Genomic DNA, 144,179 nt, shown 5'->3' with positions numbered 1-144,179 from the left:
TCCCCAATCCTATTCAATACCTCCTCATTAGTTACGTGATCTACCCACCTAATCTACAACATTCTTCTGTAGCACCACATTTTGAAAGCTTCTATTCTCTTCTTGTCTAAACTATTTATTGTCCATGTTTCACTTCCATACATGATTACACTCCATACAAATACTTTCAGAAACGACTTCCTGACACTTAAATCTATACTCAATGTTAACAAATTTCTCTTCTTCAGAAACACTTTCCTTGCCATTGCCAGTCTACATTTTATATCCTCTCTACTTCGACCATCATCAGTTATTTTGCTCCCCAAATAGCAAAACTCCTTTACTACTTTAAGTGTCTCATTTCCTAATCTAATTCCCTCAGCATCACCCGACTTAATTCGACTACATTCCATTATCCTCGTTTTGCTTTTGTTGATGTTCATCTTATATCCTCCTTTCAAGACACTGTCCATTTTGTTCAACTGCTCTTCCAAGTCCTTTGCTGTCTCTGACAGAATTACTACGTCATCGGCGAACCTCAAAGTTTTTATTTCTTCTCCCTGGATTTTAATACCTACTCCAAATTTTTCTTTTGTTCCCTTTACTGTTTGCTCAATATACAGATTGAACAACTCTGGGGAGAACCTACAATCCTGTCCCACTCCCTTCCCAACCACTGCTTCCCTTTCGTGCCCCTCGACTCTTATAACTGCCATCTGGTTTCTGTACAAATTGTAAATAGCCTTATGCTCTATGTATTTTACCCCTGCCACCTTTAGAATTTGAAAGAGAGTATTCCAGTCAACATTGTCAAAAGTTTTCTCTAAGTCTACAAATGCTAGAAACGCAGGTTTGCCTTTCCTTAATTTTTCTTCTAAGATAAGTCATAGGACCAGTATCGCCTCACGTGTTCCAACATTTCTACGGAATCCAGTCTGATCTTCTACCAGTTTTTGCATTCGTCTGTAAATAATTCGCGTTAATATTTTGCAGCTGTACTTATTAAACTGATAGTTCGGTAATTTTCACATCTGTCAACACCTGCTTTCTTTGGGATTGGAATTATTATATTCTTCTTGAAGTCTGAGGGTATTTCGCCTGTCTCATACATCTTACTCACCAGATGGTAGAGTTTTGTCAGGACTGGCTCTCCCAAGGCCATCAGTAGTTCTAATGGAATTTTGTCTACTCCCGGGGCCTTGTTTTGACTCAGGTCTTTCAGTGCTCTGTCAAACTCTTAGCGCAGTATCGTATCTCCCATTTCATCTTCATCTACATCCTCTTCCATTTCCATAATATTGTCCTTAAGTACATCGCCCTTGTATAGACCCTCTATATACTCCTTCCACCTTTCTGCTTTCCCTTCTTTGCTTAGAACTGGGTTTCCATCTAAGCTCTTGACATTCATAGAAGTGGCTCTCTTTTCTCAAAAGGTCTCTTTAATTTTCCTGTAGGCAGTATCTATCTTACCCCTAGTGAGATAAGCCTCTACATCCTTACATTTGTCCTCTAGCCATCCCTGCTTAGTCATTTTGCACTTCCTGGCAATCTCATTTTTGAGACGTTTGTATTCCTTTTTGCCTGCTTCATTTACTGCATTTTTATATTTTCTCCTTTCATCAATTAAATTCAATATTTCTTCTGTTACCCAAGGATTTCTACTAGCCCTCGTCTTTTTACCTACTTGATCCTCTGCTGCCTTCGCTACTTCATCCCTCAGAGCAACCCATTCTTCTTCTACTGTATTTCTTTCGCTCATTCCTGTCAATTGCTCCCTTATGCTCTCCCTGAAACTCTGTACAACCTCTGGTTTAATCAGTTTATCCGGGTCCCTTCTCCTTAAATTCCCACCTTTTTGCAATTTCTTCAGTTTTAATCTACAGTTCATAACCAATAGATTGTGGTCAGTGTCAACATCTGCCCCTGGAAATGTCTTACAATTTAAAACCTGGTTTCTAAATCTCTGTCTTACCATTATATTCTTCCATGTATACAACTTTCTTTTATGATTCATGAACAAAGTGTTAGCTATGATTAAGTTATTCTCTGTGCAAACTTCTACCAGACGGCTTCCTCTTTCATTTCTTACCCCCAATCCATATTCACCTACTATGTTTCCTTCTCTCCCTTTTCCTACCCTCGAATTCCAGTCACCCATGACTATTAAATTTTCGTCTCCCTTCACTACCTGAATAATTTCTTTTATCTCATCATACATTTCTTCAATTTCTTCATCATCTGCAGAGCTAATTGGCATATAAACTTGTACTACTGTAGTAGGTGTGGGCTTCGTGTCTATCTTGGCCACTATAATACGTTCACTATGCTGTTTGTAGTAGCTTACCCACACTCCTTTTTTTTTTATTCGTTATTAAACCTACTCCTGCATTACCCCTATTTGATTTTGTATTTATAACCCTGTATTCACCTGACCAGAAGTCTTGTTCCCCCTGCCACTGAACTTCACTAATTCCCAGTATATCTAACTTTAACCTATCCATTTCCCTTTTTAAATTTTCTAACCTACCTGCCCGATTAAGGGATCTGACATTCCACGCTCTGATCCATAGAACGCCAGTTTTCTTTCTCCTGATAACGACGTCCTCTTGAGTAGTCCCCGCCCGGAGATCCGAATGGGGGACTATTTTACCTCCAGAATATTTTACCCAAGAGGACGCCATCATCATTTAACCATACAGTAAAGCTGCATGCCCTCGGGAAAAATTAAGGCTGTAGTTTCCCCTTGCATTCAGCCGTTCACAGTACCAGCACAGCAAGGCAGTTTTGGTTAGTGTTACAAGGCCAGATCAGTCAATCATCCAGACTGTTGTCCCTGAAACTACTGAAAAGGCTGCTGCGTCTGTTCAGGAACCACGCGTTTGTCTGACCTCTCAACAGATACCCCTCCGTTGTGGTTGCACCTACGGTACGGCTATCTGTATTGTTGAGGCACACAAGCCTCCCAACCAATGGCAAGGTCCATGGTTCATGGAGGGGGGGGGGGGGGGGGGGCGGGGATAGCACACTCACATATAAACAGTTTTTCCATCAATGTTAAAAATTGGTGCTGCCAGCTGGAGTTCCTGTGAAGGGTGGAAACTGTCTTTTTATGGAATTTATTATTAGCTTATCTGTTATGAACCATTGTGTTAAATCTTGTAATACATCTGCAGCTGCTTTTTGGAGGCTTTCTTTATCACATGGCTTAATTACAACATTTGCGTCATCTATAAAAAATTTTATTGTCCATTTAGTTCACTTTTCTGATAGATCATTAACATGAAGAATGATAAGAATGGGCCCAAGGACTCACCGTTAATGGACTCCATACCTGATCTTTTTATTTGTTGCATTACTACAAAAATTAGAAATTTCATGTGTTTTTTTATCTTTGAATTTTATTTGAGTGATCTGTTGACAATCATGCTTGTATGAGTAAATCCACCTGGGTGGTAGGCCTCATATTTCACAATTACTTAGTTCCTGCAAGAGGATGTCATATTCATTTAAATCAAATCTTTACTAACGTCAACGAATATTTTGGAAACACGGTGCTTATTATCTGCTGCAAATAGAATCTCATCTAGGAAGGTAAAAACAGCTAGCTGCTGATTTGTCAATTCTGTGTACATGTTGTGAATCACTTATTATCATTTTTTTATTTAGGAAGGCTGTTAGTCTCATAAGTAACATTTCTCCAAGAATTTTGCCAAAGTGTGACAATACTGATACAAGCTTGTAGTTTCCAGCTTCACATTGGTCTGTTTCTTGTAGGGAAAAGAAGGTAAAATGACCAGCTACTTCTTATTTGATGTATTCAACAGTGCTGCTTCCTACGAAAAATTAGCCAAACTAGATCTAATCAAAACCATTAGTGTTGTCAGAGATGTTGAGAAAGGAAATTGCTCTGTTATGTTTCTGTGAAAATGCTTAGGTTTTTCAATCATTTGATGTAAGGTAAGTCACTCATATTACTTTAGTTACTTCACTTTTATGTAGAGCAATAGGTTTATGCCATACCATGGCTCGTGCAATGCCTTTTGGCTTGCAAACATAAGTCATTGTCATTCCCTTGGGTTGTACTGTTTTGCGTGTGAACCACTGATACAGACATAGTGTCCAGTCATGAAAATTGGCTGCATGGCACATCAGGAAAAGTGGCCAAGGTGGCCACTTTTTCCAGTGGGTGGCCACTATTCTCAGTAGTTCATTTTTCACCTGATATGAAAATGAGAATTACCTAGTTCCACATTTTATGCACAGTGTAACAGTTGATATTAAAACATCACAAATTGTTTTTCTGCTCTTCTGCAAGGATTTGCAAGAGCTTCAAGATGCCAAGAAAATACAATGGACACAGGGGACCCTGCTACAATGAAAAAGTCATTTGAAAGAGTAAAGAATGATAATACGCTTTTTTGAGCAGCAGCAAAACGATTCAATATACCACATAATATGCAAATACAAACATTTCTATTGAAAAGTATATATGGTATTGGCAGTAAAAAGAGTATGGGCAGCTTGGGGGCAGCGTTCAGTGAAGAACAAGAGCAAGAATTACATTTTTTAAATGGAAAAGCAATTTTATGGAAGTACAACCTATGACCTGTGGCAATTAGAATTCCAGTTAGCAGAGCATAACAAAATACCACATCATTTCGACAAAAAGTCTAGAATGGCAGACAAAGAATGGGTGGCATGCTTTAGAGAATGGCATCCTAATATTAGTCATAGGAAGCCAGAAGCTATCACTATGGCTAGGGCACAAGCACTTAAAAAGGTGAATACAGGCAAGTTTTCTGATATCCTTAAGACATTGCAAGATAAATAATTTCATCCTGCTCATTGTATTTATAATGTTGATGAAACTGATCTCCTGACAGTTCAGTCCAAATGCAGCAGTGTTTGCTCTCAAAGGTAAGCAATAAGTTGGAGACACTACTCCAGCTCATAGAGGCCTGATTTCAACTTTTGTAGTGTACATATCTGCAGGATGAAATTTCATTCCCCCTTTTGCAATCTCCCCTGTAGTTTGAACTTAAAAACTGGGCTGCACCAGGAGCTGAATGTGTGTGCCAACCTACTGACTGGATGCAGGGTGAGTTTTTAGTTTGAACATTTTTTAAAACATGCAAAACCAACTGCTCAAGATGCAGTTCTGCAAACCTTAGGCGGTCACTCTACCCATACTAAGAACACAGGTTTCACTGATAAAGCCAGAGAAAACCATACAACTGTTGTGTGCTTGCTCCCACACTGTAGCCAGAAGCACCAGCCTTTGGATGCAGCATTCATATCTCCTTTTAAACCCTTTTACACACAAGCGTGTGAAAATTTGCTTCATAATAATCCAGGAAGAAGTATCACACTGTTTTGAATAAATGCACTCTTAGATGAGGCATTTCTTTGTGCAGCCCTTCCAATGAAAGCAATCATTGGCTTTATAAAGTGCGGATTTTTCCTCTATACGTTATCGTGTTTACTGATGAAGACTATACTGCAGATGAAGTTACTGATATACCTTTCGATAGGGACACAAACATGGGTTTGTCTCAATGTGACACTGTGAGCCCTTTGTAAGTGCTGCTCCCTCTGGATGTCAAACTGCTGTGTCTTCTTCAAATATGCCTACTGATTCATTTCTGGAAGGAGCTCATGAGCTGTCTTCAAGTGCAGGCTGCCTTCAGAATATAGGTGATAAGCTTTCTCCAATAGAAGGTTCCCCTCAGCATCCAACCACTGAAGAATGCCACTCTGAATATCCAGCAGGTGGGTTTCACACACACACACACACACACACACACACACACACACACACACACACACACAAACCCTGAAGGATGTAAAACCTTTGCCTAAGAAACAAAGATGAACTAGTAGTAAAAAAGGAAAGACTACCATAATCACTTCAAGCCCTTGCAAAAATGTGTTGGATGAAACTAAAATAAAAACTTAGTGAAGAGCTTTTACTGAAAAAAAATGTGAGTCTGAAGAAAAACAAACAGATAAGGCTGTTGTTCTACAATCTAAGGCAACATAAAGTAAGAGTAAGGAGCTAAATGTGAGACCAAATGCTAAGTGAGTTTCTGCTAAACTGAAACTCTTTTGAGAAGAAATGGAAGAAGAAAATTCCATTCATCAGGACAGTGACACAGACTGCTTCTACTGCAAGGGCACATTTTGTAGATCTAAAGAAAATGAAGAATGGGTAAGCTGTCAGAGGTGTAAACTCTGGGCTCATGAATTGTGTGCTGAATGTGTTGAGGACAATGAAAAATTCACATGCTAATTTTGTACATGACTTAATATTGTTCCTGAGTGGATAAATTGTGAATAAAAAGTCTGAAACAGTAACCAGTAGTTTGTCACTGATTTCTCTATTTATGTCGCTAGAAATAAATAATACTTTTCATTTGTTGACCTTCTTGTGCCATCAGTGTATTGCAAGACATTTCTTTCTCAGTTGTATTGTTGTTTTCCTAATAAATATCAATGGTGAAATAAAAACTGTAAGTCTATCCAACATTTTAAGCTAAACAGTCTATTTTTGAAGGGTTATGCCATTATTTAGGGAAAAGTGGCCACCATGTAAGCATCCAGAAAAACATTAGTGTATCTTATAAAATATTTGAAAGATGATGAGACTTACCAAACAAAAGCGCTGGCAGGTCGATAGACACACAAACAAACACAAACGTACACACAAAATTCTAGCTTTCGCAACCAACGGCTGCCTCGTCAGGAAAGAGGGAAAGAGAAAAGGATATGGGTTTTAAGGGAGAGGGTAAGGAGTCATTCCAATCCCGGGAGCGGAAAGACTTACCTTAGGGAGAAAAAAGGACAGGTATACACTCGCACACACACACATATCCATCCGCATATACACAGACTTGCTTGTGTGCTGATGATGATGTGTTGAAAATAATGTGCTGACAAAGGAGCATCAATGATGATGTGTTGACGATGATGTGCTGATGAAGGAACATTGAAGACGTTGTGTTGATGAAGGAGCATCAACGATAATGTGTTGACATCTTTTCATACAAATTTTGTATGAAAATTACAAATTCCATCCATTATTAACTAAATCTAAGCATAAACCTAATTTTCGTTAGCCATACATTATACCAGCTACAGCAGCTGCAGCTGTTCTTTCTCCTAGCGAGGCACTGCTGCTGAAAATTCTCTCATTTGCACCTTCTGCAATTCTTTTATCAGTATGCTGTGTATTTTCCACCTCTTTATTACCTCTGTATGCAATATTGTGTGCTTTGCATGCTTCATCAAGTTTGTTTATTCCTTGATCCAATGCACTAATCTTTTCTCTAATTTAGCAAAAGATCCACAAAAGTTGTAGCCAGGCAGATGCATCGCTGGCATTAGAAGATTGTTTAACGCCCAGTTGACTAATCCTTTTCCATGTTTTTCTGACTTCTAAAATGTATGTGAGAGATTATTTCGAAAGCGAATCAAGTATGGGATTCCTTTTGGTTTGTTAACTATAAAGTCGTTAAATTTACAAATGAGCATTTTCGTTATTACTAGTTTTTCGTTGTAATAGCTATTTTTTCCAGCGTTTTGTTCACCATGAGTAACGATGAATCAAACCTCTAACATAATTCATCCATACGTATTTGCTTGTTTTTTTTGCATGTGTGTTAATGAAAGCGGCACCATCATTAACGATTTTGCGCTCTTTTTCAATATACATCCATATTGGTTTAATAATAACGTTCTGTTTTTCAGTAGCATTTGACTTTGACTTTTTATGCTAGGATCTTTGTTCTGAAATATTGCACTAGTCATTTTTAACATAAATATATGTGAATTGAGATCATCAGCTGTATAACCATCAGCTGACAACCGATTTCGTGTCATAAGCTTCATCAGTCCTTCAGTGACTTTAAAGTTGTTTCCATCAACAGAAATATCATCACTGTTAAAACTCACTTCAGAATCACCCATATAGTGTTTCCCACCAACAAATCGTAATCCAAATGTTTCATCTTCGAGAGAACCTTAGTATTTTGATACTATTGGTCCAAAATATGCCATTGAATAATCATTTATAGCCTTCATCTTCTGCTTCTCTTTATCCTCAGTTTCCTGCAACATTGGCTCAAGTTTTTATGTGTTTCTGGTGCGATGCCTTCATCAACAAATAAGCTTCTCTCAGACGATGATTCCTTAGGTACGGATGATATTAGAAACATTTCATCAAAATTTCTGTCGTATGGTACTAGCTGCTTTTCAATCTCTCGATTTTTCTCTATTGCATCAATAACTTCTTTACCTGAAACATCTAATATATCCGTAACTGGTTGATCTTCTCTTTTATACTTCTTGTATTCAGTTATAAGTTTAACCTTCCACTCTTTGAAATGCTCTTTTAACTGCTCCAATTTCTTTCTGTTCCTTTTTCCTTGCTTAACAAGCTTCTGATCGTACTTTGCAAACATCTCTTTATTATCAAAGAATAAGAAAATTTTTGTGTTGACAGAGAAGTGTTGACATTGATGTGTTGATGTGTTAACATTGCATTGTTGATGTTTTGACATTGATGTGTCGATATTGATGTGTTGATGTTGATATGTCGATGAAGGAGTGTCGATGATGATGTGTTCATGATGATGTATTGATGTTGGTGTGTCAACAAAGGAACGTTGACAATGATGTGTTGACGAAGGAGCATAGACGATGATGTGTTGGCATAAAAGTTAAGCATCCACAAGTGTTGCTCCCATAATAGCGAGTTGCCTAGGATTGTCTTCTTTTTTAGTAACCTTTCTACCCAATGGACAAATAATTTGTTTTATCAACCATTTGTCAATACATTCTTTATGACAAACATAGTTACAGCTCGTCAACACCATTTGAGACATCTTTTTTTCATCATCTAAGCAGATAGCACACTCATGTCGTTGTTGTTCAGTTGATGAAATGTCGTATGGTCTAAATAGTTTTCATATGAATGCTAGTGATAAATGGTGTTGTTATTTTGCAATTACATTAAAGTCAACTTCATGTCGAAATTCCATTATGAAATTTTCTGACAGTTTTTGAAATTTTGGTATTTCATTCTAGTCAACCTCGTCTTGATTTACCCCATGAAATCATTGGACAATTTTTGATTAATTGGTATTTCCTTCCAGGATAATCTGTCTTGATATTCCCTCATGAAACCTGCAGATAGTTTTTGACGTTCTAATATATACAGTCACCTTAATCTGTCTTGAAATTACCCCATGAAATTTTCAAATAGTTTTTTCATCCTTGATATTGCATGCCAATCAACCTTATGTGCAAATTCCCTAATGTAATTTTTAGACGTTTTTTGATACCATGATAAGCCATATCATTCTAATTTCTCTTGAAATTCCCTCGTGAAATTTTCAGATAGTGTTTGCATCCTTGATATTGCATGCCAGTCAACCTTGTGCACAAATTCTCTAATGAAATCTTCAGACAGTATTTATCATGATGATATTTCAGACCAATTTATCGCTGAAATCTCTTATGAAATTTTCAGAAAGTGTTTGATAATGAGAAATGGCAAAACAATCAAAGGGATGTTCTTTATTGCTGTATTGTTCAACCACTTCTTTGCATGTTTTATTTGCTAAATGCAACCCTTATAGATGAATAAATTTTTTTAATGTTTTGCAAACAGAATACAAGCCTTGAATAAGCTCTTCTTCTACACTATAATTCACCGACTCTTTAGTCTTTGCTTCAGTAATAATATCGATAAGTTGCTGCTTTTTCAGCTTTGAACAGCCGTCTAAGCCCATTTTTTGCTTCACTTTTTAGTGTTTGCATAGTTACCATTTATTATATAATATATATCACGCTCACAAACAAACAAACACACACACACACACACACACACACACACACAAATACACATACAAAAGATATATAGCCATATGAAGGAGTTGTTGCTTTTCCTTAGTGCACCAAAAGTGCGACTGCTTTTCCTTCATGTGCCATAAGAGTGGTAGCTTTTTCTTCCTACAGCACAAGTGCGACCGCTGTTTCTTTGTGTGCTATAAGAGAGGCGTTAATCATGAGTGGCGGCTTTTTCTTTGTGCACTACAAGTGCGGCCACATTTCCTTCTTCTTAATATGCCATAAGACCGACGGTTTCTTCTTCTTACGCCATATGAGTGGTAACTTTTTCTTTCTGCGCCTCAAATGTCATATAAGCATATGGAAGGGTGTCAGTTATGTCACCTTTTTCTTCTAGTACCACACACTTAACATAATTTATTTAAACTCTTTTTCTATTTATTTAGTGATTAAATTTTTTGTTTTCTTGTCTCTAGTGATCATATATCACTTTTGTTTTCTTGTCTCTAGTGATCATATTATTACTTATTAAGACAGCAACTTTTTCATTTTGTATTAATTCAGCTATAGTCTTGTCGTTAAGTTTCAGAGAAATTTCGTAATTTAGAGTAAAGCCTTTGATTTTTGTCTGTCCATTTGCCAAGCATGCACCCTGTCTGCACAGTGTTTGTGCCATCATCAATATATACAATAGAGTCTGTGTCATAGTATACCACTTTATTGGCTAATTTATCGAGCATATCATACAAGTGAAGGCGAGCGTTAGACATCGTAAATTCAGATGCAAATATGTTAGTACTTGTGTAATCTTCGACATAGTGATCGCCGAAGCAATATATCACTTCAAGTATTTCTTCGTTTAGCGTCAACACATTTGTTATTTCTATTTAGTTGTCAAGTAAAAGTTCATGCCAATGGTCGACACTGTCGATAAACTCCGTTTTTGTTGTGTTTTATCTTTGGCCAAACTTCCCCCATAACGAATTGAGGTACATTTCGGCTATGGCACAGTTGCCAACATTAACATCGATATTGCCAATGTTGGGCTCAATGCCTTGCTTTTCCTTAATTACTTGTGCATATTCTTCTTTTGACCTGTAATCAACTTGGCATGCACTGCATTCAAGCTTAATTTTCATATAGGTGCTCGCTACTTGCGCTTTCAAAATCACACACATTATAAATGTCTTGTATTTTATAGCCTATTTCTACAGCCTTGTTTATTTCTATTGTTGTCCACATGTCAGTAAATGCTCGTTCTCCATTACTGTGATTGCAGCAATATTTCTTCCATCGGCACATTTTGCGCATAAAGCAAACAAATGTTTTTCCTGCTTAAGAGGAGTTGGAATGCCCTACTCCAACAATATTAAATTTACTGACTTGGCTTTCTTGTATTTCGGGACCCACTGTAGCCATTGACACGAAACCTTTCCTGGACCTTAAGCTGTAAGTTCTGAGACTACTGAACATAATAATTGCATTTCAGCCACTGCTTTCTGAAATACGATTTTTTTAATGACACAGTTAAAATGTCATGTACTTTTTTATATGTTTTTCTAAATAATTTAAATTGTACATAACATTATGTTTGTTCTTTTAGTTCAGTAGACTCAGGATATTTATGTTAATACTCCCTGAAAATTTGAATCCTCTACTCGAAGTGGTTTCCGAGATTAAGGGAAAAATGAAACAGAAAATGTAAATTTTCAGGAACGACTTCTAAAGTTTTAAGACTTCTACTCTACTCGACTTCTACTTCTACTTCTTCTCGAAGTGGTTTACGAGATTAAGGGAAAAATGAAACAGAAAATGTAAATTTTCAGGAACGACTTCTAAAGTTTCAAAAGATTGTAACTCACTTACTATAAGCTTAATTTTTTATTTTTAGTCACTCAGAAGCACCCTGCACCATACTGTATATCATCCTCTTGATCTTTTCCTAAGTTTTATCTTCTTTTCTTCTTTCTGGACTCCTTTGTGGCCAGCTGTGTGGTATACTCTGCTTGATCAATGCAACTTTGTCCATCTGTTCAAGTTCTCTGAAGCAGTTTCCTCCAGGATTAATTCCCATATGCCGTAGCACTTTCACCCTACCAATGTTGCCATCATTAAAAGCAACAACAGCATCACTGACCCCCTACTTCAGTGTCTTCATTCCAACAAAAATATTTTTTGGTAAGGGAGCCCATATAAGATTAATGAAAGACTCACTGGGATTTTAAGTGATCATGCAGACACTTCTTCAGTAATTCAGGATTTGCCAGGTCTCTGTAAATAGGTTTTATTATATCCATGACTGCTGCTGGGATGGAAGGTTTATGGCTGTATGAACTGAAAGTTTCTTGTCTTTCAAACTTTGTTTCAACTTCCTCAACCTGGTGCCCATCCTCTTCTGGACATGATCAACACATTCCAGTTTTGTGATAATCTTCTCACCATAAAGCGTAGTCGCTACTACACTGTTATATGCTTTTGAGTCTCCATCATCTAAGAACTTAGTGTAACACTGTCCCCTTTCCTTCACAGATTGACTAAAAATTATAGTATCTGCAGTGGCCTCCATACCACCACTTGTTTGTTTAAAATCTGGAAATCTATTACCTTACCAGTACGCACACTGGTCTACGTAGCAACATAATTCATATAACTGCAGCCGCACTTCTGCCAAGTGCCATCAAAAGCTGCTGATATGTCAGTCATACAACATTTATTTCAACAGCTTCGTTTGCAGCAACTTTCATTGACTCACATGCAACAGATTCCACAGCAGCTCCAATAAATCCTGCATACTTGTCTATTTTACAAGGTGTGGCTTATTCATCATGGCACACATTGTTTCTGCTGTAGTGGGTACTTTGCCAATAGTTCTCAATCCATAAAAACACCAAACATTTACATCAAAATAATTATCTTTACATTTATCAGAATTCCAAAATGGATGAGTATATTTACAAGTGGAACAATTAATTATAAGTTTCCTGGTTAGTCCATTTGATACCTGACTGTCTTCATGTAAACTAATTGGCCCTCAACATATTTTACAGCACACAAATTCACCTAACACTCTTGTTAGGATGTGTAAATCTATTAGAATATAACATAACCTACCATTTACATCACTTCCATTTTCAGAAAACTGTGTATCACAACGTTTTCTTTTAGTCTTTGGAGCCCTAATGGGTGTTTCTTTAGATACTGATGAGTTTGTTTGCATTTCATTGTCTGTAAATTCACATGTCGCATGTTGAACACAGTGTTTCCCTTTATTCGAAAATCTATTACAATGAAACCCACGTTTCTTAAAAACCTTCGTTTTGGCGTCATACTTTAGTTTTTGAGAGATTTACCAATCTCTTCTTGACTTTCCCTCTGAAAAACGTTAGCACTTCGACATGCAACGCGTGTTTATACTATGAAACGATACGATACCGTTTTTGATAGCGCTACTGATACAATCACTTAATTTAATATTTATAAACAGTGATCTCTATGCTACCTGGATGTAGATCTCTGATCTCAGAGCATAGAATGCTGACGTGCCTGCAGATTCTTGTCATCTGCGTAGTCTGCCATGTTGTAATTAGGTAGAAAATTTCCACCAGCCTGTATGTGATAAACAATTGTTTACTTATTTCTGGCTATGAATTTTAAATCAATATGATACGAATAGGCTGATGTGAGAGAATAATTGAACAGTACTTTCATTCGGTGTTCTTGTGACATTTCGTGACAGCCATGTTGTAATTAGGCAAAAAACAAAATACGAGCACCTTTGGCCAGCACGTTCAGACATCTGGAGTTCGACATCCAGATAGTATAGAGATCTCTGTTTATAACACACCAATCCACAGCCTTTTATATAAAAAAGTACCGATTTTATTAGATCTTGAAGTAATGCACGCAAAAATTTCAACATTTTCAACTGGTGCAGATTACATTTAAAAAAAGAAATGAAATACTTCCCTTGTGAGTTTATAAGTCTGGAAAATTGCAAATTTTGTAATGAGATAAAAATCCGAAAACGTGAAAATTTTTTTCTGTTCTAACTCCCCTTAACTGGGAGCACTGGGTGATACAAGCTTCTTGGTGCAAATACTTTACACTTGATAAGACCTAACCAGTTGTTGTCATATTTTTTTGGCTTCAATATTTTCTTTGGATGTCTGACTGCGTTACAGTCGGATATAAGCTGCAAATATCTATGCACAGCAATTTTTGTCAGAGATTTTTAGGTTAGTAGTATTTTTTCTCCCACTGTAAAATGCATCTGGTGGATTCAGTGGCTCAATGACATCTGCAACTTCTTTAATGCTTTCTTTATATGTCTTACGATATTTACATACACAAGACCACATTTCAACAGCGTTGTAGCCATTATCGCGTAATTGTTTTGTTCTTTCCACTGTTCTTATATACACAAGGGGCACTCTAAAAGAAATGCACATTATTTCTATCCATCTTTTATTCTGCATGTTTGAAAGTTTTACAGTGTGTAGATACATTCTTTAGGAACAATATTTTCATTTCTCCCCATAATTTCCATTCTTCTCAACGGCATTAGCCATCTTGGAAGCAGCGCCTGTATACCCACACGGTAAAATTCTGGACCAACCTGTTGGAGCCACTGTTTGGCAGCATGCACAAGGGAGTCATCATCTTCAAACCCTGTTCCACAAAGAGAGTCTTTCAGTTTCCTAAAGAGATGATAGTCACATGGAGCCAGGTCAGGACTGTAAGGCGGGTGTCTCAGTGTTGTCCATCCAAGTTTTGTGATCGCTTCCATGGTTTTTTCCACACCTGTTTTAACGCCAACACTTTCAGTATTCTGCAAACTCTTCCTTCGCCTATCCCAAAGTAGCGTGACAATTCGTTCACTCTGATGCATCTGTCAGTAGTCGCCAATTCGTTAACTCTCTGAACATTGTCTGGAGTGTGTGCAGTATGAGGCCTGCCGCTACGAGGACAATCCTAAATATTGTTGTGCCCTCTTGCATCACGTAACCTGCTTGCCCACCAACTAACTGTACTGCGATCGACAGCAGCATCTCCGTACACCTTTTTCAACCTCTTGTGGATGTTTCCCGCTGTCTCGTTTTCACAGCACAGGAATTCTAAGACAGCACGTTGCTTATGACGAACATCAAGTGTAGCAGCCATCTTGAAGACATTCTGTGACAGTGCCACTCACGGGAACAGGATGAACTAAGTTTGAAAACAAGCAGGAAGGATGTATCTACACACTGTAAAAATTCACACATGCAGAACGAAAACTGTATTTTTTCAAAAATAGTGTGCATTTCTTTTGGAGTGACCCTCATAGATCGTCCATGATTTCATTGCTCACATTGTTGATAGTGTCTGGTGAATATCACTCCTACAGCAACCTTGCCAAAAGCAGCCATGATACTGATAAATGGTTTTAGTGCTTGCATCATATCCGTCAACTTTTGCGCCACATATTTCAACTTCACCGCCATTTACTGCATGCTGTACATTATCAAAAGTATTTAGCTAAGTGATAAATTCTTTTATAAACATGTCGTATTTCTCTTCTTTAACCACAACAATTGAACTATTTATTAAGAATTTTGCTTTGTAAATGGCCATACAAACACTGGCAATTATTATGTATTGAAAGAGCTCAATGTTTGCGATTTCCAGAAAATGCCGTCTGAATTTAAGACAGGCTCGCCACAATGTCTCGACATCAGAATGGCAATAATCAGCTAGTTCCTTCTGGAAGTCGAAAACGTAATTTTCACGCCCTTTTTGAGAGCTCCATTCTAACAATGCTTTTCTAGCTTCAGGTTTCATTGTGTCGACGCCATACTATTTTGTCAGTGGAATTTCCCCTGTGTACTTCTGATTTTCTTTTGTATTAAAGAAGTGGGGAAAATAGCTTTTTTTCAACTCATTTAAGCCAAATGTTTTTGGAAAGGTTGCCATACTACCTTGAACAAAGTTGATACTATCAATTATTCTCAGCTTTAGCGAAAATATTTTAGCTGCAGAATTTTGGTATCTCGATAGATAGTTTTGACTTTAATAGTACTATCGACGCATCATTTCAAATTGAAATATTCATCATAAGCTTTTGCTTTGTGTGCTATACATGTGTAGCTTTTGAATTGATATGTTTTACCACTGAAGTCATAAACTGATACAAAATTGCGTTATGTTTCTTGCTATCTTGCCTTGCTTCATAATAAAAAAGTAGTATATTTCCATGTATGTGAAAATTTTACGACGCTCTGCTGCTTGTTTACTACATGTACAACGTTGAGTACAATATCTGCCGTCCATTCTTTTTCTCAGCATGAAACATTCATGCTCTTTTTTATTTACAATTTGGTAGCAACTCGTACATTTTACACTTATAAGTTACACCACATACTTTTTCATGATTTCTTTTCGAATTTCATAATTATTTTCTCCAGACCCTTGGCAGACATTGGTCCAACACATTTTTTCATATCCTTGGGTGTCCAGAACTCCTTCTGAGGTACTGGCACACAGTCATCAGCAGCATCCAATCCTGTAGCGAGACAGTCATGCCGAGCACCTCAGACATAACATCAGGAACATCCATGCAACGCCGGCCACGGTGGCCCAGCGGTTCTAGGCCCTTCAGTCTGGAACCGTACGACTATCATAGGATAGGAGATCCCAGTCCTGTCTCGGGCATGGATGTGTGTGATGTCCTTAGGTTAGTTAGGTTCAAGTAGTTCTAAGTTCTAGGTGACTGATGATCTCAGACGTTAAGTCCCATAGTGCTCAGTCATTTGAACCATTCTGAACTATGCATGCATTCTACTTCTTTTATTTTGCGTATTCTGCCGCTTACAGCGTCATCTAGTGATGAAATTTTCATTAAATTTTGTTTGTTTCCATAATGTTTCCACATTCTTCGATAACATTCCGTTCAAATGTGACATCATTGTGAGCAGTAGTACTTTTTTACAGTATTTTGAAACTGGAACTTTAATCATAATCACCTTGTACTATGGAGCCTACAAATTACGCTGAGTTTCTGGTAATGTAAGATTCTTGCTTTGTCGAATATGTAGTGTAGCACTAACATATCTCATGATATACTGCATTAACCAATTTATAAATAGCAATACAAATAGCACTTGTATCACTGAACAAAATTAATTTTATGCTGCACCCTTCATGTAGGATATCTTACTGCTTCTTCAGTTAAAGAGGAGATTTACGTGTTAAGTTATCGGTTCAGTCAATGTGGAGAAAAACCTATCGATTTTCTAAACACTGGGACGAGAACAGTGAGTTCCTACTTTGAGAGCATTTTTCCCTTCTGTTATGATATGAGATTAAAAGCGAACAAAAAAGCAAAATTTTTACATGTAGAGTTTGACGTCAGTATGGTGAAGTGTCTAATCAATGACTTTCCACACTTTGGATCCAAACGTTGTTTTATTATACCTCAACACGAAAAGGTGACAAGCCATAACCTAATAATCTCCACCCAGTATCTCTTGTACCGATTCTTTCAGAAGAAGTAGACTGTTCCATACTTCTCCAAATCTGTGAATAACTGTCTGCAAATAACAGAGTTCGGTGGATTCAGAACCGGTTTATCAGTAGTGACCAGTTGAAAACATTGTTTTCATTTATATTTTCCTCATTGGAATCCAGGTTATCCGAAAACGGACGCCTTGTGGGTTTCTACAGGGCACTTAACTCTGTCAGTCACATAATTCTGCTCCAAAACTACTGCTATGGTTTTAATATCTCAGAGCTGTCTTTGATGAGAGCACACCTAAGGGAGAAAAACAAATTTTGCAGGTTAACAATACAAAATCAAGTGTTTTGGAAGACACATGGGTTGTGCCACTAGGTTTTGTATTTCGACATTTACTCTTCGCATTATATGTAGATGATTTACCTACAGTTATAATTCACGTATCTACATTCTATGCAGGTTACAAAACAGGAGCTACAGCAGCGACAATCGTAGGAGCTTTCAAGTAGCATAATAGGGATTGTCTCAGAGTAGCCAGTGTTATTTTGGAGTCAATGAACTACTTGTTAAACTATACATATTCTCTTAAATTGAACTATTAGTGATGATAACAATGACTTTGCTCTTACTACATTTATTGGTATTCGTCTAGATTCAAAATTAATGTAGAAAACCCATAACGAATAACTAATACAGGGCTCAAAAACCTTTAAGGTGAAGCTTGCTTTTCCTATTACAAAGTGCAGTAAAGTTAAGAATATTCATTACTTGTTAATTTAAAGAGATTCAGTACATCGTCTGTACTGAAAATCTGTTTTGCTTTCGTATGTTTAGAGGATATCTCTCGATTAAATGTAATTCTGATTCACTGGCGTTTGGATCTTAGTGATATAGATTTATTCACTCGGATTATATTATGCACAAAGTTAAGACTATTGTATTTCACGTAAGCAGTTAATAAACTTTGTAGCATATCGCAAACTTTAAAGACTAGGACTAGAAGCTGTTGCAATGTACTACTTAAAAATATAATCAACTACTTTTTCGTCTTAGCTTGGATCCTAGCAATTGATCCCTTCACCGTTCCCTCATACAAAATGTTCATTCATGTATAGACAACTCTGCCACACTTTCTTTTTCGTTACACCAATTTGTTATAATGAAATAAAGTAAACACTAACGTTAGATCTTTCTGTGTATGTATAGAACAATGAAAAACATCTTCCTCATGCTGTGGGACGGGTAATGTCCAAGGATGATTGCCTATCCAACATACAGGGAGAATCACCTAAAACTAGCACCTAAGATATTGCGGAAATGGGAACTGCTAATGATGTGCAGTTTTCACACAAACATACTTTTTTTAAATGGAATAATGCCTACTGAGATTAACAAATTAGAATGTCAGTGGTGTTTGTTGCAGGATTCTAATGTGAGTCATTTACTAGAAACTGTATTGTGAAAAGTTTCAACACCGACACCTCTATGCGCCATTCAACCTGGGTAGTTGCTAGGTAAGGTATGGTTATCTTACCTTACAGTGTGCTTATGTGTTGCTTGAGCGCGTTGCAACTTGCTGCTAGTCAGTTAATGTGTGACAGTCCAAGTAGAAAGTCGTGAGTGGACGATGGGATTCACCAATGCATAAAAAGTAGACATTCTCGTGGTGTGTGGAGAGTGTAGGAAGACTGCAGTTCGTTCTTGTGCTTTGTATGTGGCAAGATATCCCAATAGACATCAACCATCTCGACAATCATTTATCAACCTCTTCAGTCAATTATGTTAAAGTGATAAAGTAATTCCTAGACAACGTGACAGAAGGAAACAAGTGACGTCATAGGAGGGGAAATTAATGTTGCAGCTGATCCACACGTTAGGTCCTGCTCAACCGAGTAAGGAAGTGCTGTGAGTCAGGCAAGTGTCCTATGTGTTGTCCACTGACATAGGTTCCATCCCTATCACATCACTTTCCATCAGGAGCTGCATAAAAACGATTATGGAGATTTTGTTAACTTCTGTACACGAGGATTAAGACAGGATACTCCAGATATAACATGTATCTTGTTTAGTGATGAAGCCAATTTGCCAATCATCAACAGGTAAACTGTCGAAACATGCACTATTTGTCGGTTGACAATACCCGTTGGCTTCGTCAGGTGGAACCTCAGCATCCATGCAGTGTGAGTGAGTGGTGTGAGTTAGTGAACCATGAGGTTATAGACCTGTTTTTCATAGACAGAGCAGTGAATACGCACAGGTATTGCAGTCTCCTAACAGACGCTCTTCCATGGATGCTAACAGATGTTCGTATGCAGACTAGTAGGAACCCGTGGTATCAACAGTGATGGTCGTCCAGCCTATACCGCACGAAGTACTGTAACATGTCTTTATGAACTGTTTTCAACACACTGCACTAGATGCAGAGAACCTGTCTCTTGGCTAGCCCATTCTCTAGATACGACCCCTGTAAACGTCTTTCTGAGGGGAAAGCTGAAGGACGCTGCCTGCAAGGTCATACCTAGCTACACTCGACGATATGCAACGACGCATTACTGGAGCCTGCTCGCACATCTCCACTGAAATGATAGCACGTGTGCTGCATTCATTCCATACCAGCCTGGAAGCATTTACTGCCGCTAGCCGTGATTATTTTGAAGACAACTTGTGATGATTAATTGTCTTGTTACTGGTCAGACTCCACAAACTTGTGTTGTTCTTTATTGTGTGTTGCCATACGTATTGTACAAGTGTCAGTGTGGGAACTTTACAGAATACGATAATTCGTAAAGGACCCGCACTTAAAACATATTACAAAAACCACTGACATTCTAATTGACTCCACTTTTAGTTTATTAACAGAAGGCATTGTTCCATTTAAAACAGTGTATGTCTGCACAAAAAATACACTTTCAAAAAATACACTTTCTAAGCACTATTACAATCTCTTGAATGGATAACAATACATGCCCCTGACTGCCAATTCATTGTTATAACCGCACATCAATATCACTTCTCATTCTCGCAATATTTGTGATACAAGTGCTAGGTCATTTACCCTGTGTATCGAACGTGCGATTCGATGTCGACTACACGAATTATGGCAAGGGAACATAGTTTATCATTTTCGGTTGTGGATAGAAATGAGTAAAAGCGTTTCAGTCCAGACTCTAGATCGTCTCACATGGTGAATCTAATTCCTAGGTTATGTATTTAGAAGAGCGTCATTTTGGTTTCTTGTTGGATAAGAGACCATATGCTACAAGCGACAGCTTCCGAAAAACAGTCATCCACGAACACCATGTACGACAACTACGGTGTCTGTCGGGAAGTCTGTTACGTCATAGTTATGAACAAGAGTGTTCCAATTGGTGGATAAACCATGTTGTCGAAACAGACGAATCACGTATAACTAACAGAAAATGCCAGAGAGGAAGACTGCTGAAAAGCGATGCTGAACATACCTGAATATTTACCAGCTTGGAAAGACAACTCCTCAAGTGCTTTATATTTCGAGTTAACTAAAGGGGGATGAAAACTTTAGTATCTCTGATAGAGAACTTTATATTTCCAGGCACTAAAGTAATAACAGACGGCTTGAAGTCATAAAACACCGTAAAGAAAGAAGGATGTCAACATGAATTTCTGAATCAGTCTATTGAGTTTGTGTCATCGGACGATCCATCTGTCCACACACAGCATCGAGCTGTTATGGAAACCTGTGAAATCGTCGACAAAAAAAGAGGATCGTCCTGAAGATAGGGACGAACTCTATTTCGTACAATACCCGTGTTTCCACAACTTCAGGTTACGTGGAATAATTTATCCTCCTGTTACTCTCCTGATATTTCTAACTGACATGGCAAGAGTGTACTCGCGTTAGTGGAATAAAGGCTTGCTGCCCCTGGCTTATAGAACATGAGGAATAGTGCGTGAAGAAGATGTGGCTGACAAGTAAAGTTACTGCTTTCATTTGTTATTAATTGTAACTTCGAAAACTTTCATCTTTTGTCGGTGCTCTAGTAAACGCTGTAAAGTGTATCTATAGCTCACGCCACCAAAGTCGTGTGGTCAACATATCTCATTAACGGCCCGTGCGTTCGATAGGCAGTCATCATCGGAAATTACCGTGGGTCTCGTCTGGGAACTCTAACTCAAATGAGCTGCAAAATGCATAGCTATATTTCATTTGCGTAAGTTACATTCTTATTAACACAAAATAAACAACATTGATTTCTTGCCAGATCCCAGAGACTATACAATTTATGCAATGTAATCGCAGATGACTGCTAGAACGATCTTTGGCGCAACAGTTGAAGTACTGCCTCTTATTTTTGTAACGTTGGAGTACAGTGGCGGGACTGGCGAAGTAATTAAAGCATTGACCTATAAAGCCAGTACACGGAGCTTATTGCATCTCATTATGGCGACAAACAAGGATGACTTGGTAAGAAACATGTAGACTATAATTTGTAATTATAACTGTTTCACTTTTTACAGTTGATAATTGTCTCGTTTGTTGCAGCCTGATCGCTTCATGCAGGAGTACGCGAAAATACGAGATAGATGCTTCAGTGATTGCAAACACTCCACAAGATTGTATTCGGAGCTAACCCCCTTAGAGGTGAGTACAACTGAAGTAATTAATTAGTTTATGCGCAACAAAAGTTTTTGGTTTCAACTTCTTTTCTATGGACGTATTGACTGATACGATTGAAAGCCACAAAATTCCTTCTGCTGTCGTAAATAGACGTACTACAGCACTGTTTTGATATTTACCAGCTTTTGTCAACTGAATATGTTACTTCGTCACTTCAGTAATGTTCACTGCGCGTCGTAATGGTTAATTATATATAGCATATTCGGAACTGTTACACTCATTAACATCAAGATAATTAGGACTAGATAATTTCTAGCAATAAACAGAAGAGGTCGAGAAATAAGCGTCAGTTGTATATCATAGAGTTATTACTGAAAGTAATCTATTTCGGTAAAATGGTTAATCAATCGAAAAATATAGGTAATTCATAACCTTTGAAATAGGCATAATTCAGCAATGGGAAAACATGAAATCAAACAGGGTAACGTATGTACTGCAACACAGTAATATCAATCTCGTTGGAAATGAAACCCAAATTTCCCAAATTTGAAATTGTGCTTGTGTACCACCAGATAAAACAACTGAGGTACTGTAAATAATTATCTGTGCTTTATTGGTACTTCCTCTGTTAACGACACAGGACAAACACATCCAGTACCAGTAACGTTGTTTTCATGTATGAACAGCGATGTTGCACTTCTCTTAACGCAGGCATTCTGTACTACTTAGTTGTTTTCATGTACGAACAGCGAGCTTGCAGTTCTGTTTTTCGGAAACATTTGAAAACAAACTTCTGTCAGGAACCTCAAAATCTCATGGGGTTGGGAGAAAGTGTTGTTATTACACTGTCCACCCAGGAATTCAGCATACCTATCATTGGCTGTAAGAGAATATCAAGGTAAATAGTTTCCTTAATGAGAAATCACATTTCTAAAACTTACGAACACATTTTTACTTAAATATATTGAGTGTTTTTGACCTTCACTTACCGGTTGGTTTCTTGGAACACTATTTTTTTTTCATTCTCACAATGAGTAATCCCATTTATGTAACTTACGTATAATTAATGTTCTTCATGACAGTATGGATAGCTACTGCAGCAAATAGGAAATTTTTCTTTTGGTAGAAACAGGGAGGGTAAATAACAATTACTTTGCAAATCATAGGGGATAGAATTGTGTCCTTCATGTAAAGACGTACCGTACTGTATATAACGTAGGCATCTCAGAGAAGTAAATAAGGGGGCCAATGGCTGTCGCTGGTCATGTCCTCACTTGTTCTTATAGAAAAGACGAATATATGGTATGAGAGATGTTAGTATATATGTGTGTCTGAAGTCAGTGAAGCCAACATAAGCGAGGGAAAGAATTTTAAGCATTCATGTGTCATCACCATCAAGTACATTAGGAGTAGAGTCCAGACTCAGACAGACGAGGACAGGGGTGAAACTTTCCTGTAAGTGTATGATTTATGCAAGTCATGGGGACATGTGACAGGATGGCAGATGCTAAATTTTATCTGTTATTCTCTGAAGTGTAGTTACATTATTTAAATAACTGCATCACCTCTCTTCTTCCCAGAAGTACCTGTTTGGTTGTGATGGATACAAGATTTGTTGACCAAAAATTAAATTGAGTGGTGAAACTGTTGATGTATTTTCTCGAATACTTTGCACTAGAACAGAACCATTACTCCCCAGCAATAATAGTTTAGAGTAGGAAATACCTAATGAATGATATGGTGGGTGACATTGAGTGAACTTTGAGACACAGTATTGTAGTTAAATACCAGCTTTATACCTCTCTATCTAATAGTTCACTGACTTTTCATCCAAAACTTTACTCTGCATGTTTTCCTAACGTTTCTTCATTTAAAAACGACATTTTCCTCTAGTAAAGGAGCTATTTTTAAAAATCTGAAGTCTTAAAAAAAGTCGTCTGGTTTCTGTACCTAATACATATATATTTATTATGGCTATGTTTCAGAAGTTGTTAATGTTTCTACTTATTGGCAGGTGTTCTATGTCAAGTGGCCATAGGTTGGACCTCTCACCCAGTAATTGGTGGTGAGGAACTGGGGCTGAATTTTGGGGAGGGAGAAGCTAATCTCATATTATGTTGAAGTTAATGTATTGGGAGAAATTATTAATGTAAATTTTCTCAGTAAATCAGAAGAGGTGTCAGTTTTGGCGGTTGACAGTTTTTCAATTCCACTTGAGATGGCTATGTATGATGAAAGACCCTACAAGGTGATATCATTTTCTACTGAAATGTTGAGTATGTCAAACCCTTGACACAGGGTTCAGTGGAATCTGTGTTCATATTAACGCTATAAAAGATGGACTATTATGTGATGCTCACTTGGCACATTGGCACAAAGAAATGCAAATTCTGCTTTCATTCAAATGACAGGAGTGGTGAATTTTGCTGACTTGAGAATGGACTGTGATGCCAATAATATTAATATCAATCATTAATTAATGCGTCCAATATGGGAATCTCATTAGACAGCAATTTTATCATTAGTACTTCCACAGATGTCAAAAGGCAGTTATTCACTTTGCAGAAAATGGACAACTTAACCTTCAAATTGTTCTTACCCATTGTTTCATTTTACATTGCGACTTGCAATGCTTTCAGTTCTGCCTAACGCTCCATGACTTCGAAATTTGTTTAACATATGAGTTACGATTTACTTACGAATGTGATTCCTTTATGTGTTGTGCTCATGATACACTCTTGTTCCTCTCCCTCTTACTGCTAGTCTTTTAAGTATTGTGATGCTTTATTTTTATATGGGAAAACCGCAGTTTATTATTTACGCGCTTGCTGTTTACATGTCACTTTAATACAAATGTTTTTACTGGATGTTACACTCCATCTGATCCAGGTTCTTACTGATTGATCATTAAGTCACTTTGTTCCTCTATAGAACCTGAATGCTTTTGAACTAACATACATTCATGCTTTAAGCAGAGTTTTTGAGGGATTTATTAAATGTGATATTTCTTATTAGTGCAATCAGATATTCAAGACATACATTCAGGAAATCACAATTCTGTACATCAGCTAGAATATCTGGCCATAATTGTTAAGTTAATAACGTTACAGGGAGTCAGGAAAAAGGTAAAAATATTTCCATTGAATATCATCAATAGTAATTCACAAAAAAAGCAGAGGTTTACCGTAGCTTCTAAATTGTTTCTATTTGTCTGAAAGAAGTCATGCTGAATGTCATCACACACTTTCCATGGAAATTAGTCTGTAGCTTTTAATTATTGTTTGCAGGACAATGCTAATTGCACAATGATACAGGTTTTAAGGAAAATGATGAAGAGGAAGGTGGTAATTGAGACTTCAGAGTGGTTGCAGGCAGAAAAAAAATTTGTCCACATAACTGTAGGCTGTAATTCTGGGAAAAATCATAGGATAATCACCAGTGAGATTATAAAAATTTTAAGTTGTTTAAAGAGATATTTTTCACCAGTTGAATTCTGAATGCTACATTCTGCATGGAAATTTCCTAATGTAGAAAGGAGGAGCGGTCCAAAGGGGCAATGAACAAACTAATTTTTGTTCTGTGAGGTATTTACTGCCAGCTTTCAGATTTTGTCTAACCCATAGTTTAATTTGTGTATTGTGAGACATTCAAATAGACAGCTGGATTGTGATTTATTGGAGTTAGAGTAATACATAATGTAATACATTAATTGTCTGCTTCGGCAATTGCACTACATTTAACGGTGTGTAACATATTCAAGAGAGGAATGGGTCATGGGTAATGACAGTCTGTATGTTGTGTATGCCTTGACCCATCATTATGTATGTAGCAGGAGTTTTGGAGTTCAGTATAGATTAAGTAAACATGGATAGATTCAACTGGTGGTAGAATACAGCTAAGCAGCTAATTCTGTTAAGAACGCAACAAAAATTTTGACAAGTAGTGCTCTTTTCATAGTGATAATTACAAGAATTACTTCCAAAATTATTTTATGTGTGAGTGAGTATATTAGCAGGAAAAATCCCAGTATTCCTTCTCTTACAGTACTCAGCAGCCTTTTATGTCCACTACTTATTACAAGGGACCGATAGCCTTTATAGTCTGGTCCCTTCAACCCCCACAAACCAAACAACCAACCAACCAACTTAATAAAAAGTTTTTATGCAACTTTACTGGTGTCAGAGATCACTATACCAATGTATGCGCTGGAGTATTAAAAAAACTGTTAAACTGAACATTAGTGTTAACTAATCATATCCAGTTCAAACTAGGTTCAACTAGCTCATTAGGTAATGACATGTTAATGTGCACCTGTATGTCCCCTTTTCAGCAGTCAGCCTTGCACTAAATGAGCTACGTGGATGTCTTACATAAACAGTTCAGCTCTTTACCTCTCATCTGCTATGCACTGTACTGAACTTCACTGGATTCAGACACACACACACACACACACACACACACACACACACACACACACACTGATATGTATCACCCCAAGGTCACATTATATTCTTTATTACTTTCTTATTACTAGATTTGTGTCATTTTCCATGAATGGAAAGACTGCTTCATGTCAAGAAAAATATTTGTATATATAAAAGATGAAAAAGTATTATTTCGTCCATTCACAATTGAGGAATGTTACAATGGAGCATTATGGGTACTCTTTCAGGTCCTGTGCAGTTTTCCATTTGAATAGCCCTGTTGTCAGGAATTGTACTTCTCAGGACAATTAATTGAACATTTTTAAAGCAACCATTGGAATACTATCAGACAGTCAACAGCTTAGTATATCAGTTTTCCTCCTGTTGTGAGTGTCATGATTGTGTATGTCCTCTTGCTTGAAACTCCTTGGTTTTCTTTTATAATGATGAAGCATAAAAACACTTACTGCCAGAAGCTTGTCATTATACCCAACTGGGTGAATATAGGCTTCCAGTGCTCGACCCTTTTGCTCGGGTCAATGATTGTTATTGCTATATTTTGTAGCGTTAATGCGGTCTTGCAACCGGCAGAGTGTCCCCTTAACAGTAGGCCATAATTGATTTTGCAATGAAATAATTCATAATACACTGTTTTAAAGTATAGGTCAGTTAATACACCTTTAAGTGTCCTCAGAAGGTTTATTATGTGGGAGAGCTTGGAGTACACATACACTGTGTGCTCATTCACTGATATTTTACTATCAATCATGAATCCCAGCATTTCGACAATCTCCATATTATCGTGGTATTCCTTCGCTGATATCTTGAAGCTATGACTTTGAGTGTTTGCAAGAGATACATGTACTGAAAGTAGATGAGCTACTCATTTTTTTCAGGTATATCAAGCCAATCTGCCTGCAACTCTACCTACAGTCATTGACTTGTGTGTAGCAGAGGACTCATACAGGAACAACATTGACTGAGGTGTGTTCAGTTACCCAGTAAACTCATTTGCACAAGTGGTTCCCATATGTTGAAGAGCGCTAAGGCCTCGGAATCTGAGCATGCGAAAAGTCGTTTTGACATCCTGGTGGTTTTCTTCGGTCTGAAAACAGGTCTAGGCATGTGGTTAGTCACATTATATTGTTTTAACGTCATATTCTCCCAAAGAATTGATTGACTGTCGACAAGTGAATGTTTTGGACAGATGTGCAATAAATTAAGTTCAGAGTATCTTTGGCATGTTCTGTAGAGCTATAAAGTGTCCCATTCACATTTTATTCTTCTGTCAGAGCCATCTTATAAAGCAGAAAATGTGGCTCCTAATTGGAGGCTATCCTACACCAAACACAAGTTCCGTTTTGCTACAGCTGCCCAAATTCAAGCAGCAACGGTGTTTGTTGTATCAGTGTGTTTCAGAGCTTGCTGACATCTGTGATGGATTGCAGTATGGTCGTCTTCTGATTGATTTGGATGCAGAACTCTTTGACTGTACTTTGTTAATGGGCCTCATTCACTACTGTAAGTGAAAGACAAGCAGAGTTTCACAAGTTCCCGTTAGAAATATTCGCATTTGTATGACAACACTACACTTGAAATGCTCTCACTGCAGTTGCATGTGGACACAAAATGAAGTCTACTGTTTCAAGTAAACCATTTTTCTTTGCACAAAAGCTGGTGATCATCTCTTTTCTATATTATTTAAGTTACTTCCTTCAGCTGGGATTGCATAATATCCGCTCCACTTGCTGCCACAGAGGGGTAGAAATCAAATGTGGACTCTGTTTGTATGCCAGGGGCGGAGCTGTCATTCTAGATGTCGAATGGGTCCTTCCGGATGACATAAGGAGCACAGGTCACAGCTAACTGCAGATGATGGCTCATGCTGTTACAAACGCTGTTCGTCGCTTTGGATTGGTAGAGATTCTGTCTAGTACCTGGTGGCTATGTTGACTGCAAGATAAAAGAAGAGGTTACCAAACGTTGCATCGTTGCCAGGGGCTAAGGCTCGGACTGTTCCATGACCACATAGGCTCAGATACCTTAACATGTGCCATGGGGTGGAGAGCTATTGGGATCAGTTTAATGTATCAGGATTCCATTACACAGAGAATATGGCTACATGGGTAGAGGGGGCTGTATGAAGTGGACTGGAGCTTGTGGCGGCAGCACCGTCCAACGCACGAAGGGCTGAACTACGGCTCTGCCGACACAAGTAGGGGCAGCTGTACCGTTACGCAGAATTTCGGCAACGGTGCGTCGCACACCGGCCCGCACGGGAACAAAGCAGGGACCAGTGCGGGCTAGTCGACGCGACGCGACACACGTCTCCCCAGTTCTTCCGCCGCGGACCACGTGCGTCGAGTCAACGCGACTCCGCCGTAAATGCGTATGCGCGGTCGTAAACGCAGTCGCCGTTAAATTGTCTTTCGCTTCTTCGCGGACGTTACGGCGCCTCCGGTCGCGCCAAGAGCAGAACATTCTGTGACGCAGCCTTTTGTCTCGCTCGGTCCACGCGGTCGCGCCACGGTTCGTCACTGGAGTGTACACCCTCCGGGATCGGTGACCGAACCGTGCCGCCAGTGCAACGCGCCTGTATAGACGGACATTAGCGAAGTATATTATTCGTCATTTTGTAACGGTAGGAAAAATAAATGTGTCCTGTCCAGAAACCGCTTTACTCGTTTATTGCTAGAAAGCCTCTCTCTCCCTTGAGCATAGTGCGTGGGCGCGGCGATAAAGCCGGTTCACTGCACATGAGAGACTGTAAGCGGAGATACAACACGTCCCCGCTTCAAGCTTAGAGGCTTTTGGAAAAATACAAACCAGTTTCAGTCTCTGAGGGTGCAGGTTAAACACAGAACGAGGGTAAACCCAGGAATCATTGGTGTTATAATTGTAAAGTGCTATAGTTACGTCAGGAAAGAATTGGAACTTCAACCTCTCATAGAAAGCACCGAAACAAAAATCTTCATAGGTGCTGAAAGCTGACTAAAGCTAGAGAGAAGTTCAACTGAATTTTTACCAACGATCTAACGATGTTCGGAAAGGATAGATTAAATTCAGTTGCTGGTGGTGTCTTTGTCGCTGTAAGAAGTACACTCCTGGAAATTGAAATAAGAACACCGTGAATTCATTGTCCCAGGAAGGGGAAACTTTATTGACACATTCCTGGGGTCAGATACATCACATGATCACACTGACAGAACCACAGGCACATAGACACAGGCAACAGAGCATGCACAATGTCGGCACTAGTACAGTGTATATCCACCTTTCGCAGCAATGCAGGCTGCTATTCTCCCATGGAGACGATCGTAGAGATGCTGGATGTAGTCCTGTGGAACGGCTTGCCATGCCATTTCCACCTGGCGCCTCAGTTGGACCAGCGTTCGTGCTGGACGTGCAGACCGCGTGAGACGACGCTTCATCCAGTCCCAAACATGCTCAATGGGGGACAGATCCGGAGATCTTGCTGGCCAGGGTAGTTGACTTACACCTTCTAGAGCACGTTGGGTGGCACGGGATACATGCGGACGTGCATTGTCCTGTTGGAACAGCAAGTTCCCTTGCCGGTCTAGGAATGGTAGAACGATGGGTTCGATGACGGTTTGGATGTACCGTGCACTATTCAGTGTCCCCTCGACGTTCACCAGTGGTGTACGGCCAGTGTAGGAGATCGCTCCCCACACCATGATGCCGGGTGTTGGCCCTGTGTGCCTCGGTCGTATGCAGTCCTGATTGTGGCGCTCACCTGCACGGCGCCAAACACGCATACGACCATCATTGGCACCAAGACAGAAGCGACTCTCATCGCTGAAGACGACACGTCTCCATTCGTCCCTCCATTCACGCCTGTCGCGACACCACTGGAGGCGGGCTGCACGATGTTGGGGCGTGAGCGGAAGACGGCCTAACGGTGTGCGGGACCGTAGCCCAGCTTCATGGAGACGGTTGCGAATGGTCCTCGCCGATACCCCAGGAGCAACAGTGTCCCTAATTTGCTGGGAAGTGGCATTGCGGTCCCCTACGGCACTGCGTAGGATCCTACGGTCTTGGCGTGCATCCGTGCGTCGCTGCGGTCCGGTCCCAGGTCGACGGGCACGTGCACCTTCCGCCGACCACTGGCGACAACATCGATGTACTGTGGTGACCTCACGCCCCACGTGTTGAGCAATTCAGCGGTACGTCCACCCGGCCTCCCGCATGCCCACTATACGCCCTCGCTCAAAGTCCGTCAACTGCACATACGGTTCACGTCCACGCTGTCGCGGCATGCTACCAGTGTTAAAGACTGCGATGGAGCTCCGTATGCCACGGCAAACTGGCTGACACTGACGGCGGCGGTGCACAAATGCTGCGCAGCTAGCGCCATTCGACGGCCAACACCGCGGTTCCTGGTGTGTCCGCTGTGCCGTGCGTGTGATCATTGCTTGTACAGCCCTCTCGCAGTGTCCGGAGCAAGTATGGTGGGTCTGACACACCGGTGTCAATGTGTTCTTTTTTCCATTTCCAGGAGTGTAGTTTACCTTGCAGTGACATTTAAGTAGATAGTTCCTGTGACTTGGTATGAGTAGAGGTTATACAAGAAAACCGAAATAAACTAATAATTGGTTCCTCTTACCAATTGCACAGCTGAGATGATGTAATCTGTTTGACCAAAAAAGACCCTATACATGTACAAACCACTGTACTAGTATGTAATTCTCCGCGACAGGTACATAGTCCACCAAAATGTATTAGCATTGTTTGTGTTTAGCATTGTTACCAGGCCTGATTCCATAAATAAGGGGTGTGGGCAGCATAAGATGTTAAGGGATCTCTGTGAAGGGCATGGGCTACCACATACTTGTGCTAGATCCGGTATCGGCACATGACAGAGTTTAAAGGGCCTCATTGTGTGTCTACATTGGGTCAACTGGTCTAATCATGCATGTGACCACCACAAGGGAGGATCGTCATTCTGTGCGCCAAGCACACCATAACCCTTTCCTATTTGTACCTCCCTTCTGAGAACATGTAATAGACAGTCTGTCATCTCTCACCATTGGTTGGAGCCTAGCAGCAACTGCATTAGGAGCTTAGTGAGAGATGTCACCCTGAACTGTCTATGTGATGTTGAGGTACTCCAATGGCCAGTAAAATTCTCAGACATGTCCTTGAGAAACACGTGTGGGACTGGCTAGGACATCAACTCTGTCTCGGTGCCAGTATCCAGAATATCAACGACCATTTACCACAATTGTAGATTATACTTTTATGACACCCTTCCCAACGGATGCAGTGCATCTAGATAGATCAGACGGGGCGCAACGTCATACTGTTGAGTGAGCCCATAGTGCAAAGTTTTTTGTAAATTTGACATGATTTTGTAATCTCTGAAATAACATTATATATCCTCTCAATCCATAAAGTTCCAATTCGTTTCCTCCTCCACTTCTGCGTGCTTCCCCAATGTAGTTTCTGAAGAGTTCAAGGAAAATGTGTGTCTCATTTAAAATAGTTACCCAACTCATACAGATATTGTTGCGGATGACTTCGTTCTACCCGTGATATTACGGTGAAAATACATTTCTAAATTCGGTGGTAGTTACAAAACATGAGAAACTGTTGTAAACGCTTTGTCAGAAAATTATCTTGAACTGTTAGTTGAGGTGTCCTCATAAAGTATAAAATAATGGATATGCTTAAAGTATAAAATAATGGATATGCTAACATACTAGACCTCTTAGCCACAAATAATCCTGAGGAAATTCAGAGTGCTATCATAGATACAGGGATTAGTGGCCACGAAGTCGTTGTAGGGAAACTACATACTGTAATTTCCAAATTCAACAAAAATATATCTAAATTAGCACACAAAATTTGTTAGGCACCTTCATAAGAGCCAATCTCCACGCCTTCCAAACTATGCAAATTAGAGCAGGTACGGCTTACGAAAAAAGTTGTAGAAGGTCAAGTAGAATTCGAACACGATAAGGGGCAGCCTTCAGGATTTAGGAAGATATAGTGTGGTCGAACATTATGAAATATCTCGAACAAAACGGTCTATTGGCGCACAGCTGTCATATTCAGAAAATATCATTCTTGTGAATCACAACTGGTTCTTTATTCACACGAAGTAGTGAGTACCATCGACAGGGAATCTCATGTTGATGTATATTTTTAAATTTCCAGTTAGCCCTTGAAATGGTTCCTCACAAGCATCTTCTATCAAACAGTGTCCCAATGGACTATAATCTCAGTTGTGCAACTTGATTTGCAATTTCCCGCCAGAAACATCACACTAGTAATTCACGAGATGTCACTAAGGGAAACAGACGTGGTATATGGAGTTCCCAAGGAAGTGTTATAGCCCCTAGAAGTTCTTAATCTATGTAAACAGTTTGGAGACGATCTGAGCAGCCCTTCTAAATTGTTTGCAAATGTTGCTGTCATTTGCCTTATAGTAAACTCGTCAAAACATCAATTCGAATTTCAAAATAGTTTACGCAAGATATCTACATGCTGCGAGAAGTGGCATCTGACGCTGAACATCATAAGGTGTGAGCTGCTAGTACGCATCATCTGTGCTAAAAAAATTCCTTTAAATTTCGGTTTCTACACAATTAATAATAAAATTTAAAGCTCGTCGTCTCATCTAAATACCTTAGTGACTGTAATTATGAGAAACTAAATTTGGAAGCATCACAGAAAATTTTGTGGGGAAGCTGAACAAATACTGTGTTTAGGGCGCCATGCCACGGTTCGCGGGGCTCTCCCCGACGGAGATTCAAGTCCTCCCTCGGGCATGGATGTGTTTGTTGTCCTTAGCGTAAGTTAGTTATAATTAGATTAAGTAGTGTGTAAAGCTAGAGGCCGACGACTTCAGCATTTGGGTCCCATATTAGCTTACCACAAACTTCCAAATTTTCCAAAGACTGCATTTTATTGACAGAACACTTTGAAGATGCAACAGATCTACTAAAGAGACTGCTTACACTATGCTTGCCCGTCCTGTTCTAGATTATTGATGTCTAGTATGCTATCCTCGCCAAACTAGATTTAGGTAGGACATTGAAAAAGTTCAAAAAAGGGCAACTTGTTTCCTATTCATCGCGAGAACAGGGCGGTGAAATGGCAGACATTATAGCAAAGGCGCCGTACGTCGAGATGTTCTCACGAAATTTCAATTACCATCTTTCTCTTCGAATACAAAAGTATTTTGTTGTCTCACAACTATTTAGGGAGAAATAACCTTATTGAAAAACTAAGAGAAATCAGAACCCGCACGGAGAGATTTAGGTGTTCATTTTTGTCGTCAGCTGTTCGAGATTGGAGCAGTAGAGAAGTAGCCTGAAAGTCTCGTTATGCACTAAAGTGTGAACTGCAGAGTACTCATGTATCTCCAAGGTGTTTATAGTAACGTGATCTCTTATTTGAGTAATTTTATTGGTATTTGTGAAAACTAAATTTGGCGCTGTCGTTTAAATATCTTAAAAATATTCCTTCAATCTTTACTATATAGTGTGGAATTTAAGTTGTAAAATGTGCAAATAATTAGGTATAGGCCTATCTCTTTCTTCTGATTTGACACAATCACCAGTCTGGTAATAACTCTCACCACAGAATCTGATGCTTCAAGTGTGTTTGCTCATTGGTGGATAGCCTGAGTCTATGTTTGTAAAACAGGTGAAATTCATATAATAATACCTATCCTCCAGGGTATTAAATTGTGCCTATTTCATTCTTACAAGATCATTTTGCAAAACTGACTCATCATAAAAAACACCTTATTCTCTCATTCGACATCCACTGCTTGATAAAAATTATTCTTTGGACCTTCCCATCGCTTAGAGTCTACATTATTCTTGTAGCCAACCACACAGTTTGGACCGTTTTCCGAAAGTAGTCTCTTAAGTAACTACTATGGCCTGATGCACCCAATTAAATATCAAAGTGGTACTCGGTAGACAAAAATCCGAAACAGAATATTTTTACATGTGACGACCAATACAAATCACCATGTATTAGATATGTTACATTTTTTCCCACTAGTCATTCTGCATCTTCTCTCATTTGATAAAGGGTTCCATTAATATCTCTAGAAAAGTGTCCAGTGTTATTCCCACTATACCTCCCAAATTGAGAAATTGTTTTCTGACTCTAATTCTACCTCCTCCCCTCCCCCCCTCTCAAACAAGAAAAAGCTCGTCTAGTCCAAACCTCACCAGCATAGCAAACAACTTAAATTTTTGCAAACAACATTTGCTTAAGGATCCTGTAAGTCTGCATGCATTAGCTTTTAACACAATCTGCTTTTGTTGTGGATCCAAGATAAAGGAACAAACGAATGTCCACTTGGGTAATTTATCTTGTATCTGTGGTTACACTTGGCTCATGACGTGACTAGTAAAATAAGGATGAATTTATCCCTTTCTTCACAACTATTCTGCATTTTGGGTTCGAAACAAGTTAATGGTACAGGCAGAAACTGATTTAAAGAACAGAGTCAATTTATCATGAACTATAAAATACGAGAAAAACCAGAAAATGTAATGGTAAAATCGTTATGCTCAGCACCACAACCTAATCATTATCGTGTGCTTTATATCCTAAACATCACTATTTGTTTGAGATTGTTACTATGTTAGGATACTGGTAATGTGAACTTTGATATACCACATCTCCAAAGGCGTTGGCTTAATTGCGCAATCTCCAAAGAAGTTATACAATAACAAAAATTATATAATCGTAAAGTAATAGAGAGGTCTAATAATTAAATGTAAGAAATGAGACTAAAAATAAGTGTCACAGTATAATAAAAGTTTCAAAAGCCAATTTATACGGTTGTGACAATAGACCCTAAAAAGTTGTTTCATTTTGTGGTATTTAGGTAAAATTACTGAGGATCTAGCAAACGGGAAATGTCATAGGGTAGGTGTCAATGTACCTGCACCACATTTCAAGCACTTATGTCGTCACAGCTAAAACAACATGACCAACTAAGTATCTACTGGATTTACTCGTAATGGAATGTGAGAAATATACTTAGGTATATTCATTCAAATAGTTTATTCATCTCTTTGTAATGGGATTTTCTCTTATCTCTTAAAGGATGAGAAAGTTACAGGTCTATATACTAACTCAACACATATCCAGAAATAGCTAAGAAATTGTTTTATTAGAACTGAAAAGCTTTATTGGTAAATTTTATTTAATATCAAAGTAACAGCATGATTTCATAAAAGTAAAATACAAGAACACAGCGATACATGAAATCTCAGCACAACATTAAAGTTTTGCGTTATAAGAATTGGCACCAATTCTGTTTTGGTCTGTCAATATTGTTGTGATTCTTCTGGAATAGCTGGAATTCTTGGAGGATCACATTTTAGCTGGAAAAAATCAGGAAAATCTCAGGGAACTTTGTACAATTTTTATCTAGAATTAGAATTTAATTATATTGAGTTTTATAAACCACAAATTTAAAATACTTCACATTTCAAAGTGAGTTAATTATGTGAGTATTATTGCATAGGAATTATTTATGTTTAAAAACTGCAGTCAAACTGTTGATGGTAATGTTGTTGCTTGCAGAAGTATTGGGCCTATAGGAAACTGACATCAAGTTTTTGACTATTTTAGTCTTAACATTATTGTTCACATATACATAGAAACCTTTTAAACACAGATCAATAAGCTGAAAAAAATTTCCCAGTGTATCTCAACTTTACTGTGAAATGACACCCCCCCCCCCCCCCCACTCAACATTAATTTATCACAGACTTCTTATGATGCCCTGTTGCTTCACATACCTGGAATCCTCAGAAAAATTGTTTTTCAAGTTTTGAGTAGACACCCTGTTCAAAATGCTTTTATAACTGTGGTTCTTCAACTACTCCTGACTTAGTTCATGATGAAACAGTCCAGTGGTGAATGTCTGGAAGCCAGTTTCCAACAGGCAAAATATTTTGACAAGCAACCACATTGCTGTCATAAGGTCCACTGAGGAATTGAAGGTCTAGAAGCTGGTTTAGTGCTTATATATATGGCCTGTGTGAGCTCTTAGGTAATCAGTTCATCAGTGGACCTGTTGACGGTAATGTTGTTGCTTGCAGATGTATAGGGCCTATTGGAAACTGACATCCACTTTTTGACTATTTTGGTCTTACCATTATTATTCACGTATACATAGAAACCTTTTAAACACAGATCAATGAGCTGAAAAAAATTGAAGAAAGATATACTAACTTTCATTTTATGTTGTATACATACCTATCTGGAACAATGCTAGTTCAATACAATACACTGAGATCAATCGTGTGTACCATGTTAGTTTGATTATATACTCATGACATGAACACAGGGCTCGCTTCCCAGCATACTAAACTGTTTACTTATTCTGGTAACTGACACTGTCAAAACTGGCTACAGCCAAAAAATAAGTACATAAATAAAATAAACCGTGTTTGTCATCACTGACTGAATAATTCAGTGAGAAGAATGTCTGTTAAAATCTACAGAAAACAATTAACACCAGTTACTGTTATACCTTTTGCATTAATGCACAGGCCCCTCATGTGACACCTTTAGTAATAAAAATATGTCTTTCATTTCATAAATTTAATATGTATGATTTATTGTCTCACTAAAATACAACATATTATATAAAAATGCAATTTATTCTTCTAAATAAAACAGCTTCAACACGTGTGAAAACTGTCAAAGATGCAGTCACAAAGTTTACCATGATTTTTATGAACATTATACCTATCAGTGTCATCAGGAATGTTACCTAGCAGGATATGACTGTCTGTTGGGCTGCAGTCATAATAACTTACAGATATATGGTGACACATTACACAAAATTCAGTTTTATTATGTGTGTTTACTGTTTGTCAAATTAGGAGAAACTATCTGTTTTACTGGGTATCTTTGTCAGATGTAACCTACACACCATACAACACATCTGACATCTTGTTACATGTATTTTATAACATTGTAGGATAATGTTTATAGCATATTATTGTGCAGTACGAGAATGAGTGGTGCCTATGACTGTGTTGTGTTTGAAAGAAATATTTTGACATCTGTTACTACTGGCTATATTTGTTTTCCAGGTTCGGTGTATAAAATACTGCATAGTAGATCGATTCCGAGAAGCAGTGAGGGCAAAAACCAAAAAATCAGGAAAATTAGATAATTAACCCATATGTTGTGTGTCTTAATAAAAAAACAGTGTTTAAATAAAATATACTTCACAGTTATGGCACTCTTCTGTGTGTAATAATGGGTAAACTGTATACTCTGCAATGTTTTCAAAAAGTGTATTACTAAAATTTGTTCAAAATATTTTTGTGTTCTACATTAAAGTATTATAGTGAATGTTTAAGTAAGTATCTACTCGGCAAATGACAGAAGTATGTAATGTAATTATCTGTAGGCATAAATATTTTCTCATTCTCTTAGAAAAAAGAGAATTGCTCCTTTAAAGACTAACACCCTGCTAAATGTATTAATTATCAATAAATGTTACTTCATACATGTGTAAAGTTGAAGAGTTTATTTTCATATTTAAATCTATAACTACATTTTAGCATACTTTTGGAGGTCAGGTATCAAGTATCTGCTAAGGAAATTCTGGTAGTAATCATTGAAAATTAAGATAAGTGTGATATCATGATAGCAAAATTTTGACAAGTGTAGGACTGATTACCAAATTAAAAAAAAAAAAATAATAATACAAAGCTAATGAAGAATGAACAACATTTTAATTGTTTTCAGTTAATTAGCGTCTTGTTATATTTTGCTAGCAGTGTGCCCTTGTGAACACATACATTTTTATAATGCAGAAACAATGTTTCATTTTTATAGTTCATCATAATTTCAGAATAATCTTTATATTTTTAACTTGACTCAATCAGATAGTCTTCACATGTTGTGATATGGTCTTTAATGTTTAACTCTAAATTTTAGGTAAGTATGTGAGAAAGAAGAAAATTCTTCAGCAATCAGTGGAAATCATATGAAAATGAATTCATTTTTTCATAGAGTCTTTTCCAATTTAATTAATACCATCAAATTTTTGTAGGTGAAATGAATCCACCTGTGAAATACAATTCTTGAAAGTCTGCTCCTACAGTGCTTTCAATACACTCACATTTTACAGGAACAAGTCCATTTTAGTGTTCACATAGGTGGAAGTCAGGAAGCAATGGCTGATTCAGGAGAAGGGACCAAACAGTGAGGTCATCAGTCTCATCAGATGACGGAGGGATGGGGAAGATATTTGCTGGGCCATTTCAAAGGAACTATTGTGGCATTTGGCTGAAGCGATTTAGGGAAATCATGGAAAACTTAAATCAGGGTGCCTAGATGTAGGTTTTAACTGTCATCTTCCTGAATGCGGGTCAAGTGTGCTAACCATTGTGCCACCCCACTCAGTGAAGTCAGGAGGAAGTAAATACGAATAACTCGAAATTCAAACAATGCATAGATAATAAATGAGTCAATATGTCCAACTATTGAAATGTAGATGAGTACCTTTACAGATCTGTAACCATTGGCTGGAGAATGTAGAATCACCGTTCCATTTTTCAATGTATCTGCTCCAACTTTTGGGTAAGAGGGCTTTACAAAATGCCAAAATACAGAACTATTATCTATTCAATAACAACATATAATACAGGTATTGGAGTAAGTTAATTAGGACATTCTGCAAAGTAGTTATTTTTATTAAACAATAGCAGTACTTTCCTTGAACGGATTTTACGCCAGACTCTGTTTTTAAGAGTTGATTTCTGGCTGTGTTCTTTTCTCTCCATCTGTTGTTAATGCCCGTCAAAAATTTTCTGGAACTCAAAATTTTGTATTTCAAATATTTCGCCAAGAACCACCTCTTTATTCAGTATACAGTTCTGAACACAGAAAAATTAGGACCAGACACAGTAACACTGTATTGTGAGTTATCTGTATTCTGAAATCTGAATGATAATACCACTACATCAAACAGTAGTAGTATTTCCTGAACTGCAAAATTTTGAAAAAAGAGAACTTGCAGGCTAGACTCTACTAAATCTGGTTTTTGAAAATTTGAAATGTAATGTAGTTAGGGATCAGATCAAAGGAGGTACACACTTACCAATAATAGCTATTCATAAGTACTGGTACTTATTTCTCTTTTAGAAATGTACTTGGAAAACCACGTTGCCCAAAAGTTGCAGAATAAAACGCTGCATATCTTGCACATAAAGAAGAAAACCCCCTTTCAGTACTATGAGAATGACATTAATGAACATTTCAGGTGGTCTTTCGAAACAGTGTTATCACATTTCAGACTTCTGAATCACTTTTGAACAAAAACTTTTATAAGTGGAGGGAGCTGCAAAGTTGTAAAAAACAACATTACAGCCACATCACTAAACAATTGGATTCCCCATGGTTTTGAAAAAGAATTGTCATGTGTAGAGCTTACTGACCAGAATTTGTATATAATAACAGATAATAGATCATCCTATACCAAAATGATCTTTTTCTACAAATATCTAGTGTTGGTTCTAGAAAAATTAATTAAAATGAAATCTTATGGTAATTTAATATGTGGTGACTTTAACATAAATTTTCTCTCTCGAGACACTAGCCATTTAAGCTTCAAAAGTTTTATGAACAGCTAAAACTGTGACTAGGGTAAAAAACCATAGTAATAGTAGTCAGGAGCAAGTTGTAAGAAACATCATTTGCACACTGTCCTCTGTAAACTTAGGATTCTCAGGCTATAATGGATTAATTATTCAGGCTACTGTGCCATGAACAGACCTCAACCCAAAAAAATTATTGTAGAGATGAGAAACTTCAATAAAATCAATATGCACACTTAGCTCTCTTATATGCAGTTACAAAACTGGCAAACTGTAGAAGAGGTTCAAACTATATACAACAAATATGAAGCATTCCTAGACATCTTCTGCTAGTATCTGAACTATCACTTCTCCTTATAAACAAAAAATATGAACAGGGGTGGAAAACCCTCCAACTGGATCACTCTAGGAATTATCCTATCGTCTGAAAGGGAAAGAGAACTTGTCTCTGTTAGCAAAACTGAACTTGACAGTGGTGGAGAATTTAAGAAATACTTTACTTCATATAAACAGATATTTAGGAATGTAGTTAGTGATGCCATAAAACTACAAAATGGTAACCTCCTCAAACAATTGTCAACTAAAAGCAAATGCATGTGGCAAATCATTAATTCGAACACTGGTAGAAGAAAACAACACCCAAGTGATATTAATCTAAAAGTAAATTGAAAATAGTTTTTCAGTAATAAAGTAATAGCAGATGTATTCAATTACTGCTTCACAAAAACAGTTGAAAACCTGACTTGAGCACATCAAGAATAACCTTCTTCTTCCATTGCCACTACATCCTGGGGTGGGACTTGACTTCCTCAATAATTTTCTGCCATTCCTCTCTGGACTTCGCCGTGGACCACCGGTTATGGCAACCGACTCGGGGAGCGTCGTCTCCAACCTCGTCGCTCCATCTCAACCTACGTCATCCTCTTGCTCTTCTTCCTCCAGATTCACTGCAGCAGGCTTTCCTTGTGGGATCTGCCTCATCGAGTCGCATTACGTGTCCAGCTCATCTCAGTCTACACAGCTTTGTGAACTTGACCACATCAGCCTCCTTATGACAGTCATAAAGTTCGTCATTTTTTCGCCTTCTCCAGGTACCATTTTTCATATACAGGTCCTACAATCCTCCTCAATATACTTCTTTCATGTGATCTTAGTTTGTTTTCACCCTGCTTTGTAATTGTCCATGTTTCTGAGCCATAAGTAAGTACTGGGCATATCCGCGTTTTGTAAAGTCGGCATTTAGTCGCTCATGATAGAAGATTGTATTTAAAATGTCGCAACTTTCCAAAGTAGCATCGCTTAGAAGGACTTATGCGAGACATAATTTCAGTAACGGTGGTGCCATTTGCTTCTGTCTTTGAGCCCAACATTCCACTAGCTCAAATGTTATTCCATCAAGGGTTATCGTGAGCTGTAGGGGTTGGTTAATGCCATTATACATATACTTCGTCTTTCCTTCATTAATCTCAGGCGCATCTTCTCTGCACTCAGTGTTAGAGCTGAAAATGCACTTTGTAGATCTCTAAGTGTTCTGCTCATTAAATCCAAATCATCTGCATATCCCAGAAATTGAACAGACTTATAGTAGATAGTACCTCTGAATACCCGATTCGCGTACCACTTTTTCAAGTGCCAGGTTGAAAAGTAGGCAGGAAAGCCCATCTCCTAGCCTTAGCCCAGTTCGAGTGGGAAACTGAGGTGATAGCCTTGACAGCACTCGCACGGTACACTGGGGGCACTTTAGGGTGACCTATATTAAACGCACCAGTTTTCCAAGCACTCGAAATTCCCGCATTGCCTCACAAAGTTTGGCCCAGTTTATTGTGTCACATACAGATTTAAAGTCAATGAAAAGATGGTGCACACCAACATTGAATTCATTGGTCTTTTCTACTGTTTGGCGGAGAGTAAATACCTTGTTTATAGTTGACTTTTCTGGCCTGAACCTGCATTGATAGCTTCCAATCATATCTTCTGCTATAGGTGAAACAGGATATTTGATAGTACTTTACATATAATATTTAAAAGCGTTATGCCTCTGTAGTTGCTGCATTCAAATAGATCTCCTTCCTTATGCTCCAGACACACTATCCCTACATTCCATTCTTGTGGCAACTCTTCCTTTCTCCAGATGAAGCACACAATCTTGTAAATCCTGCAAGGTAGCTCAACAGCTTTCAATAGTTCAGATCTTATAGTGTCAGTTCCTGGTGATTTACTGTTCTTCAATTTGACAATTGCTTTATTGTTCACTTCTCCTTGGGAAGGGGGAGGTACTATGACAGCATCTTCTGGAGCGATGTGATATCTTCAATAGGGGACTCTGAAGATTCCAGCAGTTCACTGAAATACTCTACCCAACGCTCCAATGCCTCTTCATCATAGGTTAGCAGTGTCCCATTTTTACTTTTACACAGGTTGTTGCGTGGCTTAAATGCTCTTCTTTCACTATCAGTTTTATGATAAAATTTTAAAACATAATTTGTTTTTCCAGCTGTCTCCAGTACTTCAGTTTGCTTTCTTTCTCACCCCCTTTTCTTTTTCCGATGTAGTTTCTTCCCTTCTTTCCTTTTATCTTGACAATTTCTTACCGCTAGAAGAGTATACGAATTCTCAAGCATTTTCCTGTATACCAGATTTTTCTCCTGACTTATTCTCTTGCATTCTTCATCAAATCAGGAATTCCTCAGTTGTTTTCCTTCTTTCCATAGAACTTCTGCTACCTCAACGCCTGCATCCCTGCAAGTGTTCCATCCTGATCCAGATTATCACTTACGCTAGGGGTATATAATGCAAGATTCTCAGCAACCTTCTCAGAGTACATTTTAGAGTTGTCTTCATATTGTAACTTCTATACCATATACTTACTTTTAGATGTTCCTCTGAAATTTTTTGCATTGGATATTCGAGCTCATAGTTCCGCAATTACAAGGTAGTGAGTGGTCTGAATCTACATTAGCTCCTCTGTAAGTATGCACATCTACTAAGTTTGAGCAATGCCTGCCATCAATAATTACGTGATCAATTTGGTTGAAGGTAAGCTGATCAGGTCTCCACCATGTTGCTTATTGAATCTTTTTGTGTGGGAACGTAGTGCTACCTACATCCATATTACGCGACAATGCAAACTGAATGACTCTGTGGCCATTGTCATTTTTGTATTCGTGGAGGCTGTGCTTTCCTATTGTTGGGAGATAATCGTCTTCTTTACTAATCTGTGCATTTTTAGTGTTATAGACAGGGTAACTGTCATAAGTTCTCTCGAGGTTCTCAAGGAAGTTGTCTTTATACTGGTCATCTAATACTTCTGTGGGTGCATGTACATTGATCAACGAGTAGTTTGAGAATCGGGTCTTCAATCTCATATGTGAGATTCTATATGTTATTCCAGTGACTCCACTCACTAGGAGTTTAAACTTTTGTCTTACCGTGAACTGTGTACCAAATTCATGGTGGCTCTCTGAACCATGTTAGAAAATTATCCAGCATCCCATATCAAGCACTCCATGTCCAGCCCATCGTATTTCCTGTAGGGCAATTATGCCTGCCTTTGTTTAATCAGTTGATCTAGCAGTTACCTCTGGGCCCCCACCCTATATAGTGATTGTACATTCCAGGTTCCAATAAACACATCATTTTTTCATTTTCATTTGACTTTAAAAGTGCCACGTCGTCGTCCATAAATCCATCTGGCTTCTTTATTCTGAGGTTTCTGAACAAGAATTTTTTACAGGGACGGGTCGTTAGCCGCTTGCTCAACCCCCAACTTGTAGGATCAGGATTTATACGAGATTTACTCATTTAGGGAAGCTGGCTTCACTATGCCTATAGAGCCCACCATGCCCCATATAGTGTGATACAACTTGTCTGTCTCCTTTTTCAAGACCCCTCTGGCTTTGGTGACCCTGCCAGTAGCTACGCTACCGCTGACACAGCTTTTGACTTCATCAGAGCACGCAAATTGTCCCGCCCGGCACTGAAGGTGCCTTCAATATGGCAGTGTCCCATGGGAGGGACCTCAGGAATAATTGTCTCCTAAAACTAGAACCAAATTTACGATCTGACACACAGATCTTAATGCTAACATTAGAAACAGAAATAGACAAGATAATTCTAAGCAAAATAAAGTAAAAATCATCTACTGGATAAGAGCAAATCCCTTCTTCAGAACTGCAGTAACCTTATCAATAAACCATTGCCTCACATAATAAAACCTTCATTCCTGAATGGCACGTTCCGTAGTACACTCAAAATTGCAAAAAATATACCTGTTAATAAAAAGGAGAGTAAAGAAGATCCTAGTGAATACGATAGCAATCAGACTTAATTCATTTCCAAACAAAGCAAAAATCATTTCACCTCCTCAGTTTAGATTCCAAGTAAAGAAAACTACTGCTGATGCAATACATGAATTATTAACTCTCACTCTGGACCTCATCAACAAAAATCTTCCAGCTATAGGTATTTTCCAGACCTCACATATGTCTTCGACATGGTTAATCAGAGCATCTTGCTGCAAAAGACAAATCATATTCCTATGGAATAAGAGGAATCACCCATGACTGGTCTGAAAGAGAAATATGTTGAATGAAATGAAGTCAATCCATCAAGAAGAGCCAGCACTCCACGTTCTTCCACACAAACCATAAAGCAAGGTATTTCCCACAATTCAGTATTAGGCATCACGCTGTTTTTATTTTACACGTAACCCATCAGACGCCAAAACCATTGTGTTTGCTGTTGACACCACTGTTCTCATATCTGCTACAGAAGAATCTCTCCAGTCTGCTGTGGAGAGAACCGTAGATCAATTAAACACGGGGCTTAAAGTTAACGCTCTGATTCTTAATGTGACAAAGACAGTCAGACTAACTTTTCTCACTGCCAATATGGAAATCTAATGGTACCAGATATATCACTGGACAACAATAATGTTGAATTTTAAATGAAACTAAATTGTTAGGGGTTTCCAGAACTGATACCCTTACTTGGGAAAAGTACATTGATTTAACTATCAAAAAATCTAGAAAGTACATTTTATGATAAGATCAATAAGGAATGTATTATGTTCTTTTCCACTCGATACGTAATTATGTAATATTTTCTTCTTAAAGTTCTGAGTCAGTAAAGTTATTTAAACTTCAAAAGAAAGTAATCAAATAATTTTTTTCAATCAGCAAAGAGAAACATGCAAACCACTATATAAAAAGTTTAATGTATGGACCCTTCCATGCCAGTAAGTACTAGAAATATTACATTCCACTAACAAAATATGAAACCAACAATTTATATTATCTAGAGCAGTAGAGTTCAGAATATTCAGTCGCTTTTGATTTAGAGAAGTTCAGAAGATACCCTGAATTGAAAGTTATTTTTTCGCCGATTCATAACATACGCTATACTGAAAATTAATTTTTTCTTCTATGTTTGAGGGAATAACTTTGATAAAATACATTTCTGACACATTTGAGTGTGCACCTTAGTGATCTAAACATATTCAGCAACCTACACTATGTAATCGAAAGTGTCCGGACACCGTCAAAAACATAACGTTTTTCATATTAGGTGCACTGTGCTGCCGCCTACTGCCAAGTACTCCATATCAGCGAGCTCAGTAGTCATTAGACATCGTGAGAGAGCAGAATGGGGCGTTCTGCAGTACGCTGTACGCGAGATTTCTATACTCCTAAACATCCCTAGGTCGACTGTTTCCAATGTGATAATGAAATGGAAACATGAAGGGATACGTACAGCACAAAAGCGTACAGGCCGACCTCGTCTGTTGACTGACAGAGACTGCCGACAGTTGAAGAAGGTCGTAATGTGTAATAGGCAGACATCTATCCAGGCCATTCACACAGGAATTCCAAATTGCATCAGTATCCACTGCAAGTGCTATGAGACTTAGGCGGGAGGTGAGAAATGTTGGATTTCATGGTCGAGCAGCTGCTCATAAGCCACACATCTCGCCGATAAGTGCCAAACGACGCCTCGCTTGGCGTAAGAGGCGTAAACATTGGACAATTGAACAGTGTAAAAACATTGTGTGGAGTGACGAATCACGGTACGCAGTGTGGCGATCCAATGGCAGGGGGTGGGTATGGCGAATTCCCAGCGAATGTCATCTGCCAGCACGTGTAGTGCCAACCGTAAAATTCGGAGGCGGTGGTGTTATGGTGTGGTCGTGTTTTTCATGGAGGGGGCTTGCACGCCTTGTTGTTTTGCGTGGCACTGTCACAGCACAGGCCTACATTGATGGTTTATTCACCTTCCTGCCCCCCCCCCTCCCCCCCCCCCCCCCCCCCCCCCCCCCCGCCGTTGAAGAATAATTCGGGGATGGCTATTGCATCTGTCGGCACATTCGAGCACCTGTTCTCATAATGCACGGTCAGTGGTGGAGTTGTTTCACAACAATAACGTCCCTGTAATGGACTGGCCTGCACAGAGTCCTGACCTGAATTCTATAAAAGACCTGTGGCACGTTTTGGAACTTCGACTTCGTGACAGGCCACACGGACCGACATCGATACCTCTCCTCAGTGCAGCACTCCATGAAGAATGGGCAGCCATGCCCCAAGAAACCTTCCAGCACTGATTTAACGTATGCCTGTGAGGGTGGAAGCTGTCATAAAGGCTAAGGGTGGGTGAACACCATATTGAATTCCAGCATTACCGATGGAGGGCGCCACGAAATTGTAAGTCATTTTCAGCCAGGAGTCCGGACACCTTTGATCACATAATGTATATCGCTATGGCGTATTCGTAATCAAGTCAAAATCGGACAGCAAGGTCGTCAATGAAGTACAATACTTAGAGCTAAAAGCGCTTATATTACTGACACCAACCAACAGACAGAACAGAACAGAACAGAGCTCCTGGTTGGAGAATGGTGCTATTCAGACAAACATCGAGTATTCCAGAATATACAAAAATTATAAGCATAAGAAATTCGTAGAACCTTCCAAAAATGAAGAATACTAAACAGCAAATAAATTCTGCTGGTCGGTTTTTTTCTTTCTTCCCAATGGAACATTCCTGGTACCCAAAGGAAGGATTGTGGCAAAGTGGACCACGGTCGCAGACTGTTCCGTTCCCTCCACCCACAGGAATCGAGGAAACTGTAGGGAATGTGGAGTAGAGACAAAAATAATATCAATGAGTTAGTTGTTTATGCTTCCTTCTTTTCCCTTTTTTAAATTATTATTAATGTTACCGAAAATAGTAGGAAATCGACAGTGCAGAGAGGAGGGAGCAGCAAGTCGCCAGACTCAGTGAGATTATCAACACATAGGTTTACAGAGAAGAACATTCTGATGACCACAGAATAACCGGTTCTAACAGTGCAAAAGGAATTCATCAATTCCTCACTGCAGTAAAATGTCAACTCTGCGGTGGGTTAAGAACGACACTACAAAGGAAATCGCAGAAAAAATGCCTGTATTTCGGATTTTATGGATAACTGCACAATGGCGCTCATCAGAGAAATGCCAAAAATCAAGGACTTTTTCTTTTCATCGCCAAACAAGTACTGAACTGTGTGTCCATTTGTGGGAAGTATCCCGAGTCCAGCAACAGGAGCAGGTGTGGAGGCGTGCAGGTATCTGACGAGAAGTCATATGGATAACTAGGACCAGCATCTATTTCACCAAGAACCAAATACCTATTGCCGATTCACACACCAGGCGATGCTCGTCTGTGCCCAGAACATCACACACAGTGGAATGTCTGCAAGGTGAATCCCGTAAAGAAGTGGCCAGCATGCTTGCTTTCCACTAACGGTAAGTTATCATGCAGAATAGATATTAGTGGCAAGATACGGAGTACACACCAATCGCCAAGTGGCGCACTAGTCGATGTGGGATGCTTCCTCTCAGTCACATTCACTGACCAGTGCTGCTGAAGAAAGCCTTAGATCCCTTTGTGGATGTCAAGAGTGTTGGAAATATTACAGTACAGACATACAGGGTGTTTCAAAAATGACCGGTATATTTGAAACGGCAATGAAAACTAAACGAGCAGCGATAGAAATACACCGTTTGTTGCAATATGCTTGGGACAACAGTACATTTTCAGGCAGACAAACTTTCGAAATTACAGTAGTTACAATTTTCAACAACAGATGGCGCTGCGGTCTGGGAAACTCTATAGTACGATATTTTCCACATATCCACCATGCGTAGCAATAATATGGCCTAGTCTCTGAATGAAATTACCCGAAACCTTTGACAACGTGTCTGGCGGAATGGCTTCACATGCAGATGAGATCTACTGCTTCAGCTGTTCAATTGTTTCTGGATTCTGGCGGTACACCTGGTCTTTCAAGTGTCCCCACAGAAAGAAGTCACAGGGGTTCATGTCTGGCGAATAGGGAGACCAATCCACGCCGCCTCCTGTATGTTTCGGATAGCCCAAAGCAATCACACGATCATCGTATTTCGATTAAAGACGTCGGCCGTGCGATGTGGCTGGGCACCATCTTGCATAAACCACGAGGTGTTCGCAGTGTCGTCTAAGGCAGTTTGTACCGCCACAAATTCACGAAGAATGTCCAGATAGCGTGATGCAGTAATCGTTTCGGATCTGAAAAATGGGCCAATGATTCCTTTGGAAGAAATGGCGGCCCAGACCAGTACTTTTTGAGGATGCAGGGACGATGGGACTGCAACATGGGGCTTTTTGGTTCCCCATATGCGCCAGTTCTGTTTATTGACGAAGCCGTCAAGGTAAAAATAAGCTTCGTCAGTAAACCAAATGCTGCCCACATGCATATCGCCGTCATCAATCCTGTGCACTATATCGTTAGCGAATGTCTCTCGTGCAGCAATGGTAGCGGCGCTGAGGGGTTGCCGCGTTTGAATTTTGTATGGATAGAGGTGTAAACTCTGGCGCATGAGACGATACGTGGACGTTGGCGTCATTTGGACCGCAGCTGCAACACGGCGAACGGAAACCCGAGGCCGCTGTCGGATCACCCGCCGCACTAGCTGCGCGTTGCCCTCTGTGGTTGCCGTACGCGGTCGCCCTACCTTTCTAGCACGTTCATCCATCACGTTCCCAGTCCGTTGAAATTTTTCAAACAGATCCTTTATTGTAGCGCTTTTCGGTCCTTTGGTTACATTAAACCTCCGTTGAAAACTTCGTCTTGTTGCAACAACACTGTGTCCTAGGCGGTGGAATTCCAACACCAGAAAAATCCTCTGTTCTAAGGAATAAACCATGTTGTCTACAGCACACGTGCACGTTGTGAACAGCACACGCTTACAGCAGAAAGACGACGTACAGAATGGCGCACCTACAGACTGCGTTGTCTTCTATATCGTTCACATCGCTTGCAGCGCCATCTGTTGTTGAAAATTGTAACTACTGTAATTTCGAAAGTTTGTCCGCCTGAAAATGTACTGTTGTCCCAAGCATATTGCAACAAACGGTGTATTTCTATCGCTGCTCGTTTAGTTTTTATTGCCATTTCAAATATACCGGTCATTTTTGAAACACCCTGTAGCTCAGTTCGAGGAAAATAAGGCACAAGTAAAAGAAGGCCAGCAGGACGTCTGAAAGCTGGATAGCGCCTGAGACAGAACATGGTTCAAGGATTTATAGCAGCGGGTTGCAAAGCCACATAGGACAACGGCAACACAGTACTGTCTGAGAGCTGACAAAAAGCGCTGTCGTTCCATCAAGGACATGATACTGAGCTAAACCGGCCCTACATAATGGGAGGGTGAATACTCCTACCTTATCTTGAACAGCAAGGCATGGCAAACATATGAATGTAGTGCCACTAGGATGTGGTGGGCCACGGACGGCGGAATAGGAAATGTCTCTGCCACGTGGGGGGTATGTGACGCCAAATAGACATTTACATGTGCTGTCAATTGCAAAAGGTCGAGGACGTGTGAACGATGATCTAGGAGCCCAGCTCGTATACGGGCAGTTGGAGCCGGCAGTTGAGGTCAATGGTGCACCACAGATCACTTGCAAAATCGAGTCCTAAGCTTTGGATAATAGCAGCTACACGCAATGGAGCAGTGCTGTCCGCAGGAAGGCCTGCACCTATAGTCATGGCGCTCAATTTATTGACGTTAAGGCACCTGACAGAAGCTCTGCCATAGGTGGTAGCCATGTCAGTGACTCCCTGACCTTAGAATCACAAGAAAGAACGATGGCGAGATCATCTGTATAAGCAGTGCAATTGAACGTATGACCACCAAGAGACATCTCAGACACGCGTTGATGGAGACCACAGAGCAATGGTTGCACGATGAATGCACACAACAGTGCAGAGAGCAGCCAGCCTTGATGCCCGGAATGACAGATCAAGATGGGAGGAGTGAGGCGGCCAGTCTAGGGTACTCGGATGTACCACCACGAAGGAGACACATTACGATGTCGATGGTACTGTCAGAGTATCTTGTGTTGCTGAGCATCCCTCCCAGGTAGCTGATATCGATCAAATAAGACACCTTGCTGGATTCAAGAGCTGCCAATAGTCCAGGCACATGACAAGCAGGTGCAGAAGTAACCAAGTCCCGATTGCGACAGAGTGCAGTGCAAATGTCATTGGCATCTTCCAAAGAAGTTTGATCAGGGGAAACAACATATCGGGCCATTCATTTAAGCCGTACAGGCACAGCTGGGTAAATATCTTTGTGTCGCTATTGAGCAACGTCAGGGGCATAAGGAAGTAAACTTGCCTATGAAATTGTCTAGCATTACTGTTTTCCATTTTATTTGCAAATAACATGAGTACAAGTTTACATGTACAGTGCTGTTTATTTACATGTGCATTCCTTGTTTCCTGCAAGGAAACAAGGAGGATGAGCCTGATTACTAGGAAGTCATGCTGCAGGATTTATTTACTTCACTTGTTCATAATGTGGCTCTATTGTTCGTATTTACATTGTCACATGACAGAACGTGCTATGAATCAAAGACAGAGCCATTCATTACTCAGTGTTATCCAGAGATGCACAGTACAATACGTTGGAGCAGTACTGATACAGTGCAATTTACCTGTATTATTCTGCGACTGTTCTCTTGAGTGTAAATATAATATCACTAATTGGTTTTAGAAGAAGCTACTATTTCAGAAGTGTTGACCATTTTTAATTTCCCTACGGCAGGCCATGCTGCTGTTTGTAGGCTCTAATAAAGTCTTGTTAATTACCAACACAAAGGATTTGAAACAAATATCTAATTTTACATGGAGGCTTCATATTAAATCCTAAAGTTGATCAAAACCTTTTGTAAGCATCTTTTGTGATAACTGTTGACTAAATGGATATAGATCTGTGGTTACCGTATTTGCAGCATCTTTTGCATGACACACTTCTTTTCAACAAAAGCTATACCTTAAGGGTACATTTCGTACTAGATGAATGTAGCAATGACAATGGTGTGGCTATTGATTGAAATTGACAAGGATGCTACTATTCCCAAAGGTCTAAGTTTGCTGTGGGGTGTTACTTGATTCAAGTTTACACAGATTATGTTAGAGTAGCATATAAGCCCTTGACATAGGAAGATTTGTTTACATTTTCCAGATCACTTTCGACCACACTCAGAAACAGCACTCTAATGCTTGAGTTGTGTTCATGAAACAACATAAATAAAGTGAAGTCTCCCTACAATGAGGCCACACAGTAAATATGCTGTGAGGATGATTAGATGAAGGCATGTGTAATATTTAGCAGCAGGTCAATGGACTAACTGCAAACTCAACTATTACCATTATTGTATTTTAGATAGAGTATGACACGAACTGACAGGCTTCCAAATAGGTTTCAGTACAAGCATTCTGCCTCTCAACGACACATGTTAAGTGTTACGGTATAAGCTCTTACTGTTAATGGTAAAGTATCAATAGTAATTAATCCAGATTGTTACTGTTAATGTAGGACAATATCTTAATATTCTTCTCATTATCCAGAATTGCCACAACAGAAAGTGAATTATAGGTAAATTGTATGGTACTGAAGTGGCAGATAGGAAAGTTTATTTTCAGAAAAAAAGTTGTATAATATTTAATATTCCTAGGGGCTTTAGTGATTACACATATTAATTTCACTATTACTATCAAATGTGCGATACCTGTTGTTTTGAAACTACTGCAAAAACAGAGTTTGACCTTTCATAGAAAAACTTAGCACATTAAATTATTTATGGTATGACATAGTTTTAAGTAGCGGAGGTGTCCAACGAAAAAAATAGTAAGTAATGTATCTTGCATAGTGGAAGCATGAGATGAATGGAGAAAAATTTCGGCTTATTTCTGCATCTTTCTAAGGCATGAAACTTAGTATGCAATAGAAACTTTTTACAAAAACCTAATAAAGTGTCTGACATTAGAAAACTGTAAATGGAAAGTGGGGCCAGAGTTGCAGAGATAAGAAATATAATATTCCACAGGTATCAATTCTAGGATCACTTATATTCAATGAATATGCAAATAATATGCCTTCAGCAGTTAGTGACAATGTTTTGATGTAAGAACAGTTGAAGGAATGGCCACAATTTTACAAAGTGTATGCACAACTTATAACCCATAACTGTCTAATAACAACTATAAAGTTATATTAATATCTTAAATATATTTTATTCCATGGCACAACATGCATTCTTCAAATATAGAATGAATGAACTGAATTTTCTTCATAGTTAAAGGAAGAAGTGAAAGCCTAGTGTGCCTAGTTACCACTGGAAATTGAGATAACTGGCCTGTAGCTGTCTTGGTTTCTTACAAACTAATATTTTATGGAATGTGGATAAGTGATCCTGTTGGTAAACATCTAAACCACACAAAAATTACAGCAGATCATTTGAACCAAACTATATACAGGTTACTAGCATTGTAAGAGCACTCTTCGAGGACAGTAGGGTGTGAAAATAATTCATATTTTGGAATAACACAGTTTTAATTAAGGAACAAGAAGTAAAACTAGGGATAAAACAAAAATGTTAATAAACATTTGTTAATTCATTCAGTACAGATGTAGAGAAAATCATTAGCAAAGTTAATTGTCTACCTCTCAATCAAGTAGAACTGCATTTAATGGACTTTGACTGCTTTCTTACTATTTATTTTTTGGCAGTGAAGAGTGTTTTTTTGTGTCCATACACTTCATTGTTTGGGTGTGATGTTAAGAAAACGTGACATCTTATCCAGAATCCATTTTATTTATCACTTTTGCTATGTACTGCCTGACATTTAAACTTAATTTTGATTACCTGTGAACTTTTAGTTAAAATACCATGTTCATACGCACATATACACACACATACACACACACACAAATATTAGTGTGTATTTACACTATTTTTGAATTGTTCGACGTTTGCCCATTTTGTATTTATTTCTTATTTTGTATATATCTCCAACATCAGGCTGTTTCTATTATCGTCATAAAGTAAGATTGTTTTACGCAACAACTGGAACTTTTAAAGAGCAGTTGAGCTCAGATAATACTTGGTATACTTCCTCTGAAAACTATGTGGAACAGACAGTTCAAAATCTCTTTAATAACTGAAATACGTTACTGGTAGATTGAATGACTACTAATACATCTGATCTCTTTGAGGATGTCCACATTGAAACTGGTATCAATGACTATGAGGCTGTAGCAGTGACATTGTGTAGTGTGTAGAGCAACTGAAACAAGGACAAAGGCCTACATGTTTTGTGAACTACATACATTCAGTAGTGTTAAATTTCAAAGAGAAAGTGGAAAAGTTAAATTTGGGTAGTAGCTTGTAGAGGATCTATTGCTCACATTTAGAAGGATAGTTGATCAAAAACTGTATAGATATGCACCTAACAGAGCAGTTCTTTTTGAGAGGGTCCCTTGATATACAGTCTTTGTAAATAAAATGCAAAAGAGCAAATAAGTACTGCACAAAATGTGTAAAAGATAGAAAAGGACACCTGTGTCTAGCCTTGGTCATTAAGAAATGCCTATATGGTAGCACTCAAGTTGGAGATACCCAGTTTGAATCCTGGTGGTGGCAAAGTTTTCCTGATCACCAAACTTTGTACCAATACCCTGGCTCAAATTACAAACCTCTCCACAGTGTTTGATGGAGTGATTAGCTGTGAAACTTGACTGTGATCTGTCCATTGAGTGTGATCAAAAAGCTTTGTGGGTCCTTTGGTACTATTCAAGAGGAGAAAGAAATTCTGGTCATAAATAAGGCTACTTGTTGGTGGCTCCAAAAATTATGCAGAGACAATCATGGATGAAATAAGAATCAGAATTTGGGGCAGCAAAGCAAAACTGTACCTAGTTTAATTCAAACACTGTTATAAAATGAGTAGTATAGATATTAGTGATAGTGGCATTGTGAAATAGCGGAAATCACTCAAATTTAACAAGTCCACAGTGCCTGATGGAATCTCTGTGAGATTTTATATTGATTGTACAAATAAATTACTCCCTTTCTTAACCATGATATACAATTGGTTCCTCTAACAAAAAATTATCTCCTATAGTTGGATGTAGGCAATAGGCCACTTCTGTTTACATGTAAGGTAGCAGAAGTGACCGGCAACAGTACCTTCCAATATCATAACATATTCTGAGCTCAAAAGTAATAGGCATTTTAGACAGAAAGAGTTGCGATTTTCTCACATAAGGTACAGAAATTCACTCATGATGTCAATGTGGCAGATGTAGTATTTCATGACTTTCTAAAATCATTAGAAGTAAGACCTCGCCAACACTGTTTAACGAATATGCAAGGACACGGGTTATCGGATGAAATTTGTAAATGGAAAGAACACTTCTAGGCGGGGAAAACGTAGTCTTTATCTCGGATGGGACAGGTGTCCCCCGGGGAATACAGTGGTACCCTTTGCGTTCATGTTTATATTAATAACATGCCACTCAGTATTAATAGTAACACCAAAGGTTTTTGTAGATCCCGCCTTGTGATTAAAAATTTCTTCTGCTGAACGAAGAGCAACAGTTACTGCTTTATGTAGTACGAGTGTTACTGGGACTTCCATTACATCTTTTCTCGTCTTTTCCATGGTAAGAATGAATCCAGATTTTTTAAACAAAACACCTCCAGGCACCATTGGAATAGCTCATGAATCAGGGTGGATGGCGGCTAAAAATTTTCTGAAGTTCGTTACCAGTCATGCTTACTCGAGCAAACAAGATACACTCATTATAAACGGCAATCACGCATCACATGTCACGCTGGAGTCATTTGACTTTTGTAGGAATAATAGGATATGCCTACTAGGACTTTCAGTTCATACAAGTCACAGTTTGCATCCATTCGATGTGTCTTTCTATTGTCCACTGAAGACTGCCTGTTCTCAAGCCTGTGAAGATTATTTAGGCCTACTGTCTAACCCAGGGGCCATGATTACAATCCACGAGGTAGCTGGAATATTTGGCAAAGCATACCTCAGAGTGAGTAGTATACAGACTGCTTTGAACAGGTTCGGAGCTGCTGGCAATGAGCCTCTAGACAGCAAAATGTTTATGGATGAAGATTTTCAAGCTCCATACACCACCAGTAATGTTGAAAACAATCAACAGGTTGCTCCTGCCACTGGTCAGCAACTCATTCCCTCGGACTTTTCTTAAGACCGCACGATGTCAGCAACCCCACCGAAACAGCCTACCATTTCCTCAGCTGTTCCTCCACAGCCATCAAATTCCTCGACACTCCCTCGACACTCAGCACTTTCTTCCGATGGCCAGCAAAAAAACAGCCAGGAAACTAAGGAAGAAACTGGCTTCTTACAACATTTCTGGAAGCCCTGTGAAATGAATGATTGAAAACAAGAAGGAAGAAAAAGATTTGCTAGAACTGAAAAGACAAGAAGGATCGAAAAGAAAATCTGAAACACTGGCTTCAAAGAAATCCAAGTGCCCAAATGACCGAAAATTAAAGGAAACTAGCAAGTAACTGGAGTACTCATCATCTGATGAATCAACTCAACGAATTCTTTATATGGAGGAAGACGGCTCTGATACTGAAACAATATTAGAAGAAGTTGTCGAAGACTGCATTATTTGCGGAGAACATGAAAAGGAAGGGTTGTGGTATCAGTGCTTCGTGGCAAATCTGGGGTACATGCTGCATGTTCTGGCTGCGATGATGGTGAAGCGAGAGACACGCCCTGGAAGTGTGACTCTTGTGTATGAACTGTATTGCCTGCGTAATTAATATTATTCGAAATTTCTGTTGTGAATAATATTTCACAACTGAGTTTCAGTATGAGCAATCTGGTATTGTATTTTTGGTGTTGCATCTTTGACTTTTATGCATTACTTCTCTGAATTTTTAAAAATTTTCCTTCTTAATGTAAACGTTTATATATTTGTCAAGTTACCCACCCCCATTCGTCATCTTACCCCTTAGGTGGAGTAAGTTGACGAAAATTACACTTTTTCTTAAAAATATTTTTCATATTTGGAGAAGTGACAACAGCATTTAAATATTTTTTATTCAACATGAAAAATTAAAATAACTGTCCCTTTAAATTTCAGATTGTTAAACCATGTACGAAACCGTGGGAAAAATCTGAAGTTTGAGTTCGTCATCTTACCTCATCTTCCCCTGCACAAATATTCAGACTATTCTGAATAAAATTCAAAGTGGTTTAACGACTGACTAATTGCTTTAAATGTTCAGAAATGTAAAACTGTGCGCTTCATAAATCGCAAAAGCGTTGATTCCCGTGACGACAACACGAATTATACATTACTGGAATCAGTGACCTAATAGAAATACCAGGGTGTAAGAAATTATGGATCAATATATGTTATAGGCTCAACTGGAGACTTGAGTTCAGTCATAGGAATTCTACGAAAATGCATCAGTCTAAAAAGGAGATTCCTTACAAAATACTCATGCGACCCATTCTAAAACACTGCTCAAGTGTGTGGAACCCAACAGTAGGCCTAATAACGCGGAATGTCGAGCACATACAAAGAAGGGCAGCGTGAATGGACACGGGTTTGCTTGACTAGCGGAAGCTCATCGCGGAAATACCTGTATTGATAAATCTGTTAACTATCAAAATCCTACTTACAAACATTCAAGAATCAGTACCAAATAAGAAATCTAGGAATATACTACAGCTACCAATGCATCAGTCCCGTATGGACTGCGAAGATAACGAAAACGCCCACAGAAGTACGTATTCAGGCAGTCAGTCTTTCCGCACTCCATACGAGAATGGAACGAGAAGAAACCTTAATAGGTGGTACGATTGGAAGTACTCTCTACCGTGTACTCCACAGACTACTTAATTAAGTAGATGTAAATGTCCTAGTTTTCCCATAAAGTATACCGCTTATTTACCTTAGCAGCGTAGCATTCCTGGAGTAAATGAGTGCTTTCGTATTCATTTATTTAACAACTTCAGTATTCATTACATTCAAGTGTCTCGCGTTGAACTTAATATCGATGATCAAGTTATAATAACGTTAAGACATCGAGAGCTACAACGCCTCGTTTATAATTCATCTGTGACATTCACGTCACTCCACATGCCGGAGATACAGTATTCCTTTTTACGATTGAAACTGGTAAGCGTATCTATTGACATTTTAATGTATTTCCTCTTCGTACCACTCACGTAAAATTAATGTGTAATTTCATTACTGCGTGAAAGTATTACTTTTTACATTTCGTTAGGGTGGGCGGTAGTCCTGTGTCAGCTAATAAAATCTTTGGCGCAACAGGTTAAGTATTGTCATTCGTTGATTGAGCGCGAATAAGGGAATATTCTGTGTCATTGGGCTGAAATTGTTGTGGAAGTTGGAGACTTGTCTAAATATATGGCTGCTATTATTCTTCAGAAACGTAAATATATTTGATTCCATCTCGTCATGGCCGGAAAGATAGATGACGCAGTAAGTAAACTGAACGATTATAAATACGAGGACCGGCAACTTATTGTAATTTGTTAAAAATAATTTATTTGTTTGCAGTATGAGCTACTACTTAAAACGTACCGCAATATTTCGATGAAATGCCTTCTGTCTTGTATACCAACGCAAACAGAAATGAAGCCGAGACGTGGAGAGGTAATTATTAAAGATAATTGATTGATTTATAGCTTAGAATTCAGGAACGGAATTACACAGTTTAAAGGATTTTTCAACGTGAATGAAGGGTGATACTGTTTTATATGTCGTAAATCGCGCAGTTTCTGAGGAAGAAAGTGCTTCTGGATAATTTATTATGCTCACATAGTTTGACAGCAAAGTGCGTAATTTTGCCGCTGCCATTATAGGCAGTGTTTTATTTTAATATTTATGTCTGGGTATTATGGTTAATTAATTGCCTATCCTACTTTTTCATTAATTAAAGCCAAAGTTTTTAGAAAGAAACTTGTCTTTAGTGGCCAAAACTAATTTTCTAAATTAGTCTAACATGGAAATAAAGCACCATAAATAAAATTGATTAATCAGGTAACTTCTTAATCTTAGAAATTTACTAAACGGTACGCCCAGCCACAGTGACAGAAAATAATTAAGATTTTATACTGTTCTGTTTATGAAGAGTAGGAGTTGCACATTCAGGGAGCTGATTTTTCAACCGTTTCTCTCGCAGGTTTGGCATATAATTTTGTGCAAGGTGATGCTGTTTGGATCAGCAAAGACGGTTTATGTGTTTCTTTACTGCATCATTGGACGATATTGGATTTGACTTAAACCTAGTGTTTATAAAGAAAAATAATTTTTATTTGTATGTAATACAAATTACAAGAACTATGAAAAGAAAAAAAAAATATGTTCGGATAATGCACAGCACAAAAGCTTGATACTGGTACTTACACTCTACATCCACATACTGATAAATTTCATACATTTTTATATCAATCAGGAATATTGGTCTCTTCATTTTCTATCACAGCAAAATAATGTTCTGACACATATAACACTGAGATTAAGTTTAGCTTTGCAGATTACAGATCTGAATTTGTCTATTCTAAATACAATGAAATGCACTAAAGGAATGCCATCTTTCAGCTCACAGAATATGCAAGCAGCAGAGGTTTCTTACATATTCCTTACTAGATGCATTAAAATATCACATGTAGCTGTAGCTTTGTGTTAAAAATCATTTGCTGCAATAAGTATCTGCTCCCAGAAACAGAAAACATTAGTGTGGTGATCACACTATCCCCTCTGAGTAAAACAGTATGTACAGTTTTGGTAATTTCTGAGGCAAATCTGTATACAGTACGAACTGTCACATTCACTAAATTGATTAACAAATATTTTATTGATTTTTTTCCTGTTTGGTGTGTGTAAACCTTACATTCACTTTTTTTAATCAGCAGAGAAGTCAATATTAAAATAGTATAATACATTCAGTATCACTCATTCAAGAGGACATAACATGAATATATTTTGTTGCCACATAAATTTCCATTGCCAGAGGTTTCTCATTCAGAAAATTCTTACACACGTCACACTGTGAAGCACCTTTCTGTGCTTATTTTGGTTTATTATTGCATTCTGATGCAGAAATACAAAAATAAATCTTTCTCCTTGAAGTAATTATAAACACAAACCTGCATTTGACACATAGCAAAATGGTTCAAATGGTTCTGAGCACTATGGGATTTAACTGCTGAGGTCACCAGTCCCCTAGAACTTAGAACTACTTAAACCTAACTAACCTCAGGACAACACACACATCCATGTCCGAGGCAGGATTCTAACCTGCAACCGTAGCGGTCGCTCGGCTCCAGACTGTCACGCCTAGAACCGCTCGGCTACTCTGGCCAGCGACACATAGCATCAAATGGACTTTAATAAATATAATATTTTTTTCTAATTTAAGACAGGTCTTTCCTGAAATTTGGAACAAAAAAGAAAATTTAAATTCAGATTAATTGAATATCGGAGCCAGAAGCGAAAATGAAGTAAACACTGTGGATATAGGGGAATGTTAAAGTGTAATATTTTATCAGTGTTATGTATTGCAAGTGCAAATATTGGTTCTGGTGGGCAAGGATAAAGAACAAAAGCAAAAAATCTAAGCATTCTCCTGTTGTTGAAGCAGATAGTTGAGATATTAATCACAGAAAACAGAGGGAAATAGGAACCCTCCTCCTGCCATCTGTGGCAGAGTTACTTGCTTCAGTAAAATTGTTCCATTAGTTGTTAAATATAAACCTACTTCCCCTTAATGACTTATCAAATTTGGATTATGGGACTGTTGTTTACTGTTTCTCTTCCTGTGGTAAGTTACCTTATGTGTGACCTCACAGCTGAGAGGAACATTCTCTGAGTACTTTCGCTAAAAATGGGTCACGTTGGGTGAATATAATTTTTATACGACCATCTGTTAACAAAATCATATTATATTTATCACCGAATTACAAGATGTACACAGCAAACACTGCCAGTTTGGAGAATGTGAAATGTAAAGTTAAGGGTGCCACATGTAAAATTAAAGCACTCATTCACCAGCACTCATATAATGAAGAGTAAATTTGGAGTAGATTGTACAGTTTAGTAAATTATGTATGTTAATTTTCAAGCACAGGTGATGAGCAATATTGTGCTACTTAATTCAAGGCACAACAGTGTGTGTGTATCTCAGAATAAGCAGAATATTTGTCTTTCCTGTCTTGAGTATAATGATAGTGAAGATAATGGTACTAGTAACAGTAATAATTAAATATATCCAGTATCAGGATTATACATCATACTATTAATACATTTTACATTCTCTATCATTTTCCTCCGTTATAATTCATATTTCAGCAAGAGGAAAACTAATCCTTATTTTACATTTGTTTCTTTCCATATTCTTTGTTCACCCTTAACGTGTTTGAACATCTCTAGTATTCCGTGCTCTTTGAATTATTTTGAATCTGTTTATCATGTTCCATTACAATTTTTCACTTTATTTCATCTCAATTGATCAATACTTTAGAGGGATCAATTTACATCATTTATCTGACAGAAAAAATACCAGATGCCAACACTAGCATTCAGCTGAGAACAACTTTTAACTAGTTTTTTATTAGTGGTTTACAGGAATGAATGGAATTTCTGAAGCTGTTAAAATTCATGGAGTAGGCTGTGTCAAAGAGAAAGTATAAGAACAACTAAGAGTAGTAAGGTGTGAGGAAAAAGAAATGAGAAATACAAAGTGAATACTTGAGAAGAATTAAAATTTGTGAGTCCAGTAACGAAGATAACATCAGAAGAGAGAAAAAAAACAGGACCAAAATAATAATTGGAAAATAGAAAATATACAGTGAAAGCAAATAGTGATAAATGAAGGAACACAAGATGACAGAAACTGGAAAGTATAATAAAGGAATGCATGATTGGGCAGGAAAGGGAAGAGGGATCTCCTTGGCAGTGGAAGTAAGAGTAACATAGATCACTGCCATGAAACATATGGGATTGCAAGTTGTTCTAGAGAAATAATTGCAACCAGCACAGTCGTAAGGACCAAGTGGTGCTTGGCATTCTAAATACTTGGTGGCAGAAGCAACAGCTGAAATAATAATTTTTGGGCTGTCTGCCCGAGAATACAGGTCTACATCAGTGGCATGACACAGTCCTACAACTCACATCTGGTAAGCTGTGGTGGTGACTCCTCCCTCCTATTTTATGAAAAAACCTTTGATGCATTCCCATCAGTTGCAGCTAATGATCTTATGGAAGTAACCACATATTTTCTACATCAAGACCTACATATTAACTTAAGTAAATCTTAGCTGCTAACATTTAAAACAACCTGCTTTCATCAAAAGACACAGATAACTTTAAATTTCTTTGTTCATCTGCTCAAAAATCTTTGTTGGATAAACGAAATTAATTCTATATGTGAGAAAACCAACAGTGGACTGTTTCTGATAAGCCAGTGGCCAAAAACAGTTCCCAGCCAAACCTTAAAAATTGTGTAATATGAAACAACTTATCCATTCAATAATTATGGTATAGAATTATGGGACTGGGCAGCAGACATATGCCTGAATAGAATGTAGACGTTAGGTTAAAGCATGGACAAAGGTCCAGAGAGTCCTGTTGTGAATCCTTTGCCAAATGATTGTGAATCCTTTGCCAAATGTAAATATTTGACAGTATCTAACTTACACAATGCATGACAAAAAAGTGAAGTACCCAGAAAGAATGGACAGACATCAGTGTAACTTTATACATGTACACACTATCAATGGGTATATAAATGACTGGAGTTGGAATTCTCTGTAACAGGCAGAATGGTCACAAGTGTTGTCCATACTTATTGTTGTTACCATCCTTGTCAGGGTATTCTAGGGACATGAATGATGTCAGATGTTTAGTGGTCACTGTGAATGACATGTAAATGCTGTGTGCTTGCATGCGACAGCGTTATCTGCAGCAGACAGACTTTGAAAGAGGCCTCATTGAAGGTCTCCATTTCGCTGGCTAGTTGAATGATGAAATATCCAAATTTGTGGGGCATTCAGATGTGGTATGGCCTGAAGCCATTTATAAAAGTTGTGCTCCAGCTTGCTCCAGGAAAGAATACAACAGCTTTATGACATGCAATGGATTTTTTTCATAGATCATTTTACATGATAGATCATAACAATGTTGAAGGAGTCATTTTACATTCGCATCTCAAATTAATTTGTACATAGTGTTACATTCCGAACATTTCTAAGAGGATTTTTTTTTCACAAAAAGAAGAAAGATATACAGATGTGAGTTAGTATTTCATACCCACCATCTTTTGCACATTAAGGTAATAAGAATTCTTCTACGGAATAGAAGAAGTTGTTAAGGAAAGAGTTAGAAATTTCCTCAGTTTGTTATCAAATTTTATTTTGCTATCTGTCAGAAATTTTATGTCACTGGGTAAATAGTCAAAAGTTTTTGTTGTGGCATTGTGCAGCACTTTTTCTACTGAAGACAACCTTAATGTGGATTAATGAATGTGATTTTTCCTTCTGGTATTGTAATTATGTACCTCAGTGTTCTTGTTGAATCGTAGTCGGTGATATACAACAAATTTTATGAGGGCATAAATGTGCTGTGAAGCAGTGGTCACAATGCCCAACTCCTCAAACAGATGTCTACAAAATGATTGTGGGTGAGCACCACATATTATTTTCACAGTATGTTTTAGCACAATGACGACTTTCTTTCTTAAAGATGAGTTACCTCAGAACATTATTCCATATGACATTACCGAATGAAAATATGCAAAATAAGTCAACTTACTGAATTGCCTCTCCCCAAGATTTTCAATTATCCTAAGCGCAAATGTGCCACAACTAAATTGTTTTAGCATTTCCAAAATGTATTTTTCCAATTTAAATTCTCATCAAGACGGACCCTTAAGAATTTTGAAGTTTCGACCCTGTTTTTTATTTTCTTGCCATGTATTACAATTACCATTGGTGTAGTGCCTCTAGATGTGCAGAACTAAGTATGTTGTACCTTTCTAAAACAGAAGGTGTGACCATTCACAGAAAACCAGTCAATGCTACTTTTAAGAACTCTGTTTACCATTTCTTCTGTTTCTTTACATATGCTTGGACTGATTACAATACTAGTGTCATCAGCAAACAGAATGGCAGAAGATCATTTACATACATTACTGGTCATTAAAATTGCTACACCAAGAAGAAATGCAGATGATAAATGGGTATTCATTGGACAAATATATTATACGAAAACTGACATGTGATTACATTTTCATGCAATTTGGGTGCATATATCCTGAGAAGTCAGTACCCAGAACAACCACCTCTGGCTGTAATGATGACCTTGATATGCCTGGGCATTGAGCCAAACAGAGCTTGGATGGCCTGTACAGATACAGCTTCCCATGCAGCTTCAACATGATACCACAGTTCATCAAGAGTAATGGTTCAAATGGCTCTGAGCACTATGGGACTTAACATCAGAGGTCATCAGTCCCCTAGAACTTAGAACTACTTAAACCTAACTAACCTAAGTACATGACACACATCCATGCCCGAGGCAGGACTCGAACCTGCGACCATAGCGGTCGCACAGTTCCAAACTGTAATGCCTAGAACTGCTCGGCCACTCCGGCCGGCCATCAACAGTAGTGACTGGCATATTGTGATGAGCCAGTTGATCAGTCACCATTGACCAGACGTTTTAAGTTGGTGAGGGATCTGGAGAATGTGCTGGCCAGAGCAGCAATTGAACATTTTCTGTATCCAGAAAGGCCCGTACAGGAACAGCAACATGCAGTCGTGCATTGTTCTTCTGAAATGTAGGGTTTCGCAGGGATCGAATGAAGGGTAGAGGCACGGGTTGTAACACATCTGTAATGTAAAGTCCACTGTTCAAAGTGCCGTCAATGTGAACAAGAGGTGGCCAAAACGTGTAACCGATGGCACCCCATACCATCATGCCAGGTGATACGCCAGTATGGCGATGACGAATACACGCTTCCAATGTGCGTACACCGCGATGTTGCCAAACACGGATGCGACCATCATGATGCTGTAAGCAGAACCTGGATTCATCCAAAAAATGACGTTTTGCTATTCGTACACCCAGGTTCGTCATTGAGTACACTACTGCAGGCGCTCCTGTCTGCGAGCTGATAGTCCATGCTGGTGCAAACATTGTCGAACTGTTTGTGCAGATGGTTGCTGTCTTGCAAACGTCCCCGTCTGTTGACTCAAAGATCGAGACGTGGCTACACAATCCGTTACAGCCATGCGGATAAGATGCCTGTCATCTCGATTGATAGTGATACGAGGCCATTGTGATCCAGCTCGGCGTTCCATATTACCCTCCTGAACCCTTCGATTCCATATTCTGCTAACAGTCTTTGTATCTTGACCAACATGAGCAGCAATGTCGTGATACGATAAACCACAATTGCGATAGGCTACAATCTGACCTTTATCAAAGTCGGAAATGTGATGGTACGCATTTCTCCTCCTTACACAAGGCATCACAACAATGTTTCACCAGGCAATGCCAGTCAACTGCTGTTTGTGTATGAGAAATCGGTTGGAAACTTTCCTCATGTCAGCACATTGTAGGTGTCACCACCGGTGCCAACCTTGTGTGAATGCTCTGAAAAATCTAATCATTTGCATATCACAGCATCTTCTTCCTGACAGTTAAATTTCGCATCTGTAGCACGTCATCTTCGTGGTGTAGCAATTTTAATGGCCAGTAGTGTATATGAGGAACAGTAGCTGACGTAACACTAGAACTTGGGGAGCCCCATACATGATTTCTCGCCTGTCAAAATTATGTCTCTGGACTAGATTGCTTGAATTATTAAGTACAACTTCCTGTTAACATATGACATTATCCATTAGTTGGTTATACCATCAGTGCCCATAAATTATCAATTTACCTAGGAGAATACTGTGATTCACACAGTCAAATGCCTTAGACGGGTCACATAAAATACCACCCAGCACTGTTTTGTTATTTAATGCTTGTAAAATCTGGTGAGTGAAGTTGTAAATGGCATTCACATTAGAGCAATCCCTCTGAAACACAAATTGTTATTTGCTAGGATTGCTATTAATGCTAAGGAGAGATACTGTTCTAGAGTACATCACCTTCTCAAAAATTTTGGTAAATGATTTCAGCAGTGAAATAGGTCATTAGTTATTGACATCTCTCATATCACCTTTCTCAAAGAGGGATTTAAGTGTGGAATAATTCAGTCCCTCTAGAAAAATGCCTTGAGTTAGTGATATATTTCATATTTCAGATAAGATTGGGCTTATTACATGGGAACAAACTTTTGTTACTTTATTGGAAACATCATCAAAATAAGATGACCTTTTATTTTCGAAAGAATTTATAATTTTCTAAATTTCAGAAGGAGAAGTTGGTGAAACATTCATATGATTGAATTTTGTGAAAGTTACATTTTCAACTCACTGCTGTGGTTTTGCTCTTGAATTGTTTGTTCCTCTGCTTTCTACTATACTTAAGAAATGATTATTAAATGCATTTGCTAGCTGTGACCCATCATTCATAGCACTTCCATTCAGTTCAATAGTAATTTCGTCTTGTTCTGTGGCTGGTTGTCTTGTCTCTCATTTCACTGCCTGTAATATATCCTTAAGTCTGTTTGGAAGCACTGATTTGTGACATTATGTGCATGTTCCTTGATTTTTTTAAGACAGTTTGAGTATTTTTTGTAGTGTGCAACTCCTGCAGGATTCCTTCTTACTCTTGCCAAAAGATACATTTCCCTTTTCCTTACAAAAGATACTTTAATCCCTATAGTGGGCCACGGTTTTTTATGTCGCTGTTTAGTGTTCTTTCTGATTACCATGTCCGGGAAGCTATTATATATAATGATATGAATTTATCATGGAATAGATTAGAATTTTGTTTGTTATAAATTTCGTCCCAGGGCATCTCCTGTAAACTGTTTTTAAAGACATTTCTCATACCATAAGGCACTATGTTATTTATCCTAACAAGCAGTGCATCATGATCAGAGAGAGGATTTGTTACTGGTTAAACAGTTATTTTCATGCTTTGAGCATCAAAGAAAACATCACTAATTAGGATCCTGATGCCTTTATCTACCCGTGTTGTAAAGTTAATTACTGAGATCAAATTTTATGTTCCAAATAAGGTTTCCAGATTATTTTTCCTACCAGAATCCTTAAAAAATCTACACTGAAGTCACCACAGACTATCAAATGCTTGCTGATGCCTGACACAGAGCACAGCAAGGAATCCATATTCCTTATAAATAGTTCATAATTTCCCAGTGGGGACCTATATACAGTTACAATTCAAATTGAAATTTACTTGTCTCAGTGTTTTTGAACTTGTGTTCTGTCTTAATGTATGTAACAACTCCTCCTTTTCCCATGTTATTTTGCGTGCTTAAGCTGCAATAGTGTAATCTTTTATATGTAACTAATCTAATCCTGTGGTTATATGGTGCTCAGACAGACACAGAATGTCTAGGATGTCTATGTTTTCAGAGCTCTCTATATTTTCAAAATGGACAATATGCTCTTCTGCCTTGCTACTCAGTCCTGTAATATTTTGATGAAGTAAGCTAATCTTCTTTTCTGTGTGTTATTAAGCATTTTGTAGGGCTCTCCCATTATTATCACTTCTTTCAGAACATGGTGCCTGAATCTTGATTCTAACCTAAAAGTGGTACCCCTCTGACTCCAGGAACCACAAGGATCTAAGTTTTAGGATGGAAACATGCAAACAATCTGGAGAGTGCTTATCAATTATTTTATCTGGGGTCATATTACATAATGTGGAAATACAATTCTGTGGATAATTAATGGCTGAATGGCAGGATCAATAGTGAATGCAGCTCAGGGTAGAGACATGTGGGTCAGGTTAACTTTCTCATACTTTCTTTGAAGGCTGTGATGAGTCAGTCAGGTTGGTTAAGATGCAACAATTTATCATTTTTAATCAGATATCCACAGATAGTGAGGGTACTGGGTATGGATCTTATATGTTAATCATAGAAGAGTGCAGTCTCAAACTCCTACAGTTGAAAGAAGAGTGTTGGGTGGGATGCTGTTGTGAGGACCTAGTTATACTTGAGAGCACCAAGGAAACGTAATTGACAATAACACATTTATTAGGTGGTAATACAGGATTGTTTTTGAAAGCACTACACTACAGGTAGGCTGGGGGGGGGGGGGGAGGGAGGGGCAGTACTTTGTCAGCAGCAGAAGGCCAATGGGTGCTTAACTCGCAATACCACCAGCACAGTGAAGTGTTGGTGGTGGCTATTATGTCACAGGGCAGCTGTCAACCTGTGGACTCCAGTGGCCCTCAGCTCTATGTATCATTCTCCAAAGTGCACTCACTGATGTTGAAGATTTGCACTTACAGTCAGGCCCAGGTCCACCTGAGGTACCCAGTGGATCACACGGATCAGCTCTCAGCCACTCTTTAGAAAACAGGAGCCAGAAGCATCAGTGCCTGCCACAGGAACAGGAACAGGATGAGCAGCAGCAATGCCCCCCCTCCCCCCCTGCTCCTGAAGGCAGATGACGCAGGTGATGGATATCATCCAGGTCACACAGATCAAGTGTGCAGTAGACCTGCACAGTGAGGGCTGCCTCTGCGGCCCATCAGCATTGCCTCAGAAGTTGGCACTACAGCTTGCAGTTGCAGTGTCCTTCCATCTGCTGGACTCATGGCTCCATAAATGATCAAAGACAGCTAGATGTTTTGAGAGTCTACTTCCATAACACCTCTTCCCATTGGATAGAAGCGGCTGACAAAATGGCTGAGACTACTGGGCAATTGGCAGTCAGCACTTGGGAATCAGAAATTTGTTAAGAAGGTTGGGGTATTTATGATGGCAGTTCTCGTATGCTCTGCAGTGGTGGGGATGGCTACGACATCATTTGTCCTAGTTTTCTCTCACTGTCCACTCTCCTAGGGACTTCAGACTTTTCCAGCTTCACCTTTCAGAGGCTCTTTTCTGCTGCTTCGGCACCTGGATATTTATTGTTGTATTGTATCTAGCCTTCCTTATGACAATCGGCTTTGTCACTAGATAAGATTGTATCTCCCAGCTTCCAAGATGTCATTATGCCTTGCTTGCACACTTGGGCACTCGGTCATTCCTCTGTGCTGTAGTAGATCCCATGTTTGCCACAACGTGCTCAGCGTTTCCCCCTAGCTGGCAGTGTACTGGTCATTGACAAGGGTGGTTTGGCTTCCAGTAGTTGTCAAGGTAGGACTTGGACAAATTTTTAGTATCTGCTGGGGATAATATCATGGTGCCTAGCAGTCAGATGGTGATTTGGAAAAGTGACCCTCTGTAGGAGGTTGAGGTGTATGATAGGCATACAGATTTATGTGAAGCCATCATTGAGATGTAAGTAACATCAAGAAAGTAGTATCGTTGGAAAAATGACTGAATGAACTGGATATAGGATCAGATTTCATCATTCTCATTTTACTACCATTTATTTTCCTCATTCTTCTTCCCTTTGTTGAATTCTTTTGAAAATCCTCCTCATTCCGTCATTGTAAATATACTTTTATTTCCTTGGTTATTTTTTATCATTTCTACTTTATAGCTCTGGCCTTACGTCTGCTGTACCAATCTTTTCTTGCTGCTATCCCTTCCGTACATCTCTGAGGTGTTAAGACTTCTGCCAAACTAATCTGCAACAACAGTGACACACACTTATAAAGATTGTATAATATCTTGCACAGATTCTACAGACATGACATATCATGTGATGGGATATACACTACAAGTGGTGATGTTCTGGAGTAATTTTCATTGCTGGATGTTGGTAATATATAGAAAGGTCCAGCATCCAGATAAACAAAATAAATATTTAATTACATAATTTTGTATTTATTGTTGATACTTAAAGGTAGTCACATTAGCTACAAAAGGTCTATTGGGCTGCTCTTGACACACTATGATTACATTCTTTTCCTTTTTTAGGAAATTAAAGTTGAAGGTCTTTGTGGTCTTGACTCATGGGGTGTGGGACAAACTTGGTGGCAACATGATGCATTCATGATGCATTCATGATGCAGGATTTCATGACATGATCCAATTGAAATGTTACATTCTTCTGCAAAGTTGTGGGTAGTCATTCCTTGATTGGCACATACACTTTTGCTGATGTTCCTGACATGAGTGTCCCCAAAGGGTGTCATGAACAAGGGTCATCTTTAACTTCCATCTAGCCACGTTTGAACCATCTCAACTATTTGTGACACTGACTATGGCTTAAGCACTCATAGCTGTAGGCTTCCTGCATCATTTGGTGTGTCTCTGTAAAGGTTTTCTTGAGTTTCACACAAAATTTAATGCAGACACACAGATCCTCTAACTCTGTCATCTCCAAATTTGCAAACTGTGTGATATAATGTTCTGTTCAGTACAGCACTGAACAATAACTGACGTACATATAACAATGAAACTTCCAGCAGTTATACGTAAAACACAGGTACGTGCATGAATGCCAACCACGTTTCCCTCCAACACACCACTGGTGCCAATTTACGAACGTTGCAGAAGTTTTTGAACAGGCATCGTATTTTGGGAGACATGTTGTATCAGATAGAAATCAATTATTTTCTTCTCTGAAATAATCACCCATACATATTTTTGAACATTCACTTACTCCAGATTTCACATTTTCATCTTGGTATATTTGTTGTGAAATATTCCAAATTGTTTCGTAAGGGAAGACATAAGAAAACTGTAACCACTATCCATATAATGAAAAAGGAAGATCTAGCTCACTTACCTCATTCTTTTTGTGTTTACCACAAATTTTGTTTGATGTAGATATCATCTTTAGATCTGAAACTGGGAAAAAGAATGAAAGAGTGCCCTACCATTAAAATTCTAGAAGTATACAACCAGTGATGTTATTAAATATGCAAGAATATACAGCCAAAGAATATCCAAATCCAATCAGTGGTGGTTGGGGGGGAACCCACACGAAGCTAGTCTAGTGATGCAATGTGCAGTTAGTCCAGTATGAGGAGAGATACTATAAGGAAAGTTACATGCTCAACTGCATGGCAATATGTGCATATGTGAATGCCCCCACACATGTCAGAAAAGCATTCATAATCTTTGAAAAAATTAAATTATTGATAAACTAATTAAAATAAAGTCCCCACCGGTTTACCAGCAGACTTGAGTGAAATAAAATAGCTCTCATGGACCAAACACACCCTCTGCGGTTAACAACCGTATTTGTAAAGCAGAGCTTACTCCAGCTAAGGTTGACAACCTTCAAAAGTCAAAAATGGAAAGGTCTTTTAGTAAAAAAATTCCACCGTCCTGCTCAAAAAGGCAGGAAAAGGCTACATCGGATTCGGTGGGTAGTCAACTAGAAGACAGCAACAAATCGGAGTGTTTGCAAACCATCAAAATGCACACTAAAACACACAAAGAAGATTAAACATGAGCAGATAAATTATATAGCAACACACAACATAAACTCACTACTTCAGATCGGAAAACTCAAAGAGCTCACAGATGAACTAAATAAACAAAAAAATTTAATAACAGGGATCCAAGAAATGAGAAACACCACTGAGGACCCATTCGAATCACAAGGATACAGAATTTATAATGGGAAACCAGGACCGAGGGCAATGAAACAATGTCCCCAGTTTGGAACAGGGTTTTTACTAAACATAAAAATAATAGATTCAGTAACGGATTTGCAAGCAGTATCACCAAGAATTGCAACTCTAAGATTTAAAACAATGAATGAAACCTATACAGTAATAAATGCTCATGCCCCAACAAATGAAAAAAATTGTCTAACAAAAACAAAGGAAGAGGTAGATAAATTTTGGGATCTTCTAGAACAAACTGTGAACAGAGTAAATAAAAAGAATGTAAAAATCTTATTGGGAGATTTCAATGCTCAGTTGGGAAAAGAAAGGAAATATAAAGATATAATTGGAAAATGGAGTCCACATAAATTTATAAACAAAAACGGTCAAAGACTTGTAGAACTCTGCAGAGAACACAACCTTATATCTAAATCAACATACTTTAAGAGGAAGCCAAGTAAACTTAAAACATGGAAACATCCAGACTGGAAGAAGGGGGAGTGGCAGCTAGACCATGTCTGTATGGACAAAAATTTTCATAAGGAGATCCACAATGTTAAAGTACTGAGAGGAGTAGACACAGGCTCAGACCATTATATAGTTAAAATTAAAATCAAATTCAGTCCGTTAAAGAAGAGGACCGGAAATACTAATAAAATAAAGAGGAGGTTTGACCCCACATCAGCTAATTAAAAATAATAAATACCAACAAATAACACAAACCATCAAATTAACAGATGATCTAGAACAACTAGTGCCTAATCTTAAAAAAGAAGCAGAGAATCTAGCTTCCTTGAACCCACGAAGGAAACATGCATGGTGGACATCAGAATGTGACAAATTCCATGAATATAGACTTGGTGTCTATATGGCATGGTTAAAGCTTCAAACACATAAAACTGAAGAAAATGCCATCAACCTAAAAAATGAAAAAAAAAAATTCACACAAAATGAAAGGATTCCTTAAAGATATTATAAACTCTATAGAAGGTAATTATCATAAAACCAACTCCAGAAACTACTATAAAATGTTTGGGAAACAACTACAACAATATGAGGCTCCTACACTAATACTGAAAGATGAAGATGGAAGAGTGACACACAGTAACAAGGAAAATGCAGAAATCATGGCAAAAGCATTTAACAAACTTCTGAATTGCGAGGAACCCAAAGAACCCTTACAAATCAACATAAATACCCCCATAAAAACCAAACCTAACAAACTAGACCCTCCAACTTCCCAAGAAGTAGAAAAAATTCTTAAAGAACAAAAAAATTATAAGGCATGTGGAGAAGATCAGGTTTTTGTTGAATTGTGGAAATATGCAAGTGACACAGTCAAGACCTCCTTACACATGGCTCTAACAAAAATTTGGGTAACAGGACGATTCCCCGAACACTGGACCACAGCTATCATCCACTCACTACACAAAAAGGAAGATAAGAGCATCCCAGACAAATACAGAGGAATCTCTCTCCTAGATTGCACATACAAAGTTCTATCCAAGATCCTATATGAAAGAATCAAGGAGCAGTTACAACAGGAGTTAGGGGAATATCAGGGAGGTTTCAGACCATGGAGAAGCTGTGCAGAGCAGATAATTAGTTTAAAATTGATTATGGCATTCTACAAGAAACGGAACAAACCTCTGGCAATAACATTTGTGGATTTTAAGAAGGCATATTATGACTGTCTCCACAGACCTTCAGTATTAAAAATTTTAAGAAATCTAGGACTCCACCCAAAACTAATTAAAATAATACAACTCACTCTAACTAACACCAAATCAAAAGTGAAGTTTAGAGGAGAAATTTTGGAACCATTCCTCATAAAAACAGGCTTAAGACAAGGTGACTGGCTATCACCATTACTGTTCAACTGTGCACTGGAATACATAATGAGAGAATTGTACAAGAACAATCCAAAGATGATAAGAATTGGAAGTGCAAAAGATGATATTAGCTTAAACTGCTTGGAATTCGCTGATGATCTTGCTCTCCTAGCCAACACCGTTCAAGAAGCCAGGCAACAAGTGAAATAACTACAAGAAATAGCAGAGAAAGTAGGCCTTAGAATATCATTTGAAAAAACGGAGATTATGCTAACTGATCCACCACTTGCAAATGAAATTACAATAGGAGAACAGGAAATCAAAATTGTTGATAAATTTAAATATTTAGGCAAAATAATAACATACAATCTAAATGAGAAGCCAACATGGCAGAACAGAATAAAAAAACTGAACTACGCAAATTACATTACCAGAACTACATAAAACAAAAAAAGCCTATCTATAGATGTAAAATTAAAACACTATAAAACAGTTGCACAACCAGAAATAACGTATGCAGCTGAAACTATCTTCAAAACAACTAATACAGCAGAAATTGACAGAATACGAAAAATAAAAAGAAGAATAATTAGGATATGTATAAATAAACAGTATAAAATAAATGGACATTGGAGAATAGCATCAAATGAAACAGTATATAAGAAAATAGAACCAGTCATGAGGATGATCAGGAAGAAACGCATGTTGTTCATTGGACATCTGATGAGAACTCCAGAAAACAGAATTAGTAAAAAAAAATAATAAAAAAATTGTGGAATAGCAAGAGCATCATTAAATGGATCACAGAAATTAAGGAAGATATAAAAGAACTCAAAATTACAGTAGATGACCTAAAAAACAAGACAGAGAAAACCAGAATACTGCAAGACCCGCAAACCAGACTACAAATGAAAATCAATAAAGGAGTACAGGAAGAGTGGTCTCAGATGAAGAAAGAAAGAAAATATCTCAAACAATAAAGAAATATTGGGCAGACAGAAGAGCAAAACACCTTTCATATAAGAATAGAATATTACCTGAACATCATATTAAGTTATTGTTGAGCCAAATTGTATCAATGTGTAACAACTTGTTTACAACTTTGTATTTTGACTAGAGTGGTCCAATGAAGGCCATAAAATAAATAATAATAATAATAAATAATAATAAAAATAAAGACTGATAGCACATGAATTAAGTATATGATATAGACACATTTGAATTATTACACAATTGGGATAAAAATGTATACTGTATGTAGAAACAGAAAATGGTCACAAAACTGCACTGCATACAATAAGCTGAGCATTGCTGCCCAGTACTCTCTATGCATTATTAAGACAACATACATGACAAGCAAGTTTCTCTCAAGGATGTGGAATGAGTGGTACATCAGATATCTTTAATATAAGAGACCATCATCATAAACATTCATTTTGGTCATTCTAAATCTTGTTTACCTCATTTATTTTGGTGGTACATGTGTGTAATTCCTCCAGTACTGGTACTTGTTCCCTCTTTATTCAAAATTTCAACATTACTGTTTATGACCTTGTTCTATGGTTATCTGTTTGAAAAAGAAAAAAAATGTAGTGAGTAACCCAGACAGTGTTTTTCATTATTCAAAACTGTTATAACCTTTCATTCCTCTCTAGATGTATGACCTACTAGATTTAGGACTAACAAATGACTTTCATTACACAATTTTCTCCACACTTTTGGAAACATAGTTGGACTTAATATCCTGTATTGTAAATATTCAGTGAACTAATTATCTAAAATATATTTTCTTATAAAGTAGTCTTTATAAAATTTTCCTTATATGTAAGTATTCCACTAAATCACTTTGTGCTGCATTTGAAAGAAAGATGGTGGTTAGTGTCATAAAATTAGTTAAATATGTTTTCCAGGTTCTGTGTGCTGAATATTGTATTGCACATGAAATGCAGCAGTTGAGGAAATCTGTGATCAACAAACTACCACGGAAAAGGAACCAATAAAAATATGTTTGGATATATGTTGATTCATACACTTAGCAAATGTGCTGAAATGTTAATCAATAATAAATATTGTGGAAAATATTATATTTACCAATAAAAGTTAATTCACATCTAAGTATTGTTGCTGAGTTCAGTTTAACCTTTCATCCCATAACTACATTTTCAGATCATTCATCTCTCTACATTTGCTTCTGTATCAGTAATCTGTGAATCACCTTAAAAGTCCTTTATTTAAAACCAAAGTAAATATTACAAGATGCATTTTAAGATATTATATATTCCAGATGTAACCAATATAATGTCCTATGTGTGTAGAAATATAAAAGTGAACAAATTCTATGGATGATACTTTCACTGTGACTATTCATGGCATGTAATTTCATGAAGTGGCTTTCACTTATCAAGATTAGCTAGGCTGCACTCTGTTATTAACATTATATTTCTGATTGTACAATTTTGTAAAGAAACTTTCACTTTAACTGCTTGATTAACTTTTTTATTTATAGTAGAAGTCTTAATGAAATTTTTCACTCAGCAAATGAATCAGTGTATGTAAGTTGTACAAATGTAAATAATTGCCATTGGTTTTTATGGTTCAGTCCAAGTAGAAAAACTAACAAATATAATGCTAATATGTTTCTAAAAAATAAGTTAAAAAAAGGTATCAAGACTAAGTTATCTATGCACCGTTCAATCTTTATTGTATGGGAGCAAAAGCTGGGTGGATTCAGGTTACCTTATCAATAGGGTTGAGGTTACAGATATGAAAGTAGCTAGGATGATTGCAGGTACTAGTAGATGGGAACAATGGCAGGAGGGTGTCCCCAATGAGGAAATCAAAGGAAAACTGGGAATGAACTCTATAGATGTAGCAGTCAGGGCGAACAGGCTTAGATGGTGGGGTCATGTTACACACATGGGAGAAGCAAGGTTACCCAAGAGACTCATGGGTTCAGCAGTAGAGGGTAGGAGGAGTCAGGGTAGATCAAGGAGAAGGACCTGGATACGGTTAAGAATGATTTTGAAGTAATAGGCTCAACATCAGATGAGGCACCAATGTTAGCACTGAATAGGGGATCAAGGAGGAATTTTATAAGGGGGACTATGCTCCAGACTGAATGATGAAAGCCATAATCAGTCTTAAATGATGATGATGATGATGATGATAAGTTAAAAATATATATTAAATTTTAGGACAGTGCAATTCAAAATGGTAAATAATGTAAACTTGAAAGGCATTAGATAGATAGTTAGTTATTTAAATGCTCAATGGGTCATGATTGAAATTTCTCACAGTGATGGATAAGTCAGTTCAACAGTTATATTATGCTTTCATAGTAACATGACTGAAGATGGAAGATCACTTATGTGTAACAGGACAACAGCTTGAAACTTCTTCCTTTATAGCATGCATTTCTTATCATGTCAAGCTGCTCTATGCATTGGGCCTTTGCAGTCTGTGAATCTGAATTCTCAGTCATGGAAGTGCAGTTGGATTTCATATTGTAGGCATCTTAATTAAAAGAAACATGAGTACATGACACTAGAATTCAGGGGCAGTTTATTCCCATACCTTTTATAATCCTGATGATGTCAGATGTCATAGGTTTCTGAGTAGTGCATTATGATGTCAGATTTGTTCAAAGTATTTTCATTGGGGAGATGCAGCGAGGAAGCCAGTGGGCTTTCTAGTGAGATCCTCTCCTGGAAATACAGAATTTTTAGCAGAAATGAATTGACAGAGGAGCAGGAGCATAAGATATGTAACCTTAAGGTGCAGTTACAAAACACAAAGGAGGAGCTGGATAGGACAGGGAGGGTGAAGGGCACTGGGCAATGGGAACTGTCATTTGGTAAGAAGGCAGCTAGGAGGAGGAGATATTCCTACAGTTGGTCATTGCTTATAACCAATAGATTTTCACCAACTGTTAGTGTTTAATGAAGACGAGCCTCTTCTAGCCATAGCTGTAGGAAACATGCAGTAGTCCTCAGCAGTTATGGAGCCTAAGCCTGTTGCAAATTTTATCAGAAAGAAGAAGGTTCTCCTGCTAGGTAGTTTACATGGCAGAGAAATGTTGTTTAGGTGGCGGCACCATGGACTGCAGTTGCAGAAGTGAGGTATGAGCCATGATGAGCTTGCTGTAAGTGGATGCGATGCATTGTTTCAGCTTCTCATTGACCTGGCGGAGTTGCGTCACCGAGTCATATTCTGACAGTAGGTCGGTAACGCAGGTCACACTGTTGCCCATGAGGATGGAGCACTCGTGTATGATATTGTATGTTGCGGTGGAAACACAGCATTGGACATAGGTGTGGGTGCACGGTATGTGAGTGTTCATAGGATGGTGGAGCACTGAACCCTGTACGACATTCAGAGATAGTTTGTAATGAGACAAAAATCCATACCGAGGATCGGTTAATTGATGTTGGCAATGTATAACGTTCACGGAAAACATAGAAAAGGAGATGGGGTCACCGTAACCTTTACTGAGCCTGAGGTAGGTAACATCGACATGTTGACAGCTCGTAGAAGTGACTTCATCTGTGAAGAAGTGGGTGGAGCCATCGAAGTAGGTATGATCGACACATCAGCACCAGTGTCGACCAGAAAAGCTAGACCTGACGCAATGTCAGTCACATAGAGACAACCACTCGGCCAGGTGGATGAGTGAGTTGAGTGTAAAGTAAGAGGTTGCCTGTTAGGATCCCCGCAGGACTCGGCATCTCTTAGTCAGTGTTTGGGTGTTGGCATGGCAACCTGCAATCCTTGGTGTCATTGCTGAACACTTTGTGGTACCAGCAGAAAGGGTGAGCAGGGCGAGGAGGAGGTGGAGACAGCAGGGGGCGGCTTTTCCTCGTTGATTTGTTCTGGTAAATAGACCTGTATGTAAGGTGTGTGGGCGATCCTGGAGTGCTTGGACAGCAGAGAGAGTGAGCCGACACTGTCAGGAGAAGTAGACTAGGTGACAGCAGAGCGAGCCATACCTCTGCTGGCCAAAGGTCAGTATGTATGTGGGGGCAGCTGTGCTGACGAACAGTGTGAAATGAACTGGCTGATGTTGCCACAGCAGCGAATACAACTGGTCAGCAATGTGTAGGCAGGAGCCAATGGACTCGAATGAGTGTGGTAACAGTTGGATCTGTAGATCGGTAGGTAGTTTGGCAGACCACACAGCCCATAGTGTGGTGTCGGGTGTGGTATACTCGTTCACGAGCAATTGAAGGTGGCGCCAGAGTTGTGAGGGGGTGCATTCCCCCAGGTGCTTCTCATAGAGAATCCTGATTATTAACTCTTGTGCCGAGCAGCAAGTCATTCCATTATAGTCTACTTTGCAAACTCATATTTTGGTGCAGGCGGCGGTGAAAGGACAGGTCACAAATCAAATCCGAGTGGTCGTTGAGGTGTGTGACGAGGCAGAGAAACTTTGAGTTGTCGTCAGGCACATGATGTAACTCGTTCAGATGTTCAAGAAGCATGAACCATGATGCCGGGTTGCCCTCCTATAAGGGCGTTAGCTTCAGCAGGTGGCCAGGAGGGGGTGATGACGGTGGCTTCAGTGTCTCCTGGGGTAGCGGCTGAACTGAGGTATTAAGTCAGAGGCAGGTGCAGTAGGCCCGGATTTAAGCCAGGCGAGTGAATCTGTAGTAGCAGCAGCTGACATAGTTGACTGTGTGCCATGATAACACGGTGCAGCAGGCATGTACAGTACCGTGGAAATGGGCGGATGGACGGCACATGTGGGGGGCCTATAAACTGGACCATGAGTGACGAGTGCTGCATGCAAACGATTCGATTCCGGAAAAGGACAAGAGACTGGTGCAGCAGAGACAGGCGGTGCTTTGGGAGCAGCAGGTGGTTGAGCAACCGAAAGCAGTGCCCCCTGCAAGTGGGGAGGGTGGTTGAGAATGCCACCCACGTGGAAACTATCTGATGCATAACATGCCTGTAGTGCAGGTGGTGGGCCACAGAGGCGAGGTAAGGGGTCCATGTTACGTGAAACACTGAATTGTGCATGTAAATTAGACATAACTGGAACACCACATGCGGGTAATGGATCGAGTGCTGTTTGTAGTAATGGCGGTGTTGCACACGGCCCAACAGTAACTGATGTAGGTGGCTAAAAATGTGTTCGAATGGAGATCACTTTGTTCTTGAAACACTCGATTGCAAGAGACACAATTCAAAATATTGTTCAGTTCACATTTCACTGTCAGATGGGCACAACCCGGTGACATGAATCCTGAGTCCATTGTTTGCTCTAATGGCATAGTTGTCAAATGTTGAAAATTAATGAGGTTAGCCCATGGAATTGGTTGAGAACGTGAATCACTGTGCATAAATGACGAATACACCGTTGGCGAAGAAATGACGAAACTCGGTGAGCAGAGTTGTGCTTCCACATCTTTGAACAAAGCATTGTTTGGTGTGGTCATTGCATAGTGCATATAACCTGTTGCATAAAAAGATGCAAAACACGAACGAACTGTGGGGACACCACTATGGGAATGGGATCAGTAATCTGGATATAGAAAACTTAATTCCCATATATGTCGTAGCTCATATATATTTACACTTGACACTGCATCCATACAGAATGAAGTATAACAAACAACTGACTAAAGTAAAGCTAAGATGGAGGCTCGACAGAACACTTAGAGTTCACAGATATTAAGCTTCGTGGTCAATACGAACGATCAACACCATACTCTCTTCCCTCATATTCAATGCAACTGTTTCCGGTCAGGACTAGTATCATGTAAACAATGAAAACAAAGGTTTATTTTACAATATTATAACATTTTCTCTCTATGATGTCATCTTAATACAATTGCATGTTCATTTACTATAATGTAGAAAAATAATCACACAACATAGACATGAACACAATTAGAATAATTAATGATCAAGAAATGTCTCAGATAATTTTTGAAATAATTTTGTATTTTAACCAGGGCATAGTTACATAATGAAATTTTACACCATACAAACTTCTTACTGGGAAATATCTTTTTCTTTTCAACAAAGTTTATTACACACATTGAATCATTCGAGCTGGAGGCTTGATCTTTACAAAATTTTAGTTTAACTTGTAATGGTATGTTATCAATGTCTTGGTTTGGAGATTATTCACTAATGTATTTCAGTAACGGAAGTGTTTTACTGTGGCCATTGATCTCTTGCAAAACATAGTCTACTTTTAGTTACCTTCATTAAATTTTCTTATTACTGGTAAATCAGCTACTTTATTATTTACTTTATGCACCTACATCTACAACCATATTCTGTAAACCAAAGCAAAGTGCACTGCAGAGATCATGTCCCGTGGTACCAGTTATTCAGGTTTCTTCCTGTTCCATTCACGTATGGAGCAAGGGAACAATGATTGTTTTGCATGCCTCTGCATGTGCAGTAATTATTCTAATATGGTCCTCACAATCCCTATTTGAACTATTTGTAGGGGGTTGTAGTATATTTCTCTAGTCATCATTTAAAGTCAGTTCTTGAAACATTGTTAGTAGGCTTTCTCAGAACAGTTAACATCCATATTTAAGAGCTTGCCAGTTCAGTTTCTGCAGCATCACTGTAACACTTTCCCACTAGTCAAACAAACCTGTAAACATTCATGCTGCCCTCCTGTGTGTATGTTCAATATCCCCTGTTAGTTCTACTTTGGTACAGGTCCCACACACTTGAGTAATATTCTAGAATCAGTCACATAAGTGGTTTGTAAGCACTCTCCTCTGTAAACTGATTAATCTTCCCCAGTATTCTAGCAATAAACCAAAGACTACCATCTACTCTTACAACAAATGAGCATGTGTGATCATTCCAACTATAGATCAAATATTCACCATAAGACAAATCCTGGAAAAACCAAATGAATATGAGGTGGGCACGCATCACCTATTTATAGATTTCAAAACAGCTTGTGATAGCATAAATAGAGAGCAGTTACGTCACACTCTAGATGAACTGCGAATCTCGAGAAAGTCGGTAAGGCTGGTGAGAATGACAATGAGCGAAACACAAGGTAGTGTAAGAATAGGAGGTATGATGTCCAACACATTGAGTATTAAAAATGGATACATTGGCACGTCTTCTCTTTAATGCCACCCTGGAGAAGGTGATGAGAAACACAACCCTGCTGCATAGGGGAACGATCTTCTAAAAATCAGTGCAGATACTGGCCTATGTGGATGACATAATAGAAAGAACCCAAAAAACAATAGGAGAGACATTTACAGCTCTCGAACAGGCTAGTAGGAACATCAGGTTAATTATTAATGAACAAAAAACAAAATATATGGCAGCTGGAAGAAGCACATAGAGAAAATATGCCAAATGCAATAACAATGGGCAATTATAGGTTTGAGAGAGTTGAACATTTCAAGTACCTGGGCTCTACAGTTACGCTTCTAAATGATACCTCCTATGAAATTAAGCAGAGATTAATACTAGCCAATAGGGCCTATTTTGCCCTAACAAGACTTCTATCCTCAAGGCTCCTGACTCGTACCACTAAAGTAACTATCTATAAATCACTTATATGACCAGTGCTTACATATGCCTCTGAAGCCTGGACATTAACAACTAAAGGTATTGAAACACTGGATGCATTTGAAAGAAAGGTACTTAGACGAGTTATCAGTCCAATCTGTGAAAGAGGAAGATGGAGGAGGAGATACAACCATGAGTTGCATATCATATACAAAGACCAACCCATCAGAAGCATAGTGAAATCATCCAGACTGAGGTGGGTAGGACATGTGGCTCACATGAATGATACAGAAGTACCAAAAAGAATATTACAAGGAAAGCCAGGAGGGCAGAGAGGAAGGGGTTGACCAAGAGCTAGATGGGAAGATGGAGTGATCGAAGATCTTAGGAAGATGGGTTATAGAAACTGGAGAGTATCAGCAAAGGACCGAGAGAAATGGAAGGAAATTGTAGAAGAGGCCATGGCTCATCATGAGCTGTAGCGCCAAGAAAGAAGAAGATCATTCCATTTCATATCTCCAAACAGTGTTACACACAGGTATTTTTATGAGTTTGCCAATTCAAACTGGGACTTGTTGATATTATAGGATAATACAGTTTTTTTTTCATTTTGTGAAGCGAATAATTTAACATTTCTGAACATTTAAAGCAAGTTGTCAATCTTTGCACCACTTTGAAATGAATATTTATGCACCTTCTTTCAGACTGTGCTTTGTTATAGATTACTGCACAGTCTGCAAAAAGTCTGACACTATTATTAATATTATCCACAAGGTCATTAATATATAGCATGAACAGCAAGGGTCCCAATACACATCACAGGGGCATGCTCGATGTTACTGTAACTTCTGATAATTACTCTCCATGCTATGTCCTCTCTACCAATAAGTCCTCTGTCCAATCACAAATTTCACTTGATACCCCGAATGATTAAACTTTTGACAATATGTGTAGGTGTGGTACTGTGTCAGATGCTTTTTGGAAACCATGAAATACTGTACGTATCTGACTGCCTTCATCCAAAGCTCTCAGTATCACATGTGAGGAGAATGTAAGTTGGGTTTCACACAATTGATGTGTTCAGAATCCATGCTGTTTGGCATGTAGGAGGTCATTTTGTTCAAGATACCTCATTCTCTTTGAACACAGATGATGTTTAAAGATTTAGCAACAATTTGATGTCAAAGATGTTGGATGATAGTTTTGTGGATCACTTCTACTACCCTTGTTTTAGACTGGTGTTACTTGTGCTCTCTTCCAAGTACTGGGCATGGGTTATTTTTGGTTTGAGGGATCTGTGATAGATTATAATTAGAACAATGGGTAACTAAGCCACAAATTCAGTTTACAAAAGATGAAGTACTAGTAACCTTAAAGTACCTATCAGCTCTATTCAGAAACATGTTAGCAAAACCAATCCTTCATTAATTCCAAAGTAATTAACAGTTTTGTCAAAAGTATTGTTTGTGTAACTATATATGTTAATTTCATCATTTAAACAAATAATTTGGCCTAAACCTCGTAGTACAAGAAACTGTTTAAAAGATGAAATTTTTCGATGTTTTCAGTTAATTGAGTGTGTTAAGTTTTATTTTCAATTTCTTTAGACAATGTATAGTTTTAGCACCTATTATTGTCATGATATATAAGGGCTTAATTTTTGGTCATGAGACAGTCAGTCCATGGCCGAATTTCAGGCGAGTAACCTGTGCTGGTTAGAACAACAACAATGCTCCAAATTAAGTGTGGAACAAGTGTTACACAATTAGGCCATGTGTAAAAACAGTGACAGTTTCTGCTCCATACGTACCTGATTATTCTTCAAGAACTGAGAACTTTGTGTTTAGGATTTACTGCTCGTAGCTGTTCAACAGTAAACTATCGTAGCAGTATGGGGAGTTTTGCCTGCAAACTATTAATGAGGCTCACGGAAAGTTTAAACAATAGTGCACTGGCGATATAACTGTGTAATGTTGGGGGGTGTACAGAGTGAAAATTAAAGTACTGTGAAACACAACTGTCCACCTGTCAGCTACATGATTTACAGTAGTCAGTGTCGGAATCCACGACCCATTTTTTCAGCCAGTGTAGCAATGCAGTAAGTCAACACTGAGGGCAACAAACAGCAACAAACGAAGAGGTAAAAGCAGGTGGAACCACCACAAGTACAGATGTCATTATGAAATAAACTTTTATAATTGAAAAACCTAAGAAATGACTTCTACAGATACAGTTTAACACACACTATAGCTCCACAAATATCAAAGTTGCATACTTATACAGTAGTGATAACAACTAAGACAGCGATGTCATTTGGACATTAACACCACTTGGTGCATGTAACATAGCATTATTCTATAATATGTTAAATTAATTACTCTAAGATCTGAAATATTGTATCCAACTGTGTGTTTCCACAGATAACCTGATGATGGCAATTGCACCAAAATAGGACTATTGTAATAAAAAATATAATTGAACACAGAAGAATTATGGTGTCATAGTGTAATATACAAGGTCCTTACAAATATCACTAGTTGGAAGGTGAACAGGATGCAATAAGACACCACCTTCCCAAGTGTTCAACAGCCAGTAGATCACAGAAAACAGTCAGCATTAAAAAGCAATCAAAAATAATTTCTATTTATTGGTAGAGTTTGACTGCATTTGCTAATAATATTGCCATAGCTCATGTTTCTGTATGGAGCCAGGCATTATATACAGAATTTTGCAGTACTTCTACCTCCTGGACTCATGATATTGCTGATGAGGCAGGTTCTTTATCTGAGAGTGGTAAGGAGGAAGGAGTGGTCAGTTACAGAGTGGTGACCAGGAAGTGCAGGTTTTTGGTGCTCCAGAGTTGCAGATATGGTCCACAGCTGGTCAGGTGGGTGATATTAGAGCTATGGGTTGCTTGTGTATGTTGTGGCTGCTACTAGTCCAGCAGATCATAAGAAAGAAGAGCGTGAATGTAAACAATGTATATGTTAAAAGTACTATATATGTGCATTCTGTGAGGAATAGCAATGAGCTACAGTGACTTCACTGGAGAGCATTTGGGCTGTGTGTAGTGTTGTCATTCATTGCTGTGGGTGGTATTTATTTTCTAAGTAGTTTTGGAAGTCAAGTGAACTCATGTTACCTGATTGTTCTGTAATGTGTGTGAAGTTGTATCCTATTTTTATCATATCTAGAAGAATAACTGAACTCCTTTGATGACTACAATTATCAGTTTTGTTTATTAATAATAGCCTGTTCCAGATTACTTTTAATTTTGCCTTTGAGTTTGAAGTTGCCATGTACTAAAGATTTACCCCATGTGGAAAGAAGTGTAATGTGACACAATTCAAAGTTAATCAGGGAAGCTATATCTGGCATATGATTCACTGTTTGAAAGTTACTCAGTATTTTCAGGTTGATGCCATTGTGACTAGTGATTATAATCTTGGGCTTAAATTCTTGCATAGCCTTATCTGTTTCAGAAAATTAGTTATAGCTGTGTGATGCCATATTTTATACTGAATCATAGAGAAATGTAGTTATCACTAGTGGCTGTATACTGACATCGAGTCTGTGAAACTAACTGTCTCACTAAAGTATTCCTAGGTAAGATATATGTGTTGGATATTGTATTTAACAAGATTTATTTATTTATGGTTAGCCAGATGCTCTTTCATAGTAGTGATTTATTGTGCATCTTTTTAATCAAGTTAAAGTTATTCTCTCTCAATATAACCCAGAACTAAAAATTTCTTTTAACCAGGAAGTGTCCGCCCCAGTAGCTGAGTGGTCAGCGTGACGGATTGCCGTCCTCCGGGCCCGGGTTCGATTCCCGGCTGGGTCGGAGATTTTCTCCGCTCAGGGTCTCGGTGTTGTGTTGTGTTCATCATCATTTCATCCCCATCCGGCGTGCAGGTCGCCCAATGTGGCGCCGAATGTAATAAGACCTGCGCCAAGGCGGCCGGACCTGCCCCGTGAGGGGCCTCCCGGCCAATGACGCCAAACGCTCATTTCCATTTACCAGGAAGTCACATTTCTGGTTAGTGGGACTGAGTCCATGAAACTGGTTGTGAAACAGAAATTTATCTCAATATTAAATTTGGGAATTATTGTAATAAATGCTTTGTTAAAGATGTAGCCCTAAGCTCAGTCAATACTCCACCCATTAACCTAATGGTCCAGTTATACTGCTATATTCTGAATATTCTGATAGTGGAGCATGGTTAGAATTAATTGAGTGAGGAAAGGGGCAAGGGGGGGGGAGGCATGGGAGTGATATAAGATTTTATTGATAAGACTACTTGTATTTTTCAGAATGCCCAGAGATGTAAAGGGTTCAGCTTGCCTAAGACGCAATGGGCTAGTTTATGAGTTGCATAGATGTCGGTTAGAACCCAAGGGCATGATGCAGGAACTGACTGAGTGAACCAGCATTATAATTTACCAGTGACACAAAATGAACAAAATGACAAAGCCTAATGAGGTAAGCTTGGCAGCAGCTATTGGTGGCCCATTGGTAGAGATCAGTTACCTTACCCAGGATTTGAGTAGTTAGACATCTAGACATATATGTAGATTACAGGCATGATTTGATTATTATCAAGATAGAATTAATGACTTGCTTGGGTTAGAGAAGCAACAGGCTCCAGAGTTATTGCTGTATAATAATACTCTTTGGGGGTGGTTTGAGAACTGTGATGATACAGTAAATGATTGGCACACACGAAGTAATTTGCTGGTACATAGTAATGAGAGGGGACAAATGGTTCTGGATACTATGTTTGCTGAGTTACAGAAGGCCTTGAAGGACACGTTGAATCAGTGTGCCAATATGCCAGTACGTTCAATGGATCATGTAGTCAATTTCCTATATTTCATGTTAGAGTTTCAATGAAGAGCTTGTGCCCTGGATTTATCTGATTTAGATGCCTTGAAGATAATGGTGACAATGATAAAAGACAAGCTCCACTAGGAAATGTTGGAGGCTGTTCAACAAAAGGGAACTTGGGAATTATTTAGAAGTAGAATAACTAGGTTTGTTCCAGATTAAGAGCTATGGGAAGTGATTCATTATCAGTGTGGGAGGGAGCAATGTCTCATGGAACCATTAGTAGATTATGTAGCCTGGCTTAAAAAGAGTGTAATGGTGTTAGATTTATATGAAATGGAAGGATAAGTAGTCACCCTCCTCTTGGATGGTGTGAATGTAGACAGCAGGTAAAGAGCTATTTTTGTCATGTGCCTACAACATTCAAATTACTGGATAAATTAATATGGCAAATTCAGTCAAGGGAGTATCCTGATCATTGTAGGGGAAACTGCGCTGTGGATAATTTAGTCAGCAAAAGTAAGCAGACAAAAGTGATGCTTCAGAGAGGGTCACATCATGGAAATGAATGGAAATGAGGCCAATTGGATAAAGGAATTTTAAATCTGGAAGTGTTGGAACAGAAACAAAGCAGGTTGCATTGAGAGGGGTTGTATGGAAAAAGAATAAAAATGAAAGTTATGACAACTATTGCACCAAGGGCAGGGTGAACAAATAGTGCCATTAAGAATAGATCTGGCAGGCATTTACTGTCTGTTTGTGCTGCATTGAATAGTGAACTTGCTTGTATGTTGTTGGATTTAGGTAGTATTATTTCAGCCATTAATTATGAATGGTTTCTGAAGTACCACGGAATTTGTAAACAGGGAAGACTAGTGATAGGGAAAGGGGCACCACATGATTGTAGACAAATGTAGGTTAATGGTGAAGAGAAGTGTGTTAGTTGAAGTGATGGTGGGGGACTTACCATAAGATGACTGTAATAGAAAATTTAGCCACTGATTGTACTCTTGGTGCTGATTTTATTGATAAGGTAGGTTGGACCACAATTAATGCTGACAGGCTCTGTGAGACTCTGAAAAAAATTAAACAGGCAATTCAGAACCAGAGAAGAGGAATGTTGAGCAAGGGCATACACATTCTGCATGACAACACTCGCCCACACATCACTCGGCAAACCATTTCTCTCCTGCAACAGTTTCAGTGGAACATAATCACGCTCCCGTCCTGACTTGGAACACAGTGACTATCACCTGTTCCCTAGGTTAAAAGAACATTTGGCCGGAAAGTAATTCAGCTCTGGCGATGAGGTGAAAGAAGAGGTTCATAACTTTCTGAACAGCATGGTGGCGAGCTGGTATGACATGGGCATACAAAAACTGCCACAGCGTCTACAAAATTGTATTGACAGAAGTGGTGATTATGTCGAAAAATAGCTAAATGTTCAAGCTGTAAACCACTGTAGAAACAAACAGGTCTATGTACTTATAAAAAAAAATAGGAGACCTTACTTTTGGGATTACCCTTGTACTTGGAACACCATACATTTGTATTAGAAACAAATAACCAAGCTCTCAATTGGGTGTTGGCTAGGCCACACAAGACTGGGTGCATTTCTAGACGGGTGACCAGAATCCTGGTTTTCAAATTTGATGTGTGTCATATAAGGGGTTCTCAAAATGTTTTGTCAGATGAGTTAAGCTACATATTTGAACAGAATGATGATTGTCAAATGAAGGAACCAGTAAAAGGGGAACAGGATCACATGATCTGTGCCACTTCAATCCTTCCAGATTCCTAGTTTCTTTCAGGATATTAAGGAGTTCCAAGATTCTTTAGCAAAGGATACACAATGGCGAAGTGATACAACCATACATATTATGACTTAGGGTGGTGTGTTGCAAATTTTGTTGTCAAGGCCAGCCAAAAATAGCTCCTCCTGATGAACAGATCCCATTATTATTCAAGTATTACCATGGGTCCCCAGCAGGTGGCCACTTGGGGTGTATAAGACATGGGAGAAAATTAGACAGCTGTCTGCGTCACCTAGAATAGATAATGACTTTCGGAAGTGAATAGCCAACTGTGAAGTTTTTGACATTAGCAAACTCACGTGAGCTGGTATTATAGGATAGTTAGCATCTGCCAGCCATTGTGGCCAAGCGGTTCTAGGCGCTTTAGTCCGAAACTGCGCTGCTGCTATGGTTGCAGGTTCGAATCCTGCCTCAGGCATGGATATGTGTGATGTCCTTAGGTTAGTTAGGTTTAAGTAGTTCTAAGTCCAGAGGACTGATGACCTCACCTCAGATGTTAAGTCCCATAGTGCCTAGAGCCATCTGAACCATTTGAACATAGGGTGGATATAGACAACTATTTTAAGAATACAAACATGGGGTCACTGAGGCATATTTAATATGGTAGGTGACCTCAAAAAGTCATCCGTCTGCCTGGTGGTGCAGTAACCAGCGGTATGTATCCATAAGTTTGGATTTCATGTGTCATTTGTCTTCATTGATACCTGTGCCCTAATGAGGAAACACTTTACTATTTCCCTCTGTCCTCATTTGGTGCTGCATACCTGAAGTGAGCTGTCATTTGTGTACTTCACTCGCACGTCAACTTAATACATAATCAAGCATTGTACCAAAGGTGGGATAGTGTGTTATGGGACAATGGCACCCACTTGCAAATGTAAATGGATTTTTTACTCTGTGTTGTCAAGTATAGGACTGGGACATTTAATGCAGAATGAATGTGCAGCCATGCACTTGCCTTTGGTGTTGCAGGAACTATAGGAGGTGGACGGTGTTTGAATGCAGAACATTATCCAAACAGATGAATACCAAATCAGAGAACATTTGCTTCTGTGGATCGTCATCTCTATCAGAGGTGCACCTCAGAGGGGGGTTTCCAGGCTTGAGGTCGACCACAGAATGTAAGCAGTCCTGTTTTTGAGGAAAGAGTACTACAGATATTTGACAACAATCCTTTAGATAGCATACGCCCCATTGCTCATTCTCTAAGCTGTGTTTATAGCAGTTATATGTAAATTGAAGGTTGAGAAGGGAAGAAAGGAAAGGAAAGGGAGGGAATCACTGCTTTCAGCTGCATGAGGACATTATAAGGAATCAGCAGTGACAGGTGAAAATGTTTACTGAACTGGGATTCGAACTCGGGATCTTATGCATACTAGGCAAGTGTATTAACCACCGTGCCATCCGGGACACAGTGTTATCTCAACTGCACAGACTATCTCGGTTTGCCTCATGGCCGTCCACACTCCCATTGAGTGCCACCCATCTGTCCCTGTCAATTTCCCTGATGTTCACTCTGGTAGATTCCTACAGGACGTCAGATATATTTGTGCATCTGCACAAAAGATGGTGGACCAATCCACAGCTAGGCCAATAAATTATATGAATGTATGGCGTCTGTTCTTTCAGTCATATAATTGATTGACCTAGCTGGGAATTATTTCTTGGACAGACAATACCTCAGACGCTGGATTGGACATAATTGACCTGTTCACTAGCCTCTAAGATCCCGCAATCTCACACCACTTGGTTTTTATCTTTGGAGCCATGTGAAGGCTTGTGTGTATCAAACTCCTGTAAACACTGTGGAAGAACTCATAGCTTGAGTTGCTGTTGCTGCAGAAGATGTCCAAGATGAAGCCAATGAAACATTACCCAATGTCTGCCATTCAATAGTTTGACAGCTTGTGTTATGCTGTCAAGACAATGGCCAACACTTTCATGTATTTACTGTAATAATCACAATATACAGTGACATTTCCTCCAGGCAAAGTGAATGCACTTTGCCTTTATTTATCCAGAGCTTATGCCTCCAATTTCGACTACTCCCTTGGCATAAACACAGATATCCTTTACTACTGGGGCATATCCAGATGTATCTGGGTTTTTCAATATGTCTTTTTCCATATTTTTTCATTTCCTCCTTTCTACCACAGTTTCCACATTTCTCCATTTTTCCGATGTTTTTTCATATGTTCCATTTTTCCATGTTTTGCACATTTTTATTGTCTGTATGTAAATGTACAAGGGTATATATATGCTCTTATTGTGTACTATGCCAAGTTTCTTTAGTACTGAACTGTGATACAGATTGCTGGCCGGAGTGGCCGAGCGGTTCTAGGTGCTACAGTCTGGAACTGCGTGACCTCTATGCTCACAGGTTCGAATCCTGCCTCGGTCATGGATGTGTGTGATGTCCTTATGTTAGTTAGGTTTAAGTAGTTCTAAGTTCTAGGGACTGATGACCAGAGAATTTGAGTCCCATAGTGCTGAGAGACATTTGAACCATTTGGGACCAGCAACGACTGAAGAGAATAGTTCAATGTGACAGAAGTGCAACCCTTTCGCAAATTGCAGCAGATTGCAATGCTGGGCCATCAAAAAGTGTCAGCGTGCTAACCATTCAATGAAACATCATCGACATGGGCTTTCGGAGCTGAAGGCCCACTCACGTAACCTTGGTGACTGCATGACACAAAGCTTTATGACTCGCCTGGGCCTGTTGACACTGACATTGGACTGTTGATTAGTGGAAACATTCTGCCTGTTCAGACGGGTCCCATTTCAAATTGTATCGAGTGGATAGATGTGTATGGGTATGGAGACAACCTCATGAATGCTCTGTAATGGTGTGGGGTATGTGCAGCTGGAGTGAAATGGGACCCCTGACACATCTAGACATGACTCTCGCAGGTGACTCGTACGTAAGCATCCTATCTGATTACCTGCATCCATTCATGTCCACTGCACATTCTGACGGACTTGAGCAATTCCAGCAGGACAATGCGACATCCTATACGTCCAGAATTGCTACAGAGTGGCTCCACAAACACTCTTATGAGCTTAAATACTTCCACTGGCCACCAACCTCCCTGGACATGACCATTACTCAGCATATCTGGGATGTCTTGTAGTGTGCTGTTCAGAAGAAATCTGCACCCATCATAGTCTCATGAATTTATGGACAGCCCTGCAGGATTCTTGGTGTCAGTTCCCTCCAGCACTACTTCAGACATTATTCGAGTCCATACCATGTTGTTTTGTGGCACTTTTGTGTGCTCGCAGGGGCCCTAGACGATATTAGGCAGGTGTACCGGTTTCTTTGGCTCTGCACTGTACTTTCTTAAATGTTATTAAAACACAAACAATCCAACTAGTGCCGTCAATGCTTAATATGTTAATTGCTATGGAACAGAGACTCTGTTGGGCAGGAATAATCACAGGCAATGATAAACAACATGGAACACAGTACATACACAATAGAGGTCTAGTGGTGTACTTATAAATAAAAATACTACAGGTTTTGCCACGTGGGAAAGCAGGAGAACTGATACAAATAATGTTCATGTTTGATACAGGTCAGACTGTCAACACAGAAGTTGATAACGGACTTTCAGCGAAGAAATGCCTTTCTCGGGCACTAATGCACAATTTATATTTATTATTCATTTTGGCCTCCTAACTGTTCAAGATTCCTTGGTGGATATTGTTCCATTCCTCTCATTAGGTTGTTTCCGGTGCTTGAAGGGTTAGGGAAAGGGGTTTTGGTGAGAAACATGTATGCCAAGCATCACAAGCATACTCTGTAGGATTTAGGTCAGGGAAGGACACAGGTCGTTCCATATGTTCAATATCTTGACTTTCTATTGTGTCTGACACTGCAGTAGTCCTGTGTGGGCATACATTGTCGTCCATAAAGAGAGTCAGGGCCTGCTGCACCCTGAAACAGACCGATATGATCCAGAACAATTTTCATGAAATACTGCTGTGTTGGAACGGTACATCACCCCAGAATATGCAGCTGTGTTCGGCTATTATGCATAATGCCTGCCCACACCATAATGCCTGGGCCATGTAGACGACATTCTGAGCGTTCTGTGGTGTGTAATGTCTTCCCATCTCTCTCTACACTAGCTGGTGGCCTGAATCACTTGCTGCAGTGAAGTGGGATTCAATGAAGAACATCACTCTGGGCTATTGTTTCTGACCACAACCAATATGCTCCCTACACCAACGAACTCTCTCTTGACAATGGCGGGGTTGGTATAGGATACATTTATCGGTCTTCCAAGCATAAAAACCAGCCTGATTTAAATAGTGTGAAATGGTTCTGACAGAGACACATTTACCCGTAGCAGTTGCAAGGTCTGTAGCCATCTGCCTAGGAACGAGATGTTTGTTCCTAATTGATATGAGGGCTACATCCCTCTTGCGGTGTGGTGGTTCATCTGTGACCACTAGCATGCTTTCACATAGCATTTCCACCTTCAGCAGCCTTTTCTAATCGTGAGGTAACACAGTTGGGCACACCAATTACTGTGACCACAGTAGTGATATCCAGTTGCTTGTCCAAGTTCGTAAGTACCGAAATGATTTCATGCAGAAATGTTGCCATTCGGCACAGTATGTCATACTAATTGGTTTCACAACAGCTTTAATCGAACACCATACTGCATTAACTGTCGGATGCATATAGAGCTTTCATGCACTGGCTTCACTGCACTTAACATGTCCCACATTTTACACTTCCTTTTACTATAATTGGCTGGGTGATCGGTAGCAATTGTCAGTTGGTGCCAGTTGCTCCTCAGTAAGTGTCAATTATTCCTTAGCAGCTATCAAGCAGTGTATATGCTCTAAAGATACAAGGTGCAAATATTGTTCGGAATACTAATCAACTCTAGCTCTCAAGGCTTAGATTGAGGATTTATGTATGTAACAGATGGGTATAACCATGTTCAAAGGAATGACTTTATCCTGCTATAAACACCTCTTAACTCAGTTACACTGTTTTCTAATGTGTCAGTTTTCTCACGAGGGCATGCATCTGTTACATACATAAAGTACATTGTGAGTCTAAGCTTTGATAGCAGGAGTCGATCCGTATTCCAATCATTAATTCTATCTTGTATCTACAGAGCACTTACTAAGCTTTTATACCCGTATTGTCAATATGCTGCCATAAAGTGCCTAAGGCTACCCATTATGGGCAATCTAATCTATAATTATTCATGACATGCATACCACATTTTGTAAAATGATGTGGAGTTTCAGGTGCGTTTTTCGTTGTCATTTCATTTCATTTTATTATCTTCCTGTATATCATTTACATGATGTAGGAATTGTCACAACAGTTATCATACTAGTACAAGTACTACAGACATAATATTGGAACATCACTTTCAAGGCATTTTTTAAAAGTACAAATTTAGACATATAAATTAAAATTTTTGGCAATAAATTTACACACAATCAAAGTACTCATCTACATCATAGAAAGTTTTGCTTAAAAGGTAATTTTTAAGCTCAGTCTTAAATTTTACTTCATCTGTTATTGCCTTCATGTACACTGGCAGAGCTTTGTAGAGTTTTATTACATAAAAGTATATCAGATTATGGAATTTGCTCATCAGCATAAAACTCTTACGAGGTTGGATTAATAGTTACAATGGTGTGGTGTGTAATCATCGCACACTTATCTTAACTGTATGTTCCCTAAAAGTTATCTAGCAGACTGCGAACTATAAGAGAAAATCATCACATTCAAGGATCTTGGACACCTTCTGAATGAAGTGCTCTATTTGCCACCTTACAAGAGAACGAAAGAAAGAAGATTTTAACTGAGATATATAGGTAATATCCTGTCTACAGACTTCTGTTTTCGACAGCATCAGGTACTTAACTTGATTCTGATATTTGCCAATGTGTCCTTCATCTTCAATGACGCTGTCGTAGATGGGATTTTGTCGGAGCTGAGAAACAGGAGAGGAGAATGCCTGCTAAATCTGAATGTCCAAAACTTAAAACCCAACGATTTTATTGTAGCTGAGAACAGTTATGTAAGGGGTATTCTGGGGTGATTTTCTGGTATGCTGACGTCATTGATGACATCATTAATGAGTCATGGTATTTTCCCATCCTCACTCCATGTGACAAAGGCCAATTGCCCTGCATATAAAATGACAGGAATTTAATAATTTTGGCGGGAAATTAAAAAATAGCACAATTGAACTTGTGTATTTCCTATGGAAGGAGGGTTGTTGTTGCACTAAGTATGAAGTGGCGGGAAATTCAGAATGATGTGTTGTCATGCTGGAATACGGGCACCGATCTATGACATCAGGATCGAAGATGGCCGACCTGGCATTCAAGATGGCGGCCAGTGCATACTAGTGGAGCTCTATGACATCACAAAAAAATGGTTCAAATGGCTCTGAGCACTATGGAACTTAACATCTGAGGTCATCAGTCTCCTAGAACTACTTAAACCTAACTAACCTAAGGACATCACACACATCCATGCCCGAGGCAGGATTCGAACCTGCGACCGTAGCGGTCGTGCGGTTCCAGACTGAATATGACATCACAGTCCAGCTTAGACCTGTCGGGATGTATAAACAGTGTGGAATTCTGGCATATTGCCCCAGAGCTGGAATACTGGCACAGCTCTATGATGTTAGATTCCAAGATGGTCAGACAAAGGGAAGTAACTTGCCTGCAGAGACCTGTAGCACTATTTAGAGCAGCCAGATCGCTGTGTAATTCCGTTCTGCCTGTCTCAACTTAGCGATTCCCCCTGCTTAAATAAATGTTTATGTTTGGTCAGTACACATGTCATACAGCACTGTAGGTTAAAGTCCAAACTGTGTGGTTTGTATTGTCTTTATTTAAACAAACACCAGTTTGAGAGGGAGAAAAGCCCTCAGTCTACACAGTGTGCATGCATTTCGCCAGCCACAGTAACTGGTGATTCCACGCCATAGTGTCAGCCATCATCCCCACTCTGGGGCTGTGGTGCCACTCGTCCTGCCACTGCAGCCGCTGGCTGGGCCGCAGTTGCTGCTGGACATCAGACTGCAACACACAGGGTTTGTTGTCCCAGTCCAACTGGGAGCTCCCAGCTGAATGACTGGTTCGTGTCACCACTGCTGCCCTGCCTTGGGCTTATGATTGTGCAGCCAGTCTCAGCGCAACAGTGGGCTTGCCACCCATATAAAATGAGGCTTGACAGTTACTCACAAAACGGAGCAATTGGGCTAAGAGTTTACAATTGGAATGCAAGTACAACTAAATCTAGAAATCTTGACCAGAAGATGACATGGCCAGAAGTGCCGCCATTTGGGATCTTTAGACTACAAAAGGACACTTGATAGCTGTAAGTAGTCAGATTTCTATGATACGGTAGTTGAAAGTGTTAAAATTGATTGCTGCAAAGTGATAAATATCCCTCAGTTGTTGGAGAGGAAGACGAGATCAACAAACGATCGCTTTGGTTTGTTACTATTACAGGAGAATCTGGACAGTTTTGTTACTGACATTGGTGACATAAATTACACAGAAAATGGAACACTCCGTAGAAAGAAGGCTTTAAATGTGTTTACACCTAGTACAGAACAGTTTTGCAATAACATTATGGTAGTTAAAGTATGTGAACAAGTGGACCGTCAATATCAGTTTCAGAAAGTACGATCTGCAATGCTATAGGAGATTTGTGGCTCATTTAACTGGTATCTGTGTAGTAAATTATCTAAGTTAGTCACGGCAAGACATGGTGTCAAGGCGAAACTGCCTTTTCTTCTATATGGGAACTAGAATGTGACAGCAAGAGGAATACCTGAAGAAATCAGCAAGGAAGAGCTGGAAACAATTTTGAGGAAATAAAAAATTATGCTGCTTTATTATATAAAGTGGAATTAGCTGACGTTATAATGGATGTTTTAATGGAAGAGCTACCTGAAATATTGCAGCTGCTTTTTGTAGACGACTATTACCTTTTGTATTTGAACATAACGCAAGATTCTGCCGGAATTTTTAATAAAATGGAGATGTGTGACTACCTACAATCAAACGAAGACTTCTGCATGGAAGGAGAATGCCAGGGAAACAGCAGTGTGATTTGGAGAACTGTATGATAGATGGAATAAACTGTTTAACATGGATGACCTCGAATTGTAGAGTAAAGATATATAATACATTTATATGTCATATTAAAAACCTAGGCGTGAACAGAGTTATGGATTTTATAACATGTGCAGACGTGCGACTATGAGAAACTTTTACGTCCTCTTTGGCTAAAGAACATGGTATTAGAGAGCTGTAAGCTACAATACACAGCTACAGAATTGACTGTGTGTCTGACCCTCCGCAAGACTGTTTAAGTGTTTCAAAACTCTAAAAAACAGTATTTTCAACGTGCTCTGCTGTACTTTGTGCCAACCACATCCATGTGGTGTCAGCTAACGAATAATTAGAGAACAGCTGTTGTGTGGAGTTTAATAACGTCCTGCAGTTTGTCTACTGGGGTAATAAGAGTATCTGAAAACTGACTGGTGTCCAAATAATGCTTCCAGACTCTCAAGACTGAGGAAAGCTAATGAATTATGTTCTGTCTGTGTACCATTTTAATTACTTGGAAACTACGTGGACATTCTTAACACAAGCTACAATACAGACAATATACCGTAAGTATTATACAGAAATGTTATATTAAAGCAGGAGGAATATATTACTCACAACTCATGGCACTGTTTGCCACAATACCGTCAGATTCAGATATTTCCAAATTGGAGTAATTTGCCTCAGATAATGTTATGCCACAAGTCTTAAGAAAACGAATCACTGTATTTGAGAAACTTAAACCATTTTCCATTCAAGAAATTACTCCTTTACGTACAGTTAATGTCTTATGTGTACGAAAAAGAAAACTGGCAATAGAAGAGGTCGTGGTATCATTGAGTATCGAGCGCAGCGCAAGACTTATCGATTACAACAGAGATACTGCACAGCAAAGCAGTATCAAGAGGCGCCAATGGAATGCTAGGAAGAAGCAGTGCCTCCCGTAGTTCTGAGGCGCCACTGTCTTGTTACTGTCCTGAAATAGCGTCACCCGAGACCAGGAGGGCAGTTCTGTTCGAGGTCGGATCATGCCCACTTCCAAGAAGTTCCTGTCAGAGTAACGTAACTGTGCTTCCTACTCGCCGTGATGCAGCCTCTGTCAACCAGCAGAGCGTGAAGAGACTTCCCTCTCTTGTGAAAAGTGCCTTTGTGCAAACGCTATCACTATTGTGTCAACAAGTGTCTACGAACCTGCGTTTTCTAGTGACTGTAGTGGAGCCCAAGTACGGCCATTCTGAACTTGTATCACATCAACACTCAGTAATCATGGCTCATTTAGTGTGTTCTGATCCACAAGTCCATGTGTGCAGTTTCATAGCTACAGCCGAGTCTGGTGAGCAAAGATAAGTTTTGTTGTGATTAATAAAGTAGTACTTATTCAGAGTGTTCTAATTGACTGCATTATTACTAACCACCTCAGTACCCAAGAAGTCAGACACACCAAATAAAGTGAGATCAAGGATGAAACTCGTGATTAGATAACTGTTTGTGTAACTAACCCTCTCTTGGACCAGTGCTATTTTCCTGTTTGTGTGTGTAGTTATTTGAGTGTTCACGATGTCTCTTCTGGATGTGTCTTTACTGCAAGCTATACAGCTGCAGGAACGAAGGGCTGAACGATTATTACAAGCGTTGCAAGAAGCTGTGGCAGCTCTGTGACCGCCACCCCAGCCTCTTCAATTGGAAACAACTCAATAAACGGTTCAAGCACTAAATTCAGAGAGTTCCTGGGGCAAAGCTAAGACTGGTCTGATTACACTGCGCAGTTGACAGCGCATTTCAATACCTATGGCATAACAGATAACCAGCGCAGTTACCATTTTCTCTCTACCGTAGTATCAGATATATTACAGATGGTAGTAAAACTGTTTCCAGATCGCCAACCTCATGAGGTTCCCTATGATGAGTTAGTTGACAAACTGTCAAATCATTTTAAACCACAAGTGCATGTAGCGGCTGCTCATTGTAAGTTTTTCACATTAAATCAGCAGGCAGATCAGTCCCGCAAACAATGAGTAACAGAGCTTCGTGGCCTTATTAGAAACGTCACTTTCGGTGTTCATATGGGTTAAGTTACAGTAACATTATAATGAGAGATGTGATTACTCAGAATGTGTCTCATTCCTGTATTCTTGCTGCCATCCACACCCTGACCTCAGTACAATATTATCAATTATTGAGTCACAGGACATTGTTGTTGTAACCGAGCATGATTTTCAAGCACCTGCAGTGTGTGTTGTGAAGAGTAAGACAGTTCAGGAGCCAACATCCTCCCTCCCTCGATCAGGTCAGACGTCGCCCAATGTCTAAATCATGTGTGAACAAGTCGCTCATTCAGGCTGCAATGCAGCCTGCACAGTCATGGAAGTTGTGTCCATGTTGCTTTCAAACACACAACAGGTCACTCTGCCTGTGCCACAAAGCCAACTGTATCACATGTGGCAAACAAGGCCAGATACAGGCGGTATGCTTATGTATAGAGGGGGTTAGGTAGCATTCACGTTTTTTCTCAGACAGTGATTCTAATGAGATTTATGTTGCGTCTGCTGTGCAATGACAGACAGATCCTGTTGTTGTTTCGTCAGATTGCCAGCAGCTACCAATTGGCAATCCAATAAGTTGTATGTTCAGTTGCATGTGTTCAACAAGTGTGTTAATTTCCATTTAGATACTGGTGCTACTGTTATGCTGCTCAACCTTGATGCATATGAATGGTTCAGCAACCATTTAACGCATTGTCAGCATACAGTGGACAAGCTATTCTAGTGCTTGCAGTGTGCAATTTATACAGCAGCGTTCCGTGGAACTAATAAAACAATGCTATTTTATATGTTGTGCTCTCGCGAGTCTACTAACATTCTTGGCATGGATAGTTTTGATTGTCAGTTCATGGGAAGGTGTTACAAATTAATTCATCTGTGTTTCTGGTCAATATTAGTGCATTATGTAACAAGTAAAGTTCACTGTTACATGGTAGTTTGGGCAAGACCCAAGGTTTCGAAGCCCATGTAACACTGAAAGACAATGCACAGCCCAAGTTTTTTTGCTCTCGTCCAGCCCCTTATGCATCATGGCAACAGGTTGCCACAGAGTTGCAGTGGTTGTAAGACAGTGATGTCATCAAACCAGTGTCAGCCAGCCAATGGGTATCGCTCTTGGTGGTCCTTTCTAACCCGTCCGGCAGGTTGGCACTCTGTGTGGACTTTAAATCAACGGTCAACCCACAGGCTGTTGTTGATTCTTTTCCATTGCCCTGTCTGGAGGATTTGATGAGAAAATTAGGTCAGGATGATACCTTTATTTACACTGATCTCCAGGAGGCCTACCTGCAACTTCCTTTAGATGAAGAGTCAAAGGAGGTTTTTGCGATCGACACACACAAGGTATTATTCCAGTTTATGTGGTTAACATTCAGTAGCGCTTGCACACCAGCTGTTTTCAAAGATACCTGGAGCAACTGACGTCAAAAGTACCTTCTTGCTCTAACTATTTAGATGATGTAGTTGTCTCTGGTCATACACCAGCAGAACACTTACAAAATTTAGAGGCATTGTTCCAAGTGTTGTCCAAAGTGCAACCATTCTAAGTGTTCCTTCTTTCTCACTGAAATTGAGTGTCTTGGCCACGTGAATAATGTGCATGATATCCATCCATCACAGTCGCACTTTGCGACCATTCTCAACATGCCTGCTCCAACCAATGTACCGGCATTCCGTTTGTATGGTCGGCCGAATGTCAAACCACTTTCCAGCAGGTGGAAGGTGCACTACTAAGTGATAGCTGTTTAGTCCACATGAACTACAGCAAGCCTGTCATTCATGCAGTAGATGCTTCATCTTATGACATTGGTGTGGTGGTGTCCCATGACAGGCCAACTGTGTTTGCATCAAACACATTGACCCATGCCCAACACAACTACAGTGAACTTGAAAATGAGGCTTTGGCTGTCATTTACAGGGGCAAGCACTTCCATCACTACCTGTATGGCCACCACTTGTCTGTAGTTAAGAATCACAGATCACTGACGGCTCTGTTCGGGACATCCCAATTTGTCCCACCATGTACAGCGCAGAATTTACATATTGTATGCTCAAAAGACCATCTCGTGCATACAGACAGCAGCTCCTTTCATCGCTGAAGACCATGACGCACCATTCCAACTTTCAAGTGATTCTCTGTCGGCACAAGTCAAGCTGTGAACGTCGATGCTGTGCTATGAATGGAAGATGGGCTAGAGTAGTGCGAGTCCATAGTTCCACTGCTAATAACTGGTTTGCAGCAATTCATGTTGACACATCTGGGCTCACAACTTCTCTTATCTGCACTGTGGTAGCTGTATGATCTGGTGCTGCCACCAGTAAAACACGACGATCCTGGCAGGCGTCTGTGCTGCGTGGACATCCAGAACCTCGTCTATGGGTGTGAGAATGATCACGTGACCACTGTTACCAGCGTTGTTGCATAACTGATGCAGCACATTAGACTTGTGTGTCAGTTCTCCAAAAGGACCATAGTGCCACCAGGATGGCCACAATTTGTCCCCTTTCAAACTCTCTCAGTTGGCTGTATAAAGTACAAATGTGTCTCCATGGTGTGGTTGCCTGTTTGCCCCAGATGTTTGCACCACACTGAGCATTCTGGCTGTGAACATTCCTTATCAAAGGGTAGACACAGATGACGCTCTGGTAGCTATGCTAATAATTTACCTGTTGCTGGACGATACTGAAACCATTATCTGTATATCTACTATCCCCCAGTGGCATATGCCATCATTAGATCAAAATAGATGTCGTCTTTCCAGATGTGCTAATTTTTTTCCATCAGTGTAGGAGATAAGCTGGCTGTTTTGCACATTCCACATAGAGATACACATTTGCAATTTGTCAACGATGGCTAAAGACATGGTCTACACGAATACCGTCCATACTGCAACACTGTGTGATAGATCAAGCTATGTCAGACAATGGTGGCACTCTGATGCGAGTGGGTGAACAGCCAGTGAGCGTTGTTGTTGTCCCAGGTTTCACTGTTTAACAGTTAGCACAGTCCTACAAATATATTTTTTATAAATGCCACAACAGTCACCGATGGCTTATATTTGTGTATTCAGTTACTCATTTCGACCATTTTGACCATCTTCAGATTGAGCTCAATAAATAAATGAACGTATTTTGTAAAATAAAAGTGCTTAAAGATAGGGTATCAACTGTAACAAGCAGTATCGTAGTATACATAGACTGGAAAGGTAGCAAACATAATTGTCCTTCTGAAGTTCACAGAGAAAGCAATTAAAATACACTGCACATCCGAATTAAAGGGTCACTTTTGCAAAACCCTGTAATTATCTCCCATTATAACGCATATGTTTTTAATTTGGCTCATAGGTGCCTACAGCCTTCCTCTGTAATGGTGCAAAACCATGGCGCCCTGAGACGTCACTTTCAGGGATGGTGATGCTTCAAAGAGTAAGGTGTCGACACACGTGAAATAAGTCCACAGCTCGGAAGTTCATGTGAGCTATAAGGTGGGTTAATATGTCACATTGGCATCAGCTTTCACCACAATTCTGTCCAACGCCACCGTGTCGTACGATGAGAGGGTCATCACAGCCATTCATACCCATGTTTCACCCCTTCTTCTGATGTCTCCGCATTGGATACTGCTGCGCGTGGTAGCCACTCGGTCTCAGGCGTCTTGCCATGGTTCGCACAGCTCCCCCCACCGTTGTGGGGCTGCATCCCCATTGAATGAAACCACACCACTTGGGAGTACCGTGCGACCACAATTTTTGCTCTCCCACTCTTGTGTATAGGTTGTAGCCACTAGAAACCATTTACGACTAGTCGACTATGTCTGAACATGATCCTAGGGTACTAGTGCTTTTTCAGTCCTCCTGTTTTCCGCTGTCCTGTGTTGTGATTATTGTGGAGTGCAACGTTAACATGAGCATTAATAAAACGGTGAAGGGTCCCATTAAGACCCCCCCAGTTCGGCAACAACCTCAGTGCCATAACTTGGGCTGGCCGCTGTGACCGAGTCGTTCTAGGCGCTTCAGTCCGGAAGTGTGCTGATACTACGGTCACCAGTTCGAATTGTGCCTCACGCATGGATGTGTGTAATGTCCTTATGTTAGTTACGTTTAAGTAGTTCTACGTCTAGGGGACTGATGACCTCAGATGTTAAGTTCAAAATGGTTCAAATGGCTCTGAGCACTATGGGACTTAACTTCTGTGGTCATCAGCCCCCTAGAACTTAGAACTACTTAAACCTAACTAACCTAAGGACATCACACACATCCATGCCCGAGGCAGGATTCGAACCTGTGACCGTAGCATCAGATGTTAAGTCCCATAGTGCTTTGAGCCATTTGAACCATTTTTGAGCCACAACTTGTTGAGCGAGCTACAAATGTATCTCTCAGAAATTTTGATATGTATTCAGCCTAGCAGCTGCTGTGTCACCTGATGGTTGAGGAATCCCATAGACACCCCTTGCCTATGCACGTATTGTGAAGGTATTTTGATGTAACACACAAGTACTTTCCTCTTGTGTATTTATACACCAAAGAAAGCACAACAGTTATAAGGGCTTGATTCATAAGTCACTCGTGAATAGCTAATCGCTAGCGAGTAAGAAATTCGTTCCTGGAGACACAATGCTATGAGAACTATATCTACATCTACATCTACACAGGTACTCCACACGCTACCATATGGAGCGTGGCGGAGGATATCCTCTACCACTACTAGCCATTTCTTTCCTGTTCCATTCACAAACAGAGCGATGGAAAAACGTCTGTCTATATACCTCCATATGAGCAATAATTTCTCTTATGTTATGTTTGTGGTTCTTACGCACAGTGTACGTTGGCGACAGTAGAACTGTTTGGTAGTCAGCTTCAAATGCCAGTTCTCTAAATTTTCTCAGTAGCGTTCCTTGGAAAGAACTTTGTGTTCCCTCCAGAGATTCCCATTTGAGTTCCCGAAGCATCTCCATAACACTTATATGTTGTTTAGACCTACTGATAACAAATCCAGCAGCCTGCATCTGAATTACTTTGATGTCCTTCAATTCGACCTGGTACAGATCCCAAACACTACAGCAGCATTCAAGAATAGGTGGCACCAGCGTCCTCTATGCAGTCTCCTTTATAGATGAACCACACTTCCCTAAAATTCTCCCCATAAACCGAAGTCGACCATTTGCCTTCTCTACCACAGTCCTCATACGCTAACTCCATTTCATATTGCTTTGCAACATTACGCCCAAGTATTTGAGCGACTGAAGTACGTCAAGCAGTACACTATTAATGCTTTATCTGAACATTACACAATTGTTTTTCCTATTGATCCGCATTAACTTACATTTTTCCACATTTAGAGCTATCTGCCATTCATCACACCAACTAGATACTTGATCTAAGTCTTCTTGTATCTGCCTACAGTCACTCAACTTTGACACCTTACTGCAGATTGCTACCCATCCTGTTCGACAAATCATTTATGTATATACCAAACAACAGCGCTCCTATCACACTTCCCTGGGGCACTCCTGATGATACCTTTGTCTTTGATGAACATTCGCCATTGAGGACAATATACTGGGTTCTGTTACTTAAAAATCCATCCAGCGAGCCACTCATATATCTGTGGAATTATTCCATATTCTCATACCTTCGTTAACAGCCTGGCAATGGAGCACCATGTCAAATGGTTTCTGGATATCTTGAAATATCAAACCTGCCCGTTGCTCTTCGTCCATATTTTGCAGAATATCATGTGAGACAAGGGTAAGCTGAGTTAAGCAAAAGTGATGCTTTCTAAAACCATGCTGATTCATGGAAATAAGCTTCTCAGTTTCAAGAAAATGAACATATTCGGACTGAGAATATGTTCACCGATTCTGCAGCAAACAGAAGTTAGGTATATTGGTCTGCAATTTTGCGGGTCCGTTCTTTTACCCCTCTTATATACAAGACTTATCTGCACTTTCTTCCTGTCCGTTAGGAACCTGTGCTGGGTGACAGATTTGCGATCAGTGCATGCTACGTAAGGGGCTAATGCCGTAGAGAACTCTTTGTAAAATCGAATTGGGATCCCATCCAGACCTAGTGACTTACTTGCTTTCATATATTTCAGTTGTTCCTCTGTGCCAGGGATGCTTATTACTATGTCGTCCATACGGGAGTCTCTCCGATAGTCAAATGACGGTATGTTTGTACAATTCTTCTGCGTGAACGATTTCCTGAACGACAAATTTAAGGGGAGGATGAATGGCCTATCCTGCTAATGTTAAATTTGCTAACTCCATGACCCATTTTCTCAAGAACTTCTTAATGCAACATTATGAAAATTTTGTGGGTTACTTATACATGCTTAGAGTACATACTCCTCTAGTTTGATTGAAATATGTGTTACTTAAGTTAAGACAGAAGTTTTTCTCTGTTTTATATTTTTATTACAATTTTCTATATATTTCTGTGCATTTTGCCAGAAATGTGCAAGTTATCTCTAACATTCTAGTGGTATAGTACAACAAAGGTATTACAAATTAACTCTAAAAAAGTGAAGAGTCTATCTTTTACAGCTACTGAGAATGCGGGTCATTTGTCTTAGCAAAATTTATTTTTCAGAAATTGCAATTGAAAATTATTTTTAAATAAAACTCACTTTTAAATAGAATCAACAGCTAAAATGAACCAACACTGTAGTCTTTATCTTCATCTACATTGGCACAATGCATCCTCTGCCTCCTGTTCAAAGATCTTGTCTCCTTGGACACATTTTGGACTAGTAGCTCAACGTTCTTGACTCGCTGCTTGTCCAGTTCCTCTAGTATGTCTTGCGTATTCCAACCAGCCTTCACTCCCAATTCCTCTAAGACTTTTAGTCTACCAGCATTACCATAATTAAATGTGATAACAGCATCAAACACACCAAGCATGTATGGTACCCCACAAATATATTTTTAGGTACTCTTTTCCACACTACATTGTTGAATGACTCATTCACATTTTGTGTTTTCCCTGTTAGACATTTCTTCAGTACATCTGGATTTGCCAAATCTCAATAAACTGGCTTTATAGCCAACATGATAGCCTCAGGTAAAGCGTTCTTGTGGGTAAACTTACCTAAAGTTACAGCTGCTTCAGCTTTTTATATTTACACCACTCACCTGAGCGATGGTTGTGGATCGGATTGTCATCCGTTGATATTTTATGGAAAAAGGTTGCCCACACAGCTTTTTTCATACCATCTGGGTTATTTTGGTTGCTTCTTATGCCTTTACCATAGTACTCCGATAGCTGATTGATGGTTTTGACAAGTAGACGACCCCGAATAGTCTTGCCATCAGACAGCGGCGTCTTCAAAACCTCTGGTTTCCTGCATCAAAGTCGTGTGCCCATTCTTTTCTGTACATGGTTGACACACTCCAACTTTTCTGGTATCTTTTTGCCGTAAGGCCTGCTATCAACAACAGATGCGAATGAGCTACAGTCACCATCTCCAATGAACTGCACATAGCGAACCCCTCGATTTTGTACAGAGTGATGAAAAATGTTTTCAGCTGAGGTACTCTCCATTCCTCCACCAGAGCCTGTATAATTCTTGATGCACTTTCATTCGTGCTGCCTCTTTTCGTCTACATTTGACTTAGCAATATTGCATCGATGGCAATGTTTGCATAAAATTTCTACATCTAGGACCTTACCTTGTAACACCCCACCCATCACTTACCTGGTTTTCGTCTGTGTTCACCCCAGGTAATTGACTAACAGATCAACAGAGAGTGCAAAACTGCCGCAATATCGGATAACGCAAAGAAAGTAATAAGGCCCTGTGACTCCTGATTGAACTGCGGTCGCAGTGTTGACATTAATTGATTCAGAATTGATCCTTTTTCATTAAAAAGGGGTGCACATTGATGTTATATTCAGCTATTGAACACCAGATGCAAATGTTGAACATAAAATTAATTAAGAAAGTGACTTGGGATTTCAACTACTTGATTGAAAACAGATGCAGACGATTAGCACAGATTTATTTTAACTCACGACCTTCAATAATCATATCACATGACTCTCCTAACAGGCAGTGGTAATAAATTGCGTTTGCATGGAGTAAAGCGCGATAAATCAAAAGTAATTCCTATGGACTGACCCAGGCGTAATGCGAAGTGCGAGAAGAATTCTACAATACACGGCCCATGAAACCCTTGTGGAAACTTTGCGGATATGCTCCAACAAATTAATCAGTGGCCGGAGTGGGCGCAATATCACCGAATTCAGTGTGGCGGAGCGTCGTCATTGTGTAGACGTTGGCCGACCTCGTGGTGCTGCAAGGCTGCGCTCGTCTATTCACTCCTAGCTATCTTGCTCAGTACATAGCTGAACCAAAACTTCCTATCTCCAAGCTCAATCGTTCCATTTGCTAAGTCTTAAACTGCAGAGATGCTCACTTTTTCTCAGGCAAGCTGAGTAAAGAACGCCACGTCCGCACTCTAGGCAAGCTGGGAAAGGAAGACCTCTACAGAGACTTCTCACAGTTCGCTCTTCGCCTCGGTTTCCCCTCCAGAAAAATCACTTACGCCAATTGCAGCGCAAGTCGCGTTAATTATGCATTGCTTCCCAGCGCCGACCAATGCCTGCTCTGGGAAGTGAACAAATTACCACAAAATTTCCCTTCCTCTCAACTTCTGTTATTTAGCTCCTCCCAGGCCACCCATCCAGGTTAGCGTCTGCACAACACCAATTTTTCCGGAATTCCGACTCCCAGGAGAGTACTTCAAATTCCTTGGTCCTATGTTCCCATCGGAGGCTGGCGTATTTCATTCTGTCGCTCTTGACCTCATTTGCTTCAGACTCTGTGGACCGTGAACTCAGCGTGAAGTTGCTATAGTCACAAACACGCATATTTTGACCTCTGTTGACCGCTCCACCGTAGCTTTGCGTGGCTTTCTCACATGTTTCACAGAAAACGGGACGACGGACATTTATCAACAGGTGTACAAGTTCTCCGTCTGTTTCCCGGTACACCAGTGTGGAGTCGGGGTCAACCGTCCACTCACTGTCACTCATCTTAAGGTGGCTGTAGGCCGCGCCGCATTACCACTTTTCAGAGCTTGAGCCGCCCTAAGCTGCCTATTGTCACTTCCCTTCGCTGTTCCCCAGCCGGCCACGGTCAACTCTAAATACTTCCCTGGGGTAAACTAGCGTCCAGTAAGTGGACTCGTTTCCACAAAGTTTTCATGTCATGTGAATTACTTTAAAACCATCACCTGACATTAATTATTCCAATACGTCCATACTGTACCCTCTACAAGATGCATTGTGCCTTGTCAGTCATTTTGTTCAGCCCTACTGTTCGCTCAACGTGAGTTAGGTGATCTTTAATGACTTCATCTAAGGGGCATAGTTCTTGCCATCTTACAACCTGTGTCAATACTTGTGACAGCTGCACAGGAGTTTCTTCTGCCAAGTACCATCAAATGCTAATGTTATGTCTGTAGTTGTTTCACTGTGTTTATTTTCCTCAACTGCCTCCTGTGCTGCGGTTTTCATTGATTCCTCTGCTACATTTTTCACTTTGTCGAGTAAAATGTCCCTGTGTTTTGATATACTTGTAGTGAGGTGTGGCAGATTCATTATACCGCGTAATACTTTTGCAACAGTAGGCCCTTTTCCAATGCACCTGAGTCCATAAAAATACCTTATGTGGGTCTCATATAATTCGTAATATTTGCACTTTTCTGACGTAAAAAATTGCTTCTGAAGTTTACAGTTTTCGCATGAAACTGTCAAAGTACTCACAAACGTTACACCAATATCGCATGCACAACGCAAGCAAGACCCCCAACTCTCATGCATGTCCTACCAACTCATGCAGCAAAGTTTCCGCTACAAATTAAATCAAACCATAGCCTTCTAGACCTTATGGATCTTGAGATATAAGGTTTTATCTGACCAATGGTTTACGAAATCCTAAAAACGTCCTCTGCAACTAATTAGATTAAATTCTATTAAAAATACTTCCAGTAGAACAAATTTAATAAACCGCACACCAAATTAATCAGCAAATTCCAAATAATATTTCTGCATCAAAAACAAAAAATAATAAATTTTCGACAAAATGACCTTAAAACTTCTGCTATTGTTTTGCTGTCTTCAACTGCCACACCAGGCTGGTCAGAAAGGGACTGAATAGAAGCCTTAGACCCACTTAGCAATTTTGCATAGGACCAGATTTTCTCGATTTCTCTGCCATATCTTCTGCTAAGTTATGACTGTGGTATTTGTTCTATGCTTCACACATAGATCTTTTCACAGATGCATGGATCTCTATTAATCTTTGCTTGTCATCATTTGTATATTTTCTTTTGAGCTGAGAGTGCAATAGCCTCTGCTTCCTCATCATCTTCCGATTCTCGTCATTAAACCATGGTGGGAATTTTCCATCCTTCATCCTCTTACTACTAGTAATTCCCCAGACCAACTTTTATAGTCTGCTTACACTTTGCCCATAATCCCTCTATGTCCAGCTTACTTGCACTAAGTGACGTCAATTCACTCTCTGAATGAGATGCTAACAACTGCTTATCTGCTCTGTCTAGCAGAAACACTCACCTAGCTTTCTTTACTTATTTATTATCTTTCATAACCATAGTTGTTATAATGATATCATGACCGCTAATCCCCATTCTAGACTGACATTGTCGATTAAGTCTGGCCTGTTTGCAGCTACAAGATTTAAAATATTTTCACTGTATGTGGGCTCAAGACATTTTTCAGAAAACATGTTCAAAAGTATTTTGAACGACTGTCTATCTGCACACTCCACAATGAATTCATAGACATCCCACTTTATACTTGTGGTATGTTAATGTCTCCTCCAGCTAGTATTGCATGATCTGGGTATTTCCACACTACTGACCATAGATTCTCTTTGAATGGCTGTAGAACTGTCACAGTGGAACAATTAACTTGGTTTCACCTAGACCTGTTATATGTGACTAGATAAATACACTATCACACTGCACTTCACCTCAACAGAAAAAATATTTTTGACAATGCTACCCCTCCTATGGCCTCTAATCTGTCTTTCCAATATACATTCCATGACTCCCTAAATATCTCAGAACTTTCTGCTTTGGGTTTCAGCCAGTTCTTGGATCCAAGAATGATTTGAGTGCGAGAACTTTCCTGGAGTGCAGTAATTTCGGGAACTTTGTTATGAGTGATATTTGTTTACTGATAAAGTTTTGACTGTCAAAGTGTCTTTATTCTGAATGCCACTGACATCTCCTGCTGTGTATCAACTGATGTGTCTTCAACAGAGCACCTCAAACTAATGTCTAGACTAAAAAACCCTCATTTGCACTTCACAAGTATGTTTCTACTTGAGTGACTCCTTGCTTCGTGTAGTGCACCGCTGGTATATCTAGGGGAATCTTACAAATCCCAACCCAATAACGCAAGTCTAGAAATTTGCAACCAAGACTGTCATGGAGTCAATGAAGCCTTTGGTTGAGATCCTCCACTCAGCTCACGACCAAAGGATCCTGATAAACTCTGGATACAATGCTGCAAATTGTGAGCTCTGGTTGCACCCCACACGTGGGGCCAGCAGTCTCCTCCACCTCTGCCAGCCACCTGCATGAACTGAGGATGGTCTGAGGACCCATTCGACAGGCATCATTAGTACCAGCATGAGACACAACTTGCAGATGACTGCACCCTGCATGCTCAATAGGCACAGGTATGGCAGCCTCCACATCGCACATGAGACAGGGCGAAGGCACATTATTTTTCTTTCCAGCACAGAATGCTATCTGCCTAAGGGGTTCCATCAAATACTGAATGGTGGAGCTCCCGATAACTAGTAAACCCCTCCCCCCATGAGTAGTAGACCTACACCGATGTGACCCCACATTCTATTGCTGCCAAATTTATTCAATATGGCGGCGATGACGCCATAGAAGACGGCGTCGTGTAGACTTGGCAACAGTGCTTTATGTCATCAAAGATGGCAGATTTTGGTGGGAAGAAGGTCAATTGGGCTACCTCCACTAACATAACCTTCCAGAAAAAAATTGGAGGGAAATTCAAATTCCAGTGAATAATGCATCACACCACGAAAATGGCGGGAAAATAGACCAATTGGGCTACCTCCACTAACCTAACCCCTTCTCCAAGAAAAATGGCGGCAAGTTCAAATTCCAACAGGATAATGCACCACACCGCTCTTATCTCTACTAAGGAAAGAAAATTGCAGGAAAGTAGCTCCACTAACCTAAATCACCCAACAGCCACCTCTTCCTACAAACTGGCACCAGCTTTTAATTTTTGCGGTAAACAAAATTCTACTAAGCTAACAAAATGGCGTGAAAGAAAACACACTTTACTAATCTCAGACTGCCACCACCTCCTAAGGATTCGTGGGAATGTATGATAGTTAACTTTACCATGTTCTAGATGACTGAACATTGAACTAAGTATGTACTTGGCTGTTTTCGTGTTCAAATGTTCAAATGTGTGTGAAACCTTATGGGACTTAACTGCTAAGGTCATCAGTCCCTAAGCTTGCACACTACTTAACCTTAATTATCCTAAGGGCAAACACACACACCCATGCCCGAGGGAGGACTCGAACCTCCGCCGGGACCAGCCGCACAGTCCATGACTGCAGCGCCTGAGACCGCTCGGCTAATTCCGCGCGGCCTGTTTTCGTGATCAAGTGTAACTTTGAGAAGATGGTGCGTCTGTGGTGGGGCGTTATTCCTCCCATGTAAATTGTTTGGTCGACTGCTTCTGCTCATTTGATGCCTTTATTTAGTTGAGGGAATATGGATTGTGGTGTGTAGGACACACGTTTGCCTGTTCTCTAGACGTGGGAAAGACTGTATTTGGTTTGTAAACAATATTGATCACATGGAATCTGTTAGATCACCGACTTTAGTATTCGAGAGTACGAATATCAGTTTACTCTACTTGTTTCTAGTTAGTCACTGGTTTACAGCATGCTGCGCCTCGCTCAAGTTTGTTGTTTGTGGAGAAATAATTTACAGTCTATATCTTACTCATTATGTTGTGTTAGCGATCGGGTGGCTAGTGCTGTGTGCTTGATATCGAGAAGTATGTATAATATCATGGCGAAAATATAGGTGTTCTTGTAATCCACTAGTCTGGAGATGACTGTAGAAATGCGAGCAAGAAAGCGGAAAGTGTAGAGCGTTTATGCCGAGGAGAAAATAACATGTCTTTGAACATCAGTTCTGAGAGTGACTTCGGTTCATTGATGTAAAGGGGGTGATTTGGTATGGTTGGTGATATGAATTGCATGTTTACTAGGTCGAGACAGTACTCGGTGATATATTCCCTGGATGGAGATTGGTTTGACGCTCCAGTATTCTTGCTAGTATAGTATGTATTTGGTGACTTGTAGACAAATTTCCCATATTTAGTTGTCAGTGCAAAATGGTGATCAGTGTAAAATAGTTTATTGCCATTGAGTGTAGCGTCTATAGAAAGAATGAACAGGTTGAGGGTGTATAGATTGAGCGAACTGTCTGTGAAATTTAGCAATCCTTGCAAAATAACCACTGGAAGTCCGAGTAAGAAAAGGTGGATGGGGCTTCGATACCTGCAGCGTAAGTAATTCGACTGGTAAATTCGATCAGAGCAAATGAGAATACTCGATTGATTGTGGAGGGATTTAGGAGCGGTGAGAACATTTGCATATGTTGAGAGCAGGAAGGCTATCACGTTATGTCTGGGAATAAGACAGGATGATGCGATATTTTCGTAAACAGGTTCTGTTAGGATGAGAATTTCCGTGCATACAAGCTGAGGCATGACGAAAGTGGGCGTTAACTACTTATGGGACACTATACAATTCCTGAGAGGTCTACTACTACAAATGGCTCTGAGCACTATGGGACTTAACATCTGTGGTCATCAGTCCCCTAGAACTTAGAACTACTTAAACCTAACTAACCTAAGGACATCACACACATCCATGCCCGAGGCAGGATTCGAACCTGCGACCGTAGCAGTCGTGCGGCTCCGGACTGAGCGCCTAGAACCGCGAGACCACCGCGGCCAGGCCTGAGAGGTCGACTTGGCTCTTATTATTTTTTTTTTTTTACAGGGAGATGTGACATAAGAATAAGATTGGGTAGGTTGTTAGATGAGTTTGTAATTATGTGAGTCCACTTGGCGGTCTTGCGTCAGTCATGCTGGGGGCGGGTACGTGCGGTTGAGCGCATGTGTCCACACGCTCTGTGCTGCTCTGCATTCAATGGTAAAGAAAAGTGGTGCCTGGAGATGCCTCGAATATGAGACTGGCGTGAACGCGCTTTGGAGTGCTATGACAGTATAACAGTGACTGTATAGAGGAATGCAACTTTCACCGGTGTTCAGTGGCAGTGGCTGGCGGGTGTGGCGGAACGCGTGACCCTGCCTGGTCGCACCAGGAGCTGTGTCTAGGTGAACACGTATTTGGATGGAAATTTCACAGGCATGGAGTATGAATGCGGCTGTCGCCACCTCATGTTTGCGGAAGCCGAGCAGAGACTTGTGCGCGGTTTGAGCGCTGTCAGACGTGTGACTTCGCGGGGGAGAGGGTGTGGTGGTGGGTGGTTGTGAGCATCTGTTGTGTTATTTTGCGAGCAGCCCTGTAGGCTGTGCCATGCATTATTTGAACAGTTTACAAGTACTGATCGTTTGCTTCAAATGGCTCTGAGCACTGTGGGACTTAACTTCTGAGGTCATCAGTCCCCTAGAACTTAGAACTACTTAAACCTAACTAACCTAAGGACATCACACATCCATGCCCGAGGCAGGATTCGAACCTGCGACCATAGCGGTCGCGCGGTTCCAGACTGTAGTGCCTAGAACCGTTCAGCCACTCTGTGTTTGCAGATATGTGTACTGCATTGTTTAGGAGCAGTTTGCAATTGTGTACTGATATTAGGAGTTGTTTGCGTGTCTGCAGACTGTGTATTGTGACGCCAAGCACATTAGGGTGGATGTTTTGTATCAATGTGATGGACATATTCGATCGCTAAAGAAAATGTTTGAAACTAAATAGAGTGAACTCCTTCTTTACTCCCCCCAGCAGCCCAGAGCAGGCTGAGTCGTTTTCTCTCACGATCTTGATTTACGTCACGAACCGGACAACAGTGTTGTAGACCTCGTGGAGAACACACTGTTTACTGCCATCATGGACAACTGAGCTGTCGTCGTCAGCTGTTGTCACTGTGGTGTTCTCTGATGGCGAGGAAATGTACTAAGACAGTTGGGGTCTGGAGCTTGTGAAGACCACACTAGGTGGTGCCATCTTAGATTACGATACTTGCGTCACTACAGCATGCTCTAGTGGCATCGATATGAACTAAGTCAGTTGGGCTATGGACTCAGTGGCGAATATACTTGGTGGTGGTGTTGCCTCTAATTGTTTAAATAAAGGCTGATGTATGATTTCAGCAGTTGACGATTAGCAAGCAGAGTCATTTACATGGATTATTATTTTGACAATTTAGGAGTTGTTTGGCTATATGTACGTGAATACTGTGCATTGTTTATGAATGATTTGCATGTCTGTAGGCTGTGCAATGTACTATTTTTGACGGTTTACAATTAGCAAGAGTGTGTGTAGAGCTTTATACCTGAGTTATGTAGGAGTGGTTTGCAGATCTGTATGCTGTGGGGCATGTCAGAGGGTGTGTTCTGTGATACATATACTCCATCACTAAATAAATTGCTCACAAATAAATAAAGTACACCCCTTCCTCCCTCCATCAACCTAGTGCGGGCTGAGTCCTTTTACCACCCGCCCCTAGGAAGAGGTGGCATTCTGGCGACTTAGGCTACTGATGGTGACCTTCATGCACGTGTGTTTGCATGAGGTCTGGACTCCAGCTGGCAGCAGTGTGTGCCACCCTTACATCAGAAAATGACGCATGTACCGTTATTCAAGATGGCTGCACCGACTGTGTCCACCATCATGAGGTCAAGAGTGTACTTCATATCTCCTGCATCAGAGGATACCACCATGATGTCCGATTTCTCTCGTGACGTCTCACTGGCCCGCGACCATCCGACCACTCACGTCACAACCTAAGGTCAGGTGGTGTCAAAGTTGTTTGCTGGACAGTGGAATTCTGGCATTAAAGAAAGGTCACTTCCCCTTTCGCTACCAACCTAAGAAAAGAATTCAAACTCGGCGAGAGTTCCTAGGAAGAGGTGGCGGTCTGTTCCTTGAAAAGTAGTTGGAAGTAGGTAGTTGAACACCTTTTCATATCTATATGAAATTGTAAATTGAATTATTTAATATGATTAAAATTGAAGTGGAATTAAGTACTTAGGTAACTGATAATTTAGATGCGTGATGTGGGTGTTAGCATATTTACATAAGTCTATGTCTGGAGCGTGTATGGCGGTGGTGTCCGAGAGTGCATGAGGTAAGTGGTCGGATGTCCATGGTTCGGCGGCACAGTGCGTGTCTGGTTATAACGTGATCGAGTGAGAGAGAGAGAGAGAGAGAGAGAGAGAGAGAGAGAGCAGACGTTCTTGTGTCAGTTGAATTAGGGAGAGCGTTCTTTGTCGAGCAATTCACGTGGTGGACCGGCGGTTGTGTGACATCAGGGCATATTCCACTGTACAGCAAACAACTTTGGCACCAGCTGACCTAACGCTGTGACGTGAGCAGTCAGATGGTCGCGGTTTGGTGAGGTGGCACGAGAGAAAGTGGACATCACGGTGGCATACTCTGGTGCAGGAGATATGAAGTAGACTCTGGACCTCATGATGGTGGACAGAGTAGGTGCAGCCATCTTGAATAACGGTACATGCGTCATGTTCTGACGTAAGGGTGGCACCCTCTGCTGGCAGCTGGAGTCCGGACCTCGTGCGAACACACGTGCACGATAGTGTTTAAATAATAATAAAGACAGGTAAGGTTTTCCCGCCATTATTGTGCTGGAATTTGAACTTCCAGCCATATTTCTTGGGGAGGCGGTTAGGTTAGTGGAGGTAGGCCAAGTGTACAATCTTACACCATGTGGTGGATACACTGAGTGCAGCCATCTTGACTGACATCATGATCGGCTTCTTGGAGGACGTCACGGTGGCGTCTCTGGTGGCGACAATATGTACTAAGTCAGTTGGGGTCCAGACCTCATGGTGAATACACTGTGTGTCACCATCTTGGATTATGTCTCTGATTAGAGTGCCCTCTAGTGGTGGCGATGTGTACTAAATTCGTTGGAGTGCTGACCTTGTGGTGAACACACCTACATGGAATTGTTTAAATAAAGTCTTACGTCCAACTCCTTTTCCCACAAATCCTTAGGAGGTGGTTGTAGTCTGGTGACTGATGTTAGTAAAGTGTGTTTTCTTTCACGCCTTTTTTTTATAGATGCATAGAGATTGTTGCATTTAGTATCAAATTTTATTCTTCGCTTTGTTGATGTTAGATGTGGAGAGAAATTTGTGGTGTACTTGATGTTACGAAAATTAAATTGCCAATGACAATCTAATAAAGTAGAAATCCCTCTTTATTTTCTCCAGCAAGCATGGCACTGAAATAAGTTAGGTCTAGTGTGAAAATCAAGTGAGGTGGCGCAGTGGTTTGCACACTGGACTCGCATTCGAGAGGACGATCATTCAATCCCACATCCGGCCATCCTGATTTAGGTTTTCTGTGATTTCCCTAAATCGCTCCAGGCAAATGCCAGGATGGTTCCTTTGAAAGGGCATGGCCGACTTCCTTCCCCGTCCTTCCCTGATCCAACGAAATGGATGACCTCACAGTTTGGTCTCTTTCCACAAAACAACCCAACCCAACCCTCTAGTGGGAAAAGGCTGAATTGGCGACCCTCCGGTTCTAACGTCTCGTTGGTTCATCCTGCGATTCCAACAAAAGTTCAGTCACGAAAGATATTCCTTTATAACTTAGAAATCTATTAATTTTGTGCTGGCATTTTAATACATTTCCTTCCAATCGTACTTGTATTTTACGTATAGCATATCTATCACAGCAGTGTAATTTTATTTAGCATTAGGTTTACAGATAACCTACTTCCGTCAGCTAACGACGTCTCAGGCGCATTGCTGTACTCCATCTACACTTTATATGGGAATTGAATTTTGTTTACTGCAATAAAAGTTGGTGCCAGTTCGTAGGAAGAGGTGGCGGTCGAGTGACTTAGGTTAGTGGTGGTACGCCAAGTGAGCTATTTTCCTGCGATTTTCTTTGCTTAGTAGAGTGTGGTGCATTATCCAGTTGAAAATTGAACTTCCAGCCATTTTTCTTGGGGAGGGGGTTAGGTTAGTGGAAGTAGCCCAATTGGTCTATTTTCCCGTCATTTTCGTTGTGTGATGCATTATCCTATTGGAATTTAAATTTCCCGCAAATTTTTTTCTGTAAGGTTAGGTTAGTGGAGGTAGCCCAATTGACCTTCTTACAGCCAAAATCAAAGTTCCCACCAAAATGCACCATCTTGGATGATGTAATGTTCTGTTGCCAAGTCTACATGACGCTATCTTGGATGACGTCATCGCCGCCATGTTGAATAATTTGGGCAACAACGGGATTTGTGCCACATCGGTGTAGCTCTACTACTCCCATGTGCCTGCTCAGACCCTGTTGAAGTAACAGCCACATGTCCACTCACATGGTGAATGGGTAAGGCTGGATGGCCAGTCTCCACATTAGCCGCCTGCCTCGAGTGACACGAATGTCACTCTGTGCTTACTGCTGATTCACTACGTTGGGTACACTAGGAGGTGCCTTGGCAGCAGATCCCTTGCTTAAAACAAGTGGCACCTGAGGTGTCACATGCAACACACTAGATTATGCCCCACTGCTATACTTTGAGACAGCAGAGTGAAGGTGACTGACCATAGTGAAAAGTGCATTCAGCTGTTCATGAACTGCATTAGGTTTGCTCCTCCTGCATCTGCACACAGCACGCACTCATCCTAAGAATACTAGCAAGACTAACTGAGGAAGTAAACTAGAAAAGCAGACAGAATCCTAGATATGCGACTTGCTACCCTCCGGATGTGTCACTGGACACTGAACACTGATATGTTAATGGGCTATGTAGCTAGCTGTTTAGTGAAGAACTACTACACTACAGACTAAATGAATTTACCGTTACAAGAACGTGACATTAAACCTCCTAAACGTGACTATAGCTAGTCACAATTGCAAATACTTTGTCTGGGTATCAACAGCAGTTTTACATCACTTCGTGGATTGGGAAAGTTTGCTGTGGTGCATTTACCAGTAAGTTTTGAGGCTAGAAAATCAGACGGCAATAAATGCATAGAGATTGTTGCATTTAGTAGCAAATTTTATTCTTCTCTTTATTGATGTTAGATGCGGAGAGAAATTTGTGGTGTACTTGATGTTACGAAAACTAAACTGCCAATGAGAATCTAATAAAGAAGAAATCCCTCTTTATTTTCTCCAGCAAACATGGCACTGAAATAAGCCAGACCTAGTGGGAAAAGGCTGAATTGGCGACCCTGCAGTTCTAACGTCTCGTTGGTCCATCCTGCGATTTTAACAACAGTTCAGTCACGAAAGATATTCCCTTATAACTTAGAAATCTGTTAATTTTGTTCTGGCATTTTAATACATTCCTTCCAATAGTACTTACGTGTATTTTACGTATAGCATATCTATCACAGCAGCGTAATTTTATTTAGCATTAGGTTTACAGACAATACTTCCGTCAGCTAACGATGTCTCTGGCGCATCGCCGTAGTCCATCTCCACTTTTGTTGCAGTGGTAAGAGTTTTCCTCAGCATATAAGTCGTATTATTGTGGAAGTGTTTGAGAGGAGTAAAATTTACGCTTGTGATTGTTTTACTGAAAACTTCCCGTATTTGAAAATATTGATCAAAATTTATCTCAATATGGCAGATAAAATGGATAACACTGTGAGTATATTGTACAGATTATAGATAAATGGCTATTATAACCATTTTTATAAACAATAACTAATAAATTTTTTTCAGAATCAGCTATTGCGTAACATGTATCACGATATTTGGAAGCGATGTCGTCTTTACTGCGCACAAAAAATAGGAGAAGCGAAGCAGAGTACTGAAGAGGTATTTACTAACGAACTGGAATTAATCTAGCGTTGTGTTTCAGAAATGGATGTGATGCTCGCAAATTTGGCCTTCGCCACTTTCATTGAAAACAGGGCGTCATTTTAACTGTTTGATTGATTGTTCTTTATTCGTACCATAGATAAAATATATACATAAATGAATTCTGGTTATGGGATAAGTCAGTTCCAATATTTGGACCTAGGTTCATAAGGCTGACTGATTACTTTTCGTACAGCAATAGTAATTTAATGTTTATTTCAGTAATCCCAAAGTTATAAGCAGGAAATTTGCCATTAAACTACATAGACGCATATTCTAAAAGCATTCATAAAACATTAAAGAGTATTAGGTATCCAGGGGAAAAGAGAAATCTAAATCTTCGAAAGATTCCCATGACCGTCCCCAGCGACACCATAAAACGTGTTCGAAAATGAGTGTACCAGAAGATATTGTTGATTACATTAGAGTTTGATCTATGTGACAGTCAGATTTCTGTATAAGCACCTCAACAGGTAACCTTTACTCACTTCTTTGGTTGGTGTTATCAAGATACTGTAGGAAGCCTAGTGTCCTCTTGCTTAAAAATAGTGATGCCACATCCACGAAGTTGATTTTTGTCATTTTCACTCATTCCAAGGAACATGCTGTAAAATTAAAATTTTTCATTACCATGAAAGATGTTGATGCAGTTAATTTACCAGTATGGCACAGTTAAAAAATTCTTACTGCAGCTGCATCATCAGGATGCATCTAATGGCAATAACAGTTGGAGGTATTGGTGACATGTCCCATGCTCATGGTGCACTCCTAATATTGCCTTGTTGTAGGCAGCAGTTGGCCAGTCAGAACAGCCCTATGGCCTAATCCATTAGTGATATTTACTTTAGTTACTTTACAAACATATTGTTGAACATCTTTTAAACATAGCTCTTTTACAATATTTCAGAGTGAACGGGATTATGAAAAATCTACATTTTGTCTTTAAGTAAATTTGGAACTAGATGTATAGACAAGCCACAACTCAAATACTCAAAGCAGACAGATTTTTAGAGTGGCTTCATAGGAATTGCATCACACTCGAACCTTACCATCAACCCTTACCAATTGAAATATGGACTGGTTTTCTAGTTGTCTAGGGTCCAACCAGTATTGTCACAAGCTCAGGAGAGGTGCTGCAGTTGGTATTGTGCTGGTACCAAAGGTACTAAGATCAGTTCTCTGCTGCCATAGTCCATTAATACCAAACCATCACACTGTCCCAATGGATACATTCACTGTAGCTCTCACATTGATTTCCATAGTTATTTCAGTGTTGCCTGACTGTTAGCACTGACATCTCAATTCAAGCAATACTGCTCTTGGTGTGTCAGTGCATGGTACATGTGTGAGACGTACTTCCTAAAATTTGGTGTTCTCAGCATACTCTTGATACTGTAGATCTCAGAATATTGAATTCTCGAATGATTTCCAAACTGGAATGCGCCATGCATCGAGCTCCAACTACCATTCCACATTCAATGTTTCCTGTGGCTATAATCGCATCAGAAAGATTTTCACATGAATCACCTGAGTACAAATGAGAGCTCCACCAATGCACTGCCCTTTTATGCCTTGTGTAAACTGTACTACCACAGTCTGTATATGTGCATATTGCTGTCCCATGATTTGTGTCACCTATGTGTATATTGTTAACAGTTCTTAATTTTTTAGCTTCCTTTCCTTCCCGGAGAAGAAACTCCTTTTAAACATTCTATGTCTTACTGCCTAACAGGTGTTACCTCCATATCTGTGTCCCAGTGAATCAGTGTGCGATTTGCAGGGGGGGATGAGGTGCATTTCCCCCCGTCTGCATCAGACCATCCCCTCCTCTGGTTTTAGTTTATGCATCCCAACCTGGGATAATTATTTCCCACGCACTGGAGTAAAACTTTACATATAATGTAAATTTGTGGAGCTGAACACTGAAAGTTTTTAATAAGTCTTACTATTAACACTATTAATATGTTTCAGTTTTCTATCATCAGAATAAGTACAACTTTTCACAAATGTGCCTCTACGTTTTGAATTCCCCTCATATATCTGTACCCGTATGTAGATGATTTTGTAAATAAGCTTTACCTATAGTGTACTTTTAAAGATATAACAAGGGATGGCTTTTCTGATAATGCATTTGCGTCAATAGTGAGTTTAGCCATTAGCATCTATTTATAAGTAGCTGTTTAACCATGCGTAATGCCACGGTCCAAGCTAGTAACATTCATAATTCTACTAACCCCCTAAGACATCCCCCCCACTGGTAGAAGCACAAATCGCACCCTGCAGTGAATACTTTGGTTACTATTTATTCAGCAGTTGTTGAGTACATACTCCCACTTAAGTGTAGGATCGAGTTTTGATTTTGTGGTCGTTTATTGATATGCTTCATGTGGAAAGAGGCATTAGACTGAATCTCAGAGCTGAGCAGATCAACATTTGAGAACTTTGGATGGCTCAGACATGCATCTATTATGAGAAATGTAGAATCTGTTTTATCTGATCACAATATATGTAATGTCATGCGCATACTGTGAGTTTCAAGAATGTAAGATAATAGGACTAATCATACCATAGAAATTCATCAGCAGCCATATGACTGGATATAAACACGAAGAAGGCTTAAACTGATAGTAAATTCTGCAGTCTGGTCTGAATTAATTGTTATACATAATGGATAAGCTGTAGTGCACTGCTCACTTTGAGGAACAAGAAATACATGTGCATACATATTAGAATTAGTGGCATGTTTGCCCTTTTTATATTGAGTATAATAATTCTAAAGGTGTAGTAATAGTTGCAATGTGGTAATTAATACATCCAGCATCAAGATTCACAAATCAGACCAATAAATTATTTGTGTTTTGTATTTTGATCTGTTGTTATTTACATAAAATGACAGTGAAAACTAGTCTTCACTTTTTCTTTTAGTGACAATATTATGAAAAGGATAGTCGCTACTGACCATACAGTGGAGATGCTGAGTCACAGATATACACAACAAAAAGACTAACAGAAAATGAGATTTCAGCCAACAAGGCCTTCATTGGAGGTAGAAAACACACACACACACAAATGCAGCTCACACACATGACCACAGTCTATGGCTGCTGAGGCGACTTTATTTGTATTTAATAACTCATTCTTATTGACACTGAATATCTCTAAATCTCCAATAACATGTTGGCACCACTACGACAGCCTTTTATTTTCTCTGATACTTCTTATTCTGTTCCCTCTGTCCTTTCCTCTCCTCTGCTGTCTATCTTCCTCTAGGCATTATTTTGCAAATCTCACCACTTCTTAATCCTTTCCCATGTTATAACACTTGGTCTTGACAGTTTGCTAGGACTCTTTGTTTGGAATTACCCACTGAAACTTTTTCTTCTTTTCCCAATTTCATGTTTAATCTTTTCTAGAAATATTTCTGCTCTTTTCTATTTCCTAATATCTACTCCATAATATATCTTACTTTGTTCATGATTTTTTTATTTTCCTTAGTCAAAAATAAAATTTACTTCTGATACACACGTGCATTTTGGTCACAGTTCAGTTTTGGAGCTGTTATAATATTCTGGTGTTTATGGCTGTATGGATAAATAACAGTTACAGCATTCATTATACTTGTATTCACAGATCAGTATTATATCATATACACAAATGATAAAGGAACAACAATATAAAGACAGCACACTGATGCATAGATATTTACAACAAAGATGAAATAAGATGCTAGAAACCAACATAACAACACTACAGCATAAATTGCTAACAATTTCAACTTGTGAATAAAATGCATGTGTCGCTCTTTAGCAAGTGGTTTAGCTAACATATCAGCAGACATTACCTTTGACTACAAGAGCTTGACAACAGTCTCACTTCCTTATCTCTCTCTCCCCCCCCCCCACCCCTCTCTCTTTCTCTTTCTCTTTCTCTCTCTCTCTCCCTTTTGTTTTTTTTTTGTTTCCTTTTATTTTTTTTAAGAAAAAGAATAAACTCCATTTGACTGTGTATTACTGTATTTGTCTTCTGTCCTATCTAGGTTTAGCTTTTATGCCATTATCAAGAACAATGCTAAAGTTGTTAGACCATTATTATATCATATCTGTTAAGACGGTGCAAAGCAGGTCTTTAAGGCCTTATGCAATTTTACCTTTAGGTATTGATGTTTAAGTACTTGCTCAAATGTCTGGCTAAGCAGGTCAATAAAAAGTTTTCAATGGTGTTGAGCCACAGTCACTCAGTAGCTTTTGGAAGAGTAAACCACAATTTGGCTGTGTATTGCTGTATTTATTTTCTAATTTTAAGATCTGTTTGTCATGGAAAATGATTGTAGGATTTTGATGCTTAATATTTAACAAATCTCCTGGCAGCAATCTCAGATTCCCTGCCTCTTTATCTGCAGGTTTTAAAGCAGCTTATTCCACTTCAGTAGTTGATGCAGCAACATCCTTCAGCTACTTTCTCTCCAAGGAAACCATATTTTTCCCCAACAATAAAGAACTCTCATATCATGAAAACCCAGTAGTTAAATCATCTACAAAATCTGAATCAACCGAACTAGTTACAAGGAAATCTTTAAAAATCCCCCTTGTAAACAGAATGCTATAGTTCATAGTTCTCTTGAGATAATGAAAGAATTATATTGCTGCACTTCAATTTACACTATTACGCATAAAATTATATTGAATGAAAATACTAGCTGCGTAAGATATGTCACGTCTTGTATTAGTGCTGATGTAAAGCAAATATCCCACTAATGCCTTACCACCCTATGCATCCCATTGGTGTTTCTGCAGGATTACCATCTCAAATATTAAAGTGTTTCTGCACATCTACAATATAACCCTTCTGGGCAATTATTAAATTGTCTTCGTCTCAGTTTCTAGTTGTATAAGTGCCTAGACATGATTTTGCTTCTCCTAACTCCTTAACTTCAAAATGTTCACATAATCCCTGACACAACTTGTCATTCACCACACATACAAAATGGCAACTGGAAGATTTTTACATGATCTTGTAATAAGCACAAAAATCTTCAATATTTACAGCATAACATAGGCTTAAAAGTACAAAATTTTGCCTTTTTAGTCCACTGTCTTGCTGACATGTTTTAAATAATAAATGACCTTAGATAGTTTATATACTCTGCCTTCATTCCCTTTTGATACAAAATCACATGGTTTCTTCATGAGAATATGTCCCTCAAGTCCATATATAGAAAAGCAGTTTCAATATCAAAATTATTAATTTCAAGATCGAGATTTATAGTTAAACTAATGGGAACCTTAAGAGTACTACATCTCATTACTGATGAACAGATTTCATCGCAATATATACCAAATGTTTGAGTAAATCACTTAGCAACAAGTGTAGCACAATAATGTGCTGCATCATTTACATTCTTTTTCAACTTAAATACCAACTTGTTACCTATAGTACTGCTACTCATCGGTGAGTACACAAATTTGCAAATAACGTTGTTCTGGAAACACTTTATTTCTTCAGTGTCACTCTTCAGCATGACAAATGTGGTATCCTCTAGGTTCCAGGATATTTTCCCATACTGGAAAAATTATGTATCAAATAGGTGACATAATCCTTGGGTTTTGATACACAGGCAGACTTTCTGACTGGCTTAAAAAAACCTATTGATTTTCATAATTTTCTTTGGGTTCTGTGAATCATTTAGTCTGTAACCTTTAGTTATTTCATCATTAGCTACCAAAGCAAGTTCCTTTTAATCAGACATGTAAAGAAGGGCTCACTAACCAAAACTTTTAAATGATTCAGAGAAGATCCTTTTCCCTTCCATAACTCATGTGGAACCTTACCATTAAGTGCCATATGAGGAGCAAGGTTCCTTATGTCAACAGCCATATTTCATGCCCCTGCCCCATAATGCTTAGACAGAGCAGAATCAAATAAAATGCATGGTGTCATCTTAGAAATTGATTAATTAGTTCCTTCCACACACTATTATGTTCTGGGCTGTAGAGCATACTAATATTCAGACCCATTCCCTCTGAGAAATCAGTCAAATTTAGTGCTACTGTCTGATCTATTAGCTTTGATATTTCCATCAACCCTATTTTCTACCCAAGTTTCAAACTGACAGAAAAAATGAAATGTTTGAACTTTACACTTGACAAAATAACAGAATATTCTTCTGAAATAATTTATACATGTACCTTGCCATACCATGAGATGTTTGTCCCATGGAGCCACATAAACCCATATACATCAAGCCAAGTAGTGCAGATACATGTTTTCCTGTGTCCCTTGTCTTACCAAGCACTCATGATATATGCTTGTCAGCAGGTTGTGAATCACAATACTCCAACTTCATGCCTCCATACTGAAAAAATGACTTAAGTCTAGTGTCAACTCAAAGATAACTAACTGTATGATGCCATAAATCTAGCATTTTACTAATTTTACTTCAGCTAGACCATGCTCGGCTGACACAGGCTCAATGTGTTTTAATTTGTAATTGTCATTTGATTCTCATCCAGAACTATGTTGCTCACCTCTTTTGAACAACTTACACCCAGCTTTATCAAAAATAACCCTTATGCCCCCATTAAGCAAATCAAAAAGTAACTAAAAATTAGTGGTTAACCAAGGGGAAAGAGTAATATTTATGATTGGAGATATACCTTGTAAATTAAAAATAACATTACTTCATATTTGCTTGCTCATTCAATATTATCGGCACACTTCACAATTTTTTGTTTGCAGTTTTGTGGTACAATATCTTGAAGTCATGCACTTCTTGAAGTCATGTGGGATGATGCTCCGGAATCAATGATCACCGTGTTCAGTTTGGAATCTGAAACATCATGTGGCACAATGCAGTGATATGACTGCTTCCTTGGAAACCTTCTTTGATGATTCTTGCCTCTGGGGCAGCGAGCATACTTCCAGCAATTGAATTATTTAATTTTCTTCTTTTCTAATTTGTCTTTAAAAAACACATCAGATATCTCTACAATGCTTTATGAATAAAGCAAAACTCCAGCCACCTTTGCCAAATTTGCTTCCATTTAACAAATTTTCTTCAGTGTTTTCTCAAGTAACATTTTCATTCATTGTATGCACTGTATACCCATCCAATAAGACAGACAAACTTTTGGTAAACCTCTCTGTATTGTGAGTGCAATTATTCCATCGGCAACTGGTTTGCACATGCTCTGCAGTTTGTTGGCTACACCCAAAATATGAATTACACAATGCTAATAATTTCCTCCAAAGGTGGGTAATGTAGTGTCCAACAGAGCATGCCAGACATTTATAATGGGCTGATGTTTATGATGATATGGATAAGTAACTGATACATTATAAATGCCAGTACATTCTAAGGGTAATAATTAATTTTTGCATTTCTAGAGAGTGGTATTTCATTAAAAACTCTTTTCTACAATGGAATTCTAAGTCTATCTTATCTAATATTGCCCTGTTAGCATCTTTTTTCTCTCCATCAGTCTGATGATTCCTCTTTTATACTTAAATTTTCCTGTCCTTTCTATATCTCTGTAAGTTATACTTAATATTTATTAAGCCACTTCTGTTTTTTTTATATCAAGTATATAGTACTTCATTTTCTGCTGTGTGTTTAAATACTTCTGTTTGCTAGTAAGGTACCAACAGAACTCTCTTTCATCTCTACTCTGCTCTGCTCTCTGTTAGAGGTCTCTGTGAAGCATAAAAACTGAAATTCTTCATCAGAGAGAAATGGTACTGCTTGAGTTTTGGCTACTGCATGAGTTCTGTTGGAAACCAAAATTTCTGAGGCTTTTAAAGTGCACAGTGAGGCAGTCCGGAAGGAGAGAGAGAGAGAGAGAGAGAGAGAGAGAGAGAGAGAGAGAGAGAGAGAGAGAGAGAGAGAGAGATGAAGAGGGGGAGGGGGAGGGGGGGGAGAGGGAGAGAGAGAGAGTAAAGCAGGACATGAATGCCACTGTGGTTTGTACTGCAATGTGACAAGAATAGTGCGGAAAAAGATAAGGTAAAATATGAGGAGAACACTTTAAAAGAATTAAAATTATTGATTCAAAACGGTATGGTGAGACGAGGAGAGGACGATGCAGGATGAAACAACTTTACTTGAGAAGATAGTTTAAATTTAACTATTAATACAAAATGAGTGCAGGTTGCTGATCTGACAAAAATTTCAAAAGTTTATCTTCTGTTGTGGTGTGTGACGAGGATAAACTTTTATGTGAAGTCTTTGCAGAGGCAGAGGCAATATCAAGGAAGGAGTATTGTTAGACTAGGAACTGGCTGTACAGGATTGGGGAACAGATTTTGTCACTCTCATCTTATTGTAATTCATTTTCCCATATTTTCCTTCTCATTTTTGAGCTGTTGTGAAAGAAGCTCCAACACTTTGCTTCGATACTCACTCCAGTTTTAGTATACATTTATTGTTGTTTCTCCCTGCGCTGCTGTACAGATGATACTGCCTACATCTTTCATTATGTGATGGGCCCCAATAATATCCTCACATAACAATCCCTTGCGATATCATCTGTCCTGCTTCTATCCTCTCTACATCTTATTAGGTTATGCACTAGCATGCCACCCACATTTGTGATGAGAACTGTGTCTACTATAGACAGCAGAGTCAAGTTGATTCATATAACACCTGTATCATGCGCATGGAAGAGTATGTGTGCTGATTGTCAGTAGTATCTCCTCGTGGTGTATAATGTATGTAACTGTACCTCCATTCTACACTAAGTTACATAGGGTTTTGTTTTGAACATTAAAGTGAAAAGATAATAATTCTGTCAAATTTGTCTTCACTCTTCAGCCTCAAAATAACAATGAAACATGCACAAGGCTGTAGAACTTGATAAAAATTATTAAACAACAGAGTTAGAGTTGGAAGTGTGACAAAAATGCATCATCATTTTTCTACATGATGAAACACATATTTTCTAATACATGCTCTAGAATGCAATGTTTTGAACTGAGTTAGCAGTAACAGGGAAATTCACTTAGATTGTGTTCAAAAAATGGCTCTGGGCACTATGGGACTTAACAGCTGTGGTCAGCAGTCCCCTAGAACTTAGAACTACTTAAACCTAACTAACCTAAGGACATCACACAACACCCAGTCATCACAAGGCAGAGAAAATCCCTGACCCCGCCGGGAATCGAACACGGGAACCCGGGCACGGGAAGCGAGATAGATTGTGTCCACAAAGTTAATTGTTAGTGTCATGTAGAAACGTCTCATGTCCCAATGTACAAAACAAATAGTCTGATAAATGATTTTATGTTTATTGTCAATGTTGAATGGTAGTGATATTAGCTAAAATAATATATTTGGCAACTCAGGCACAGTCAGCATTACTTCAGTCATTTTATTGCCTTTTAAAAGAAAGTAATTTAAACATGTACTTCTAAAGATGTCTTGTTTTAACAGCTTGAAATCAATTATTTGCTCTTATAACATAATCAGCAACACTTATTTTGAAAAGGTCACTTAAGTACTTCCCTTTCAAGTATTCTTTGCAGTGCATTGCTGCATATTATTTTCAACTGCTTTAACCTCCATTTCTCTATTCACATATGGTTTGGGCATGAAATAACTTTCATTTTATAGTTTTCTGTATACTTTCCAAAATATTTTAAGAATTATATTATTGATTTTAATATATTTGCTATACAAATATATAAGACACATACAGAAAATAAAATGTCTAAAATTTTTTTTTAAACCAAAATTTACTTTTACAAGAAAGAAAATTTCTTAAACTAGTTTTATACATAGTTTACATGATCGTTCAAAAAATTATCATAGCAGGAAACCAATTTTTTATGGCCTCTTCATAGAAATATGCTGCCAGTGAAGACAGCCACGGCTGAAAAACGCTTTCTGCATCATCACTGCCAAATCTCATTCCTCCAAAATGACACTTCAAGTTCAAGAATGAGTGTGTTGCAGGTGATCAAACCACTCCCAACTGAATTGTTGAGTAAGGTTTTGAGTGACACTAGCAGAATGAGGACGTTTGTTGTCATTGAGCAACACAATGCGTTGACTTAACATTTCACAACTTTTATTTTGAATTTTACACCAAAGTTTTATCACTGTTTAACAGCATCATACCATATTGATGGTTTCAGCTCAGGGAATGAACTCAACAAGCGGAAAACAATGCAAAAAACAGTGTTCAGCCATGGCTATCTTCACTGGCAGAATCTTTTTACAGAGAGCACATAGAAAATTCGGGTTTCTGCTGAAATATATCTCTGAACAGTGTTGGCAGCAATGTAGAAAAATAGTTTAAGAAATGTTCTTTCTTGCAAAAAGAAATTTTGGCTTGACAAAAAATGGTTTTATTATTTTTTTCCAAAATGGTACCTATTTTCTAGGCTTCCTTCATACAAACATCATATACTATTGAATTTGCTTCCTGAAATTTTACATGTATGTTACTACTCCTGTATGATACATAGTGATACATTATATAGGAAAGATTACTGTTGTTGTGGTAAAACTGTTTACAAATGTTTTCCAGGCAATGTGTGTTGAACTCTGTATTTCACGTGAAATGAATAAGATAAGAAGATCAATGCCCAGCAAATCACCACCAACCTTGAGGAAATGATGTGATCTTTTGCAGTAGAGTTATCTGATATGTGGTTCCTGTATTATCGCTCCAGCATGATATATAGTATTGTATTAGAAGACAGGCTGAATATTGCTGATATTATGGTACATAGTTGCAAATTATTTTCAGGCTATGTTAATTGAATACAGTATTAAATTGAGCAGTTGTGGAAATTTGTGTGCAGAAAATCATTGCAGACAAAGAAGACATAAAAATCTATCTGGATATTTTTTCCCATACACTAAATGAGAGACCTGGATCTTTTATTAATAACAGCAATCTGAAAATGTGATAATTACCAATAAAAGTTCATTTATATGTAAGAATGTCATAACTATGTACGTCACAATGTATTTAAAGATAGTATACATTTCAGAAGTATGTAACTGTTCTAACTGTTTCAAAATTGTACCTTTATTGCACCTGAATAAACAAATGCTATGCACTATATATTTATGTGATCATTTGTAGCATATAATTTCATGGAATGTCATACGATTCATCATGATTGGCTAGATTACTTACCTTTTACTATTTATAAAAATCTATGAATATACAGCCTCACCATGAACTCTTGTATTAACAATTTTTTTTAACTTCCAAACTGATAGCAGAACACATTATTCCATTTTTTTAATTTACTCACAGATGTTGCTCAAGTGAATTAACAGATGTAAATCATTTAAATGTAGATTATATATGGCTGTCACTGGTATATACACCACATTTCAAGTGATGAAACTGGTACACAAAGCAAGTATATGTTTAAATAAGCAACAAGAATACAGAAGTATAACAAATTTAGACTGAAATGAGATGGAAAATACTGCAGAAGCATAAAGTTTATTAGCATTCACATGTTGTTGAATACATTTACATGAATGAGTTATTGTAAGTAGCTACTTATACTTTTTTATAACCTCTTATAAACTCTAATACAGGGTCGTTCTTATTTCTGAACAGCACATAGCCCTTAACATTTATTTTTAGTATTCAGACAAGAAATTTCCTTATTTGATGTGTTGTGATCTGTCTAGAGAACTATTCTGTTGTAGATCTAAGTATTGTATTAATTCCATGTAGGCTTTCACGGCCGGCGTCTTTATCAGTAAACTCTTCCGGGCTAAGTTGCCATGGATCGACCACGGCAACTTAGCCCGGAAGAGTTTACTGATAAATATTGTATTAATTGTTCATTAGTATTCTGCCACAAATGATGGGCCTTGCTGCAGAGGATGGCTTGTGTCCTCCAGAAATACAAATAGCCTTACCACAGGTACAATCATATCAAAGAGGTATTTGTGGTGAGACCAGACTAACAGATGATTTCTAAAGAGGAGCAACAGACCAACAGTAGTTGCTGGAAGAACAGTCTGGGTGATTAACAGATCCAGCCTTATAGCATTAGCAACTATGTGGGTACATGATTTTTGGTTAGATAAAAACAGGTTTATTAACACAATATCAAATATGAGGAATACAGGAGTAGGACTAATAATAAGGAATTTTTGCTACTAAAATTACTCCTTTTAGAATATGGCTGAGTGTACTCTCACACATCCAGCAAGTGATTGTGCCAGTACCAATACTGCTATTGCCATCATCGTATTGGGATCACCAGATTTCTTGCAGAAATTGCTATGACTGTAAAATGATATCTTTATGGCTGCGCAATTCGTAAAGTGTTTTGAAATTTTCTGAATTTCTATTTTGTAGGTTGGTTTCATTTGCCATCAGAAACATGGTTGACAAAAAATTTGTTGAGTCAGTTTGCAAGTATAGCACGTGATATGAAAATTTCAGTACAAAATACATGATCACAGACTTCAAGAATTCAATCTGGGGTAAAATTGGAGTGGAAATTGAAACAAACGGTACTAAATTAAAGTGTATTTGTGTTATTATTTACTATGTTCTTCTTGTTGTTGTGGTCTTCAGTCCTGAGACTGGTTTGATGCAGCTCTCCATGCTACTCTGTCCTGTGCAAGCTTCTTCGTCTGCCAGTACCTACTGCAACCTACATCCTTCTGAATCTGCTTAGTGTATTCATCTCTTGGTCTGCCTCTATGATTTTTGCCCTCCACACTGCCCTACAATACTAAATTGTTGATCCCTTGATGCCTCAGAACATGTCCTACCAAATGATCCCTTCTTCTGGTCAAGTTGTGCCACAAACTTCTCTTCTCCCCAATCCTATTCAATACCTCCTCATAAGTTATATGATCTACGCATCTAATCTTCAGCATTCTTCTGTAACACCACATTTTGAAAGCTTATATTCTCTTCTTGTCCAAATTACTTATCGTCCATGTTTCACTTCCATACATGGCTACACTCCATACAAATACTTTCAGAAACGACTTCCTGACACTTAAATCTATACTCAATGTTAACAAATTTCTCTTCTTCAGAAACACTTTCCTTGCCATTGCCAGTCTACATTATATATCCTCTCTACTTCAACCATCATCAGTTATTTTGCTCCCCAAATAGCAGAACTCCTTTACTACTTTAAGTGTCTCATTTCCTAATCTAATTCCCTCAACATCACCCGACTTAATTCGACTACATTCCATTATCCTCGTTTTGCTTTTGTTGATGTTCGTCTTATATCCTCCTTTCAAGACACTGTCAATTCCGTTCAACTGCTCTTCCAAGTCCTTTGCTGTCTCTGATAGAATTACAATGTCATCAGCGAACCTCAAAGTTTTTATTTCTTCTCCATGGATTTTAATACCTACTCTGAATTTTTCTTTTGTTTCCTTTACTGCTTGCTCAGTATACAGACTGAATAACATCGGGGAGAGGCTACAACCCTGTCTCACTCCCTTCCCAACCACTGCTTCCCTTTCATGCCCCTCGAGTCTTATAACTGCCATCTGGTTTCTGTACAAATTGTAAATAGCCTTTCGCTCCCTGTATTTTACCCCTGCCACCTTTAGAATTTGAAAGACAGTATTCCAGTCAACATTGTCAAAAGCTTTCTCTAAGTCTACAAATGCTAGAAACGTAGGTTTGCCCTTCCTTAATCTTTCTTCTAAGATAAGTCGTAAGGTTAGTATTGCCTCACGTGTTCCAATATTTCTACAGAATCCAAACTGATCTTCCCCCAGGTCAGCTTCTACCAGTTTTTCCATTTGTCTGTAAAGAATTCACGTTAGTATTTTGCATCTGTGACTTATTAAACTGATTATTCAGTAATTTTCACATCTGTCAGCACCTGCTTTCTTTGGGATTGGAATTATTATATTCTTCTTGAAGTCTGCGGTTATTTCACCTGTCTCATACATCTTGCTCACCAGATGGTAGAGTTTTGTCAGGACTGGCTCTCTCAAGGCCATCAGTAGTTCTAATGGAATGTTGTCTACTCCTGGGGCCTTGTTTCGACTCAGGTCTTTCAGTGCTCTGTCAAACTCTTCACGCAGTATCATATCTCCCATTTCATCTTCATCTACACCCTTTTCCATTTCCATAATATTGTTCTCAAGTACATCACCATTGTATAGATCCTCTATATACTGCTTCAACCTTTCTGCTTTCCCTTCTTTGCTTAGAACTGGGTTTCCATCTGAGCTCTTGATATTGATGCAAGTGGTTCTCTTTTCTCCAAAGGTCTCTTTAATTTTCCTGTAGGCAATATCTATCTTACCCCTAGTGAGATAAGCCTCTATATCCTTACATTTGTCCTCTAGCCATCCCTGCTTAGCCATTTTGCACTTCCTGTCGATATCATTATTGAGACGTTTGTATTCCTTTTTGCCTACTTCATTTACTGCATTTTTATATTTTCTCCTTTCATCAATTAAATTCAATATTTCTTCTGTTACCCAAGGATTTCTATTAGCCCTCGTCTTTTTACCTACTTGATCCTGTGCTGCCATCACTACTTCATCTCTCAAAGCTACCCATTCTTCTTCTACTGTATTTCTTTCCCCCATTCCTGTCATTTGTTCCCTTATGCTCTCCCTGAAACTCTGTACAACCTGTGGTTTAGTCAGTTTATCTAGGTCCCATCTCCTTAAATTCTCACCTTTTTGCAGTTTCTTCAGTTTTAATCTACAGTTCATAACCAATAGATTGTGGTCAGAGTCCACATGTGCCCCTGGAAATGTCTTACAATTTAAAACCCGGTTCCTAAATCTCTGTCTTACCATTATATAATCTATCTGAAACCTGTCAGTACCTCCAGGCTTCTTCCATGTATACAACCTTCTTTTATGATTCCTGAACCAAGTATTAGCTATGATTATGTTGGGCTCTGTGCAAAATTCTACCAGGTGGCTTCCTCTTTCATTTCTTAGCACCAATCCATATTCACATACTACGTTTCCTTCTCTCCCTTTTCCCACTACCGAATTCCAGTCACCCATGACTATTAAATTTTCATCTCCCTTCACTATCTGAATAATTTCTTTTAGTTCATCATACATTTCTTCAATTTCTTCATCATCTGCAGAGCTAGTTGGCATATAAACTTGTACTACTGTAGTAGGCGTGGGCTTCGTGTCTATCTTGGACACAATAAGCCGTTCACTATGCTGTTTGTAGTAGCTTACCTGCACTCCTATTTTTTATTCATTATTAAACCGACTCCTGCATTACTCCTATTTGATTTTGTATTTATAACCCTGTATTTGCCTGACCAAAAGTCTTGTTCCTCCTGCCAGCGAACTTCACTAATTCATACTATATCTAACTTTAACCTATCCAATTCCCTTTTTAAATTTTCTAACCTACGTGCTCGATTAAGGGATCTGACATTCCACACTCCGATCCGTAGAACGCCAGTTTTCTTTCTCCTGATAATGACGTCCTCCTGAGTAGTCCCCGCCCAGAGTTCCGAATGGGGGACTATTTTACCTCCGGAATATTTTACCCAAAAGGACGCAATCATCATTAAACCATACAGTAAAGCTGCATGCCCTGAGGAAAAACTAAGGCTGTAGTTCCCCCTTGCTTTCAGCCGTTCGCAGTAGTAGCACAGCAAGGCCGTTTTGGCTAGTGTTACAAGGCCAGATCAGTCAATCATCCAGACTGTTGCCCCTGCAACTACTGAATAGGCTGCTGCTCCTCTTCAGGAACCACACGTTTGTCTGGCCTCTCAACAGATACCTCTCCATTGTGGTTGCACCTATGGTACGGCTATCTGTATTGCTGAGGCATGCAAGCCTGCCCACCAATGGCAAGGTCCATGGTTCTTTGGGGGGTGGGGGGGTGGGGGTATTACATTCTTAGTAGTGACATACTATAAACTAAGATTATAATTTAAAAAAAAAAAACAAGTTTGCATCTCTGTCACACACTGTAATTCAAACTTACATTTCCTTATATCTAGATGTTTCATTATCCATTATCAGAATGAAAGAATTCAGTGAATATTTCTCTTCCAAAAAATACATATTTAATTATGTTCTCTCCTAGGAAAATGTATATTTTGTTCTGTGTGATCCCAATTCTTAAATCCAGTTGCTGCAAAATGTAATTATTCATATTTTTATCATATGTTTTAGTAAAATTATGCAGCAACCAAGTGCCTAAAATTAAGAAAATTATGTGTTGTGGAAAAACATGGTCCCACCTATTGTGCTTGGAAGGATAGAGATTGATGGAATAGTCTTCGAACTGGAAAAATCTCCGCCATCACTACTACTACTACTACCATATGCCCCAGCATCGACAGCAATAAATGTAGTGAGACCACTGTCACATACAGCTGCATGTGAATTGAATGCCATATACACTCCAGACTAATGGAATCATGGGCTGGTCTTGACGCTGTCATACCAATGTTGTGTATGAATTTACCCTAAGGAAATCGGAATGTGTGTGAACTACTATGAACAGCATAATGACTACATTACCTTTGTCAAGATAGAGATAAAGCTAAGACCCACCGCAGTGATACAATTGCAAGTGCCTACTAGCCCTGCAGATAATGAAGACATTGAAAGATTGTATGGTGAGATAAAAGAATTTATTTAGTTCATGAAGGGAGAAGAAACTGAATTGTGACGGGGACTGGAATGTAACAGTAGGAGAAGAAAGGGGAAAGAAACTGGCAGAAGAACATAGACGGAGAAACAAATGAGAAGGGAAGCTGCCTGGTAGAATTTTGAACAGAGTGCAGTTGAATCACCACTTACAATTAGTTTAAAGATCATGAATGAATGTTTTTGTATATGTTTTTGAGACTTGGATCCACTGGAAGGTTCCAGATGGGTTACATAACCCAAAGATGTATAGGAACAAAATTTTAAACTACATACACATTCAGAATCAGCTTTGGACTGTGACTGTATTTAATTAGTTATGAGCTGTAAATTAACTGAAGAAATTGCTGAAAGTTACAACATTAAAGAGGGGCCCTGCGTAACCTGAAGGAACCATGGGCTATTGAGACTTTAAATGGGAGCATTATCCAACAATAGACAGAAAGAGGGAAAGGAATACAATGGGGGATGAAGAAATACCTTTGAGTGAAGATACAGTGAAGGCAACAGAGGATGAAACTGGTACAAACAGACAAGGCCTAGAAGAAATCTTTGAACAACACCTGGGGTATTATGTTAAACTGAAAAAAGAAGAAAACAAAAATTCAGTGAATGGGGCAGGTAAGAGCAACTACAGACATCAAAAAAGGAGATTGGTAGGATGTGCAAAATGTGAAGCAGGGACAGCCTGTGTTTGTAAAACATGACACTTTACTGGAATGTATCACACACATATGGAGAGGCCTGAGTGGCTACATCATCCAGCCCTCACAAAGGCAGAGTACTTAACTAACTGACTGATAATATTTTTGTTCACAGGTTCATTCTGAAGGCCCAGCTGCAAATCCAGTGATAATAACCATGGGCCACTTTTATTAATATTTAATAAACTGAAAATTTTACCAGGCTAATTTATATAATCTTATAAATTTTTCTCAGTGTTTTGGACCCACTGATGTGTTGCCTGGGTATGGCCACAAGGTATGGTGAAACAGTAAAGAACCTAGCCACCATTGTGCTCAAATTAGCAACACAGACACACCACAGTCAGAGAACTTTATTTGCACCACTGGCGCCACTGCAGGGTGTTCAGCCTAAGTGTCAGGGTGACTTTTGGTCCCTCTGGCCAAAAAATAATAGTAATGACTGGCATTGCCCACTCCCCCTACTGCAGCTTTTTGACAGAGCAACCCATACATACACTCTTGTTCATCATTAGAGCATAAGTCACCACCATCATTATATAACATGAAATATCTTCCATTACTTTGGAATCTGCAGTGTGTGACAGGGTAACACTACAAGAGCATGCATGACCCTAGCTTGCCTGACATAACTGTGTGACCACACAGCTTGCACTGAAAGCTGTCTGAACCATGCCAACATGCCAGTGCTGATGGGATAAAAAAGCCATGTTTACCACTGTTTGTGTTTGTATCTTGTATCTCTCTTGGTAAATAACTATATCTCTTGTACATCACTTCTGACAGTTTTTTACATTCTACTAGTTAGTAATCTCTCAGGGCTGAAGGATCTTTTATTTCCTATCCATTGTTTTTCTCTTGTTACTCCTGCGGAGGACAAGCTTTTCAATGAGTAATCAAGAATTGTAGATCAAAGTTACTGTAACAAGATTACCTTGCATTCAAATGTGTTTCTAATAGTTCAGAATACAATTATTCCATTTATTTACTGTTTGTTTGTTATCGGTTTGTGACATTCTTTCAATCCTTTTTATATCACTCATTCTGGCAGTAACACCTGTCAGGGTTGTCGCCCATTGCTGCCACAGTCAGAAGATCTGCAGGTAAGAACTCTTATGTCTGCTGATATGAAAGTGGTATCAGATATAACAGCTCATTCTTTGTAATTAATCTCCCTCTCATTATCAACTGACACCCACTGCATAGTGTTGCATAGAGAAATAGTTTAAGTTAAGGCAACCACTGTATAAGGTGTGAGATTTAAAAGGTGGAACCGTGGAGAGGTTGACACAGAAATATGTTCAGTCAAAAACAAATATATAGACAGGATCCAACTATTTTCAAACAAGGAAATGCATCATGATGGGGTACTTGGATTTGGCTTCGTGTCTGCTAATAGGGCAGATACATTAGTAGAAGATGAAAGATTAGACTAAGGCATTGTAGCTGTACCCTCAGAACTTATGCTCCAGATCATACTCAGAGGAGCAGCAATGCTGACTTTTTGGAACTGGACCACCCAACTGATGCTTCAGTTCAAATACTCTTGGATTGGTGTATAAATTGATCAGCCTTACCAAATTCCCCAGCAACCAGGAAAAACAATACACATTAAAGTCAAGTCGCAACATGCTGATGCAAAGAAGGAACTTTTTTTATCAATTAAGCAATCAGAGGAATGTGAATTACTGGGCGAGATACATTGTTATGTTGCCTGAAGATCAGGTGTTACTATGATGATGAGACAGAATGTGGCAATATTCCCATTAACATTAATGAACATGAGCAATGAAGAAGTTGTTTAGCCTCAAGGAATGAAGGTTGCTGAAGTGTCAAACATAAGTAGAAGGGATGTAATCCCAATTTCAAATGAAGTATCAGATGTCACATAAATAAACAAGCACCATCTGGATCACAACATATAATTTATCAACAACCTGCTTCAATCTGCATTGCAGATCATGTTCAGATCTGCCACCACAAAGTGCAGCTTGTAAACATTGTGTGAAACTTACACAATGTTGACAAGTTGTACTTTTTGGCACCACATCTGAAGATCTTATGTGAAACTCACACAACATGGACAAACTGCACATTGCAGCACCAGACCCAAAGATGATCTGCAGTGCAGATTGAAACCAGTTGTTAGTAAGTAAAAAACTGAGATCCAGACAGTGTTTATTTATTTATTATAACATAATAGTCATGGTTCCTAAGACTTGGCATCAATTACCAAATGTCACAACCATGAAAGCAGCTTTTTGTAGTGGTACCAAAAAAACTGCAACAATGAGTCGGAGCTAATAATGAGCTAGAGAGAACAATTTAGCAGAAAACAGAACACTTGACAGTTGATGAACAGAATATTTTAGCACTTGCTTTATTGGAGTATACAGGTCGTTTCCAAGAATGTGCCACAGTCATTCCCCATTGCCAGAATAAATTTTTTGCTGCTCACCTAGCTACCAAAATCACGCCAACTAAATGTGGCAACTGCAAATGCGCAGACTCAAAGGGTATTAAGATTAAAAGATATATATATATATATATATATATATATATATATAGAGAGAGAGAGAGAGAGAGAGAGAGAGAGAGAGAGAGAGAGAATATAATAGAGGGAAACATTCCACGTGGGAAATGTCTGCTTGTGTCTGTGTATATGCGGATGGATATGTGTGTGTGTGCGAGTGTATACCTGTCCTTTTTTCCCCCTAAGGTAAGTCTTTCCGCTCCCGGGATTGGAATGACTCCTTACCCTCTCCCTTAAAACCCATATCCTTTTGTCTTTCCTTCTCCTTCCCTCTTTCCTGACGAGGCAACCGTTGGTTGCGAAAGCTAGATTTTTGTGTGTATGTTTGTGTTTGTTTGTGTGTCTATCGACCTGCCAGCGCTTTTGTTTGGTAAGTCTCATCATCTTTCTTTTTATATATATATATATATATATATATATATATATATATATATATATATATATATAGAGAGAGAGAGAGAGAGAGAGAGAGAGAGAGAGAGAGAGAGGGAAACATTCCACGTGGGAAAAATATATCTAAAAAGAAAGATGATGAGACTTACCAAAGAAAAGCGCTGGCAGGTCGATAGACACACAAACAAACACAAACATACACACAAAATTCTAGCTTTCGCAACCAATGGTTGCCTCGTCAGGAAAGAGGGAAGGAGAGGGAAAGACAAAAGGATTTGGGTTTTAAGGGAGAGGGTAAGGAGTCATTCCAATCCTGGGAGCGGAAAGACTTACCTTAGGGGGAAAAAAGGACAGGTATACACTGGCACACACACACATATCCATCCGCATATACACAGACACAAGCAGACATTTACATTAGTTTCTGTTATATTGGATGGTTATCATCAGCAGCTGAAGAAGACAGTTTCAAAATTTAAAAGCAATTGTACTGGAGATTCCAGCTGGGAAATATTAGCCATCAACATGAACCTGTGTTGTGAAAATAGCTATCAATGAGAGGACAGAACACTTTGAATTTTTTGTTTTACATAATACAGTCAAAATGTTATCTTTTGACTGGGCTTCCTTCATGCAATTTGACAAAGCCATGCCAACAAGTTCAAGCTATAATAACTGCTCAAGGTGATGTTTACCATTATCCCATGGTTGTCAATGAGATAGGTTCTAGTCAAATTCAGATTCTCAGTTAAACTGTGCAGCTCTAGCTGAGCACAAAACATTACCCAGCCTCACAAAAGAAATCTATATGCCAGTGATGACCATAATAGTCGCAGGTGGACAAGTAAAGCTTTAGGTCAACAGTTGTGAGGAACAGCCTCAACCTTTCCCATAGCGACAGTGGAACCAGTCCAGAAAAATTAGTTTGGTGTTCTCAATGAAGAGACGTGGTGCCCTACCAAGCTATCTTCAGAGCAATCTGCTGTCCAGTCATGAATATGTACCTAATTGCACGAGCACGAGCAATGGCTTCAGTGAATGATGGCCATTCATCATCACTTTTTTGGATGTATTCATTTCTGGAATGAAGACAAGGCAAACCAGAGGATCTGATCTGAAACACAATATCAACACTGAGAATTATCAGCCCATCAGTCAGCAGTCATATAAGATGTCTCATGATAAATGGCAAATAATTCAGAAAAAGTGCAATAGATGCTGCAAGATGACATTGAGCAGCCATCAGATCATTATAACTGCTGCGGGATTTTGTACTATACATGACAGTACTATGGGTCTCAGAAACTATTAATTTATGTATATTTCTTGTGTTGTGTGCATCATGTAGTGACAGTTCCTCTATAGCATAAGTAGATCACATCATTTATTTCAATATGTAATTTAAATTTACTGTTGCAGTGCAACATATAAATTTTTCAGCTATATGGAGCCCATAAGATCTCTGTTAGTGAACTGTTATCACAATTTAATTAGTTTATTGCAATTGGAGTGTTGAATTAGTAGTAGGGCTTACATTAATGGGTGGTATTTGCTTCTAATGCCAGTGTGTATTTAACCAATATGACCACAGTTAAGCCATATGATGATTATGCACTATGAATGAGTAAAATAATATTCAACAATAAAAGTTCAAGCCAAGTTTTACTAAACTTTGGAACTTTCTATTGATTATCAGTTGCTGTGGTTTCTAACTCTTACATGCATGCTGTTGAAATCATAGTCCTACCATTCACCCACATAATTCCATTATCAATGATCTTTCTTACAGTTATTTGTAACAATTTAATGTAAGACACATTATTTGTTACTCAGTCACAATATAATTTTGTGTCTTCCCTGTTATTTAACTGTATTACATCCACTTTCATATCTTAAAAACAACCAAGTGATTCTTTATGTCCATATTCTGGCACTAGACTCGACATACTGACTGTAACATTTCCTCCAGCTAAGATGAGTGCTACACTTACCAACACTGTTTGCAACAAAGCTGCCATTGACAAAATTTAGTGTCTTCTACACTCTTAACTGGTGCAAAAATGTCTTCAGTACAAACAGGGGAGTTGGGTATAACTCATTTTATTAGAAACAATCACAGGCAAAAGACTCTTTTCCCTAGGTACAACACACTACTCATTAAATCTGTAAGAAACTAATGACTCCATGCCCTCATAACCATGCTGTTCAATTACTCTACAAATGATCTATAACACACTGATGCCACTGTGTTAAAGAGTTCAATTAGAAAAAGTTTTCGCTGCTATACATACACAACCCTGTTTCATATATTATTTCATAATCTTTACATTTGTTACACTATGAAGGGATAAATAAGAAGCTCCATATACAGAAAAAAATCTCCAGTGTTGGCTACAATCGTAATATCCATTTATTTCTCAGTCAAACATTGTGCAACGGAATTTTTTTTCCTTTCTGGATTGATTTTGAGTAAGTGTGTTGACTTCAAATAGTTTTTGCCAGATCTTCTATCTCCCTTTCCAAGCTCAGCTTAGTTTAGCTATCAGAGTACTGGTGGACCACACAGTTGCTAGCACTATCTGCACACTGTATCAGAAAAAGTACCATTTACACTCATCCCCTGTTAGTAATAATAATTTTATTGTCATCAGATCACTAAAGCAAAAGACAAAATCACACATGCAGTGCAACACAACAGATAATCTAAAAGAAACAAAAGACTAGTTACGAACATTTCAGTATTATACTAGGGTTTGAACTTAAATAGTGACAACTATTTATTCACAACCAATCCAAAAGAGTTACATGTTTGCATCTGTTACTGTCATTCAAAGTAGTCACCAGTGTTGTGTGGAACCTGTTGCCAGTGAAGTGGAAAGCATAGTATACCGTTAGCAGAGCCTATTCTGTGGTGTGAATGGAGTGGTGTGCTGCCAGTCGAATCTCTGTAACAGTTCTGAAGTGAATGCCACCAAGTGGTTCCTTCATCTTCAGAATAAAATCAAAGTCACGAGGACTTAATCCAGTGAATATGGTGGATGGTACTGTACTTCCCAATCCCATCGACTGAAGAGAGCAGCCACAGCTTGCACGGTATGCGCCCACCCATTGTCATGTAAAATTATGAGTGTCGCTGCTTCTTTCATAAAGCTGGTCACAGATGATGCTCCAAAAACAAACAGTAATACTGTGCATTGACAGACTGGCATGGAGGAACATAATGGGTTAGGATAACACTATCACAGTTGTACACGAGAATCACCATAACATTCACCATATTGGGGCTCTGATGCACTTTTGACTTTTGCGGCAACCCATAATGATGCCATTCATTGGATTGGCATTTCAGTTTTGGCTTGTATTATGTGGTCCATGTCTCATCCAGTGTTATGATATGGCATAAGAAAACCTCTCCTTTGTACTCATAGCACTCCAAGTGCATCTGAGCAGTGTTGTAAGACATACATTTCTGCATTTCCATCAAGCCATGTGGAACCCATGCAATTTTTAGCATGCCCAGGCATTCCTTCAGGATGTGAAGCACAGTCATATGTGCTAATGTGGTTTTGTGGGTGAGCTCATGAATCGTATGGCATTGATCACTGTACACTAATGCGGCAACAGCATGCACTTCTTCTTCAGAGTCCCTAGGACAACCTGCCCAATGCATGTCTGCCGCAGTTTGCCGACCTTTGTTGAAGGATTTCACCCAATGTTCCGCTGTTCTGTATGGCAATGCTGATTCTCCACTTGCCTCTTGAAGAACTTGATCACACTGTCATCCTGTACAATCTCTGGCGCATTCAATTGTGATCCAACTCCATTTTTGCTGTTTCGAAAACATAGTGACACCATTATGTTAGACCTCTCACTCACAAGTGACTGTGTTTTCCTCAACTGTGCACACATGGTGACATGGTACAGGTGAGTCTATTTGCTCTGAGGTAAGGTAGGTATGTCAACAATGTGTGCTATCAGTGACAATAGTGGATTCCATTGTATAGTGTCTCCGCAGCAATGTTGCCACTATTTAAGTTCCAACCTACGTATTACAGTTCATACAATCCTTTTATCGTATAATGGATGGGCTACTAGCCCGTCATTGAGTGTTTGTTTGAAAGCTTGTTCTGGTAAATATTGTACAGACTGCATAGATAATTTTTTACTCACAAAACAATGGTTTCCAATGTACCTTATATGAAGATCCAATATTATGCTACTAGTTTTCTTTGGCAGTGTTAAGATGTCATGCAGACAACTAGTTTCCTCATAAAATAACACTATATGTTATGCTTTGGAAAAAAGGATGTTCTAACATGCATTTCAGGTTCACCATTGATAAGTCACTTTAACAGTTGAATTACTCTTGACGACTAGCCAGTAAGATATTCAATCTTTATTTCTTCATGATCTGGACTCAGGGCCAAGGTCCCCTATCTTCATTTCTTCATGACCCCAACACCTTTTCTCCCATTTGCTTCACTTGGTGTTTAGCCATTGTTATACCTTCTTAGACGATGTTGACCTCCTCCTCTCTGATGCACCTCTGTCCACATTAAACCCACCATTCACCAACAATACCTGCATTTTGACATCTGTCTTCCCTCTCACACCAAAAATGCCTCTCATAAAGCCTGACCAACCAGGGACAACATATCTGCAGTGACAGGAGCTCCCTTTCCCAGTATACTTAGGGTCCCACCAGGGCCTTCAAGGACAGGAACTATCCCCCAGACCTAGTCAGCAGACAGATCTCCCATACCATTTCCACTCACACCATCAATCCTTGCACCACCACCAAGAGCCAGCCACAAAGGAGTGTCCCCTTTGTCACCCAGTAACATCCTCAACTGTAACAACTGAACCACATTCTTTGGTAGCCCTTTTATGACTTATCATCCTGCCCTCAAATGAGGGCCATCCTACCCAAGATATTTCCCACCCTTCCGACTGTGGTGTTCCATTGCCCACCCAACATCCGCAACATCTTAGTCCATCCCTATGGTGCTCCCAATCCCAACCCCTTGCCACAAGCATCGTAGCCCTGTGGAAGACCCAGGTGCAAGACCTGCCCAAGCCACCCACCCAGCACTGTGTATTCCACTCCTGTCATAGGTTTATCCTATCTCATCAGGGGATTGGAAAGCAGCCATGTCATTTACCAGCAATGCTGCGATCATTGCACAGCTTTTTATATTGGTATGCCTACCAACCAGCTGTCCTCCAGAATGAACAGCCACTGCCAAACTGTGGCCAAGAGCAAAGTAAACAACCCTCTGGTAATATATCCAGCCAAACATAACATGCTTGATTTCAATGGCTGCTTCACTACATGAGCCATCTAGATCCTTCACCACCAGCTTCTCTGAACTCTGCAGATGAGAGTTATCCTTATAACACATTCCCCACTCTCATAATTATGCTCAACCTACAGTAACATTCTGTCCCCGCACTCTCCACCCAGCGATTTCCATCCCCTCCATCCTATCAACCCCTCCCAATTCTCATCTCATACACTCTTTGTTTGCCACACTCTGCCAACAAGCTCACCCATCTTTCTCTGCTCTTCTCCTTTTCCACTGCATTTTTTCCACCTCTCTGCCCCACAACCTCCTGATACTGCACCTGTTGGCATTCTAGTTTCTGCACACTCCAGCAAACAGTGCTCCTTTCTTCCCCC

The 144,179-nt window shown here is 39.2% G+C and overlaps 1 long non-coding RNA gene across 1 annotated transcript; it reads left to right on the top strand.

Annotated features, from left to right (window-relative positions):
* Positions 1–57,696: 57,696 nt before the first annotated feature.
* On the top strand, positions 57,697–74,855 carry LOC126183209 (uncharacterized). Its single transcript, XR_007536705.1, has 3 exons — positions 57,697–57,830; positions 57,909–58,004; positions 74,752–74,855. It is a non-coding gene; the product is annotated as an uncharacterized LOC126183209 (long non-coding RNA).
* The last annotated feature ends 69,324 nt before the right edge of the window (positions 74,856–144,179 follow it).

The sequence above is a fragment of the Schistocerca cancellata genome, chromosome 4, assembly GCF_023864275.1.
Source record: "Schistocerca cancellata isolate TAMUIC-IGC-003103 chromosome 4, iqSchCanc2.1, whole genome shotgun sequence".
Classification (NCBI taxonomy): Eukaryota; Metazoa; Arthropoda; class Insecta; order Orthoptera; family Acrididae; genus Schistocerca; species Schistocerca cancellata.
This window is presented reverse-complemented; position numbering and strand designations above follow the sequence as displayed.